The sequence below is a fragment of the Ursus americanus genome, chromosome 10 (genome assembly GCF_024610735.1).
Source record: "Ursus americanus isolate L20-20 chromosome 10, mUrsAme1.1.p, whole genome shotgun sequence".
NCBI classification, from domain to species: domain Eukaryota; kingdom Metazoa; phylum Chordata; class Mammalia; order Carnivora; family Ursidae; genus Ursus; species Ursus americanus.
In genome coordinates, this window is record NC_142136.1 from 58,414,097 (window position 1) to 58,518,048 (window position 103,952).

At 39.5% G+C, this 103,952-nt stretch overlaps 1 protein-coding gene across 3 annotated transcripts; it reads left to right on the forward strand.

Annotated features, from left to right (window-relative positions):
• The first annotated feature begins 34,016 nt into the window (after window positions 1-34,016).
• On the forward strand, window positions 34,017-103,213 carry RNASEH2B (ribonuclease H2 subunit B). Of its 3 annotated transcripts, none has more exons than XM_045796869.2 (11): window positions 34,017-34,392; window positions 58,521-58,592; window positions 60,401-60,508; window positions 63,242-63,318; window positions 67,417-67,531; window positions 77,106-77,170; window positions 78,794-78,899; window positions 81,707-81,788; window positions 83,411-83,453; window positions 87,548-87,628; window positions 99,043-103,212. In XM_045796869.2, the coding sequence occupies exons 1-11, from the start codon at window positions 34,341-34,343 to the stop codon at window positions 99,073-99,075; spliced, it is 834 nt and encodes a 277-aa protein (XP_045652825.1). In that variant the 5' UTR covers window positions 34,017-34,340; the 3' UTR covers window positions 99,076-103,212. The 3 variants fall into 3 exon arrangements, with proteins under 3 accessions (XP_045652825.1, XP_045652823.1, XP_045652827.1); XM_045796867.2 differs by lacking the exon at window positions 99,043-103,212 and adding an exon at window positions 90,270-90,697; XM_045796871.2 differs by lacking the exon at window positions 87,548-87,628 and having other exon boundaries at window positions 99,043-103,213.
• Window positions 103,214-103,952: the final 739 nt, after the last annotated feature.

A 103,952-nucleotide genomic window follows, 5' to 3' on the forward strand; every position in this document is an offset into this window, starting at 1 on the left:
ATGAATAACACCACCAGAATTATTAGACTGGGTACTTAAGTTCTGTGCATTATATTATATGACAATTGTATCTCATTAAAAATGAAAAAAAAAATCCTGAGGAAGCAGGGATAGTATTTATTTAGTCAGCAGTTACTCTCAATGTAGTTCATTGAATACCTACTATTTGTCCAGCCCTATGCTGAAGCTTCCAGCTTCACACTGGAAGACCATTTTGTTTTGACATTCTCTGTCCTGTTACCTGACAGACGTGCTTCAAACCAGACATATTCCCTTCCTTCATGACAAATTTTATGATCTCAAACAGGTCTTTATTACATCAATAGTGGGAAGTTACATGTTATTAATATACTATTAACCTGAAGCATTTGTATTTCCCAACAACTACATGCAGCTTATTTTCCTAGGAAATAGAAATTGTGTATCCGAGAAATGATTTGATTTAGAATTCTGAGTCCAACCAAACCTCATGGGTTTGAAAGCTTTGAGGTTAAAGTGAAGAAAGATAATGAGATTTCTGTTCCTTCTTTGCCTATTTTTACTCCAGCAAGTTGTCTGCCGTAGATTATTTACTTACGCCCACCCTTGCTGATACCATCCAAGAGGTTTTTAATATTATATTGCGGTGATTGTAAAGATTTGAAAATTTGATAGAGACTAGAGGGATTATTATAGAGATATAAAGTTTACTTAAAAATTCCATTTTGCCCTTGCAGAGCATTTTGCTTCAACATTTAAAGTAGTTCCCAAAAGAAGAAATACAAAGGACTAATAAACATACGATGGAAGTTAAAGTATTCTAATAATAAGAGAAAAATAAATTGTAAATTAGATACCGTGTCTTTGCCTCTCAAATTGTCACATTTTTAAAAGTGACATTATCCGGATTTGGCTGGGATGTACCGTAGGCTGCTGGTGGGAACATAAAGTGGTACCGTTTTTGAGGAGCAATGTGGCCTATGTATCTAGCCGTACAGATGCCGATGGCCTCTCTTTTTCATGTTGTCATGCTTAACTGAAACTCAGTCCTATGAGAACCATATAAAGAGTGTCTGTATTGCTTTAGATACAAAAATCCCAACTCCCAACAATCCATTTTGAGATACTAAATGGGGATGCATGGCAAGTTAATTATAAGTACATTTATTGAGGCATTATTTATAATAAAAAATTGGGAAATAATCCACAATAATCCAACAATAAGGAATTGGTTAGATAAATTATGCTGCTTCTATATAGTGGAATGCTACACTTCCATAAAAATCATGTTTTCAAACAACAGCTAAAGACATTTGGAAATACTTAGGATATAATATTCAATAAAAAAGCAGGATGCAAAAATCACATACAGAATGATCTCAATTTTATGTGCATCTGTGCAATCATGTTCCCAAGGAATACACACATGATACTATTTTAAATTGAACCAAAATGTTAAGAAGGCTTTTTCTGAGTGATGAGATTATGGGTAATCTGTAATTTTTCTTATAAGTTTCTATACTTCACCAATCTTTGTTATGAAGCTATACATTTTACAGTACATTTTAAAAACCCGGAACTATAAAGAGTAAAAAGTTAAAGTTTCCACCCTATGTACCCCTGCAGAGGTGACTATCCAAACCATTTTCTGTGTACTTGTACATGTTTACTGCAAATAAAGGTGTCTATCCATGTTTAAAAAATGACTTCGTTGAGGTGTAAGTTACATACAATAAACTGCATCTATTTGAATTGTATAGTTTAATGACTTTGACAGATGTGTATTCCTATTAAACTGGCACCGTCATCGAAACAAAAAACATTCCTATCACCCCCAAAGGTTTGTTCATGTCCCTTTGTGACCCAACAGTCCCTCCACTAATCATTTTTTTGTTACCATAGATTAATTTTCTTTTTCTAGAACTTTATATAAATGAAACTATACAGTATATAGTCCTTCGCATTTAGTTGATTTTATTCATCATTATGGTTTCGAGATTCATCTGGGTGGTTGTAAATATAAGCAGCGCTTTTTTATTGCTGAGTGGTATCTAATCATGCAGATACACTTCATTCTGTTTATATATATCACCTGCTGAATATTGGGGTTATTTCTAGGTTTTTACTCATATGAAAAGCTCTGCTATTATCATTTGTGTATATTTGTGTAGACCTATGTTTTTATTTCCCTTGGGTACACACCTAGGAGTATGTATTAGTCTGAGTTCTCCAGAGGAAAAGGAAACAATTCATTAGCTAGATACCTCAATAGATAGATACTTCTATAGATAAATTTATTTATCTCTATATCATATATACATATATGTATTACACATACATTATATATATACACATACATATAGGTATAATACATAATATGTATATATGTATAATACATATATACATAATTTGTGTACATATAATACGTAATAAAGTGATCTGTGTCATTATCTCTTTGTCTATCTTTATGCCAGAACTACTGTCTTGATTAATGCAGCTTCATACTCAGCTTTGAAATAAAGTACTGCTAATTCTCCAACTTTTTCTTCTTTTTCAACATTAATTTGGCTATTTTAGCCTTTTCGCATTCCTATATGCACTTTATTTTTCTTTTTCCTATACGCACTTTAGAATTAGCTTGTGATTTCCTACAAAAGAGCCTTTTGGGATTTCAACTGGAATTGTGATGAATCCATAGATTGGTTTGGAGACAATGGCATCTTAATATTAAATCTTTCATCTGTGAACATGGTCTCAGTATCTATCTATCTTAAACTTTGTTAAAACTATCAAATACATGATATATAATATATATCTACATAGAGAAATCTATAGAGATAAATTTTATATATGATTTATTGATAAACATAAATATATATGATATGATAAATATACAGATATCTAATATGTAAATAATGTATAAATTTATATGTGTATATCAGCAGTGGGTACACACACACATTGTTAAAACCACTAGACACTGCTGAGATATATAGCAAATTTTATGTTGATGTTTTTCTTTTCTTTCCACTTTTTAAAAATGTTATTCAATTGTTTTCTGTCCTCCATTTTTCTTTCTAAAGAAAAGCAGTCATTGGGGCGCCTGGGTGGCTCAGCCATTAAGCGTCTGCCTTCGGCTCGGCTCATGACTGGGATCGAGCCCCACATCAGGCTCCCTGCTCCGCGGGAAATCTGCTTCTCCCTCTCACACTCCCCTTCCTTGTGCTCCCTCTCTCTCTGTCTCTCTCTGTCAAATAAATAAATAAAATCTTTAAAAAAAGCAGTGATCATTCTTATTGATATTCTGAATGTAACATGTATTTTTTTCTTGGGATATTTTTAGGATTTCCTTTTTACTTTTGGTTTTCAACAGTTTGACTATGATATGCCTGGATGTGTCTTTTGTATTAATCCTGCTTGGTATGCACTGAATTTATTAAAAGCGTGGCTTGGTGGGTTTTTGGTTGTTTTTTTTTTTTAACAATTTTGATAATTCTTGACCATTTAAAAAAATTTTCTTCTGCTCCATTTCCTCTTACCTCTCTTTGGGACCACTGATTACATGTTTTTTTGTTTTTTTTGTTGTTTTTGTTTTTGTTTTTTTTTTTAGTTTCACGTTTTTATTTAAATTCCAGTTAGTTAACATACAGTGTGATATTAGTTTCAGGTGTAGAATTTAGTGATTCATCACATACATCACCCAGTGCTCCTCAAAAGTGCCCTCTTTAATTCCTATCACCTCTTTAACCCATTCCGCACCCACCTCCCCTCATCAAGCCTCTGTCTGTTCTCTGTAGTTAAGAGTCTTTTTCCTGGTTTGCCTGTCTTTTTTTTCCCCCATGTTTTTCTGTTTTGTTTTTTAAATTCCGTATACGAGGGAAATCATATGGTATTTGTCTTTCTCTGACCGACTTATTTCACTTAGCACTATACTCTCTAGCTCCATCCATGTTGTTGCAAATGGCAAGATTTCATTCTTCTTATGGCTGAATAATATTCCATTATATATTCCATTATATATACTTATACATACCACATCTTCTTTATCCATTCATCAGACAATGAACATTTGGGTTATTTCCATAATTTGTCTTTTATTGATAATGCTGTTATAAACATCAGGGTGCTTCAAATCAGTATTTTTGTACCCTTTGGGTAAATACCTAGTAGTGCAATTACTGGTTCATAGGGTAGTTCTCCTTTTAAATTTTTGAGGAACCTCCATACTATTTTCCACAGTGGCTATACCAGTTCGCATTCCCACCAACAGTGTAAGAGGGTTCCCCTTTCTCCACATCCTTGTCAATATCTGTTGTTTCCTGTGTTGCTGAGTTTAGCCATTGTGACAGGTATGAGGTGATACCTCATTGTGGTTTTGATTTGTATTTCCCTGATGATGAGTGATATTGAATGTCTTTTCATGTGTCTGTTAGCCCATCTGTATGTCTTCTTTGGAAAAATGTCTATACATGTCTTCTGCCCATTTCTTAACTGGATTGTCTTTTGGGTGTTGAGTTTGATAAGTTCTCTATATATTTTGTATACTAACCCTTTATCAGATATGTCATTTGCAAATATCTTCTCCCATTCAGTAGGTTGCCTTCTAGTTTTGTTGATTGTTTCCTTCTCTGTGCAGAAGCTTCTTATCTTGTTGAATTCCCAGTACTTCATTTTTTGCTTTTGTTTCCCTTGCCTCAGGAGACTTATCTAGTAAGATGTTGCTACAGTCGATGTCAACGAGCTTACTGCCTGTGTTCTCCTCTAGGATTTTAATGGTTTCCTGTCTCACATTTAGGTCTTTCATCCATTTTGAGTTTATTTTTGTGTATGGTGTAAGAAAATGGTCTAGTTTCATTTTTTGCATGTTGCTGTTCAGTTTTCCCAACACTGTTCAAGAGACTGTCTTTTTTCCATTGGGTATTCTTTCTTGCTTTGTTGAAGATTAGTTGATTCTGTAGTTGCAGGTCCATTTCTGGGTTTTCTATTCTGTTCCATTGAACTATGTGTCTGTTTTTATGCCAGTACCATACTGTCTTGATCACTGCAGCTTTGTAATATACCTTGAAGTCCAGAATTGTGATGCCTCTGGTTTTACTTTTCTTTTTCAAGATCGCTTTGGCTATTCGGGGCCTTTGTGGTCCCATACAAATTTTTGGATTGTTTGTTCTAGCTCTGTGAAAAACGCTGGTAGTATTTTGATAGGGATTGCATTAAATGATAGATTGTTTTGGGTAATATAGACAATTTAACAATATTTGTTCTTCCAATCCATGAGCATGGAATGTTTTTCCGTTTCTTTTTCTCATCTTCAATTTCTTTCCTAAAAATTTTATAGTTTTTGGAGTACAGATCTTTTACCTCCTTAGTTAGGTTTATTCCTAGGTATCTTAAGGTTTTTTGGTGCAATTGTAAATGGAATCGATTCCTTGATATCACTTTCTGCTATTTCATTATTGTTAATTACACGTGTCTTAGATGATTTGGGATTGTCCTGCAGGTGTTTTAAAACAAGCTTTCTTAAGAGAATAGTTTTAGATTACAAAAAAAAAAAAGGGGGGGGGGCAAAGATAACATAGTTCCCAGATACTCCATAGCCAGTTTCCTCTATTGTTAAAATCTGAGCCATCTGTGGATCTACTTCTAATAACATTATTTTTTCTTGACTACCAGTCACGTTGTCCTATTACTGTTAGTAGCTCATGCTTTTGTTGTTGTATACTGGTCAATAGGGATGGAAGTAAATAATATTTGCTCCTATCATACAGCATGGACCCTACTCTGTCAGTCCTCTGGTTGAGGGGCTGGTCAACCTGATCTGCAGTTGGGCAGGTTCCAAGCTTTGTTGCAAGTATTTAAATTCAGTTTATGACTGGTTTGGTGAGTTTTGAGAGTGGAATCAGGACTTTTCTTTCAGTGTGTCTTGCAATCCTAGAGCCTGCAAGACTCTAGAAATTTCTTCAAGCTTTACAGCCCAGCTCCCAGTTTTCCAAACTATGGGAAACCTGTCTATGTTACATAACCCAGCCACCAGCTTTTTTGGGTTGCTGTGGCGTCTTCTTTGCATTCCAACTCTGCCTCCCCATCATAGAAGTTTGGGATATCTCCTTTCACTCTGATGCCCTTCCCCCAGCTTTCAGGTCAGAGTTAGGATGTTCTCAGTAAAGGCCTGCTGTACGTCGGGAAGGGGGCATCCCTGTCAGTTCTGCTTTGCTGCAGTTCCTACAGGCTGCTACCTGGCACTGGGTGAAAGCCCTTGCTCTGAGGAGAGGATTCCTCTCCACTCTACTGCCTACATCCAACCTTTGCAAGCCAATGCCTTGCGATCAGTGAAATTCATGTACATGGGAGAATCTCTCTTCCCTCTCCTACTTGGCTTCTACCTTCAGCAGGCCACTTTCTTGCACTGGGGAAGACTTGATGTACCTCTGGGGGATATTTTTCAGCCCTTCTGCACTGGCACCAACTCTCAGTGTACTACTCCCATGTACTTGGCACAGGCTGAGTGGGTGCAGACTGTTCCTGGGCACCTCGTGTTTCTAATCCATTATGCCCTCCCACATATAATCTTTGAAGGTGTATCTAAAAATAGGCGTCTCTTCCTTCCTTTTCTATGATCTTTCCAAACTGTCCTGGAGATGAAAGCAGTTGTGGGACTCCTTTTCCAGAAAGTACTTAATTCTTTCTAAAATTTAGTTAATTTAGTTATTTTTGCCTCATGAATTTTCTGATGGATATAAAACAAGTAAACAAAAACAGCAGCAAATCCAGCTATGATTTTGTAGCATTCCTGGCTGTTCTCCTTTTCAGGATGAGAGTGACAGACTGGTAATTTTCTGTGTCTTATATGGAAATTAACTCTTATCCTCTGTCACAAGGTTACCTGAAACACACACACACACACACACACACACACACACACTCCTTTTAAATGTGACTAAACAGTGCTTTAAAACCTCAAAGTTCCACGTCCATACTAAATGAAGGAGCTTAAACTTTCTTTAGTCTTCAGAAATGCCCTCTAGAATCTCCCATATTGTAATAGACTTCATACACTATAAATGCTTGTTGTGTGCCTACTGTGTGCTGGGGACTGTCTCAGGGCCTGGAGGGACAGGATAAAAGTCCCATGGAGCTTATGTTATAGTGGACTTCTAGAAAAATAAAAGAATCATGATTTAGGTGGGAGGACTCCCACAACGTGCGAGTTCACCATGGTCTAACATTTGAAACAGCTATTTCAGGAGCCAAATTATTAAGGATAATTTATTCCAGATCTCTGCTGAAATAAACAATGCTTCTGAGTTCTGTACAGATGTGTAGCCAGCAGGGAGCCGCCTGACTCCATCAGATTCTAGACATCTTTCAGCAAAGTCAGAGCTCCACATGGAAAGCTGAGTATTCAGGGCCTCTGTGCATATTCAGGCATGCCCTGGGGTCGCAGGCTAATGAGGGGATTACACTCCTCTCTGTGTGTAATTTTTTCATTGGTGACAGATTTAATGTGGTTAATAATGCTCACTTAATAAGCAATCCAGTATAATTTAACAGAAGTTATGAATATAAGTTAAAATGAATCTTCATCTACAGTTTTAAGAGTATCATGTCTATGGCAGAGAATTACAGTGAGCAAAGAACTAACCTAGAAATAGTAACATCCTAAATTATGTTATTGCATTCATTTCTTTTACTTAAACTTCTGAGACTATGCAAAGCGGGAAAATGCATTTCATGATTTGGGTATGCTATTAATAGCTTAAGCCAAAAGATTGTACTACTCACCAAACATATCATAAGACATGAAATCCTGTTTACGCACAGAGTTTTAGTGTATCGACTCAAGCAGGTTCAACAAACTTTCTCTGAAGTTCCAGACTGTGAATAGTTTAGGCTTTCTACCCTGTACAGTCTCTGCCACAACTACTCAACTCTGCTGTTACAGCATCAAAGCAGCCACAGACAATAGGTAAATAAACCAGAATAGCTGTGTTCTAATAAAACTTTATTTACACAACTAGGCAGTGGGCCGGATTTGGCCTGTGTACCAACCCTTGAACAGAAGAGTTGACAGCACTGGAGTTGAAGTTAGATTCTTCTCTCCAGAAGAAATTACAGGTCATGCACAAAACGTGTTGATCCATGGCTGGTTATGGGCAGAAATCAGTGGTTGTTGGTATGTTATACATAAACTCTGACTCTATCATGCAGATATTTCCAGACCTATGTGATGGGATTTATGAGTGGTTATCATATCAGTACATAATGAGGCGGTGCCTGAGCGTAGTCGGGGAAATAGATTCTCAATAGATTCTGCTGTAGTAGCTTTCCTCTGGGTGGGGAATAATTAATTAGATTAAGATCGCTCCAAAGTTATTTAAAGTTATAGATGTTTTCAACACCATTCCTTCACTCAGCCGGCACTAATATTGTTCACATCATGCTGGGATCCGGGGATTCAAAGATAAACAGAAAATAATATCAGCTCCCTAGAGCACACAGTCCAGTGACAGAAAGTGATGAAAAACTTAATAATTAGAGAGATTTAACAAGTTCCAGAGTAAAAGAATGAATGAGGTACTCTGATATGGGGAAACGGAGGCTCTCAACTTTTCCTGAAAATATGAAGGAAGACTGTGAAAAAGATGTCATTTATCTGGTCTTTAAGGACTGAGTGTTTGCCAGACAGACAAATGGAATAGATAATTTTAGACAAACAAACAATTTCATTTCACTTTCTTCACTTTTTCTTAACTCCTTGTCATCTGGCTTCTGTCTCCACAACTTAAACTATTCTGTCCTGAAGGACAGCAATCCATTAACTATTTCTCAAGCTGCATTTTCTCCTTGACTGTTCTGCATCGTTTCACATTAGTAACCACTATCTCCACTACTCTTTTTTAAACAGATTCCTGCTTTTGGAAGACCACTTAGCTTGAAGTATGGAAAATACTTCAGGGAGTATTGTGTTGTGTTGTTCAAAGTAAGAAATGAGAGGGCCTGACCCAAGACTTGGAGTGCTAATAGGCAGAATTAGTTCTGGAGTATTAGGAAAACTGGCCCTAGGGAGTAAGGACTGCTGGGAAGTGACACTGTGGGAGGTGGATAGGATCTGGCCCCACCAAACTGTACTTGGTGTCTTAGAACCTTGATAGAGCAATGGACTTCTCTCTCAGATGTGTTTTCATCCCTGAGCACATTATAAAACAGATCCAAAAATAATTTTACTCCTTTCTTTCAATTATTTTAAAATTGTCTTAAGATACACCTAACATAAGATTTACCATCTTACCTATTTTTAAGCGTACAGTTCAGTGGCATTATCGTGCCACCATCATCACCATCCACTTCCAGAACTTCTCTCATCTTTTGCAAAACTGAAACTCTGTCTTCATCAAACAATAACTCCCCACTGTCTTCTCCCTGTATCCCTGACAACCACCACCTACATTCTACTGCCATGAATTTGATTACTGTCCGTCCCTCCTATAGATGGAGTCATACGGTATCTGGTTTTGGATGACTGACTTATTTCACACAGCATAGGAAGACCTCAAGGTTCATCCATGTTGCAGCATCTGTCAGAATTTCCTTTGAAAGCTGAATAATATTCCATTCTACCTAGATAGCGTATTTTATTTCCTGTTTATTCATTGGTGGGTACTTAAGTTGCTTCCACCTTTTGGCTATTTACTTACTTTTTAAAGCTTAAAATTCCATTTTAAAGATGCTTATACTATTCCAAATTTAAAATACTTGCAAATTGGGGCACCTGGGTGGCACAGCGGTTAAGCGTCTGCCTTCGGCTCAGGGCGTGATCCCGGCATTCTAGGATCAAGCCCCACATCAGGCTCCTCTGCTATGAGCCTGCTTCTTCCTCTCCCACTCCCCCTGCTTGTGTTCCCTCTCTTGCTGGCTGTCTCTATCTCTGTCAAATAAATAAATAAAATCTTTAAAAAAAAATAAAAAAATAAAATACTTGCAAATTTTCCACTTTTTAGGAAAACCATAGATTTGTCATTTTTTAACTAATTCACATAATGGAAAAAAGAGAAAATCACCAAATATGATCCCAACCAGATTTCTCAGTATCTTCCACCTTCTATTTAGTCTTTCTGTTATTTTCTCTACTTTTCCCTGACTTACCTTTTATGATATAGTTAAGAAGAGATTGGCTATTAAATAATGCTTAGAAGAACTAACATGCATTATGATTATTGGTTGATAGCCAGTATTTGTTTTGTTTCATTTTTAAAATTTTTTATTTAAATTCAATTAACATATAATGTATTATTGGTTTCAGAGGTACAGGCCTGTAATTCATCAGTCTTATATAACACCTAGTGCCCGTTACATCACGAGCCCTCCTTAATGCCCATCACCCAGTTACCCCATCCCCCACTCTCCTCCCCTCCAGCAACCCTCAGTTTGTTTCCTATGATTAAGAGTCTCTTATGGTTTGTCTTCCTCTCTGGTTTCATCTTGTTTTATTTCTGTCCTCTCTTCCCCTATGATTCTCTGTTTTGTTTCCTAAATTCCACATATCGGTGAGATCATTACGATAATTGTCTTTCTCTAAAAGATTTATTTCACTTAGCATAATACCTTCCAGTTCCATCCAGTCATTGCAAATGGCAAGATTTCATCTTTTTGATGGCTGAGTAGTATTCCATTATATATATATATATATATATATATATATATATATATATATATATATATATATATCTCACATCTTCTTTATCCACTCACCTGTCGATGGACATCTGGGCTCTTTCCATACTTTGGCTATTGTGGTCATTGCTGCTATAAACATTGGGGTGTAGGTGTCCCTTCAAATCACTACATTTGTATCTTTGGGATAAATACCCAGTAGTGCGATTACTGGGTCATAGGGTAGCTCTATTTTCAACTTCTTGTTTTATTTCAGTTGCATCTTTGCCAGATAAAGCAAAGATGTACTGCTTCTTGTATCCTAATTCTCTCATCTGGTTTTAATTTTCTTCTTCCTGAGGTATATCTTTCAGTGGTTCTTTTAGCAAGAATCTCGTAAATGTATCAGGCTTTGTTTCTGTGAAAGTCTGTTTTGCTCTCACTCTTGGATGAAAATAATAAGACCATAGCTAGATATAGCCCAGTGAAACTTCAGAACACCAAAGACAAAGAAGTCTAGAAACTTAAGAACTTACATATAGACATTTGAAACAACATTACAAGTTAGGAGTCTTGAGCAAATTGGCTATTCAGACAGATGAAAAAACCTGCATGTAAGAAAGCAATATTATAAAAGTTTGGCAGAAAATAGAAAATAATTTTTATGGCATTGGAATAGAGAAGTAATTACTATATAAAATTCAAGAATATAAACATAAAATATATAATACACTTGAATATCTTAAAAAAAATCCTCCGCATAATATCATATAAAAGTAAAAAAGCAAATAACAAAAACAAAAACAAGGTAAAAAAAAAAAAACCAAAACAAGCAAAAGTAAAAAAGCAAGACACACACTAGGATATTTGCATAGCACATAACAATTATTAGTATGTGAAGAATTCTGACAAATCAATAAGAAAAAGCGATAACCCAATAGAAAAAAAGGGCAGAGAATGTGAATAGGCAGTTTACAGAAGATGAAATGTGAATAACCAATAAACAGGTGAAAAGATGGTTAATCTCACCAGTACTCAGAGAAATTAAAACTAAAACAACATTGAAATGGTCCATGACACTCACGGGCTTTACAAAGAAAATATTTTAACCTGACAACACAGAATGTTGGTGGGGATGTGGGAGAAGAAAAACTCATAAAAATCTTTGGTTATAGAGTAAGTTGCTACAACCACTTTGGAAACAATTTAATACTACCACAGGAAGTTTACTGGGGGGTGCCCTCAGGAGCAACACCTGTAAGGGAATGAGGGGAGCTGAACTGGCAAAGGGACAAGTTCAACCACAAGTCAGCTGCAAAAGAGACTGTGTTAATTCCGTGGGAAGCTCTGGAGCTGGTTCCGCCCCTCAGAGTTGCCCCACACTGAGGCAAGAGGCCAGGTGTTTTGACTGGCTCTCCTTCCTCATCCAGATGCTCCCAGGTAGGGGGTGTGCCTTTGGGCAAGGTATTTCGCTTTGGCCAATGGAAATTGTCCAAGAGGCAATCAACCATGGCCAACACTCCCAAATGGGGGGAAAGCACCTTGTTCTGAAGGTCTGGGTGACCACGTCACAGTGTCCACTACAACGAATAAACTGAATATTTAAAATATTTACAATATTGATGTAGTTTATGAACACAAAAAAGAAATGTATGTTGTTTATGTTAAATACATGCTAAAATTACAAACGACCTTGTTCATCCTCCAGTTAGGTTAACTGAGTCAATCAGCAGGTGTTCCTCATAGCTTCCGCTAGTTTCTGATTGGATGTCTGTCACTTGCAACAGAAAGAACTCTGCCTCAAGTAGACACTTCATTGTGAGGCATTTCAAGCATTTTGTGGAATTAGAAGAGGAATAATAAATAAAGTAAAAGTATTTATTTAAAAATTTTTATTTTGGGATGCCTGGGTGGCTCAGTCATTATGCATCTCCCTTTGGCTCAGGTCATGATCCCAGGGTCCTGGGATGGAGCCCCGCATCTGGTTCCTTGCTCATCAGGGAGCCTGCTTCTCCCTCTCCCTCTGCCCCTGTTTGTGTTCCCTCTCTCGCTGTCTCTCTCTCTCTGTGTCAAATAGATAAATAAAATCTAAAAAAAAAAAACATAAAAATAAATTAAAATTATTTATTTGTTCTTTTATTTGTGTCGGATAACTGGTCTATTTACAAAGTAATTTCACAGTATCGTGAGTACTGTGTAAATGTGTAAATATTTACTTGTGAATTACTTGTAATACTTGTAATTAATTTGTGTAATTGTGTATTTACATTACTTGGAAATAATGACACTATTAGAAGATTTCGCTTTTCTTTATAAAGCCATGGAGGCAGTCCTGCCGTTTCTTTATAAAGAAAAACAGATCATGCTCATGCATGAGGGGCTCTGGAGTTTGAGGGGCTGCTGTAGGGATGTGCTTCTTAGCAGGCAACCTCAGAGCAGGACGCTCAAACTGGCAGACAGTGGGGTGTGGGATGACGCATTCTGGACCTGGACCTCTAGGAGCACAAGAAGGCTCTTAATTTCCCCTACTCTCTTTCCTTATTTATAAAATGAAGATAATAATAATAATAATAATAATAATAATAATAATAAAATAGTAATACCTCTTCTGTTCTACCTGTCTCCCAAGGTTTTAGTGAGGATCCATGGAAACGCTGTGTGTAAAAATGCTTGGTAAATGGGAAACAAATATTCTGTAATAGTACAAAAAGTTTCCATTTGTGGTCATTCGGGCAGTGTTGGTAACTTGAAATCTGTTTTATCTTTTCTAAGACTATACCATGACTATTTGAGCCTTCAAGCCTTCCCTTGCCTGGAATGGCTTCTCCTCTTTCCTCCATATAGTGAAATCCTCAGCATCTTTCAGGCACACTTTCCCCGCGAAGGGACTCTTCTTCTGAGCTTTTCTGAGTCCCTTCAGTGGAGTTCATGGATAACTACAGCATGCTGTCTTTCTCTGGCCATTGCTTTGGGTCTCCTTCTCCTTTGTCAGGGACATTATTTTATACACCCTCTCCTCCCACGGTACATAACAAAAGCCATGGACCTGCATTAGGTAAATGTTTGGTGAGTAGTGTTAAAAGATAAACTGAGGCATATTACAATTTTTAAGGGTTTGAGCAAAAAATTGATTCGAATCAGGTAGTATCCAATGTAGCAGATAGAAAAGAACTGAGGAACCAAACAAAATGAAAGACTTTTATAGCCAGAAGGGAGCAGGATAAAGGAAGTGATATGAGGCAAAAAGGATGTTGATTATTGCATTATTTTCCTTTAGGGGAGCACAGGGGTCTATCAGGCAGTCTACCTAACTAGTACTGATTAAGAGATTCCTAACTGACAGTTTCTGGGAAAGCCAGAACTGTAAGTAAATCTCAGTTTGGTGATGTGGGGCTTAGCATAAGGGACTCCATTTTGGATCTGTTGTCTTGTTTTTAACAGTAGTTTAATAATCTCTGAGGTGGCATGTACCTACTCCCAAGAGCCCATTATGCATATCACTTCCCAATTTTGGATTTAGTGATGCCAAGGTGATAGCTTGAAAGTAGCAGTGCTGGGAGTACTTATATCATAGGAACTGGCAAATGATACAAGCTGTACTGCATCCTCGCCCACAGCCAACTCTTAACCTTTACCAGCACACCATGCCCTGAGGCGGATATAAGGAAGGCCTGCAACAGGAAGACAACACCGCTCCTAAGATGGAGTCCCAGCTGGTAAAGCTCCATGCAGGAGGGTGGCCTGAGCCTTTAAAGAGTGTCCACATTCAAATTAGATCTCCATAGTCCAACCACACATGGAAAGGCTGCCAGATCTTTCTACTGTAATTCCAGCGATGCCCTGTTTTCATCCTGTTTCCCCTTTTCTCAAGAGTATTACAACTATGATAGACATGTAGGAATGGGGGTGGTAAGGTGTTTTTATCATTACTGTCAGAGGTGTAGAAAGAAAAGTTTAGGTTTTTAAAAAAAATTTTTTTAAAGTATATTTGAGGGCAAAATACAAAGTTTTGACCAAACTGTACAATTACCTAATCAGTTATGGGTGGAAATGTGATTGCTGGGCCTTTGTATTTGAGTCTTAACCGTTCATGACATTAAATATGTTAGTACAAAAGAGATTTTGTTTTGAATGAAAAGAAAGTGAGAGAGGATATAGTCTCCTGGATGGTGCAAATGACAGCCTAAGGAAGGAGAGCATGGTGAACAGCCTGGGCTGATCAGGAAGAGAGTAGGTTGGGACAGAATGATCCATAATCTTTTCTATTAGTGTTTCAAGTCCCTTTTCTTAATACCAATTACCCATTACATAAAGCAAGATAAAATTGAGATATTTTTTTCTCAAATTAAGGAATAGGGTTAATCTAAATCTTATGTTCCCCTTCTATGAATTAATTTTTTTTCAAAGATTTTATTGATTTATTTGAGAGAGAGAGCACACGAGTGCAGGGGAGGGACAGAAGGAGAGGGAGAATCAGACACCCCCCCACTCTCCCCCCCCCCCCCCCCCCCGCTGAGCAGAGAGCCTGACATGGCACTTGATCCTAAGACCCTGGGATCATGACCTGAGCTCGAGGCAGAAGGACCAACTGAGCCAACCAGGCACCCCAAATTGATACTTCTTAAAAGACATTTTAGGAAAAGAGTACTTTATGGCAAACCTTCAGCCAAATACCTATCAAAATAATACTTTCCACATAAGTTTAAGTCGTCAGTCACCTGATTGATAATAATATATAAATTATAGTATCGTAACCTATCACCATTAAGGGCAATTCAAGAATAAACAAAGGCCAGTATTTTGGTTCAATCACTTCCCACTCAAAGAGTGACATGATTATTTTCAAAATACTTCCTACAATCTCAGACATCCAGGCCGCCATGTATAGTCCCACCCTCACCACCACCCAGGAAGCAAGCGGTGTCCCTGGGCCGCGCAACATGGTGCAGGGGTGGTGTTCATTGTTTCCTTGCTCTTGCTCTGCTGTGTGGACATCGGCTGCAGCTCACAGGACACTCATTTTCTCTGGGAAATCTCCCCCTCTGTTAAAGAAATATGAGTCAAAGAGGGGAAAGGAAATCAAGGAGATGGAAGAGAAAAGCGAGAAGGGGAAGATAAACTAGAGGGTCTGTGGTTTTTGAAATGCAGAGCCTGGATAACAGAAAATTAAAACAGAATAAAGGAATAAAAAATCAAAAACTTTGGAACAAAGTAATGAGAGAAATAAGGTTTCAAATCTGAAAAAAACCCTGTCTGATTATAACAAATGACCGGAGACTGAATCTAGAGCTTCCTGCAGTCTCATCGATTACAGAGAAGGAAGAACTGGACCAAGGTGTTTCTCTGTCTAAGGAGGGTAACTGTGAAATTGCAAACGAGGAACGCAACCTTGTAGAAGGAATCAGAGAGCTCATTTGAGTTAATACGAAAGTTAAACACATTCACTTTCTCTGAGGGCTCTGCATTACTCAGTTTTCCGATTCTATGAGACCATTACAATTCCTGTTGTTCTTGGGATTCTTTCACTTTATAGTGTTGGTACCAAAACCTTACAAATGCCATTTGTGTAGAGAAAACAGCGGTGTTAAGAAAGCAATCATTCGTACAAAAAATTCCAAAGGGAGCAGTAACATAAAATGATGAAAATGCCAAAGATATGAAAAATAAAGACAATCGTTACAAGACGCAATAGCTCTGAATGTTTGCTTTTATGTGACAGATGTTTTTAACCAAAGCTCAATGTTGGCAGTTTGAGTACACTTATGATTTTAATTTGTGTTCTATTCCCTTTTCATATCGATGTCTACTTACAACATCTGTGAAGGCTCTGTAACCTGAATTTGACAGGGGAAAGTGAACAGACTGCTTTTGGAGTGTTTCCATTAAGTCCACATAACAGACTGTTAACAAAAATCTTAAATAGCTATTCTAATCATCAACAGCAATCTTATACAAATTAAATTAGACCCAAAGGGCCCGATTAACTTTAAAATGCCTTACAGGCATGTAACATAAATTTAACTTTTTTTTTCCTTTGGAGTAGAAGTAGGATTTTTCGGTGTGAGTCAGATACACAATTAAAAAAAAAAAAAGTTAGCATGCATGTTAGACTCATAATGACATGGAGACAGGATTTCATTTTCTTTATCAGGAAACCACACTTCTGTGCATAGAAATTCAGTTAGGCCACAACCAAACTCCCTGTTTATATGCAAAGTCGAGGCACTGAATGAGGTAGGAAACATGGCTTTTCTAATAAGCTCCGGAGGTTTTATTGCTACAGAAAAGAGGCATGTCTCAATTGGCATTAACGTTACAATGATGCCATGAGCCAAGGTAAAGCTCAACTTGAATTTCTGCAGTTCATCAACTCCACCTACCAAGAAATAGACTCAATTCATGATTTAAAGCATAATTATACCATTAATCAAAGAAAAACCATTAAAAAAAATATCTTCCCTTCTCTGCTTTAGCCAAATCCCCAGGGTCTGTCCAAATGCATTTCTTGAATTTTCATTTATCCCAAATCCCATCCAGCAGGTTCACCATCTTTACATGTAATAGTCTCCATTCCTCACACACCGTTGGCTAACTTCTCTTAGACAGCTTCCTTCCAGCTGCACCGAACATGTGACTTCTGCCCAAGTCAGTAGCAGTGAATGAGAAACTTCGTATTAAAGAACAGAAACCGTCAGAATTACCAAAGCTATGTTTTGGATGGCCTATTAGTTTGAGGAAACGGTGTCCTTTCAGCTCTTAGAAAACTATCACAGACACCGTCCCTGGCAATAACCCTGTGTTTTGGTATCCTCGAGGTTAGTGTTTGCAACCACTAGAAGATGCTCTCTTCCCCACCTCTCCAGACGCTACCCAGATGCTAGATAAGAGTCTTGAGGGATGTTCGTTGCTTGCAGAATTTTCATTAGTACCTTATAGAACGTAAGTGCTTTTCAGAAACCTACCCCTCTTCCACACATCTCAGGGGGCTTTGACCACCACCTGGATCACACAATAGAACCTGGCTAGTTCAAGTTCAAGTTCAAGTCAATGGTGGTCCCCCAGCCACTGTGATGAGGCCAGGCATGTCATCTGACATGATAAAGGCAACATAAAAAGGATTGGTATGTCATGCCTCAGCTAGACCAGGGAGCACGTAGCTCCCATTGTCAGTGGCAGCCAAATTGTGAGCACAAACAGAACCAGTTTTAGGAGGAAACTAATGCTTCTCTACCTTTGGAATCTAGTTATATAAATAAATATTCTTACTGTTTATGCCAGCTCGAATCAGAGATTTTGATTCCTTGCAGTTGAAAATACTTGACCGATTTAAGTGGTCTTCTGAGAATTTGTGCACCAATATCTCTGCAATTTTCCTAGAATTCCACCACCGGTCCACGAGGGCCGGGCCACAGAGTCTCTCAATAGTAGACAACGGCGTACTTATTGTCTTCATTCTCCAGTGCTGGAGAACTGTTTTTGAACCATGTGTATGCTTGACTCTCTAAGACTGAGTTATTTTCCCCCAGAGACTTCTTCCTCATGCAACTGGGACTAGACTTCTTTTACCCACCCGCCAAATATGCCCAGGGATGCCCTCAAGTATGCCTGGTTGGGCTCAATCAGGAACCCCAGATACATAAAGAAATGTATTTTTACATAACGTTTGAAAACGGTTGTTTTTTATTTTATTAAACTTAATTCCCCTCAGTTCTAGATAAAACCTAGACTGGGGACATAACTTGACCTGATTTGACCCGGGAGGCGCTGAGGAGACACAGAGACAGGACGGAGCCCACATTTCCTGCTCTGCACTCAGTCTCAGCCTGCCACTCTACAATACTGAGTCTTCAAGCGTAACCCTAATGCCCTTTCCCAGCAGCAGATGAGTGTTATGTCGGCATTACGTTGGGGATCTGACATCAAACTGTTGAGATTCTATATTTAGGAAGTCTGAATTTTTCATAGCTCTGCCATGTTAAAACCACTACTGTTATTTTCTGAGAAATCACGCTTAGATGCAATGAAAACCTAAAGAAAGTCTAACCGTCAGGAAAAGGTTGTAAGCTCCAGGTTAAAGTTCGACTCACATTGTCTGACTGATGAGAGGGCTATTTTCTTCAGTGTGCTCTAAAGCAATTAGGCGTAGTCATTTCACAACAACAAGAATCCTAAATTTTCATATAAAAAAGGAGAAAAACATGCAGACCTTTTATTTTATACCTAATCCACATGAAATATTTAATTGTGAAAATCGCTGCCAAATCAATCCTGGAACTGTGGTTCTCGGTACACCCCTACCCGACTCAAGAACACACGCTGGCTTCGTTCCCCCCTCCATCCTTAATTCTAGAACTCTCTGGCTGATTTCCAAAGCATTCTGTGACCACACAACACTAATCAACTATTTCACCTCATCACCTGTGTTCTCTGAAACATCGGCACTATAGCCACAATCCTCCACGAACAGCATTCTGTGATATTCACGAATATTCCTTCCTCAGGTCTCAGTCCACTTTTAGCTGACATCTGAAATGCCCTCAACTCTTCTGTGACTGTTCAAGCTCCATCCGTCCCACAGGGGCTCATCATAAATGCCTCCTCAACAACAGGGAGCCCAGCCCATAATCTTTCCTTTCCTTCAGTAGCGCTCCCTGTGGATTACCAACCATTGTGTTACGTTTTTCTAATTATTTCAAATGCGAGGTCTTTTCTAATTTGGTTGTGGACTTTTTAAGAATAAGCAGTGATGTTATTCTTTCCTATATTCATTCTGCGGAGTCCCTTGCTCAGTATGGATTTCGAAGGCTCCTGTACAAGTGCTTGTTGACGGGTGGACAGAAATAACCGGGCGGACACATGAAGCTGCACCTGACCCTGCATCACTCGTTCCCTAGAGCCCTGGTCACCACTGGTCCTTTGGGATATGACAGCTTCTGATTAGTATAGGTTCTTATGAAGACTGAGGACCAAGCTTTCTTATTCTCTTCCTCGGTGTCCTCCTGCCTTGCAGTAGATTCTGAGTTCTGTTAAGATCTTCTCATCTGTAGAATTCACAGATTGAATCTCAAATTTCAAAGGACATCTATGACATTGATCATCTTTTCTGGCTCCAAATAGGCAAGGATCTCAGCTGTTTCAGCAAAGCTCTTGTTCTCCGGATCCCCAGGCAGTCTTGAAAGTCTTGCAGAGATGCACAGTTATTTCTAATGTCCACTCTAAATCTCTTTGGCTACAACTCAAGTCCGTTCCCTTTATCACAACCCTAAGTGGAAACAGGGAGCAGGACTTTCTTTGCTGAAAACCATGTCTATGCCACATAACTGATTTTTTAAAATGTTATTTACCAGCCTGTCTTCTTTACAAATTAAAGGATGTGGTATTATGTTTTATATCTGGTCTCGGTTTTAAAGTAAATAGCTGTCTGTACTACTGACTATAATAAGGCAATTCCTTTAAATTTTAAAACATTCAGGAAGTACAGAGAAATTTTGTCACATTTGCTTTAAATATTTTATTTTAAAAATTAAGATATTATGGATATAATGGATGCCCCCTCTGTGCCTGTTCTCTTTCGCCAGAAGGGTAAGCACTATCCTGAAGCTAAGTGCATATTCTTCCTGTCCAGTTTTCAGGTCATACGTATATATGTATATGCTATACACATGTGTCATATGCACAAGTCATATACATATACATATTATGGGATGTAATAGGCACCATGTTTGAGTGTTCATATTCTTTACATCACAGTGTATGTATCACTCTGAAATTTACTTACATGTAAGAATATGTTTTTAAGATTTCCCCAAGTTGGCAATATGGTTTTCCCTTGTAGGACAGTGATATAATTTACTTACTCATTCTTCTACTGATGGACATTTAAAACGTGTCCAATTTTCCTCTATTACAAACTATATATTGAACCTACATGTACAGATCAGAATGTGCACATATTTCAGAGTTTCTCTAAGATACAATACGTATAAGTGGAAATGCTGTATTATAGGATATGTACATCTTGAATTTTACCAGATAGCAAAATTTGCTCTCCACATTGCCTATAGAAAGTCACACTTCCAGGGCACCTGGGTGGCTCAGTTCGTTGGGCGTCTGCCTTCAGCTCAGCTCATGATCCCAGAGTCCTGGTAATCGAGTTTCGCTTCAGGCTCCCTGCTCAGCAGGGGGATCTGCTTCTCTTTCTCCCTCTGCCTCCACCCCGCCGGTCATGCTTTGTCTCTCTTTCAAATAAATAAATAAATAAATAAATAAATAAATAAATAAATAAATAATATTTTTAAAAAAAGAAGAAGAAAGTCACATTTCCACTAGAAGCTTTTGAGTTTTTCACCACTTGATACTGTTAGGGTATAAACTTGGTGTCTTATTTGTCTTTTCTCTGATTGTTGATGAGGGTAAGTGTATTTTCTTGTCTGTTGATCATTTGGGTTCCCTCCTCTGTTACTTATTTGTTTATGGCATTTACCCGTCTGTCTGTTTTGTCATTCTTATTGATAGGCAGGCTTTAAAAATATATACATTCTGTTTTTCTAATCCTTTGTCAGTTACAGACATGACAAATATCTTTTCCCAGTCTGTGGATTGTCTTTTAACTTTAAGTGTCGTATTTTACAGGTTTTTAAAAACTGTTTAATGGAGTCAAATTCATCAATCTTTTTTTTTCAGTTTTTGATTTTTGCGTTTCATGTTATGTTCGTAAAAGTTTCTTCCTAGCAATGAGGAACAAGAATACTTATCCCACGTCAAAGTCAGGTGGTATGAGAGAGAAAACTCTGGAGGGCTTCTAGGAAAGCTTTTTTCTTGGGTGAACAAGTTTGCTTCAAGCAAGAAGCAGGGAATGTTCAGAGAAGAGATTGTGATATAAAGGACTCAGGGGATGACCACGGTGAGTTCAGGTTGTTGGGAAGGTTCACACTGGAAGGTTCAGGAGTTGGGGAGAGACAGGAGATGGAGACAAGCTCTGTGTGCACTTCCCTATCAGGACTCGTATACCTCAATGATTCTTGAACATTCTCAGCCATTATTTCTCCAAATCTTGCTTCTCTCCCATTCCCTGCCATCTTTTCCAGAACTCTTGCGGGAGCCTCTCAATGTAGCCACCGTGTTTACCAGCTGCCCTTTCCTATTTCCACCAACTTGTATGTGTGCTTTCTTGGTCATTTCCTCATTACCGCCTTCAAATCCACCACTTCTCTACTTGAGTGTGTCCAGCCTAGAATTTATTCTACTTCGTGAATTTATTTCAATGCCTATGTTTTTTATTTTGAGGGACCTAAATGGATTTTTTATATATATGTGTGTATATACATATGCATATACATATATATACATATATACACACACACATATATATGTATTTATATATATACACACTTGTTCTCAATTTCCGTCAGTTTTTATTTTATGATTTCTTGTCTTTTCTTATGAGGGTGTTCCTTTATCTCTTTGGGGCTCTGAAACATTTATTTCAGTATCAGTTTCAGATTGCTCTGTCATTTTCATATCATCTTGAGAGAATCCATGTTCCTCTTGTAGGTTCCATGTGCTGTGCTTTGTGCAATAACTGTCCACTTCCTCGTGTGCTTTGGGATTCTAGATTGCAGGCTCGTCTTGAAGGATTGGTTTTTTGTTTGTCCTGCTCATCCCTACCTCCAGCTCTACTTGTGCCCTCTTATCTAGCTATTTTGTGATTGCCTCCATCTAGCTCCCAACATAGAGCCAAGTCTAATATCTGTAGCTCGGGGCTCCCACCGTTGGTCATGGTGGAGAGCTCCCAGATCCAGTCACCTGGTCAGAGAGGGCCTTGCAAAGATCCTGGCTGCAGGCCTATGTCTGTGTCTTCCCTCATCCCATTATCCCTCTTTCCATCCCTACCTCACTTTCTGATTTGAAATAATGAGACCTCACTGACCCCGTCTCACACAGGACAGCTTTAATCCTAGTACCTAACACACTGGAACTCCCAGCTGCCTCCGCCTGCCTCTGGGCTTGGAACCCGCAGGCCTGCAAAGCTAGCCCCAACTTACTGTTCTGAGGTCCCTCTCTAAAGGTAGCTCATAGGGATGCCTATCTGGCTTTACAACATGAGCTATGCCTTTTCGATTTTTATGTCATACCTACAGTGTTATTTGTTTGGACTAGCATAGGTGGGGACTTGAAGTATGAACTAACTGTGCAGTCTTGAGCTGACATGTTTCTGATCTGAATAGCCAGGAGGGACTCTGAAGCAGAAGTGGAAAGAATGACCTCATTTAGGCTTAATGTAATAATTAATTTAATAACTAGTAAGAACTTGGGCATGAAAATGAGATGCAAGGAAAAGTGGCTTCATTAAGACATTCTGAGAATTTGTGGAATATCAACAAATTCTTGATTCCTGAGAAATTATTTTGTACTTTGTACTTTAAAGTTTCAAAATCTTTGGATACAGTTATCTTTATAAGCCAAAGTGAATCATAATTAATAATCATTAATGATTTTTCCTAAAGCAATTGTTCTGTGTTTTAGACTTCAAAAGACTTAACTTATTTATCTATTAACAAGCCCTCATGGAGCTTACAGACATTAATAAATATGTAATCACAGAGGGAAGCTTTAACTACCCCTGTGATAAGTGCTCTCCAGTGCCCTTCTTCCTATTCTCACATAATGTGGCTCCTTTCCCTTCAAGGCTTCATTGAAAATGTCATATCCATTGACAGTCCTCTCCCCACCGCCGTTATTCTCTAGTTTGGTTCAGAGCCCAGATTTAAGAAGCTTATCACAACTTACTATTATTTTGATTATTTATTTTAAAAAGTCTTCATCCTCACTGGACTATAAGCTCCATGGGGACAGAGGGCCCATTTTATTTTGTTCTATTGCCTTTACCCTCACTCACTAGCACAGTGCCTGTCTCATAGCTGGAATTCAACAAATACTTGCTGAATGAATGACTTAATAAGAGAAAAGAGACCTAAGAAATGAGTAGGCTTTGGCCAGAGAAATGGAGGAAGTGAGAGGAGTATTGGGTGGGGGTGGAGGGAACTTTCCTGGCAGAGAGAGCAACCTGTATCAGCTCCTTCAGGGTGGAAGGAGTGTGGAGTGTTGCAGGACCATAAAGAAGACCAAGGAGGCTGGGGTTACAGGGAGCAAGTAATGGGTAGGGGTCAGCTCATCTTGTCTTTAAATATCAAACTGAGGACTTTACATTTTATTGGAAAGATCACTGGAAACTTGGTGGGGACGTGATTTGCTCTGCTTTTCTTTGTAAAACTGTTCTATCCAATATGGCAGCCATTAGCCTCACATCGCTATTTAGATTTTCATCTTCTCAGTCATACAATCCACACTGCAAGTGCTTAAAAGTCACAGACAATTAGTGGCTGACTTAACAGAAAGCACAGGAAAGCACAGATATAGAACATTTCCATCATTGCAGAATGATTCATTGGATAACACGGGTGAAAAAATTGGACAGTGCTGTGTGGTAAGTGGTTCAGAAGGGGTGATTCCAGAGTTCTGTAAAACTTGAACCTAAACACCTAAATGTGAGATGTGAAACCCTAAAACTTCTAAAAGAAAACATAGGCAGTAATCTCTTGGACGTTGGCCTCAGCAACATGTTTATGTGTACGTCTCCTTGGGCAGGGGAAACAAAAGCAAAAATAAACTGGTGGGACTACACCAAAATAAAAGGCTTTTTCTTTGTATAGCAAAAGAAAGCAACAACAACAACAAAAAAGGCAACGTAGTGAATGAGAGAAGATATTTGCAAATGATATATCCAATAAGGGGCTAATATCCAAAATATATAAAGAAGCCATACAACTCAACACCCCCCCCCAAATAATAATCCAATTAAAACTGGGCAGAGAACCTGAATAGACATTTTTCCAAAGAAAACATACAGATGGCCACAGACCCATGAAAACATGCGCAACCTCACTCATCATCAGGAAAATACAAATCAAAACAATAAGGAGATAATACCTCACATCAGTCAGGATAGCTAGTATCAAAAACACAAGAAATAAGTGTTAGTGAGGATGTGGAGAAAAGGGAACCCTTGTGCATTGTCGGTGGGAATGTAAATTGGTGTAACTACTATGGAAAATAATATGGGTTCCTCAAAAAATTAAAAATGAAAATACCATATGATTCAGTAATTCCACTACTGGATATTTACCCAATGAAAACAGCAACACTAATTTGCAAGGATAGATGCAGCCCATGTTTATTGCAGCATTGTTTACAATAGCTAAGATATGGTAGCAACCCCAGTGTCCATTGATAGATGAATGGATAAAGAAAATGTGGTGTGTGTGTGCGTGTGTGTGTGTGTATACACACACGATGGAATATTACTCAGCCATAAAAAAGAAATCCTGCCATTTGTGACAAAATGAATGAACCTAGATGGCATTATGCTTAGTGAAATAAGTGAGAGAAAGACACATATCATATGATTTTACTTATATGTACAATCTGATAAAGAAAACAAATGAAAAGCAAACACAAAACAAACAGACTCTTAAATACACAGAAGAAATTGGTGGTTGCCAGAGAGGAAGTGGATGGGAGGATGGGTGAAAAAGGTGAAGGGGATTAAGAATTATAAACTTCCAGTTATAAAATAAAGAAGTCACAAAAAATTGACATGAACCTCTCCGATGGCAAACCTAAGAACTTCTTGCAGGGGAAAAAATATTAAAACTATAACCTCATTGAAAACAAATTTTGAGTTTTTAAAAGAGCATTTTAACAGGCCAGAAAAGTACCAGCGCTTATATGTTCATAAAAACAAGCCGCTCCCAAACATTTTGAGAAACTGTCAAAACATTTTGAGATACAGTTCTAAAATTTGTATTATCTACATATATATATATACATATATATACATAGAGAGAGAGAGAGAGAATGGTCTGGAGACAATGAACAAAAATCTATTAGCAAATTTACTTATTAGGGTTGCATCTATGCTTTTTTGGAAACATTGAACATTTGTTTATTTGAAGTAAAATCTCTTTAGCCAACTACCATAAATATTGGCTGCCTGTCAGAAATGATGTACCCAAATTCACATGTTTTACATTTCCTAATAGTGATCCAGCCCACACAGTATTTTTATGTAATGACAGCTGTCATGAAAGCAGAAAATCTTATAAATACATTGGATTTTGATTAATGAGCTAACGGTGGTTCCCTGTTTAAAGTCATTAGGCCCCATGTGGTGCTTAGCCAAAGCAGGCTCAGAGTCAGTGACGTTGATTACATCATCCATGTGTTAGGGTGGAGCAAAAATGATCCCATTACTGATAGCAATGCTCTTTCAACTGCAGATACATATTGCATGTAGGTCTCGGTTTGCGAAAACTTTCAGTTGTGTGTGTCTTTTGCATGAATGCTGGGTCATGCTGTAAAATGCATTTCTTACTGCGGATTACAGGGAAAATATTTTGAGCAACACTGGGCTTCTTTAGGATTTGTAGCTTCGGGGACTCTTAGTTGTTCTACCATTTTCCCTTGGCCACCTGTTGATCAAAGTCCTTTTCTGATGCATTTTTACACTCTCTTGGCACTCCTTGGTCAGCCCCGTGAGGGATCGCATTCCTCCCCCTTCAGTGGTGCAAGATCCTCACTTCTCTAACCTCACCTCTTTCTACCTCTCCCCCTGCTTACTCCACTTAAGGCACACAGGTCTCTTCTGCAGTCCTTGAATGTGCCATGAGAGTGCAGCGTGGGCCTTTCCGTGGGCTGTTCCCTGTGCCTGGAACACCCTTCCCTTGGATATGTACCCGCCTAATTCCCTTTCTTCCTTCAAGTCTTTGCTCAAATGTTACCTTCTTAATGATGCCCTCTCTGACTCCTTGATTTACAATTGCAACCTTCCTCCTACTCACAACCCCCCCTTTCCCTGCTGTATTTCTTTCTTCCATAGCACTAGCCTCCCTCAACCATACTGTAGAATTTATTTGTTATGGGTATTACTTGTCTGTCTCCCTCTACTCGATGTAAACTCCAGGAAGGCAGGTATTTTGTCTGTTTTGTTTACTGATACAACCCAAACAACCAGGACAGTGTCCTGCACAGAGGAGTGTCAATAAATACTGTAGAATTAATTCAGATTGGGCCCACATCGGGAGGGAGAGAGCCCAAGCATCAGATTTTAAATTACCAGAAGATTCTTATGACATTCATAGGTTATTTTCTGCCTTTTATCAGAAGCTTCTAACTCTTTGTAGAAAGCAGGCATTCTGACTTACATTTTCTCCTTTTAAGGCCAGTCCTCATCTGTCTCTACAAGCCATGAGACCAAGAGCCTCCAACTAACTTCTAGGAATCCATCCCAGAAGAGTGTAGCGCAAGTTAAGAAATGAGCCTCTGGTTACAATTTATAGATTTAATAGAGCTAATCTAGGTAAAATCATCAAACCTGTGCCTCTGCTGAGCTCACTTATTTATCCAACATGGAAAATAAAATGGTAAAAGAGGTCAGAAAATAAATTACAGGATCACTTGGTTTACCACATAAAACTTCTGGAGAAAAGTAACAAGATCAAGGTGATGGGCCCTGAAATTTTATTTCTGGAGCCACGGAGTTTAGGGAATAAAGGTCCCCGGTGGAGTTGGCTCTGCCAGCCAGGCAGGAGGGTTAAGTAGTTGGTACATTTCATTTATTTCTGACTCCAAACTTTCCAACGTAGAAGCAGGGACTACGACTCCTGGCACCTAAGGAAATCAACAATGACTTTCTGTGCTTATTCCAAAAACGGTACCTGGTCCAGTTTGTGTTATGAGGATCATATATGAAGTACATTACGTTTTTTAAAAGCTAGACGATTGTGAAATAAATAATTTGGGGAAGAAACCATAGAAATATCGCTTTTGGGTTTACGTGATTTCACGAGGGATGCATTTATAAGATGACTCACAGAAGATAGAGTTGATGTTCGAAATCACAAAAGGAAGGGACTGCAAATAGATTGACATCATGCAAACAGCACAAAACCCCAAAGCAAAATATAACAAAAGGGAGGACGAAAAATTTGGCCACTTCTTTTAATCATTATCTTAATCTGTGCTTCTTTATTTAGCATACTGTTACAATTATGTGAGAAGCTGAAAGCATTATCATTTTTTCTTTTGTCCCCAAAGTTACACCTCCTTCTTCCCAATCTGTACTGATATTTGTGCAATTTGAACATAATTACAGCTGTAAAGCTCTCTTCTGTCTCAGTGTTTATCTCTGAAGCCAGAAGCACTGCACCGTACCTTGTTCATACTTTTCTTTTTTTAAGATTTTATTTATTTATTTGAGAGAGAGAGAGAGAGAGTGCACATGAGCACGAGTGGGGCCAGAGGCAGAGGGAGAGGAAGAAATGCCGGCTCCGGCTTGATCCCAGGACCCTGAGCCGAAGGCAGACGCTTAACTGACTGAACCACCCAGGCGCCCCCTTATTCATACTTCTTAATTTTGTTTAATATTGTTTTTATTTTAAGCCAAAATTTAAAATAAATGGAAACATGTCTGGATGGCTCCCATCTACAAGAAAGATGACAGAATCGGTTTCATTATAGGCTCGTCACATTTTAGTTAATTTAGTCACAGTTTAGTCAATATTGCCAAAGCTGTGGCGTAAATACTACAGTCTTTAAGTTTAGGGCAGTTCTTTCACATTTTAAGTCAATGTTAATTTTTTTTTTTTTTAATCTCTTTGGTTTTTTTCCCTACTGCAGAAACAAGGGGTACTTATTTGGTTACACATGCTTTACCGTTGGCATGATCTTGATAAGAAATATATGGGATTCATTTGCTCTGTCTAGAGGTTTTGATAGGTTTTTTTTTTTAGTACATTTAATATTTATGCTAAAATTTTTTTAAAAAGTATAAGCACTTTTAAAAGACAATTGTGTTATTAATTTAATTAATAACATGATCTTGATAAGAAATATATGGGATTCATTTGTTCTGTCTAGAGGTTTTGATAGGTTTTTTTTTTTAGTACATTTAATATTTATGCTAAAATTTTTTTAAAAAGTATAAGCACTTTTAAAAGACAATTGTGTTATTAATTTAATTATGTTCTTAAAGAATTAGGGGTATTCATGAACTAACAACATTCATTTGTTCTGTCTAGAGATTTTGATGAATTTTTTTTAAAAGTGTGCTTCATGTTTATGCTTTTTTTAGAAATGATAAGCACTTTTATTTTTTTAAGATTTTATTTATTTATTTGACAAAGAGAGTGAGAGAGCACAAGCAGAGGGAGCAGTAGAAGGAGAGGGGGAAGCAGGCTCCCTGCATGGGGCTTGATCTCAGGACCCCAGGATCATGACCTGAGCTGAAGGCAGCTGCCCAACCATCTGAGCCACCCAGGCATCCCTGGTAAACACCTTTAAAGGACAGTCCTTTTATTAGGTTCTTAAGAAATTAAGGATATTTCATGGACTATGAAGAAGATTCTAAGGTCTCAGAAATGTTACATGATCAATGTAATTAGGACAGTTAATGTGAAATTAAATATTCTGTAAAAGATACAGAAGTTCCTCTTTAAATAATCAATATTACTAATTTTTGCTGTTGGGCAAAATGTTGGGTGGAAGTCACGTTGCCAGGAAAAATTGTTAATCTTTTGCAATGCAATAGCCATATTTAGCAGTTGCAGTTCCTACTTTCAGATGGTTTGACAGATGAGTTAATAAAATATCTCATTACAATTTGAAGAGGATTTCATTTGTAGGCAGAGAGCAGCAGAAATAGTCTGCTTTGATGTTATCAGTGAATGTGTATCGTAAAGCCTCTTAATTGTGAGACCATTGGTAAAAGGAAGCTGGACCAAAAGGAACCAGAATATTATTGTTTAAACAGATAGGAGGAAGCACAGAGTAAAATGAAACTGGAAATTAATAATATTTCTATTATTAAATTGAAATATTAACTGAAATAATTAAAGAACAACTATGGTTAGATTTTAGTCACCAGTCTTCTTTTCATTCTTCTTAGTCATGGTCATACTTTCTATACGCGTGTGTATCCTGCTTTTGAAAATAAATATTTGAATGAAAAGTAGCCAACATTTTAACATTTCTCAATTAATTGACTTGCTAGGTAATTCATAGCTTTAAAAACACATATTTCAAAAGCACTGCACTGTGGAAAATATTAGTAGCATATATAAAAGCAAATTAAGTGAATAACTAAGACATCAAGTTATTAAAATTTTCTGAAGTGCATGGTGATTGCTCAGGCTTTCATGCAGCAAAATATGTAATCATCTGATTATCTGACTCATTTGATGGTGGTACCTTATCTCTACAGATACTTCGGGCACAAAGGTATATTTTGGAGCTTGAGTTGCATGAATTTTCTTGCTACCTTGCTTTTATGTAAATATATGTAGTGTTTATAACTGTATACACACACACAGACTGAAACGTGTAAACATGGTGTCATTAGGCTTCGGCCAAAGAACTACCAGGAACACACTGGTAGTTGAATAAGTTTGGTGTGTTACTTGTTGCCAGGAGGGTGAATACACGACATGGAAAATCATGAGTCTTAGTAAAAGGGTGTTAGAAGAAAGATTTGAAGGGTTTGGGCTTTGGTTGGGTGACATGGGTGAGATTCTAAGGAAGCAGGAATTGTCTATAGACTGGGTGCTGTTGGAAAGGGGGCAATTCTATGACTGGGTATCTCAGTGAATCTTATGTACAGGAAGGGGAAGCTGGAATGAGGAGAAAGCCATACATAGTAAAGCAGCAGCAGTCACTCATTTTGGCTAAGAGGGGAGGCGTGTGGCATCTTGTGGATGCCACAGTGACTTGTTTTTGTCTGCCCTTTGCCAAAATCATGAAGGGGCCTGGCTTTGTCTCATTTTATTCTGGTCTCAGGACAGCCTTGTGTGAGGCTAATATTCTGGGAAATTGTTTCTGCCTCCTGGGAGAGTCACATGGTCTAGCTGTGAGCCCGAGGGCCAGCTTCTCCATGTCAGGGTTGGGGGTTGCTCTTCTTCCTTTCCTAATAGCTTCAGTCATTCTTATTCTAGAACTGGCAGATCTCACTAGTTTCTGTGTTCCCCCCTGCCCCTTTGTAACAAACACAATCCAATTTTAAGTTGGGTGTGTTAAGAGAGTGAACATAAAGGAAACATTCTCCCCAGAAAGGATGGTTCACTAGTACTCATTGGTCCTCTTTCTAAACAATTGGCTCTTTTGAGAGCTGATCCTTTTCCTCTCCCCAGCTTGTGCTTGATGCTGCCTTCTCTGGTGTCACTAGATGAACATTTGGCAACAAGACAAAAACAAGGCAACAATCTTTTCTTATGGTAAAAGTGATGATAAATGTGAATTTTCATTTGCATTTTGTTTTGAAAGAAGCATTCTCATAAGTTTTTAATAATCTCTGAGAGAGAGAAATCCTTTCTCTACTCCTAGTTCAAACTTTTTCTGCTATGGTCACTGGTCACCATTAAGCCTTGCTAAGGTCCTTTGACTCTGAACTTATTTTTTCCCCATGGTTCCTCTTTTTTTTTTTTTTTTTTTTTAACTAGAAAATGAACATCTCTTACTTCTGGCATTTAGAAGAGCTTCTGTGATTCTCTACTCAATTCTCTACTTGCTGTTTCTTTCTTATTCTTTGGAGAATGACCTGCTTGTCTCTTTGCATGTTAGTGTGACTAGTATAAAATTTAATTTATGGGATATTTTATGGTATACTGGGTGTAATCAATTTGTTCTTATTTATAAACTTAGGAATACCACAAGCCACACTGTTGCCATAACTGCCTATTTTTCCACATACATGTTTCTTCAAAAGATCCATGCTAAGCTCATGTTGTGCTGGTAAGATTTGCCCTGGGCTTGGACACCAGGAAAGGAGGGACAGAGGGTAAAGTGCTGTTTCTGGCTTGGTATTCCTGCTCTGCCACTTGCTGGTTGGGCATTTTGGGTGATTAATTATCTCTCTAAACTTTACAGTCTTCCTCTGTAAAATGTGGGGATCATACTAATACTTCCCCTTAAGGCTGTTGGAGGTTGGAAAGGGATCATCTGTGTTGAGTGTTTAGCACCGTGCTTTCACAGTTAGTACTGAGAGAAAGCCATTGTAATTTTTTGAGGATAAAATGGTGAATTACTAAATGCTGACCTTCCTCAAGGAAGTGACCGAGGTTTGGGCTTCACTACCTAGTGAAATAACTGGGAAGACTGGAGGCATCTCACTCATTCTTGGGGAAGTGTTGGAGGGCAGCAAGAGAAGTGCTGTAGAGAAGGAATTGTCTAAGACCTGATGAGTGAGTAAAAGTTGGCCAAGTGGTGGTGGAGGGTGAGAGAGAAGGTGAAGGAGTGAGACTAGAGGGGGGCAGGAGCGTCCCAGCATTGGGAACAGTGTCAAGTGCTAGATGTGACAAGGGGAGGTCCTCGTGGCCAGACTGTGGAGAGGGAGGGAGGCAGTGGGAAGTGTGGCTGGAGGGGCAAGTGAGGACTAGTTCTCAAGGTCCCTATGTTCAAAGTTTTATACCTTGGGCTTTATTTACCCTGAGGACAACAGGAATCCAGAGTCCGTTTCCTATATCACCACTGGTACACTGTCCAAGAAGGTACTTAAATAAAATTTTTAAGTGGATAAAGGAAATTTTTTAGAAATGTTTGTTGCAACACATTTTTTAAAAAAGTTTTTGTCCCTGGAGCTAAATGTCAGAAAATTAATTATACTCTCGTTCATAGTGACGTAGTGACAGTTGCCCATGTGCGCCCTGGTCCCTCTCTTATTTGATTTCTCTTGCCCCCCCTTCTTTGTCCCTTATCCCATTCCCCTCCATTTTGAAAAGAATTCCTTGTGTGTTTGATACATGTCTTAAAGGTGCATGCACCCTTATAAAAGATATAGTGCTGTTTTATGTGTGTTTTTTATTTATCTACTTGGTATTCTGCTATAAATCTAGTCCCGCATCTAACTTTTTTTTTCTCTTGATATGAAGCATCCACATTGCTATGTGTACATCTAATTCATTGCTTCGAACTTCTGCAAAGTCCACGGACAGTATGCATTGTAGCCTTATTTACAAAAACAGTTTGAAAGAACCTAAATATGAATGGTTAAGTAACCTTGGTACATTAGCAGTGTGAAATAATATCGCCATTAACAGTATTCTAGATGCCATGGAAAACATGTTTATACAATGTTAAGGGAGAAAAGCAGACACAATTGTCTTCACTCTGTGAAAACAACCACATAACAAATACATATTCATACAGCCCACGGCTGGAAAGGATCAGAGAAGAATGAAAACAACTCTGTTTGTGAGAGCGAGGGAGCTGTGGGTAACGTTTCTCTTGTAGCTGTTAGTAACGACTCTGGCGTGCCTAGGGATTTAGCTTACACACCATAACTTTTCCCTTGGTATAATCTTAGGGGAGGGGAGAGCTCAGAGACGTACTAATCGGCTGCCTGTTCCAGCGTTCGCGTCTGGAGGTCCCTCCTCAGCCAGAGAGGTGTTCGGCAGTCCACTTCAACTGCATTTGCCACCCGCCATGGGAAATGGACTTGAAAGTAAAACCCTTTTCAGAAGGCTGAGATCTAGTACTGCCAGATTTGACTGTCTTCAAGAAGAGCGCAGGGCATTAAAAGTTATGTAATACTATTCTTCCACTTGTGCAAAAAGACAGACATGGATTTGTATGTGCGTGGAAAAATTTTGGGAGAGCAGACAAGAAACTGTTAACAGTAATTGCCCCTGGGGATGGGGATTGGGGGGAGGAGGGAGACCTATTCTTTAAAGTATGAGAGAAGTATTTATTATCTTCTTAAAAAACCACGTACCAGGCCCCACTTTTTCAAATAAAATTTTATTTTTCAAAGTTTAAATCCCCAAATTTCATGACTCTCTTTAAACATCGCTTTTCAAATGTATTTTTTAACTCATTACAAAGAGTCTTCCAAAATAACAAATTCGTATTTTGAGCCTCAAATTGTTCACCTCTTTTTAGTGGTGAGGGCTAAACCCAATTTGAGGACTGCTTACAATGCGTTATGAATCACAAAACAAAATATTCTGACATGAATTCCAAAGCAGAACGCAACTGATAAAACAAGATACACTGACAAGTCAGAGTGACTCGGGGTGGGGATCGGATCGCTGTTGCCCGTAACCTGGACCTGCCGCAGGCTCTTCCTCCCTGCTGCGTGTGTGCGAATCCTCCAGCCCTCCGGAGCTGGCGGTGCCCCCGTCCCGGCGCCCCGCTCCCCGGGGACCCGGCCTCCCCCGCTCTGGCACCTGGAATCTCCCGGCCGGCCGCGCCACCACTTCGCGGGCCTAGGCGACCCCTCCCGCCGCCGCGTCCCCGGGCGGCCGCCCCGCGCGCCGCGTCACTCGGCGCCCTCGGTGAGCACCTACCACTGGCCGTGCCGCAGAGGGGAGAGGCCGCGACCCGTCCCCAGCCGGCGGGCGACGCGCCACCACTCGGGTCGCCTCGGCCTGGCGCTAAATTTAAAAACTTAACAGGCGCAGCTGGCCGGCTCCGGAAACGAAAGTAAATTCGTCCCGCGGGCCGCCTCCCGGGCTCTGCCGGCGCCTCGGCGCGCCGCGCTACCCGGAATAGACCCTTCTCCCGCCATTTTCCCCTGGCTCCTGCCAGGCCCCGCGCCCCGCCGGTGAGGCCTGCGGCCGCCCGGCCTGCAGGCGTCGGGCTCGCGCCCCGCGGAGAAGGCGGGCGGCATGGACTGCGGGGACCGGGCTCGCGCCCGGCAACACGTGTTCCTGCTTCCAGGTAAACACGCCCGCCCCGGGCGGCGGCACGCCTAGCCCGGCCTCCTGCCCGCCCGGCCCGGCCCGAGAGCGCGCGGAGCGGCCGACGGGGACGGCGCGCCGCAGGACTTGCACCTGGAGCGGCGGGGCGCGACCCCCGTCGGCCCTCGGTGCCCGTGGCCCGACGCGCGCACCCCAGCGGGTCGCGCTGCACGCGCGGAACCCCGGAGCCGCGGGCAATGGCGCTGTGCGCCCCTCGGACCTGGGTACGGGACGGGATTGTCTTCCCAAAGCGTTGCTCCTAGTCTTCGTGGCTCCTTACAGCTAGCTGCCGTTTTCACAACCCAAATCCGAAAGCGCAGAAACGGACGGAGCGTATTGCCTCTGCTGGGGTGGGCCGCAGGCCTCCGGGGAACGACATGGGCTCAGGGTCTCGCAGCACCCTGTGAGGCCCGGGAGTGTCTGCTTTGGGGTGCAATTTGCTGTCCGCTACTCTCCGCACTCGGCAGCTGGCCCAGGCTCTGGGTTCCCACTGGATCGAATCCAGTGGACCCGGAAGGGCCTCGGACACTGTGCGCTTTTTGGGCGAGGTCTTGGATGGCTAGGCAGCAGGGAAGCCAGATGCTGCTAGGGGTTAGGACAAAGGTGGTTCAAAGAAATTCACGTGGGTAGATCATGACAGGAATGCTGGAGCCAGGCATTTCATCCTCCCATCCAGGGTCTGCAGGGGCTTGGAATAATGGATAGTCAGTTTCCACAGATGATGGGCTCTCGTAAGTGTCAGCATAAAAGGAGTTTGGGACTAAGGAGTGCAAGTCAGAAAAGTTTGGCCCTCTTATAGGATGCTACGTTGATATGTTGGCATAACATTTGAAATAAGGAAAATCCTTTGTTCATTATATTTTTTAGATTTAGCGTAGCAAATGCATTATTTTTACAGCAAATAATACTCTGATGACGCTATAGTTACCCCGCAACCTAGACGTTTATGATGAATATTGCAAATTATTGTGTGACAGTCTGTCAAGGGTAATTTTTGTGTGTATGTTTAACGTTTTCTCCCTTTATAAAGAGGTATAACATACAGTATACAAATTTAAGTGTGCAATTCAATGAATATGCCCCTGTATTTTCATTGTATATACATACGTGTACCCCCCTGTAACGATCCTCCAAGTCAAGATGTAGAACTTTATCAGCAAGCTCATGCCTGTTGCTAGATAGCCTTAGTAATCTTTACGCTGACGTCTGTCACTAGAGATTGTTTTGCCTGTTTGGGTTAAGTGTGTACTCCTTCGTTCTGGCTTCTTTCACTAAGCATCATATCTGTGAAATTCATCCATATTGTGTGTAGCAGTGGTTTGGTTAATTGGTTGGTTTGTGTTTTCACTGCTGGGTATATTTTATTGGATAAATATCCATGTGTATTTCCTCTCCTGTGGGTGGGCATTTGGATTCTTTCCAGTTTGTAACTATTGTGAGCTACACTTCTAAGAACATTCTTTGATGAGGCTTTTGGTAGAAGGAGGCACTCATTTCCCTGGGGTGTATACCCAGACATGGAATTGCTGGTTCTAGGTACCTGTAAGTTCAGCTTTAGGAGATGCTGCTAAACGGTTTTCCGAAGTGGTTGTACTGATTACACTCCCACTGGCAATGTGTGAGAGTTCCCATTGGTCCACATCCTCACTACAGATGTTTGTATACTAAAACCATTAAAGCAAAATTCAGGATTTTGACAGAATCTAGCAAAGGCCGACCTGTATACATGCTTTACGTTAGAAAAATCCTCTTCTTGCTTTTGTCACATGAATTTGATGAGATTTTAAGCGTAGGAACTCTAATCATTCTTTCAGAATGAAGGGTGTTATTATGATTCAGATACACACAATGGCTGATAATAATTTGAGTTTCTTATTTTGTTCTGTTTAATCAGTATTGACATTTTCACTCGTGAAGTGTGTTTGTGTCCTCACCGTGTTAAACAAAAAAACCTTCAAAATAATTAAATATCGATTGCATCCCTGAAAATTGTAGGTTTAATGTGTTTACTGCTGGGCTGTGAGAATTTCAGTCTGCTTCCTCTTTGAAGCTGCGATGTCCTGTGACCTTTGAACTTACTGGAGGAGGCTGAGCGGGCTGTTCAGGACCCGTGTTGCCAGGCAGGCTGGTTCTGTGACACAACTTGAGCTTCCTGCTCCTGTCCTTCTAGCCGGCCTTTACTGCCACCTTCAGGCTCTGATTGTACAAACATTGGTGGCTTGATAGTTCCTGCTGTGCAACAATGCTTCTCAGGCTTGAGGGTATTGGTCACCTGGGCAACGGGGCCCCACCCCCAGAGTTTTTCATTCCCTGGCTCTGGGATGGGGCCCAAGAATGTGCATTTCCAACAAGTTCCCAGGTGATGCTGGTGCTACGGGTCTGTGGACTCCAGTAGGAACCACTGCACCGAGACAGCCCTTGGGAGTGGGCTGGGAGGCAGGCATGGCCAGCCTCAGGTTTAGTTCTCTTTGTGGGGGCCAGAATTAATATCTTCAGGGGTGCACACGGAAGCACAGGCAATGAGGCCTGTCTTCACAGATAGATATTTGTTGTTCTTTTTCCTAGCAGATGAGAAATCAGCCCCAGTAAGTTGTACGTTGAGAGAAGGAGACTATATCCTGGTTGGAGTGAGCACCAGAGCTACAGTGAAGTTGGGCCCTTAATAAAGAAAACAAAAATTACATAAGAATTTTTCAAAAGCATTTGGTGGAAGCAGTTTGAACTCAGTTTTAGAAAATTTCTGGGATCCGAAAAGCTTACTCGTATTATGTTGGAACATGAGCACATTAACCAAGAGTCAAATAGAACTTTAGAGAATTATCCATGAGACGAACGCAAAGCCACTGGTCCTGGGAATGATAACTTTTTTCCTGCCATTTAATTCATGTTGTTTCTCAGGTTGCCTACAATAGCATTGTGTTATATGTTGAAGGGTATGTTAAAAAGTACTATTTAGGCCTCTCGTTTTCAGTTTCTTTGGAGAAGTCAAATGTCCCAGAAAAACAAAAGCTGGAACTTGGAAGGGATACTTGTGAAGTAGTCTTAGGACCTTGATTTTCATAGGCCAGTGGGGACAGACTGCCGCCCATTTAAGCAAGGTAAGCATTTCTTGTAGTTTGGAATGGTCTAAAATGTTTCTCCAAATGGCCTGCGGGTACTAGCCTATTTGCAGTTTTAGTTACTGTAAGAGACCATTAACATCTCTATTTTTTAGAATTTGGTATAAGTTTCTATCCCTCTTTGCTGTCCCAAAAGTAAATATTTAAGTCATATTTTTAATATTTTTCTCTAGTCCCAGTTTTGTACACTGGTCAATTCTGCTAAGTTGGAATGGGCCCTAACGTGAAAGGTGGGCTGGGAACAGGTTCACTGAGTGTAGGATACGAGATTGTGTGGATTGCAGGCGTGGCTGAACCCTGTCACTGCACCACGGCCAAGGAGATGTCAAAACACTGGGAAGCCCTAATGTTGTGTGAGGGATAAAAGGCAGGACAGCAATGATCTCAGGACCACTAAATTCATTTGGGTTATAGCTTAGTCGGAAAGCATCTCCCATTCGGCCCCCTGATTAAACCGCTCCCAGATCAAAGTAGACCACATCACATCTTCAGCTGTAGACAAGTTTTGCAGTGAAGTTATTCCCCTTTATCTCAAGAAAATAGATGTTAAAGAGTACTTTAGGAAGAGTCGTATTTGTTATTTATTTCCCCACAGCATGAATAATGCCAGCTTTTGCTGGGTTAGAGGATGGGTTGCTTTTTGGGAAATCAGAATCACAGGTGGTCTGCCTGCCTTAGTCATTCCAAATATATTAATGAGCCTTTTATGAGTCAGCATGATAATCACAAATAATAACATCAGATCTGTCTCTCCACATAGAAGACAAAAATAGCTTTGAAAGCATTATATGAATATAGACTTTAGAACTATGTTTTAATTAAATGATTAAAAAAGAAATCAAATTTAAAAGGCAAAGGTGATTTTCCTATTTAATGGTAGAGACAATTTATATTAATGTTACTTCTGATTTGAGTCCTATACCTTTTTAGTAAGCCCACAAGAAACACCTCTTATTTGGGGGGAAAAAAAGTAATAGTTTAAAGTGTGTGGTAAAGAGAATTGCTACAGACCTTAATGACTTTCCGGTGACCCTGAAAAGAACACATAAAACTTTTTTCCTCCTTTACTTAAGTAAGGGCACATGGTTAATCTCGGAAGAAAAATATAAGCGGGGTTTTTGTTCTTTGGCAACACTGTTTGCATGCGGCGTGTTTGTGTTTGGAAATGTAGCTGGTGAGCTGAAAGCTTCACTTATTCACGGGGGAGGAATCTGTACTTAGCTTGGTGAGGGATGGGGAACAATTCAAGTGCTGATTTCAGACAACCTCTGAATTATTAAGCCCAGCTTCTTGGAAGATTTGTCTTTTACTGACTGGTCTTCTGCAGGCCTTCAGCCGTGTGGGAGTCTCTGAATTCTCCAGCGTGGAGCATGTTTAAGATTTCCCACACAAATCCTGAGGCTGGTTTTGTCTTTACAAAGTTGTCTTTGGTGGGAACCCCCCTGACCTTTCTCAGACGGCCATTACATCTGCTCCCTTGGCCAGCAGAGCACGTTCTGAAGCGGATGGACGCCATCAGTTGTCAGTTGGTGTAATCAGGCTGAGCCTGATGTCGTCCTGCTAGGAATTGTTCTGGAAGACTGAGGACATTTATAAGAACTTAGCACTCTCACATATTTACCCTCCAGGGCAGAAAAAAATTTTCATAAAAGGAAAGTAAGAAATGTTTATAATTTTTTTCACTTACGTATATTTGATACACGATGTTACATTAGTTTCAGGCACACCACATAATAATTCAACAGCTCAGTACCTTATGCTGTGCTCACCACAGTGTAGCTACCATCTGTCCCCATGCAATGCTGTTATACCACTGTTGTTGACTCTACTTCTACGCTGTACCTTTTATCCCCATGACTTAGTCATTCTGTAACTGCAAGCCTGTGTCTCCCAGCCCCTTCACCCATTTTGCCCATCCCCCCACCTCCTCCCCTGTGGCAACCATCAGTTTGTTCTCTGTATTTGTAGGTCTGTTTCTGCTTTTTGTTTGTTTTGTTTTTATATTCCACATGTAAGTGAAATCATGATATTTTTCTCTGGCTGACTTATTTCACTTAGTATAAAACACTCTAGGTCCATCCATTTGTTGCAGATAGCAAGATCTTATCCTTTTTATGGCTGAGTAATATTCTGGTGTGTGTGTGTGTGTGTGTGTGTGTGTGTGTGTGTGTATCACATCTCCTTTATCCATTGATGGACACTTGCATTTCATATCTTGGCTCTTGTAAATAATGCTGCAATAAACATAGGGATGGCCATAACAACATTTTTCTAGATATGTCTTTTAAGACAAGGGAAGCAAAAGCACATCAAAATAAAAAGCTTTTTTAAAAAAATTGTGACTGCATCAATATAAATTTCTGCACAGTGAAGGAAACCATCAAACAAAAAGGCAACCTACTGAATAGGAGAATATATTTGCAAATAATATATCTGATAAGGGGTTAATTTCCAAAGTATATAAAGAATTTATATAACTCAACATCAGAAAAAAATCCAAATAATTTGGTTAAAAAATGGGCAGAAGACCTGAATAGATATTTTTCCAGAGAAGACATACAGATGGCCAACAGACACATGGAAAGATCCTCAACATCACTCATCAGGAAAATGCAAATCAAAACCACCATGAGATATCACCTTACACCTGTCAGAATGGCTAGAATCAAAAAGAAGAAATAAAAAGTGTGGTGAGAATGTGGAGAAAAAGGAACCCTCATGCACTGTTGGTGGGAGTGCAAACTGGTGCAGCCACTGTGGAAAACAGTATGGAGGTTCCTCAAAAAATTAAAAGTAGAACTACCATATGATCTAGTAATTCCACTACTGGGTATTTACCTAAAGAAAACATAATTTTTAATTTAAATAGCAGAAAACGGGCTGCATGGATTTTCCCCATATCCTCTAAGCTTTTCCCATGATGTTAAGAAACAAACAAGTCATCAATATTTTCTAAAGTGTTAGAATAAAACACACCTAAAACTAGGCTTATGCTATTTATTGTCACTATGCCCTTGGACAAATTTCATCCTCTTGGTAAAGTCTCAATTTCCTCATCTTTATAGGGGACTGAACAGTCCCAGTCTCCTAAGCTCTTCCTTGCACCCGAAGCTCTTAGCCCCAGACTTGGGACAGCTCTTAGCCCCAGTAAACATTCACTGAAAGGATAAATGTCTCACATTCCATTTTCTCCTGCAGTCTTTGTTACACTGCCCTTTGTCCTCCTTTTCCACTTCTATCCAAATTCTATCCTTTCTTCAAGGCTCAGTTTAACTTTAGTTTCCACAAAGCTGAGCCATTGTATGGATCACAAAATGAATTTTAGTATTCCTAAATTTTTCTCATTTTTCTGTTTCTGCCTTTATTTCATTATGTACTCATACTACTTATTCACTGTAACACTCACTAAAATACTGAGGGCTATTAGGGTTATACAATGTCTTTCTTTGAATGCCCATGACTTTGGGTCTGCCTGTACCTCTGCCTGTATTTCTCCACACTCTCTGCCTGGCAAAGTAGGCATTCTCTGCCTACTTATCCTTTAAACTCAGCCCATGGCTCCTCCAAGACATCTTCCCTCTGAGCCTCTCTGCTGTTAGTGAGCAAGGTAGTGGTACCTCTTGAACCTACTTACACATTTCGTCATGATTATTCAGGTCACTATTTTTTTTTTTTTTTTTTGAGTAGGCTCTGCACCCAGTGCAGAGCCCAACACAGGGCTCGAACTCATGATCCTGAGATCATGACCTGAGCTGAAATCAAGAGTCGGACACTTAACTGACTGAGGCACCCAGGCGTCCCAGTTCACTACATTTTTATCTAAAGATGTTTTGAAGCACCAGTACATGCCAGCGGCTGGAGAGAATACAGGTGTGTACTTCCTGTGTCACCACCATCAGCTTCTCAATGCTGGACACCTTGGCCTTAAGCTTCAGAGCCCACCCTTGCCCAGTGTCTCTGAAAGCAGAGCATGTCACTTAGGACTTCCAGCCTTTTTGTTTAGAAGTCCTTTGTATGTGCTTTTCAAATATCTCTAGGTGGTGACTTTCTCTGCAGGTATGACTGTTGCTAAAGTGAAATGGGCTGCGAGCTGTGTGTTCTCATGCCTGTTTTATTATCTGCCGCTGAAACAGCTAGGATCCAAGTGGGCCACGGTATCTAGCCAGAGCTGATTTTCTGCAGGAGCCTAAGACATTTGGGGAGGCTCTGCTGTAGCAGTTGCTCAATTTTGACCACTTAAATCTTCATTTAGACATTTTTCTCCTAGTATTTTTTTAGCAACTTTTTTTTTAGTAGAATAGTAATACATACCCTTTTAGTAAGACAGAATAAGATAAAGAAGAAAATAATTTATCTATCATCTTGCCACTGAGAAATAACGGTTTCAGAAATAGTTCTTTCCAGTCTTTTTATATTGTGTGTATCCCAGTATGAAGTCAGTGTTCTTATTTTTTTCTTGTTTTTCTGTTTTTACCTATATTTCACAATGTATTCTTTCTACTTGTGACTTTACTTCTGCTGTAACAAACATGCTGGATACGTACTGCTTCACAGTGCGCATGTGCTGGATGGATTATATTTAAGGATAGGTAAAGACTGAAAATACAAATGGATGCCAGAGAGGTGAGCAGAAATTCGCAGAACTGTAGTGGACACAATGGCAAGCTGGGATTCTTCGAAAGCCATTCGAGGTTGAGTTTTTCAGGACAACCATGGCGTCCTGCAAACATCCCTTGGTGTGCTTGCCATAAATAGGATGACAGTGTGAATGGACCATGAGTCAGTCTGCCTTAGTATGGAAATTGCTGTTTGTTTAATGTAGAGTCAGTCCATCCTAATTGTGTTACAAAACCTGGCCCACATTTCTTGAGGAGTTTCCTAGCTGGGTCATCTATTCCTAGGAAGAGCCAGCTGGGTGTCGGGAGCTGCCCTTTTTCTCTTATTTCTTGTTTCAAGACAGCCTTCTGACTGGCCCTACTGCGGTCACATGAAACCCCAGCCTTACCCCCTATATAAGCTGTAGCCATGAGGGGCAAGCCCCACCGGAGCACCAGTTGGGAGACGGGGAGGCCGGAGGGGTACTTGAGGGTAAGGAGCACTTTTCCAGAAGAAGAAAAGGTGAGGCTAGGCAGCACAAGAGCTAGTCACTGCCCTCACTCACTGGTGTGCCTGAGCCGCAGGGGACCGGGCTTGTCTCAGCAGAGCACACTCAGTTTCTCAGTTATCAGTGTTCTCTTTGGCTGGATGGCATATAGGTGGGGCAGACGTTTACTGTATGAAGTAACTTATCCTCCTTCATTTAGCCAGGGTTCATATAATTTTTAGGAAGCCTGTCTTCTAGGGCCTGTATCTTCTGGCTCCTATACCTTTGCAGTACACTTTGATGTATGTTATTGTAGTTGACCCTCTCCATGCCCTTGGAAAGTAGTCAAGGCAAGCTTTATTGTCACCATTTTACAAGACTCCAAGAAGTCAGATTATCTGTCCAACGCTCAACAGGAATTAAATGGCAGAGACTCCAGGCTCTCCCCAGTCCTCTAGGACCCCTGCTATGTGCCGGAGGCCACTCTGCTGACTGACTGGTGGTACCTCACCAGAATGGGAGAGCTGGGAGGATCAGAAAGGGCTGGGGTTGCCTCTGTTGTCAATTTGATGACCAGGGACCAGGCATACCTCCTATGCTGGTCATTATTGGACATCCCAGTCAGATCTGTCCTTTCAACCTCTCCAGAATTTTCCTGCTTCCCAGATATTTCAAGAGCTGAGCTCCATCTCAATATATTGTCGGTCTTTGTGGCTCTGAATTCGCTGCACACCTGAAGTTTTTCATCAGTTTCTTCTTCTGCACAGAGGCCAATCCTAGAAACATGTCTATTGATAGGGACAGCCCTGAGAAAATGGAGATTTCTCTTCTATGGTCTTGGTGAAGGCCAGTTTTTATTTTTATTTTTTCTTCTTTCTTCAAAGTTTAAAAATTAAAAAGATATCCTTGGAGGAACCCATAACTTGAAAAGCATTTCTCTGGTGCATGCCTCTCTCTAGCTTTCTTGGTTTGCCTCCTGTAGTGTTTAAGGAAGCTGAGAGCTTCAAAGCCAGGAACATGACCCAGATCTTTTTGATGGTAGTGGTAACATCTTGGGAAGGGAAGATATATAGTTATTGCTGAAATTAGCATTCCTGGAAGTGGCAAGTAACTTGAAAATTACGCGGATTTGTCTTGCATGCATTGTATTTGTGTCCTAACCAAGTGTTTCCAAGGAGCTATCCCTGGCGATCAAACAGACGGGAACTAAGGGGGTTGAATATGTTCTGATGACTGATGACTACAGAAAATGAACTGGATCCTATTTAGGTCACTGTGTTGCATGAGAGTGATGCTCTCGTCTTTTTTTTTTTTTTTTTTTTTCCTATTAGATCTTAAGAAAACTGAATAGCCTTGATATGGTATCTAAAAATAAAGTAAGTGGTGCTTTGATGTCTGTTCTTTCTTTTCCCTGTAACAGTGGGTGTGTGTTTCTCAGAGCGTTATCTGTTGTGTGCCAAAAATCAGACAGGGCCATGAACAAATGTCCATTGCTTCCAAGTCATAAGAACACTTGGCAAAAAGGGGGCTCTCTCTCCTGTCTCATGTCTTTGAACTTTAAACGATATGAAACTTGTCTCAACCAAGAGAAGGATAAGAAAGAGCTGCCAAGTTTAAAAACTGGTTGATAAATAACTTCATATCAACTGTACGACCCATACCATATAGTCTGAAGATGAAAAATAATGTTCCATTTTGGCTTCTACAATACTTCTGACTAACTTTTCAATGTTACAGAATGGTTAAGTCCATGCATTGATCCATGCTGTGTACTCAGTTATCACAGAAAACTTGGGGGTGTACGTGGCTGTGTGTAGGATATTGCATTCGCTAATAGGAAGATCAGTTTCCTTTTCTCACATCTGGTCAGGCTTGACTTTATCTGTTTATCACTTGATGTTTCTTGTATCCCACAACAGATTTCTCTCATGCTTTATTTATATCTTTTTTGATCCAACCCTTTTCTCTTTCTCATTTTCCCCAGCCAACCCCCCGCCCCCTTTTCCTTCTGCCACACGCAGCCCCGGCGGAGTGGGATACTGGTTGCACTGGAGTGGAGAAAGCTGATTAGATGAGTCTCTGGTCCTCAAGGTTGGGCCGGACACAACAAGAGGAGACAGACGAGTTTGAGACATCCGTGTCACAAGAGAACAGTTGTACAAGATAGTTATTGTACTTCAGAGCTGCAGCTTGGGTTTTTTGAGTTAAGACGGGTGAGGTTGGAGATTAAAAATTTCTCTAAAGTGTCATAGTTTCAACTGTTGGTTGCCTGAGTTTATTCTTGGCTCTGTGTATAGTAAAATAGCTCTGTGACCTTGAGCAGGTTTCTTAACTTTGGGCAAGTCTCTCACACAAAAACGTGGGAATCAAAATAGTACCTACTTCATAGAGATGTTATAAGGATAACATTATGTAATTTATATCAGGGACATTGCCTGGTGTGTAGTAAACGTCCAATACATATTAGCTACGATTCGTTATTTTACATTCATTGGGTACAGTTGTCTCTTTATCACTGGTATGTTTTCTTTAAAGTTCAAATATCAGGAAAGAAGCAATCAGACTTTCCTTTCTGTTGAGGTGTTTAGATCACGATGGTAAACAGATGGAAGACTTGCTGCTAGAGTTAATGGTGACCAATGAGACATAAAATTGGGTCTTTATAGAAGACACAAAGACCGTGAAAAACTGCTATGGAATTGCTTAGACATAAGAAGCTAGAGTGGCAGGGCTGGAGACAATGGGGAAGTTTAAGATATTTCTAAGTCCAAAATGACCAAAAAGATGGAGTACCGACTTCTGATTTGTTTGAATTTTTTTATTTTTGTGAAAACACTCTTTTGGCCAGCATGGCTTATGTCATCTCTTATGTAAGAGAAAACAGTCGAAAGAAAGAAAGAAAGAAAGAGAGAGAGAGAGAGAGAGAGAGAGAGAGAGAGAGAAAGAAAGAAAGAAAGAAAGAAAGAAAGAAAGAAAGAAAGAGAAAGAAAGAAAAAAAGAAAGAAAGGAGGAAAGAAAGGAAGAAAGGAAGAAAGAAAAAGAAAGGGAAAGAAAGAAAGAGAAAGAAAGGAGGAAAGGAGGAAGGGAGGAAGGGAGGAAAGGAAGGAAGGAAGGAAGGAAGGAAGGAAGGAAGGAAGGAAGGAAGGAAGGATAGAAAAGAAAAAGAAAATGTAAAGCCTACTCTTAAAAAAATATAAGTTGAAGTTTTAGAAGTTATAGTTTTAGAAGAAGGTGTTTCATATGCATCAATTTTCTGGATAAATGAAGTTCAGCTTGTTAAGTATCAAAACTTGTTTTACCATTTCTTACTGAGCTTTTTCTAAAATTAAACAACACAGTCATGTAACATTTATTGAGCATATCACATATGCCAAAAACTGGGTACCTTACTATACATGATCTTAATTTTTGCACATAAAATGCATTATATTTTGACTTTTTAAAAAGGACATCCTGGTCCTAATTTAATCTCTTCTTGGAAAGCTAACTGTTAGGCCCTTAGGTAATTCTGTGCTTAAAATTTTTGACTTTTATATTTTGATCTTATTATTCCCTACATATTCTTAATGTTTCCATATCATCCAGAGAAAGGAAACTGGTTTTTAATTGAGTGCCTATTACATGTTCTAGGCACTTTCACATATATTTAAGCTTAAGAAAACCTTTAAAATAATAATAATTATTATGCCCATTTTATAAATGAAACAACTGAGGCAACAGAGTCTGAGTATTGTGCCCTAGTTCATACTGCTGAACAAGAAGAGGAGCTGCGAGTGGATTATGGACCTCTCTGTCTCCAGATCTTGTGCTTTTTTTATGCTGACATTATCAAAGAGATAGGCCTCAACTAAAAATAGATTAATAGAGGAAAAGCCTTCACCACACTCCCACTCTCTTACTTTTCTGATTCTTTCCCATTATTCTAAAAGCAGATTTTTTTCTTCCTTAATTAATTTAGCTATGCTAGATGCAGGTAAAAGTTAGAAAAAAGATGGAGCTTCTAAACTTGTGGGTGAGGAACTGGTCCATGGGATGACCCAGGATTTTCCCAGATTTAAATGAAAATTTTAAAAAATTCCTTAACTTTCATGGAGCCTTTAATTTATGGTCACAAGTAATTTTGTGTGCCTAAGGCCAGGTATAGACTAAAGAATTTATCTGAAGTCTTATAGCAATATGAGTTCTTTACTTATGCTAAGCCTTCAAAATCTAGTGGGGGTAAATCCACCCCTCCATAAAAGCAATGAAAACATTGGCAAAGATGACCAAAATCAACTTTTTCAAAACTCTTGAAATTAACCAAAGTCTTCCAACAATCTGAGAAGTGTTTATTCAAGAAAAACTGCTGAATCTCATTAAGCAGGGTTTGTGGCATTGTAACTTGAACTGCTCACATATCCCTCTCCTCAGGTCTACAGTAACCTTGAAAACCAGCAGTCTTGCAAACATGGTACTTGTAAAAACCAGCAGCATTGCAACCACTGGACTGGACAGGCCTCGTTTGGAGCTTCTTAAACAGTCCCATTCCCAGATCATTGTCCCTATTTGACCTGTCTTGTAGTTCCCTGGAAAAGCTGGTTGGAGTTTAGAACTTGCTCTGCAGGAAATATCCTGTCCCCAGGGCTTTTGTCAAAAATAATCAGTGGCAATTGTTTAACATAGCAGCTGCTAAAGGGGCAATAGCAATTGGGCAAATAAGGACCTGGCCAGTAGGTTAAAAGAGAGATATGGGGATAAGATACCCCCGTAAGGGACTTTGAAAAGCGCTGACTTAGTCCTAGGAAATTAAAAGGCTGAGCACATATTCAGGACTGTGTGCATGACCAGGAAAGACCTGACAAGGCCCTAATCTCTCACCTCTGATTTTGAGGTCCTAGGCAAGCAGTTAATAAAAGCTAAAGCAGAAGTTTAAAGTACTCGAGTGTTGCAGGCATATCCCAAAACACATGCAGAACTCTTCAGCAAATGTTGGGGGGCTTATTTGTTCAAAACATTTAAGGAAATCTCAGACTAATCATTAGCTATCCAGTAAACTAGTTTACTAACTGAGGTTACAGGGAATACAGACTTTATAGGATTAGTCCAGGAAGGTCACGAGATGAACAGCAACAACTGCAATGATAACAAAAAGCAGCAACAATAAATCTTGGGGGGTTGGGGCCGGGGAGTCTGGTTTCCAGAATTGTCACAGTAATTATTATATTATCTAAAATGTCTAGTTTTAAAAAAAATTGTGTGGGACACTGGAAGAAAAAGGAGGGTAGGTTTATACACAGGAGAAAAAAAGTAGTAAATAAAAACTGTCCCTGAGGGGGCCCAGTTGTTGGACTTATTCTGCAAAGATTTTAATCAGCTATTATAAATATATTAAAAAAAAACTAAAGCAAAATATGTCTAAAAACTTAAAGGACAGTCTGACAATGAAATCTCACAAATAGATTGTATCAATAAAGAGAAATAGGAATTATAAAAGAACATATAAATTCTGGAGTTGAAAAGTACAACTGAAATGAAAAATTCATTAACAGGCTCAATAGCATATTTGAACTGGCAGAGAAAAGAAACAGCACACTTGAAGATAGGTCAATTAAGATTAGCTGAGCTGAGGAACAGAAAGAAAAAGCATTAAGAAAATTGAACATAATCTCATAGACCTTGGTGTACCACTGAGCATACCAACGTATGTATAGTGGGAGGCGCAGAAGGAGAAGAGAAAAAGAAGGAGGCAAAAAGAATATTTGAAGAATGGACAAACACCTCCCAAATTTGATGAGAAACATTACATATTCAAGAACCTCAATAAACTCCAAGTAGGATAAACTGAAAGAGAGCCACACCTATGCACATCATAGTCAAATTGTCAAATGACAAAGACAAAGAGAGAATCTTGAAAGCAGCAAGAGAATATGACTTATGAAGTATGGAGATCCTCAATAAAATAAATTGCTGACTTCTCATTAGAAATCATAGAGGCCAGAAGTTAGTTGGATGACATATTCTAGATACTGAAAGAAACAGATACTGAACCAAGAATTCTGTATCTGGCAAAACTATCTTTCAAAACTGACGGAGAGGTGTACCTGAGTGGCTCAGTCAGTTAAGCGTCAGCCTTTGGTTCAGGTCATGATCCTGGAGTCCCAGGATTGAGCCCTGCATTGGGCTCCCTGCTCAGGGGAGTCTGACTCTACCTCTCCCCCTGCCCCTCCCCCAGTTCATGCTTGCTCTTCTCTCTCTTTCTCTTTCCCACTCTCTCTCAAATAAATAAATAAAATCTTTAAAAGGTACCAAATTTATAGTTCATATATATATATAGTTAATTTATATATTGAGGGAGAAACTAAGGCATTCTCAGATATAGAAGAACTGAGGGAATTCATCACTATCAGACTTGACCCTCAAAAATCATGAAGGGAGTCCTTCGGATTGAAAGGAAAAGAGACTAGATGGTGACTTGAATCCACACAAAAAATACAGAGAACTGGTAAAGATAAATACATAGCAAACTATAAAAGACAGTACAAATGTATTTTTGTTTGTAACTCTTTTCTGTCTGATTTAAAGTACAACTTCAGGGGCACCTGGGTGGCACAGTCAGTTGAGCGTCTGACTCTTGGTTTCAGCTCAGGTCATGATCCCATTGTCGTGAGATTGAGCCCTGTGTCGGGCTCTGGGCTCAGCATGGAGTCTGCTTAAGATTCTCTCCCCATCCCTCTACCCCTCCCACTCATGCTCTCTCGCTCTCTAAAATAAATAAGTCTTTAAAAAAATTTTTTTAAATACAACTTCATAAGGCAAAAAATATAAAATGGTTGATGGGCTTATATAGAGGTATAATTTGTGTGTGTGTATATATGTCTGTGTGTATATGGATATGTGTGCATGTATATATATATATATATATATACACATATATATACATGTATATGGCATATAATAATAGTGCAAAGGAGGGGGGAGGAAAAGGAATATATTGCAGGAAAGTTTCTCATTACTATTGAAATTTTCAAGTTAATATTAATCTGAACTACATTGTTGTAAGTTAAGTTGCCAATTGTAACTCTCAAGACAATGACTGAGAAAATAACTCCTCCCAAAATAGAGTAAAAGAAACAACAAGAGAATTAAAACAATGCACTAGAAAATATCTATTAAACATAAAAGAAGGCAGTAATAGAGGAATAGAGGAACAAAACCATATGGCATATAGCAAATAAAGGTAAGTGGCAGATGTAAATCCTACCTTCTCTATAATTAAATTAAAAGTAAATGCATTAAAGTTTCCTATTAAAAGGCAGAGATTGGCACAATGGGTGTGGGGGGGTATGACCCAACTATATATTATCTAATGATGCACACTTTAAATTAAAAGACACAAATGGGTTGAAAATAAACAGATGGAAAAAAGATGTATCATGCAAACAGTAACCAAAGAAGAGTTAGAGTGGCTATACTAATATCATATAAAATAGACTTTAAGACAAAAATTGTTGCTGGATGCAAAAAGGGATATTTTATAATGATAACAATGTTAGTCTATTAGGAAGATATAAGAATTATAACATATATACACCTAATGACAGAGCCCCAAAATACATGAACCAAAACCTGATAGAATTGAAGGTAGATATACACAGTGGAATAATAGTAGTAGGAGATTTAAATAACCCATTTCCAATATGGCTAAAACAACTAAGAAGACTTGACCAACACTATAAAATGACTAGACTTAAGAGACATCTGTAGAACACTCCACTGAACAATGGAATACACATTCTCCTTAAGTGAACATGAAACATTCTCCAGGAGAGACTGTATCACAGGCCATAAAACAAACCTCATTACATTTAAAAGCATTGGAATTATACAATATATGCTCTTCAAAAACACTGAAATTAAGATAGAAAGCAATAGCAGAAGGAAATTTGGGGAATTCACAAATATGTGGAAATTAAATGACACACTCTTAAAATAACCAATGGATCAAATGAATGCAATGCACGAAAATGATACAAACTACATAAAAAACATAAGGGATGCAGGTAAATCAGTGTTCAGAGCAAAATATGTAATTGTATATGCCTAAAAAGGAGAAAGGTCTCAAATAGCCTAAACTTCAGTTTAAGAAACTAGAAAAAGGAGAACAAACCAAACCCAAAGCAAATAGAAGGGAAGGGAATGAAGATTAGAGCAGAAATAAACAAAGTAAAGAATAGAAAAATAACAGAGAGAAAAATCAATGAAACCAAAGTTGGTCCTTTCGAAAAGATCAACAAAATTACTGAATCTTTAGTTAAAATGGCCAAGAAAGAGAGAAGATTCAAATTACTAAAATCAAGAACGAAAGAGGGGACATCACTACTGATCTTACAGAAATTAAAAAGGATCATGGGGGACACTACGAACAACTGTATGCCAAGGAAATAGGTAACTTAGATGAAATGGACAAAGCCCTAGAATGGCATAAATTACCAAAACCAACTCAGGAAGAAATACACAATCTGAATGGACCTATAGCAAGTAAAGAAATCAGGTTAGTAAATTAAAAGCTTCCTATGGGAAAAAAAAAAACACAATCCTGCGTAGCTTCATGGTAAATTCCACTAAACCTTGAACATGTTAATATGAATCCTTTATAAACTTTTCCCCAAAAAAGGAAAAAGAGAGAACATTTCCCAGTTCATTCTGTGAGGCCAGTATTACTTTCATACCAACACCAGACAAAGGCATAGGAAAAGTACAGATCAATATCCCTTATGAACATAGATGCAAAAGTTCTCAGCAACTAGCAAACCAAATCCAGAATTATGTAAAGAGCATTATACACCATGACCAAGTGGGATTTATCCTAGGAATGCAATATTGGTTCAACATACCAAAATCAATCAATATGATATACCATTTTAATAAAATAAGAGCCCCAAACTACATAACTGTCTTAACAGCCACAGAAACAGTGTTTGAGAAAATATGGCACTATTTCATCTTAAAAAACAGTCCAAAAATTAGGAATAGGGAACTTTCTCAGTCTGATAGAGGGCATCTATGAAAAATCCGCAGGTAATATCATACTAACACATTTTATATGAAATTTTCTTTACATGTAGAAACAAAAATAGATATATTGGGTTAAGTAAAATATATTATCAACACGAATTTTACCTATTTTTAATGTGGCTCCTAGCAAATTTTAAATTTTGTAAGTGGCTCACCTTTTTGGAATGCATTTTCTGTTCTGGACCCAGGGCCTCCAGGGTCTGGTAGGTCTGGGCCCTATTCCCTGTCCTGTAAGACTGGTTGATTGAGAGGGGAGGGTGGAGCATGGGGCTTGATGAAGTGGGCTGGGGAAGTAGGTGGGGTGGGGGTGGGGAAGATAAAGGAAGTAATGCATGCAGTCTTGCTCTGAGGGCAGGGGGCTGTTGTTTTATTCACAGCTGTATCCTTAGTGCCTAGGATAGTATCTGAGCTGGGAACAGAAAATTGGTAATAAAATAAAATAAAGATTGGTAATTTAAAAAAAGATTCAGTAAGAGGGTGGTGTTTGTTACTAAATGGTTATTTATTCAGCATCTGATACTTGGTGCTGTGGGTACATAGATTCTAGCAGACAAGAACGCAGTTTAGTGAGGACATACATGGCATCCGGTAATCGTCCGACCACAAAGTGTATATGAGATGGTACAGAGGACTAAGGGAAACTAGAAAGTGGCAGCTGGAGTTTGACAAAATTAGTTTGTTGTTGCCAGGTTTGACTGTGCAAGGCAGAATCTTTGCCTCGTAATTTTTTTTTTCATATCTAGGGAAAATATATTTGAAGTCTGCACTTTAGAATCACCCGATTTCCAAATATGGGTGCCTAAATTCAAATTTTTTCAACTGTGCACATCAAACAAAGCCCTTCTGTGGCTTGAGTTTGGCCCAGGAGTCTACCGAAGATTTCACTGGTGAAGTGAATGCATAATTCCTTTGACTTCTTAGCCATCAAAGCAAAGAACTTAATGTGAGGCGCAGGAAGCCTTCTCAGACCTGCTCCTCTCTGTTGTATCCTCTATCTTAAGGTTTCAAATTCCATGTATTTCTTCTTAGCAGCTGTTACATTTGGAGTCTACATTTGTATGATCGTTTGACTCAATGTCTGTCTCTTCCAGGGAACAGCGCAAAGCTCCTCACGGGAGCAGGCTGCATGTGCTTGCTAATCAGTAGTTAATACGTGCACGAGTGAAGCAGGCAGGAGAGATTAATTTTAAAATCCTTTCTGTCGTTGAAGAGGTAAAACAACCTGATGATAGCGTCTCACTTGGAATTCTGTGTTGAAAGATTCAGTCCAACAGCAGGTTATTTTATTGGCACAAGTGAGAAAAGATGACTGTTTTCCCTACATAGACATTTCAGCATTATCTACACTAATACATCTCAAAGTATATTTCAGAGAAGCCTGGCATTTGCAGCAGAACACATTAATGTCAGTATTTATTTGTACTTAGTAATTCCAAAGTTCTTACAGTTTGACATTATAGGCTATAGCTAATCCTCTGGATTTAGTGCTCTTCCTGGGAAAAATGGAAACACTGCTTGCCTTGTATAGTTGTTAAAAATATATATTTTAGACTTTTGGTGTTTATAAATTTTAATTATTTTAAGTGCTGGAAGAATGGGAAGGCTGAAGGAGACCTGGCAAAAATCACTAGAACCAGAAATTTCTACTGAAAAAAAGGAAACAAAAAAATCAATAATGATTCACCAAGTTAAAGCTGAAAGTTTTTCTGTAGTACTGAAGTAAAATGGTGTATTGCTGAAAGAGAGAGAGGTCACCTTTTCTGTGCCTTGAAACATAATGGAGACAGCGATGCTGGAATAGTGAACGGCAGGGTGAGGGAGCGAAAACCACAACCTGTCTTAGTTTTGTGGAAAAGTTTTTAACAGTGCTAAACTTTATCCTTCACATTTTTATAAGTTGCAGAAAGGAAAGTCTTAAAAGATTCTTAAAATTAAATCTGTATGGTTCCGTTTATATAACATTCTCAAGATCACAAAACTAGAGAGACGGAGAACAGATTAGCAGTGGCCAGGGGTTGGAGACGAGGCAGAGGGCTCTATGAGCTTTTACCCAGTGCATCCTGAAGCTCTGTATTTGTGAGCGTAGACATTTAGGATTATTTCCTCTTGAGCCCTTTATCATTATGAAATCACATGACCTTTTTAAAAAAAAATTTACTTTTTTTTTTAATTCCGGTATAATTAACATACATATGTTAGTTTCAGGTGTACAATACAGTGATCCCACAATCCCACGCATTCCTCAGTACTCATCACGATGAGTGTCCTCTTAATCCTCTTCACCTGTTTCACCCATCCCCCCCTACCACCCCGCTGGCAACCCCCAGTTCTCTGTAGTTAAGAATCTGTTTTATTGTTTGTTTCTTTTCTTTCTTTATTCATTTGTCTTGTTTATTAAATTCCAAATATGAGTGAAATCATATGGAAAACAGTATGGAAGCTCCCCCCAAAAATTAAAGCTAGAATTACCATATGATCCAGTAATTTGACTACTGGGTATTTACTCAAAGAAATGAAAACACTAATTTGAAAAGATATATGCACTCCTGTGTTTGTTGCAGCATCATTTACAATAGCCAAGATATGGAAGCAATCCAAGTGTCCATCAAAGATGAGTGGATACAGAAGAGGTGGTATATGAATATACAATGGAATATTACTCAGTCATAGAAAAGAACGAAATCGCCGTTTGCAGCAACGTGGACAGAGCTAGATGTTGTAGTGCTAAGTGCAATAAGTCAGTCAGTGAGATGACCTTCTTTATTGCTGGTAATGTTCAATGTCTGTTATTAACAGAGCCATTGCATCTTTCTTTTAGTGTTAGCGTGAAAAGGGTGATGTATCTTCTTCCTTCTTTTTTTTTTTAATATTTTATTTATTTATGTGACAGAGAGACAGCCAGCGAGAGAGGGAACACAAGCAGGGGGAGTGGGAGAGGAAGAAGCAGGCTCCCAGTGGAGGAGCCCGATGTGGGACTCGATCCCGGAATGCTAGGATCACGCCCTGAGCCGAAGGCAGACGCTTTAACGACTGCGCTACCCAGGCGCCCCCTTCTTCCTTCCTTTTAATCTACTTGCATCTTTCAAGTGTGTTTCTATAGGCAGCATATAGTATTACCTACTTTTTTTAAATAATTTTTTATTATATTATGTTAGTCGCCATACAGTACATCCCTAGTTTTTGATGTAAAGTTCCATGATTCATTACTTGCGTATAACACCCAGTGCACCATGCAATACGTGCCCTCCTTAATACCCATCACCAGCCTGTCCCATTCCCCCACCCCCCTCCCCTCTGAAGCCCTCAGTTTGTTTCCCAGAGTCCATAGTCTCTCGTGGTTCATTCCCCCTTCTGTTTACCCCCCCTTCATTCTTCCCTTCCTTCTCCTACTGATCTGCCTGCTATTTCTTATGTTCCATAAATGAGTAAAACCATATACTTGTCTTTCTCTGCTTGACTTATTTCGCTTAGCATTATCTCCTCCAGTCCCGTCCATGTTGCAGCAAATGTTGAGAAATCGTTCTTTTTGATAGCTGAGTAATATTCCATTGTATATATGGACCACATCTTCTCAATCCAGTCATCTGTTGAAGGGCATCTTGGCTCCTTCCACGATTTAGCTAATGTGGACAATTACCTACTTTTTTAACCAGTCTGAAAATTTCTGCCTTTGAATTAGAGTGTACAGACATTTACATTGGGTGTGATTATTGATAGGGTTAGGTTTGAGTCTGTCATCTTGCTGTTTGTTTTCTATTTGTCTCATCTGTCCTTTGTAACTTCTTTTATTCCCCTTCTGCCTTTTTTTTGGATTGAGTATTTTTTTATGATTCTATTTCATCTCCTATGTTGTCTTATTAGTGACGGCATTTTTTGTTAATTTTAGTGGCCACTTTGGGGTTGATTGCACAGGTACATTGATCCTACCTACCTTCAGATGATGTCACGCCCCTCCACATATGGCAGAAGAAAATCACAATATTATGAAACATATAGTAGTATGCTTTCCTTTCCCCCGTCCTGGCCTTCATGCTGTTGTTGTCATGTATTTTACTTATATGTATGTTGTAAACCCCACACTAACTTGTTATTTTTGTTTAGTCAGTGATCTTTAAAGAGACTTAAGCAATAGAAAAAAACTTCTTATTGATTTACGCCTGCAGTCGCCACTCTCAGTGCTCCTCGTGTCTTTGTTTAGGTTCGTATTTTCATCTGGTATCCTAGCCCTTCTGCCGGGACTTCCTTTAGCACTCCTTGTAGTGTGGGTCTGCTGGTGGTTATCGCTCTGAGCTCTTGCATGTCTGAAAAAGACTATTTGTCACCTTTATTTTTTCAAGGGTAATTTCTCTGGGATCGTCATGTTGTCTGTCAGTACTTGAAAGAGGTCTTCTGGCTTGATTCCAATGAAGAAATTTGCTGTCATTTTTAGTTTTGTTCCTCTGTACATAATGTGTCTTCTTTAACTGTCTGCTTTTAAGATCTGTCTTTATTACTGGTTTTGAACTATTGATTATGATGTATAGTTTATTCCTATTTCCTGTGTTTTGGCTTTATGAACTTCTTGGATGTGTAGGTTTATTGTTTTCATCAGATTTGAAAATATTTAGCCATAATTTCTTCAAATATTTTTTCCATTCCCACATCCTCTCTTTCAGAACTCCAGTGACACATGTATTATTAGGATGTTTGAAGTTGTCCCACAGTTCACTGATGTCTATTTTTCATTCTTTTTTCTCTGTGTTTTCATTTCCCATAGTTTCTATTGCTATGTCTTCAGTTCATCAATCTTTTCTTCAGCCATTAATCCCATCTAGTGTATTTTTCATTTCAATTTGGGTCTTTTAAGAAAACTTCTGTGTCTCTACTTAATTTTTTGTGCGTGAGAAATACACAAATGCTCCTGCTTTTTCAGTCTAACATCTGTGTCTAATACCAGGACCCCTCTCTCAATAATTGGTTTCTTCATTTTTCTCATTATGGAGCATATTTTTCTGCTTCTTTGAATGCCCAGTAATGTTCTATTAGATGCCAGACATTGTGAATGTTACCTTTTTGACCGATTAGTAGTTTTGTATTCCTATAAATAATCTTGAGCTTCATCCTGGGGCACAGTGAAGGTGCTCAGAAACAGTTGGATCCTTTTAGGTCTTGCTTTTTAAAATTAGTCTGTTGGTACCACTGCAACATTCAGGCTAGGGCTATTTGTGGCCTGCTGAGGCAAGACCCTGTTGAGTCCTCTGCATCGGGAGGCTTTCCTGTCTGTCTGGAGTTCCCAGCCCTGCATGAACGTGAGGTGCTCTCCCCTCTAATCTCCTGGCCCTCAGGTAGTTTCATCGTCTGCATGCATTGATCCGTCCTCGGTTGGATACTCAAGCAGTACCCTTTGCACATCTCTGGGGTTTTCTTTCTTTGTAGCTCTCTCCTTTCCTGTACGCCGCCCAGTGAACTGTAGCCATGGTGCCTCTAGAACGCTCAGCTGCATCTCTTCAGTGCAGGGAGTCTGCCAGGCTTCACCTGGGGCCATCTGTCCTGCGCTGCGGATGAAAACTCTCTCACGGCAGTAAGCGGAGTCATTCGTAGAGTTCACCTCAATTGTTGCCCATCTCTCAGGGATCACTGTCCTGCATGGCTCAATGCCCAGTGTCTTGAACACGGTTGTTTCATATGTTTTGTTGTTGTTGTTGGTGGTGGTGGTGGTTTTAAGTGGGAGGATAAATAAAATTCCTGTTACTCCATTTAGTTGCAAGTGGAAATCTCAAAATTAGGGCTTATTTTTAATTTTATATATTTAATGTTCCTCTTATTTTAAGAAGAAAGTTGTATTATCCATTTATGAGTAAGCCTATTTCTAATCATGCTTGCTGTATTTAAGCTTATGAAAATCTGAAGTGGGGTAAAGGGAGTGGGGGCCCCAAAAAATAGAAACAATAAAGTGCCACTCCTTACCCCAAAGCTCTCTGATTTGCTCTTTGGTAGGTTGTTGCTAAGCTAGATTATTAGAGCCCCTTTGTTCCTTTTGGAGCGTCTCTAAATTAGTTCTATGAATGTGCGTTCAGAATGTATGGAAGATGTTATGGAGTGGTCGTCGTCTTTGCGTTTTGATCTACAGCATTAAAACTTGGACAATAAAATATTGTAGAGGAAATATAGTGAGAGAACTTACTTCAATAGATATTAAAATGTATTTTAAAGCTATAATAATCAAAATATTGAAAGTAGTAATGCTAATATAGACACAGATTACTAGACCAAAATAGAATTTCCATAGGCAGACTTATAAATGTAGTTTAGACATTTAGCATAAAGGAATTATTTCAATCATGGGTCATTCAGAAGATAGCATTGGTACAACTGGACAGTTCATTGAAAAACAAATAAAAGTTGAATCTCCTCTCCATATCTCATACCCAAATATATTTCAGATAGATTAAAGATACAACATTATTTGGAGAAAATATAGGTGATTCATAGGCTTGAGGAAGAGAAGGCCTTTCTAAGTATGACACAGAGGGTACAACCATATTGGAGTTAGAGAGTTTACCAAGAAAAATCATATAAACAGGGGCGCCTGGGTGGCGCAGTTGTTAAACGTCTGCCTTCGGCTCAGGGCGTGATCCCGGTGCTCTGGGATCGAGCCCCACATCAGGCTCCTCCGCTAGGAGCCTGCTTCTTCCTCTCCCACTCCCCCTGCTTGTGTTCCCTCTCTCGCTGGCTGTCTCTCTGTGTCAAATAAATAAATAAAATCTTTAAAAAAAATCATATAAACAGAAGGGGAAAAAACAGATTAAAGTAAATAAGGTGAGCAACAAAGTAAATGTCTTTTAATTTTATAAACTCATTGTTTCTTTTCAGAATATTTAAAAGATGCTTCAAAGAAGATGAAAAGTGGGCTTATGTTTGTAAAATTGGTTAACCCATGTTCAGGTAAGCTTTCACCCCCTTCTCCTCCAATAACAGTACCTTTAATGTTTTTAAACATCGCTGCCGAAAAGCGTATGTGCGTACTTTTGTCCTTTTGTGCTTCCTTAATAGCTTTTAAAGGTCAAATGGCATTACTGGGTGACAAAAGCAAGCTTGACCTGAACATTTTTTATTTCTTCTTCTAATTTAAATCCATAGAACTGTTCACTCAGAAATGTATGCAAGACAGAAAGTGGTGTGTTTGGTTTCCCTCTGAAAGCAGACTAATTTACTTTAAGCCAACTCTTCTTAGAGTAGTTATCCAACATTAGTGTCCACTTATATTCATTTTATGTTGTAAAGTAAAATAAACAGCCGGAGTAAAAAAGAAAAAACAAGATTTTTACTTGACATGCCAAGATTTTGAGTGTTTTCATTTTTAGCGGTACTTCCCTTATTTCGTTCTGACCAAAAGGCAGTATATTTATTCCCAGTCAAGAGGTGATTTTTTTATATTAAAAGCATTGTATACAGAGATATGTATTTTATTGCAACTAATTTCATTTTAACTTTATATTCAGTGCATTTTGTTTTCTAATTTTTAGGTAAAAATACTAAAATATACCATAAATACATAGTAATATTGATATTCATCTCTATATGGGATTACTTTTTCGTTAATTTATTTCACAAGATTTATGTTATAAGGTTGTTATTAATTTTACAAGATTTTGAGTAGGCATCTGATAGTAGCAAATTAGAGCATTGTGTTGTTGGGTACCATATTGAATGGTAAAAGCAAGGGAAAGCCAATGGATTGTGCCTTGTTATTGTTGTTGGTGGAAAGACATAAATAGAAGCCACAAGAAAGGCAAAAATTCCTGGCTTCTTCCAGTTTCCTTTTCCTCAAAATGGAATTGAATTTGAATTGAAAATTCATATTATCTGGAACTTCTAATTATACATAAGACTAAGTTGAGGCAAACAGATATTTTCAGGAGAAGTCTTAGGTAGCAGTAAAGATTGTAAAGCATTTAATGAAAGTAAAAGTACACAAAAAACTCAGGCTTCTTGTAAAATTTCTGTTTTATCTAAATGTCTGTAAACCACAGAGGAACAAACGTTTGCATTTACTACTTTGTGGAAAAATAAAGGCTAACATTTGCTGAGCATTTACTATGAGCCGAGTACTGTTTTAGGAACTTTACATGTGTTCAGCCTTTCTAATCCTTACAAAAACCCGTGAGGTAGGTTCACTATTGCTCCCATTTTACAGATATGGAAACAGAGGCACAGAAAGGTTTAAATAACTTCCCCAAGGGCACACTCCCAACTTGTGGTACACATAGATTCAAACTCAGGGCCCTTGATAGTGCTGTGGTTAGAAAAACATTTCATGCATTGAAGGGCCCTTGCCTTTCTCACTTAGAGCTGGCCCTTGGGGTCCGTAGGCCCCGTCCCTATCTTGGGCCGTCTGTGTGGGGAGCCACAGACCAGCTCAGTTCGTCTAGCTGAAGCGTTAGGTTTAGGTAGTTTAAAAATGGTTTTCCCCTTGAGAACTATTGGAGGATTCAGTGAGAGGTTTTGTAGCAGTTAAGATGAATGATTTGTGCTTTTTTATTTATGGGTTTAAGTTCAGTGAGGATTATAGAGCTGGAAAACAAGCGTCTGTATATAATAGCTATAAACTTGCCTTGGAGTCAGTCTGTATAGAATTTATCTATGTATGTTTATGTCCGTATTAGGAACATTCCTCAGAACTATTGGACAGTCTTTTGATTTTGTGTGTGTGTGTGAAAACTTACAAATAAAAAACAGATTTGTCTTCACAGGGGAAGGAACCATTTACTTGTTCAATATGTGTCTACAGCAGCTGTTTGAAATAAAAGTTTTCAAGGAAAAACACCATTCTTGGTTTATAAATCAATCAGTCCAATCAGGTAAGTGACTAGTGTATATATTTCCATTAACTAAACACATACTCTGGCTTTTCCATCCTTCATGCATGGGGCTACAGGCCTGTCTGCCCAGTTTGGATTCTGGTCCATGCCTTAGCCTTCCTTGGTATCAGAACAGGGTTTAATCAAGTGGAAAGGAAAGATAATTTGAGTAAGTTTAAATCAATATCTACGTATCTTAGATAGTAGGAAAATTTAAACTAATAACTCTGCTTTGTCTCCTAAAACACAGATGCACCCTTAGTCAGAAATTAGGTGATCTTTCTAACACAGGAGCGTACATTGTGTGAACTGGGAATTCTTTGTTCTTCTCTTAGACACTTTTGAAGATCTTCAAGTTTTGACAACTTCTTTCTTTGCAAATGGATACTGATGTTGCTTCTAAAATAAAATAGAATAGAACAAAGATTTTTTAATGCTTTGTCATATAAATTACTACTGCCCCCACCCCTGCACACCCCCAACACACACACCCAACATCAAAGTTCTGATTCGTTTAATGTTCCTCTAATTTGGCGGCTGTGTTGACTTAGAAGGAAAAAGGAGACCACATATTCTGATGGTTCAAGGAGTCGGGAAGGTGAGGGGGAGTCAGGGATAGGTGAGGCATTATATATTCCTGTTTTCTTTCTACCTGTTTTCTCATTGTTTTCAGAGTATTTTCTATTTCTTTATAAGCCCTCTGCTTTCTGTTGACTGTGTATGTCTCCACTTAGTGCCAGTGTAGAAAGGCCACTTTGTTTTTCTTCTAAGACGTTCCAGAACAAGAGTTTATTGCTGGTGATAAATTTCATGTACCTATGTGCATGAGAATATTTGAAATGGCTTTCAGTTGCCAAAATGCAATGGCAGACTGTGTATATAGTCTGGCAGGTGGAAAGTATATATTCCCTTTTATTGTCGTTGCTATGCTTATTCGTTTGGCAATATATGAGAGTTCTAACTTCTAACGTAATACACTTGCAATTGGGTTTAGCTAGAGAGACACAGTAATATCCAGATGCAACTGGGAAATATTGGGAGGCAGTGATTGATCACCTCTCCTAAGGACTGTCTGAGCTGGTACTTGCTTTTTTTTTTTTTTTTTCTTTTTAATAGACCTTATTTATTCGAGTAGCTTTAGGTTCATAGCAAAAGTGTCTGCTTTTTTCATCATTGTCTTCTTTTTAAACTTAGCCTTGAAGAAAGAGCTGCTGTTAAGAATAGCCACCAGGATATTGTTTTCAGACCTAGAAACCTGTTTCTAATTTCTGACTATCATGGATGCCTCATATAAAATGAGCTTAGAGCTTCTGATAGGTTGTTTTCATAAAAGCTTCTCTTCTACTTTAAAAAAAATAATCAGCTAATGTCATAATGTGAAATTACTTTCTCAAATTTTTTTATTGACTATGACAATGAATCATATATATAATTTAGGGTTGGAATTTCTTGCTGATTACATAGGTTGCTCCGTTAAGGAATAAAAGTAAGTACATATGTTTCCCGAAACCAAAATAAGTATAAAGATAAAGCAATTGTTTATTGTTCCATTTGATGAGATACCTCTTCTGCTTCACTTCCATGGAGGAAGGAGTCTGGGATGCTTGGAGGGGCTGTGATAGAGGAAAGAAGAGTTGCGAATAGGTACGCTAGTTTGTCTGATTTGCCTTTTTTTCCTTTAGCCTGGATAGTACCATTAATCTTACTTCAGAGTTTCCTATTTCTTATGCTCAGTCTTATTAGACTCCTTTCGTCTTGCCTTTTCCTTAGGGAGTAGGAAGATAGGATAAGGTCTGGAGAGGGTAGGGTCTCAGGTGGGGAACCACCTTCTGAGCTTGGATCACCGGCAGTTCCATAGAAGGAGCTATGTATGGAGAGAATAATATTGCTTGCCCATGGCTTCATCTTCAAAGGCATAAGAAATTACATTTACTCCAGCTTTGCAGATAAATATATACATACAGGTCTCCTAATGTTTGCCTGGTTCACATTCTCTCAGTATTTCCCCCAAGTCTTGCCCTTTTTGGGGGTGGTGGGAGGACCTCTGTTAAAAATTATTTCTAAATATTCCATATTTTATTTATTCATTCATCCTTCAGTGGACACTTAGATTGTTTCCATCCCTTGGGTATTGGAAATAGTGCTGCAATAAACATCAAGGGTGCATAGATCTTTTTGAATTTTAAAGATCTTCTTTATTTATTTGAGAGAGAGCACAAGTTGCGTATAGGGAAAAGCAGACTCCCCGCTGAGCAGGGAGCCCGATGTGGGACTCGATCCCAGGGCCCTGGGATCGTGACCTGAGCCAAAGACACACACTTAACTGACTGAGCCACCCAGGTGCCCCCCAAAAACAGACTCTTAAATACAGAGAGCAAACTGGTGGTTGCCAGAGGGAAGGTGGGGGTGGCCGAAGTAGATAAAGGAGATTAAAAGGTCCAGACTTACAGCTGTAAAATAAATAAGTCACAGAAATGAAAAGTACAGCTTAGAGAATATAGTCACTAAGATCGTAATAACATTGTTCGGTGACGGGTGGTGACTACACTTACTGTAGCACATGCTGCCGTTGGAAAGAGTTGTGTAGCATCTTGTTTCTGTGTAAGAAGTGCTTCTGAATTTGGAATTTAACGTATATTTTTCAAGGAATGGTTTCCACACTGGGATTAAGATGACATAACTAAGTTGTCTTTCCAAGACGTTTAATTCCTTTTGTTCTCTTTTAATCTGCAGGAGGACTTCTCCACTTTGCCACACCCATGGACCCTCTATTTCTGCTTCTCCACTACCTCAGAAAGGCTGATAAAGAGGTGAGCTGCCCTATTTGGGACTTTAACAGCGAAGGAACAGAGTAGATGGCTTTTTGTTTGGTCTTCTCTCTCTCCTTTTAATGACCCAAATGTAGTTTCCCCGCTATGCAGATGTAACTTAATTTGATTCAGATCGGTAGAGTTGGTCTAGAACACCTGTATCACGTGTGCTGGGATGGATTAGACCACCGACAGGCCTGAGAACCAGCACTAATCTCTGACTAGTTTACCTGTGCCTTCTGAGAATGGCCTAGCCCTCTATGCCGCATGCCTTACTTGTTTGACAAAAAGCCTAATGATGAAAATTTTATCATTAAGTACTCATTTGTTTTGAAATACAGTACAAATGTTAAGAAACTGACCTTGGGCCTTAAGAGAGGAAAGAAGACTTATTTTCTTTCATTTTCTTCTTTCTGAGAGACTGTTAAATAGGTAAACCGAGATGTGCCTAGTAAAAGCTCATTAAGGGGGAAACTGTACCTAAGACTTAAGGAATCCCAGTTAGATGAAATTTACCCTGCCAATACAAAGACAGAGTTCATTAACGGTAATAGTTTCAGCCAGAGATTCTAAAACATTTTGGTTTCAGGATACCTTTACACTCCTGAAAATGTTTAAGGATCCCCAAAAGCTTTTTGTTCCTGTGGGTTTTAGCTATCAATATTTACTACATTAGAAACTAAAACTGAGAAAATTAAAAATAGTTTTATTTTTATTTATTTTGAAATAAAAATAATGAACCCATTACATGTTAACATAAATAACATGTTTTTAATGAAACAACAAAATTCAGTGAAGAGTGTGGCGCTGTTTTTCATTTTTGCAAATCTTGTGGATGTCTGGCTGAGTAGAAGACATCTAGATTCTCGTATCTGTTTCTGCATTCCGTCTATTTCCATGTATTATTGCTGCGGAAGTATATGAGGAATATGCAGCCTCACCCACATATGTAGTCATCGAAGGGAGGAACAGTAGAATGGCTCTTTCGGACAATTGCGGGTATTCTCCTTTGATACTACTCTAAAAATCAACAAGGGGTAGTGGGTTCTTAAAAATTAGTTACAGTGTGGAATCTGAAACCCTGTTGATGAATTTCCCATGTTTTCTTTACATGAAAATCCACTGGGCTGTTTTGCACGGAAAATGGATTTTTCACCCATGTATGACTTTGTAATACTATGCATTGGTCATTTGGAAAATATCGTTTCACTGATTTCTGCAGATATTCCAAATGTTGACACATCTCATTTCTGTCTTCCTCTCTCTCTGTCCTTTGTTAATATCACCACTGATCTCATCAGAAAACTATATGTTGGGAAGCTGTCCTAGCAGCAGATACAACTTTTCTACAATTCTAATTTTTGCTTGGAAGTTAAAATTATATCATTGGCCACAAGTACTGTCAGTCTTTTCCTTGAAGTGACACGTTCACTTCTTTTATGTTCTGCCAAATACCCAAGTCTGAACAGCCCTAGTCTGTAACGGTTTTTTCGGTTAACAGTGGTATCCCACAAAAAGTGATTATTTCTGCTCTGGACTCAGTGACACAGGCGCTTTTCCTTGAGGTGATTACCTCACCTGGGTAGCGGCAGAAGGGGCTTCAGCATCACGTTTAATGCACAGAATAGTTAAAAGATTTGCACTCAGGGTCAAGGTTTAACTAAATTGAATTGCTTTTTACTCCTCGATCAAGGATATCCTTAAGTGACACTGGCTTCTTTTTTTAACTGTCCTGCGTGGCAGTGAGGAGCACAGCAGTAGGACAGGTTGGTGGCATGGCCATGACGGGCGCTAAGGAGCCTGCCCGCCTTGGCCGGGCAACTGTCGACACAGTGAAAATGCAGGTAGCATCTTAGCATTATTGTGAAACTAGTTTTGAGCTTCTGGACCCCCTGAAAGGGTGTTAGAGACTCCCAGGGATCTACCAACCACAGTTTGAAAATCTGCGAATTAACAATTTTAAGGAATAAGTGTTATTTAAACTGCTGAGAAGAATCTGGGTTTTCATACTCTTATGTTGGCTTATAGTTTAAATGTTTATGAGCTCATCTTATTCAGCCCTTAGGCCAAATTTCCAAAACTTCCATATGGTAGGTGTATCAGTTTAATTTGCTATAAAAACTGAAAGCAATAAAACGGACTTCAAACTGTAAGTCATGCTTTTTCCGGATGCAGCTTAGCTTCTTTTAGTCCCCTCCTTTCCTACATCCTCTGTCCGTTAGTGTGGATTGGGAAGTTTTATTCCTTACTTCATTCCTGGTGCTCATTATCTGGAAGCTACCATGGAGCCAGCGTATTTAAGGTGTATGAGCGGCAGGGCTAGTAAGTCCTCGTCTCTAATGGATGGGAACGGTCTGGTCACCACCAGAAGCAAGGATCTGGTAGTCTTCCCTTGAATACTTCAGTCGGCTCCCATTTGTTTTCTGGGATACATTAACAGAGAGAAAGTCACCCACCAGCTTTAGCGCCTGTAAGGATGCGCATTGAAAGCCCCTCCCCCATGTTGTGGGGCTGTCCCGCTGTGCCCCACTGAGACCGTGACCGTGACCGCTGTGAATTAACCCTCTTCCTGGCCCTCCGGGAGTCCTGAGGGCGCTGTGGCTGGTTCTGTCGACAGACACAGAATGAAGCAGAAATCCTGCTCAAAGTGGTCGTTGGCTTTCACTGTAAACCGTCTTACTTTTTCTTCTCAAATACTTGAAATGCCCTATAAAATAACTCATGAGACATTTAGGTATTTCCTTCCCTGCATTTTAGACATGATCTTTTCCTTTTGAGTTAAAGAATATTGGCATGTACTTTTGAAATGTTGACCTAGTCTTTTTTAATCATAAGATTTAACATCAGAAAAATTCTTCTTTCTGGCTATCCCAACTGTTACTAACTTTATATTCAAAGCAAGTCGCTTATTGCATTTCCTTTTTGAGTATATATGATAAAGAAAGTGAGAATGAAACATTAATTATGAAATTATTATATCATAACTGTGTGGCAGCCCATATTATATATCTAGAGTATTGTTTTAAATTGCTAAATATTTAAAATATTTGTGGACCGTGGAAGAATATAGATTAAGGTAGATATCTAAAGACAATAAGACTTAGAATTATTCTTACTATCTGAAAGAAAAAGACAGCATTGAAATTGAGGTATTAACAGAAAGTATGACGAGCTTTCACAAACGCTACTGAATGAATGAGATTTCACCCTTCAAACCAAAGAAAGCTGCATAGAAAGAAAACTGATTGGACGGTTTGTCTTCAAATGGAGTTGTCGCTAAAACAGAAAAGCAGAGTGAGCTAGAAGTGGGACATGGGCAGAACCATACATTTTTTATAAAGTCCGGTATCTCCAAGTCAGGGGACTAATCATTTAGACAGACTTCGCCCCTCCACGCTCTTGCACAGTTAAGTAAAAATAACCTGATGCAGAAGAAGAATGTTCGGAATCCCGGCCCGTTGGCCACCAGCCTCATACGCTCTGTGGATGAGCCTAATCTACGTGTGCAGCTCCCGGTACGTACCGCTCGGCTGTCTTTCCTTTTATCGCGGGCTGCATTGGGAAGCTCTGTCAGACAGCCCCGGCAGGAGCAGGTTCATCTCGGTGATTTTCTCCTTGCTGTAGTTTTCTTTCTTCAGCCCCGGGGTAAGCATAGGGAGGGAGCCGTTTGCTCTGCCTGTGGTCTGAGCTTATTCCTACATGATGGTCAGGACTCCTGCCCTGTGACCTCAGCTGGTTCTTGTTCACACTGAATGGGTTGGACCAGCCCAGTGCAATCTCTACCCTCTCCACAGGCTTCCATGGCTTCCTTCTAGTGCTCTTCCAGAACTTTTCCCCCCTGTTTCATCCAGGGACTGTACTTTTGATATGGGTGGTGTATGCTGGTTGGAACCCCAGTTCTTTCCAGAGCTTCCTAGAGGGAGCTGAGAGTCAGTTCTGGAGCCTATCCTAGTTTAGGGGTTCCTTAGGTGAAACAAGCGACTTTGAACTTAGTTTAAAGCTCCAGCTATGAGATGGTGTATCTTTTTCTCTTTTCTATAATGTGTGAGTTTGCTGACTGGAGTGCTTGCATTCTGACTGAATGAAGTCTTTTTTCAGGGAAAGTTCCAGCCCCTTGATCAAGTTGTGGTGGATGACATGTTTCCAAATTGCATCTTGTTGCTGAAACTTCCTGATCTTGAGAAGTTACTTCGACATGTGACAGAGGAGAAAGGTAGAGTATGTGGCCTTTGAAATCAGGCTTATGGCTGTTGGAAAGGTTGGGCACCTGCCCCACCGAATGAATGTAAGGCTTGTTCTATGTCAGTCAGAGGGGAAGCTGTCGTTCAGACCTCCTCCATTGCATTGGATTGTTCAGTCTTGGAAATTCTAACCGTGGAGTACAGTGGCCTGTCTCCCACAGGGCCAGGAATCACGAGACTTGGGCTTTGGTCTTGGTTCTTCTCTGAACTAGTCCGTGACTTCAGTTAAGTTCCTTGACTGGTTTCTGCCTCAGATTTCTCATTGTAAAATTACATAAAGCCTATACCTTCATTGAATCAAGAAGTGTTTATTGAGTGCCTACTAAGAAGCATATGTTGAGCACTAGAGTTAAACTAGTTATAAATAAGACATTATCCTTTCCCTCATTAAGCTTTGAGTCTACTGGGGACAAATGCAAATAGGGCAATGACAGCAGAAAGTAATAGAAGTGAACTCCTGGTTTTCTGGGGATGCACAGGACCAGGTTTATAACCTGGCGGGTGGGGAGTGCGGGTAGTTGGCTATGGTGTTGCTCTCCTGGGGGAAATGACCTCTAAGTGGAGCCCTGAAGGATAAGTCTGAGTAGCAGCATAACGGAGGCATGGGTATATGGGAAAGTTGGTCATGTGTAGGAAGCTCTAAGGAGTTCAGGTTAGCCAGATTATAGGATGCCAGGGATGCCTTTAGGTTGGTAAGGAAGGAAAGGGGTGGGAATGCAGGGCAAGGGGTTCAGATGATGAAGGGCCTTGTGAGCGTCTGAATTTGTCCAATGGTAGTGGACTGTCAGCAGCGTCTGAGCAGGACAGAGCAATAATGTGAAAAACCTATTGGAGAATTTAAGGCTGGGTTGACCAAGGCTGCTGCAGTGGTCTAGGCAGGAACGATGGTAGCTTGAGCTTAGCACCTGGAACTAGCAGAAAGCAGACCCGAGAGGTAGAAGCAGCCTCATTTGGTGTTGGGTGGTGTCAAGAAGAAGGAGGTGTCAAGGATGACTGTTGGGTTGTGCCTTGACCTGCAGTGAGCGTGGCCTCCTGGAGACACGGGTGGGAGGAGCAGGCTGGGGGTACTGAAGAGAGGATTCATTTGAATTCGGAGAGAAGGAAGTGAGGCGGTGTATGAGAGTATGTCTTGTTAAGTTAGAAACACTATATAAATTTAGCATCTGTGTATCCAAAAGGTCATCCAAATAGTTTCAAGGTTACTATGGACATAGAGTGTGGGAACCAAAACAACAGGCTGATGAGCTGTGGTTGTTCTTGGTCGGTTTGGCAGTTGTGACAGCTCTGAGCCCGAGAAACTAGTGGCTCCAAGAAGTGTAAGCTTACAGTGGGAAAGGGGAGAGCCTCACTGATTGCATTTTACATTTCACACCCTTGGCAGGCTTAGAGCTCCATTTTGGATGTGGTATGTGGCACCAAGGTTTTATCGAAACAGTCCCATTGAGACATCCCCTGATGCTGAGCTTGGAGGAGATAACAATCTTTTTGTGGGTGAACAAATGAATTAGCTCATAGCCATTTCTGAAAGCTTAAATAATGAAGAATAAGCACAAGTCATTTTAATTGTACCAAGCTAATGTAAATTGAAAATGCAATTAATTCATTATCCCAAATGCTTACATGAGCTGTATAAAGAACAGTTGTCTTAAACCGAAACCCAGAAACCCAGATTCAAAACAGTGATAATGCACTGGCATTTGTTAGCTTACAGCCTGCGTTTCAGAGCAAGAGCTTCCCTCTCTCTCATTCCCTCCTTCTTTCACACGGAACCCCTGACCATTGATTAAATCATTATCTGAACTACCCTCCTAATCTCTTTCACTCCTCAACATCGCCTAACTGTTGGAAGTTCTGCTGTAATAGAAAGTGCATGCCCTACACTTAACTTGTTTGACCAGCTCTAAATAAGCCTCAATACTGTGAATTTCTCTTTGGATCTTCATGGGAAAAGATGTCTATCTCAGTATGCTGTCTTTGTATACAGAACTGACAAAAAGAAAATATTTCACATATTTGTATTCTGGGTTAAGGGGTAAAGGAAGTAATGTGAGATTGTTTATCTGTATTTTGATGAAGAGGCCTTTTTGAGGATGAAGCATATTTAAGAGATATAAGAGATCCTACAATTTCTTTTTTTTCTTGTTTTTAAAATTTTTGGTTTTGTTTTTAAACCTTCCATTATTTTAAGATTTATAGAATGTCATTTATTAGGGGAAGAATTTGATTATGAAGAAACTGTCAAGACTTTTAGAGAGAATTGCATACATCTTTTACTGTATGAAATTTAATCTGAATTATCACTTTATGTTTTGCCTTACTATCATTAAAAAAAGAAAGAAAGAAAAATTTGGGGCAGCCTAGAGTGTTTAGAAACCTGGACTACATGTAGGCTGATAATATATCTGCTTTGAAAATGAAAGTATGTGGGCCAGTAAAACAATTTTTTTAATTTAAGAAAATTAAAGATACAAAAAATTCAGATAAAAAAACTGCAAATATTATTTGTACTCAACCCAATAATCAACAAATGTTAATATTTTATTATATTTGCTTCATCTCTTTTTGGGGAAAGAATTTCTTTAAGAACAGTCTGGTAATCTGATCTCAGGATCTGATGGCTTGCAAGGAAAATTAAAAGTATATTTGCTATATAGTTTTGAAGAAATCATTTAAACTTTTCAGCATCCTCAGTCTGTAAGATGAAGAGTTTGAAGGGTTGACGAAAATATCTACCATCTAATGAGAAATTATTATGTATCACCTGTATTTTACATACGTTATTGTATCCTTACAGTAATTCCTTTTCGTTATTGTTACAACCTTCATTTTTACAAATGAGGAGACCGAGGCTCAAAGAGATGAAGTTACTGGACTAGCGTCACAGAAGTAGAAGTGGGGGAACCAGAGCTGGAACCCGTGACTAACAGCCAGGCTTTCCCTTCCTTCTTGCAACTGTGTAACACTTCCAGAACACTCGGTTAGAATTGTTAGGTGATATCTCACGTAGAGATAGAAACTTATTAAAAAAACAATCCTTGTATAACCCGTCTTCATAATTTCCCTTTGGGAGGCAGAAAGACAGAGACAGAAAAGAAGACAGAGAACTAGGATAACGTCAGGAGAAGACGAGTTTCTCATCCTGGCAGTGAGCTTTCTGTTCTCAGGCACCCATTCCCCTCTTTCAGCGATTGCCTTGGGTCCCAGCTGCTTATTCAAATTTAGCTTACTGTCCATATATAAGTTAGTGTTTGGTTCTGCTCCGTATTTTATTGCTAGGATTTTCCAAATAAGAAACAAAGCGGCAGCCTAAGGAGTGGTCAGGTGGTATCCATGAGAGGGAGCAAAGATAAAGAAGAGAGCTGATTGTCTTTAATGTCCATTCTCTCCATAGGCACTCTGCAGGTAGAGCAAAACCTGAAACACTCAGATTCTCCAGCCAGCTGTTTTGATATTAGACTCCAGATGCTGTCTCAAAAGTCTGTGACATGAAAGATCTGGTTAAGCCTGCTAGGTTTATGAGAACCTCCCCCTACCCACCTCGTCCCTGCGAGTAAACCCAGCCATGGTTGTTTATATCCCCAGCGATGATGGCGGTGACCTTAGTTAGCACTGCCTGCTTTATTAGTGAAGGAAATGATGTGTCTCTGTTTGCTAGCTCTGGGGCTCAGTACGTTTCCTGCCAAAGAAGCTCACATTCAGTGGACGGATGACAGGGGAAAGGCCTAATAAACGGTTATGAACTTCATCTTGAGTGTAGCACTGTTTCGTATTGCAAGCCAAAGCTGCACTAGGCTGTCCGATGTGATTAACAGGAAGAGCCAGGAGAACTTACCTGATTAAAATACCCCAAGTGCAGTTGCCAAGTTTCTATCCCCAGGAGGCAGGAAAAAAAAGAGACCATATGAGTTTCTGTTATGGAAAACATTGAGAAAGTAGATGTGAAAATGTGCTCTAGGCAGTTTGCTCAATAATACATCAGGGAAATTTAGGATTGTGAGCCGATTACCCAATTGCTGAACATGTTATTTAATTGTGGACTCACTTTTATTCCATCTTTATTTTGTAAACCCAGTCTTTCCAGATGTTTGAGACCAGTTTTATAGGCACCAGACACATTACAGAAAGAAACCTTTCCAGCATATGTACATATTGTCTAACTCACCAACTCTTGCAAATATTAAATTTAAGACACGAACAAATATGTTATGGTATTTTTCATAATTTTGGGTAATCTGTGGCCTTCATGAATATTTTGAACCCCCTATGAAAATTTGTAAATTTCAAATTTAAACAGTAGATTATGCACTTGTTCCTTTTGTAGCATTCTGGGATATCCGAGTTGGATATTTCTTATTGATCATCTTGTCCAGGGAGTGTTCAATCTGAAATAAATCGATAATTAAAAACTTCCTAGAAAAAAATCTCTAGGCCCAATTAGCATCACTGGTGAATTCTGCCATACTTTAAGAAGAAATAATACTCAAATAATGATATACTTACTCAAACACTTTCAGAAATTAGATAAGGAAGGAATATTTCCCAACTAATTTTAAGAAACCAGAATTATTCCATTACCAAAGTCAAAATTTTATTTATTTTAAAAAGAAAATCAGGCCAATATCCCTTATGATCATAGACTGAAAAATTCCTAATAAAATATTAGCAAATCAAATATATAAAAAGGGTAACATTTTAACCAAGTGGGATTTATCTCAGGAATGCAAAGTTGGTTGAACATTAGAAAATCAATCTGCATAATTCACTATATTTACACATGACAAAAGAAAAACCGTGTGACCATCTCAATAGATGCAGAAAAAAATCATTTGACAAAATTCAGTCATAATATAAATTCTCAACAAATTAGAATAGAAGGGAGCTTCCTCAGTCTGGTAAAGGGTGTCTGTGACAAACCTCAGCTAACATTATACTTCACTGTAAAACACTGAACACAATTTTCCCCTATGATTGGGTACCTGTCTGCTTTGACCGCTTCTATTCACCATTGTAGTGGGAGTCCTAACAGTTTCAGTAAAACAAGAAAAAGATAAATGGTATACAGATTGGAAATAAATAGTGAACCCATCTTTATTCATAAACAATATGGACATGTATGTAGAAAGTCCAAATGAATCTATAAAAAAATAATTGCTGTAACTAGTAAATAGGATACAAAGTCAATTTACAAAAAATGAATTGTATTTCTGTATACTAGCAGTGAACAATTGGACAATGGAATAAAAACATATTCAGAATATCATCAAAGATCATGAAGTTCTAGAAATAAATATAACACAGTGTGTGCAAGACCAGTACACTGGATTTTACAAAACATTGCTGAGAAATTAAAGAATTAAATAAATAGAGAGATATACCATATTCATGAATTTGAAGATTCAATATTATTAAGATGTCCATTCTCTCCAAATTGATCGTGGATTTAATGTAATGTCTATCAGCCTTTTCTGGGGGGGGGGTTGGGAGGGAAGAAAATAAGCTGATTCTAGAATTAATATGAATTTGCAGAAGACCTGCAATAACGAGAACAATTTTGAAAAAGAACAAAGTTGGAGAACTTACACAATCTGATTTCAAGACTTACTCTAGAGCTGTAATAATCAAGAAAGTGTGGCATTGGTATAAGGATAAATATATAGATAATGGAACAGAATAGAGAGTTTAGAAGTGGACCCACACTTATATAGTCAATTGAATTTTTTTCAACGGTGTCAAGATAATTCAGTGGGGGAAAAGATAGTCTTTTCAACAAATGATCTGGAAAAATTGGATATTCATATGAAAAACAATGTTAACCCTCACTTCACAGTCATACGGAAGAATTACTCAAAATGGATCACTAATTTACATGCAGAAGTGGAAACGACTGAACTTCTAAAACAAAAGATAAAACATAAGAAAACTTTTGGGACCGTGGGGATAGGCAAGGATTTCTTAGGACACAAAACCCACTATCCATAAAAAAAATTATAAATGTAACCATAAATTACATTTCATCAAAATTAATATCTTCTGTTTTTTCAAAGACACTATTAAGCCACAGTTTGAAGAAAATGTTTACATGGTGTATCTGATAAAAGATATGTATCTCGCATATATAAAGAGTTCTCTTAACACGGTAATAAGATGATATACATACAGCTCAGTAAGCAAATCAGCACAAAGTTTGAGCAGACACTTAGCAAGAGAAGATTTATAAACAGCCCATAGGCACATGAAAACAGGTTCAATATCATTAGTCACCAGGGAAATGTAAATTAAAACCACAAGGAAATATCATTAGTATTCACTAGAGTGGCTTGAAATAAAAAAGAAAAACAATAAGTTGAGGAACTACTGGAACTCACCTACCTGGCTGGTGGAAGCAGAGAATAGTATAACCACTTGACAATTCCTTATGACTCAGTAATTCTACTCCTAAGGATTTACCCAAGACTTAGGAAAACACATCTCCATGCAAAGACTTGTACGATAATATTCAGAGCAGCCTTTTGTTTAGGGTGACAGTTATGACCGTATGTATACATTTGTTTGAACTCCTCAAATTGTACACTTAAAATGGGTATATTAACCATATGAACATTATTCGTAAATAAAGTAAAGGTGATTTTTAAAAAAAAAAACGGAAGTAGTTACTGATCCATGAGAAGCTAAGCCTCCTCATTTCTGACATGGTATGTTTTGTTTGTTTGATGGTTTTATTTTGTTTTTTCATCTTCTACGGCCCCCACAAGGGGATGCTGGAATCCAGTGACAGAATGTGGAAAGCAAGGCAGGAGTAAGCGATGGCTTTGAAATCCGAGCCTGGTTGACCAGGAGGATGGTTTGGGAGGAAGATGAACAGTCTGTCTTTAGGCACAGAGCCTCAGCTCAGGGCTTTGGGCTTCCTGGTTGGGGTTGTTTGGTCTTCTTGAAACAAAATGAACTCACCCCCAGAGAAAGGTACAGCTGGCCTTGGAGCAGGAGGAATCAAAGCCAAAAAAAAAAAAAAAATCAGAGGAAAAGTCATCAGAGACATAGAAGAACCAAGAGGAAAAGTTTTTGTAGAATCGTGAAGAAGTTTTTCCCACAAAGAACAGGGTTAAAAGTACTGAGAAGGGTGAAGACCTAACTGATCTCGATAAAATGAAACCAGCCCCACAGCTCTGAAGTCAGCTAGAGTAGGAATCTGGTACCCTGCTTACTGGCCCGGTGACTTTGGATGATGTAGTTCCCTTCACTTGAACCCAGTCGTTTAAGGAGGGGACAGACCGTGGTTTCCACCTGAGATTCATTCGAACATCTGTGAGACATGTATATAAAGAACTTACACAGGCTTGAAGATACATCAGTTTCTGATGCTATTATCATTAGCAAGTTGTCATTTAATCTTTTTTTAAAGTAATATTAAGTATTTGTTATGTGTCAGGGGCTGTGCTTTCGGCTTTGTGTGGATCACCTCATTTAACCGGTGACACCGTGCCCTGGGTGCATCGGAGCCCAGGCAGTATGGCTCAGAGCCTGTGGTCTCCCCTTCTGGTGACAGAGCATCTTCAAGAGGATTAAGGAAGGGCCTGCAAGGGGCTCAGGGAGTGTGAGAGAGGAAGGAAACTGTGGCACATTGTAGAATGTTCTTTCAAGAAATGTGGATCTTAGAGGAAAGAGAGGAGTGAGTAGCAGAGTCTAGGCAGGAATTCTTAGGAGAGACCTCTACACTGACCTTCTTCGGAGATTTCTCTCCGGCAATGAGCGCGGCTTCTGTACAAGTCTCAGCCCACGCAGCAGTGGACATTTATTGACTGACTGCTGTAATGCTCTTAGAATTCCCCTGATTTTTGTACATCGGTGGGATGCTGTCTCCAGGGAAGCTGAGTCCAGTCTCCCCTGCCTTGGTTCCACAGCAGGCTGTTTGCCCAGGTTTGCCCCCAGCTCCCGCATAGCGGACGTTGCCCCTTGGAGTTCTCAAACTCTGACAACACCATAGCCAACAGTCTCTCCTTCGTTATTCCAGGGACACATCCTGAGGAGATGGGTGCAAAGGCCCAGCCCGCACTCCATCATGCCTCCTGTCACCTACAGTGTTGACAACCACAGGCTGGAATGGGGAGGACACGTACAGGAGCTAAGGCCAGCCCCTCTCCCATATAGAAACCATTTCATGGAATGCAAGCAATTTAATAGACTGCAGAAAACAATCCCTGAATAAGCATTTCCATTTCCCACAACGATTATGGAAGAAAGAGAAAATGTCATTCTACATGGCTAGTGAGATCACACGGGAGGAGTGTGCATCTGGTCCTAGGATTTCCAGTGGCCCCGAAGAGCACTCTGCGTGAAGCAGGAGGCTGGGAGCGCAAGCGCTGCCTCTACGATTGCACAGAAAGCAGGAAACTCCATGAATGAAGTGTTACCGAGGAAGTAAGGGCTCATGTCACAGTATGTAAAGCTAGGTGGATTGGGAGGGGAGGAAGAGGAACTTAAAGAGGTGAAACTTGTATCTCCGTTAAGGGCCAAGTCAAGCCTATCATAAATCTAAATTCCCCTGAAATATAGTTATGGTTATACTGGTAATGCACTCAAAGATAGGCATATCTTTTCTTCTTTCTCGCTAGTCCCACCAGGACAGTACCAAGTAGTTAACAAGCCTTGTTTCCTAAACATTTGCAGTGCACTTCACGTGCATCTGCATTTAGTCTCAGTCTCCTTTCTTGGGATTTCCATTCTTACTTTAGAAAAGAAGTCTCTCGGGGCGCCTGGGGGGCTCAGTTGGTTAAGTGTCTGCCTTTGGCTCAGGTCGTGGTTCTGGAGTCTTGGGATCGAGCCCCACATCGGGCTCCCTGCTCATCGGGGAGCCTGCTTCTCCCTCTGCCCCTCCCCCTCCTTGTGCGTGCTCTCTTTCTCTCTCTCTCTCTCAAGCTTGCTCTCTCTTAAATAAATGAATAAAATCTTAAAAAAAAAAAAGGAAAGAAGTCTCTCATTGAAAACACTGAACTAAACCTCTAGTTATTTCAAAAACTGAAGGTTGCTTGGCATGTTAATTAGCTGAGTTTTAAAAATTACAGATTTTCTACAGATTCGTTTGTATACTTTTTTCCAGTTTTATTACGAAGTAATTGATACACATCATTGTATAAGTTTAAAGTGTAAGGCATGATGGTTTGACTCACAGGTATTATGAAATGATCACCACAATAAGTTTAGTTAACATCTGTCATCTCATACAGATGTAACAAAAAGAAAAGAAAAATATTTCTCCTTGGAATGAAAACTGTTAGTATAATTTAATGATTTGCTTAAATTCCCATTCATTTAATGGTTGAATGAAACCTGAGGCACCCAAGTTCTGTTTTGGAACTTTTTTTAACCTCTCAAGTATGTTCTCAGGCTTATAAATTGAGTTTTTCAAGACTATAAACTGTTATGAAACATTTTTAAATTGTTGATATTTTATTTATATATATATATATATATATATCTTGTATATGATATAACTTTATGAATTTATTTTTTGTTTAATACACTCTTCTGTTTTTTTTTTCTTTAATCCAGAAATAGACAAAAAGAAATATTACAAGTACAGCAAGGAGAAGACAATAAAGTGGCTGGAGAAAAAGGTATAGTACATCTCCAATACCCTATGGCACAAAAACTTTTTAAAAAACTGTTTAGAGAAGGTGCTAAGTCTGAATCCAAAGGCCATTTTATATATCCCGCTAAAGGAGAAAAACTGTATAAAGATATCCAAATATGAAAAGAAATCTTTTACTTTTCATCCTCCCTAACTCATGTATCTCTGGAGTTAGCTTGATGTTTTCCTTTGACCTGCATCCCCATTGCCCATGACCCTCACACTTGACAAAGAAGTTCTCACTACTTGGTGATGTAGATTTGTGTCCTCCACGCCAGGTAGTATCAGGCGGGAGGCACATTTGCTGCTGTCAGTCCTGCTGTTGTCTCAGAGGGTGACGTTGCTCACACAGCAGGGCAGGGAGCTGAGGCAGACAGGATTCAGGCTTCGAGGAAGTATGTCTCACTCTCAGCGTCCGGTTGCTCGAGGGATCTTCGTGATCCTGAAATCCTAGAACTAATATAAAGTCTAGGGCTGTATTTTTCATACTGATTTAGTGGGTCACAACCAGTATTTCTCATGGAATGGAATGGAATGGAATGGAATGGAATGGAATGGAATGGAATGGAATGGAATTGGATGGGATTGGGATGGGATGGGATTGGGATGGGATAAGATGTATTAAAGCATAGCACAGAGTAAGGACAAGTATTAAGTATGGTTCTTTGAAACATTTATTTATATATGTGTCTAAGTATTGGGTTGCTGTGTTTCTTACTGTGGGTATAGTAGAAACAAACAAAAAAACCACTTTGAAAGCCACTGGTCTAAGAAAATTGTGTACTTTCACACTGATTAAGAATCTCACCAGACCAGGTTTATTGATACCAAAGTTTTTCAAGTTCAGTGGTTACCAGTATAGTACTGATTCCTAAGATTCTCTTCTATCTTGTGTGTAAAAACATGCTTGTCATATCATGTTACAGGCCACACGGGGAACCTGGAAACATGGAAATGAACCTTGCAGAGTCAGGCCCCTAATATACAAAGTAGTGGAAGGATTTTAAAAGTGCCCCCGTGGTTCACCCTTCATTTGCATTAGTAGTAGTTGAAGAATCAGGGTAAGTGCTGAGAAGGATCTTGGCGTTTAGTTTTTGTCCTTAGCAAATGATAACGACACAAATAACAGAGTGATGTTTATATTTATTAATTGTGTCTCTTTTCTTAAATTCCTAGAAAGTGGGAAATTTATGATTTATTCTGTTTAGAAAAATGATTGCGTATTAACTTTGTGCCAGGTTTTGTTCTGAGGGCTTTACATGAACTCATTTAATCCTCACAACTGTACTATGCATTAGGTACTACTCACGTCCCTGTTAGATAGAGGCACAGAGAGGTTAAGTAAGTAGTCCATGGTCACAGAGCATACCCAAACAGCCCAACTCCAGAGCCAGTGCTCCCATATTTTGTAAGCCTTAAGAAGTCCATGTCATGACATCATCCCAAAATGCTGTGGCCATCACTCATCGTCTGATTCCTGGTGAAGTCTTTTCTAGATCCTCAGATACTTCTTCCTGCATCTGAAATGGATTGAGAACCATCTGGAAGGTGGTGGATTTCTAACATTAGTTAGAAATACCCTGATGTTCCCTTTCTGGTGACTTCACAGGTTCATCAGACTGTATCAGCCTTAAAAACCAATAACATAAATGTCAGCGCCCGGGTACAGGCAGCTACATTTTTCTTTGGTGACCCGGTTTCCAGTGACAAGGAAGGTAAGTAAATCCTTTTGTCAGAAATCATTTGTGCCTGGAGGAAGTTGCTGATGTATAAATGGCTGTCTTATGATTTTAAAATCTTTTTTTTAAAGATTTTATCTATTTGAGAGAGAGGAGAGAGAGAGAGAGGGAGAGAGCACATGAGTATGGGGTCAGAGAGAGAGAGGGACAAGCAGACTCCCTGCTGAGTGGGGAGCCCTCATGGGGCTTGATCCCAGGACTCCGAGGTCATGACCTGAGCTGCAGGCAGACGCTTAACCGACTGAGCCACCCAGGCGCCCCCAATTTTATAATCTTAGTGTCTCAGAAGCTTCTCATTCTTGGCCATGTGTTCTCTTAGATCTTGTGGCATGTGTGCATTTTAATTCAGAACCCAGTAATATTTCTACCATAGATCATTTCTGTCGCTAATGGATACTTAAATCGTGCCTTTGGCAAATATTTATTTTGCGCTAATAGTAATAACCAACCTAACAGCTCTGGCTATCGTTTACTGAGGGTGTGTTGTGTGCCAAGCCCTTTGCTTGAGTTGCCTGTGAACACACAGTATCTCAGCTGACCCTCCCTACAAGTCTTATTTGACAGTGAGAGTCTGGAGGCTGCGCCCGAAGTCCCGCAGCTAGTGAAAGGTGGAGCTGAGCTGCTGATGGAGCTTGCCTGACTCGGAAGCCAACACTCTTACCTTTTTTGTCCTTCTGTTTGTGTGGCCCAGGGTTTCCAATGGGCCGCAGTTCCCTGCATCTTACTCTCAAGAAGTGTATGTCCTACTCTTGGTCTTAATATTTTGATTTTAGATGAAAATTGATTCCCTTGGCAATTTTTTTGTTTTAGTTTATTAAGGTAGATTCTTTTGCTTTTTCCGGTATAGTGTCCTCTTATTTTTGTATGTATAGTTGAATAAGAACAGCTATCTAATGCAATTAACATTCTCAAATTGTAGGACAGACACTTTTTTGACTTTAAGCTCCAATTCAGTGTTCCCCTGTTGTGGGCATACAACTCCAGAGCATCTGAGTTTCGTCATTAAAACAAATAAGACTAGGACCAGGGGCCTGTTTGTGATTGCAGGTAATTCAGGCAGTCTTTGGTTTGCAGAAATCTACCTTAAAACACCTTGCACGTATAGATGGTAGAAGACTCCTGCCATTCTGGAAATGGTGGACACCTTTGGCCATACTGAGTGTACCAATTATCACAGTTTTTGATTGGCTTTAACAAAAGAAAAGGAGTTGAGTCAAATGGATGGATGGATCATATATATATATATTTTAAGAAGGTGAAGGGATGTTAGAGATTATTTAGACAGATCTCATTTTAAAAGGAAGAACTGTCAGGGCACCTGGATGGCTCAGTCGTTAAGTGTCTGCCTTCGGCTCAGGTCGTGATCCCAGTGTTCTGGGATCGAGCCCCACATCGGGCTCCCTGCTCAGCGGGAAGCCTGCTTCTCCCTCTCCCACTCCCCCTGCTGGTGTTCCCTCTCTCACTGCCTCTCTCTCTGTCAAATAAATAAATAAAATCTTTAAAAAATATAAAAAATTAAAAATTTAAAAAAATTTAAAAATAAAAGTGAAGAACTGTGGTCTCAGAGAGTAGATGACTTATTCAAGGTCACCCCTCCTAGCTAGGAGGCCATGTCTTCTGCTCTGAATCCAGTGTTTGTACCAATCTCTAAATATAAGGGTCTGGGCATGGCTATATTGCCATTTAGGGCCTAGCCATAAAGTAAGCTTTCCTTTTTTTTTTAGATCTTTGGTTCAGTAAGCTACCGGAAGAGGCAAACAAATAATGTGTCGGCTTTCTTAGCTCCTTTTGTCTTCTCATGACTTATTGGATAATTACTAACCTAGAACCAAGAGCACATTTTAAGAAGGGTCCGGTGGTAACTTTCAGTTCTATGTTGGTAGTGAAAGTCTGTCACTGAAGACTTTGAGATGATGTGCTCTGGGCAGCAGTCACTTTAATGCTTGGCCAATTATTATCTTAGTTTGAAGGCAGAAGAGAAAGAAAAGAAGAAGCAAATGAATATCCCAGCAACAAACCTGGGATAGTGCTTTTAGTGGTTTATATCCCCATATGATTATCCCATATATTAAGTTAGATTATTCTCTAGTATTCTACATAAAATACTGAATTAAAAAACAGGGCTTTACAACAGGTTTTGACTTCTATAACTGCATCTCCTTGATACCACCGCTTCACCTTAGCACTGAGTGTCCAGGTGCTTTAGAATTAATGATTATACATTCTACCGAGCTTGGTTTTTTACGTTTTTTAAGGCATATTTATTAGTTTGAGAGTATATATAATGTTCAGGACTCTTATACAGCAAGTACTTGACAGAGACATCACACATATTACATCTCTTAAATGAACATATTCATTACTATTTGTTAATTAGATTTATTCTATATTGAAACAGACCTAGAAAAGATTAGTCTTTAAAAGGCATGAATATGTCATATTGTTATAGCTGATCGTGAGCTTTATTTGTATTCAAAGGCCTCAACTAAGAAAAAGACCCTGAATTTTTGGTTTAACTATCGTTTGATGCACATCTGCTGTATTCTGTCACCTCCTATCTTTGATATCATCCTCTATCATATCTCATCCATGAAACCGCTCACTGCTCTAACACATGGATATTAGCATTCACATTTTACAAATGAGGAAACGGAGGCTAAGAGCTTCAGAGAGTCTCTAAGGCCAGACAGAGCCAGAATTTTAACTCTGGTTAATTTGACTATGAAACTACCATAACTGTTACTAATTTTTTTTTCTTGCACTCTCCATTCTATTTCCTTCAGAGGATTATATTCGTTATGCCCATGGTCTGATATCTGATTACATCCCTAAAGAATTAAGTGATGACTTATCAAAATATTTAAAGTAAGTATCATTCATCTTTCGTCATAATTAGGAAGTACCTTGGTGCTTCTTGGTTTCCCAGCAATAGGTTCCTGAATGGCTTTATCACATCACTGTTTCGGATAAATTATTCTTGAGTTACCTCCTAGACTCTGTGGTTTGAAGGTGACTTTTAATAGACACTGATTTATTGGAACAAATTGATTTGGTGGATACTGATTGCAGAAACTGGTATTAGGACTGGAATTATGGGTTGGTATGATTTTAGAGGGTAAAGGGTATACAATTTTATCACCAGTTAGACTTCACTAATGTGGTTTTCTGTGATCATTTTAAGAGAAATAAAGATTAGAAGAAAACAAGAGATGGCATGTAGAATATTTTTTTAAGGATTTTTTTTTTTTTTTTAATTTGAGAGAGAGAGAGAGCAAGAGCGAGGGTGGGGTTAGGAGAGGGACAGAAGGAGAGGGAGAAGCAGACTCCCTGCTGATCAAGGAGCCCGACACAGGACTCAATCCCGGGACCCTGGGATCATGACCTGAGCCGAAGGCAGACGCTTAACTGACTGAGCCACCCAGACCCCCTAGAATATTTTTGAAAGTTACATTTAAAGGTTTTGTAGCATTTTCACTGTCATTAGATGTTTGCCAAGTACCTTTATTATGCCCAGCCTTGGAACTCAAAGGATGAAACACAGTCTGTGTCTGAGGGCAGAAAATGGGTTTAAGAATGATTTGATTTGTGTTATGTCCTTCATAAAGATATTTAATATAATATAAAGACTTCACTTTGGGCTGAAAAGAATGTCTTTCCTTTCTAGATTTTAGCAACTATTGTTAAGATTTTATGGGTTTGATAATAGCTTTTCCTGATTCTTATAATAGCTTTCTCCTCCGATACATGAAGATAAAGGGACTTCTTAATAGATATATATTTGCTGTTTTTAGCAAATTGCATAGGTTCTACTTTTAAAAACAATTAGTGGAAACTGGTTTCTATAGTAGTTAAAGTGTTTTGAAAGCCTGCTTTAAATTGATAACACTGTCTTTCTGTTTAATATTTCCCTGAGTTTCTCAGTGACTGTTTGTCTCATTCGAGACCTATGTCTTTGTACTCCCATTATTTTTTTATATTCTTTTCTTTCCTCTGAAGTGATTAGCTTTTGGTTAAAGATTTGGGGAGAAAGATATGTCAATTAAACTTCTCTTTAATTGAAGAAAAGTCAAGTTTGTCTTTTTGTCAACAGTTAAAATAATTTTCATTTTTAAATATATGCTTAATTCCACTCTATGTTAACTAAATTGTATTTAAATAAAAAAATATATGCTGGATTCGTCATTTATGAAGGAAAAAATACTACAATGCCAAAATGTAAATTTATAGAGGCTAAAGAAAAGCAGTTCCATCGTAATAAATGAGTGCTAATTTTATTTTTTAGTTCAGACAATTCCAATGCGAGGAAAATGGAGATTTCTTCATTTAGAGAAATGTCATTCTTTGCACTGAGGTGATTGTCCAGAGGACACATGGAGGTGAAGCTAGTCCATGAAAGTAGCACTTGCTCAGTCCTCAGTTGGTCCCCGTCTCTCTGTTTGCTTGTCTATGAGAAACCATGACTATGATTCTTATTTTTTACTCCATAGGCTTCCAGAACCTTCAGCGTCATTGCCAAACCCTCCATCAAAGGTAAGGAGCTGTGACTAAGATATCTTTGAGGGACTTGGAAAAATAGTACATTTTTACCAATAGGTTTAGTGTGCTGTAGTCCATTTTAAAGCATACTAAATCCGCTTGGGTGGAGTGATGTCGTGTGGGTTAAAGATTGTAATGAGCTCTCCATTGATTTTTTTTATTTTTGTAGATTTTACCTAAATGATAAAAACAGTGCTGCGAAAACCAGATAAGAGTTGGTTGTAGCCAGAGACCTACCTAAAAGGCTCATAGATACATAATTAAAATTCAGCCTTCTTGAGTTAGCCAGGTCCTGCAATTAACTTTATTAATCATCAGGAATACTCGACGTATAACTGAAACTCATTTTGCCAGATCTCATTGTTACTGGCGCGGAGGTGAACAGAGCGTGACTTTTGCAACACAAAGAATCCTTTGAGCAAGGAGAGCCAAACTTTTTTTTCCCTGTGCTTGGAATGATCAGCGCAACTTGTGTATTGCACAAAACCCTTCCTCTTCCAGATGTTCTCACACTGCCACCCACAGCTCCTCTGCTCCGTAGGCTGCAGCTTGTTTTTGTCTCCCAGATACGGAGAGTAGAGAAGCCAGCCCTAAACCACACCTGATGGCAAACCGCGGCGTCCCTCAGTCCAGGCCTGATCTCAGACAAGCGAGCGCTGCTCAGAGACAGGGAAATAAACACATGCACCAGCTCGTCAGTGAGGTCCTTCTCCTGCCAACAGAATAATGGATGCCTTGAGAATGGAAAGTGGATGTTAAAGAACTTTCCTCTTTCCCTGCCTTCAAGGTGGCCAATGTGCTCGGGATTTTTTTTTCGTATCATGTCCAGTTCGGAGGTGGCGGTGGCTCCGAAAGCACCCGTTACTTTGACTTACACAAGGGACAGAAAATTCCAAGTGCATCCACGTTAGCTGCGGGCCATTTTCAGCAGGCTGTCAAAGAAGGGCCGTGCTTTTCCCTCGGGAGGAATCATGCTGGGCAGAGGTCAGTTGCTGTAAGACGTCAGGTCATTCTAGGTCAGACCCACACTTATTCCAACCTAGTAGTTCAGCTCTGACAGTAGCTCTAGGGGCAGAGGCACGAGTGCCTGCTGGAACTAAGAAGAGGGGCATATTTGTTTCTCTCTTACTTCTCTCCTTTCAAAAATGAAGCATCTTTCTTTCTCCCAAATATCTGTCTTCCTTAGTAACTTAGAGATCATTCGTGAATGGATCGAAGCTTGTTCTCGAAGGTTTGGGCCTTTGATACCATCCAGGGTAATACATTTCCTGTGTATACTTTTAACCCAGTTTTCTGTTTGCCTGTTTTAATTTCCAAACTTTAAATCATTTGCAATGTCATCGTGTATGATTTAGATCAGGGGTCAGCAGGCTTATCCTCTAAAGGCCAGATAGTGCCTGAGGCCTCACAAGGCAGATGGTCTCTGTCACAGCTCCTCAGCTCTGCCGTGGTAGCGCAGAGACCGCCACAGACGATTCATAAACGGATGCGGGCGGCTGTGTTCCAGCAAAACTCATTTATAAAAACAGGCGGCCGGCGGGGCTGGGCCCGCGGGCGGTTTGCCAAGCCCTGATTTAGATCTCACAATCCTGTTTCTCCTAAATCTCAGCCTCATCTCCTGGACTGTTTAGTTGCTGCTCTAGGTCTCCCGGTCTATTATGTCTTCCTGGGGCTCTAGTGTATGGGGTGCAAACTGCACGGGATGATGTGCCGCGCTTTAAACAAGCTTAGGATAACATCTTCTGCTAGCCTCCTTGTCTGTGTCCACGATTTGATTGATTTTTACAGTAATACGGTTGATGGTTTTCAGGAAATACGTTCCAGTGGCTGTTAGGTATCTTCGTATCTGTTTGTAATGATAGCGTAAAGCCTGTCATCCTTAATATGTTTTGCATTATTTTCTGACTATCACGTGTTTGCTGTGTGGAAGCTTGGCTTCCAACCCTCGCCCCCTTCCGTCGTTTCAATGTCCCGCTGTGAGCTGGCAGAGCGGAATGCAGTCAGTGGATTGGAGATACTCTTGAGTTCTTCCTTGCAGATCATCTGTAAGAATAAGACCCGTCCTGGCATTAATTCCCGTGGTACTCTGCTGTTTTCTCTTCTCTTTCCAGAACTGTACCCGTCCAGTCACAGCCTTGTTACTGTCTTTCTGAACCCTTTTTCTGTTTCTTCCGAAACATTCCTCCAAATCTAGAGTGGTCTTTTTTTTTTTTTTTTTTTTTTTTTGAGCCCAACACAGAGCCCTATGCGGGCCTTGAACATACAACTCTGAGATAAGAGACCTGAGCTGAAATCAAGAGTCGAACACTTAACCAACTGAGCCACCCAGGCACCCCTGTTTGGTCTTTTAAATAACAACAGTTCAAATAAGTGTAACTTTCGTGGTTCTTTCAAACATACTCAGCATGTGCTGTGAATAACATTAGGAAAAGTTCAGTGCAGAGGCCCACAACAGTCATTTTCTTTTTTATGAGCTCTGGTAACTGGTGTCTTGTTTGATAGGAGCCGTTAAAACACCTGAGCAAGTCCATCAACTTATTAAACACTGTATATTTGTAAAGAAGCACTTTCCATCTTAAGCTCTCTTCTTGAATATTTTTCATTTGACTTACCAGCAAAAAGTAAATATGCCCAAGTGTTTGTAATGGCATCAGTAGAACATTTTGCCACAGAGGAGAGCACACCACCGTACAACCTTAAGCTTTTTGCAATTTGAGACAATTATAGCCTTCATCGTTACTACCTGTGAGTTCCACTCTCCTGGCTGAAGATACTTTTCTAGTAAAAATATGCGTCACCTAAACACCCTTTACTGATCTTAATTTTTAAGTAGAAACATATTCTTAAGAAAGTTGCTTATATACACACTTTGCTGGTAGTTCATTTGTGATAAGCTAGTCGTCTTCTTCTGAAGATTCATTTGCTAGAGATTGCTGTGTAACCAAGAGAAGGGGTTGCCGCCCGACGTTAGGTATTTCCAGGGTGCCTCCCTGTCTTTTTACAGTGAAGAATTTCAGGACATGTCGTTTTATCCCCTTGGGTTTTATACATGCGCCGTGGCATCTTTTAACACTAACTCTACAGCTGTTTGTTTAGCAAACACTGGGGCGTGGAGAGGGAAGCCGGGACAAATCTGCATTTCCTAGGGAAGATCCACGTTGGGTCTTTCAACCCTGGTGTCTCCACAAAGAGCTTGAAGATCTGCAAAAATCCAAGTTGTGGTCACGTGCAGTCAATTCTGTATGTTAAACATCAAGACTTACCTGCCCTGTTATGTGCCTTTTACACAGGAAATGTGTCACAGTTTCTTCCATAATGTGAACATTAAGGCCACAGTCTAGCTCTTGACAAGGTTCTTACGTTCATTGGTGCAGAATGCTCATGTGAAAAGTGAAAACATGAAGTAAAGGTGGACTGGGTGTACTGGGCCTCATGGAAAGACCACTTGTACAGAAATGGAGATCTCACGCCTTGTCCTCTGCTAAGAGGGCTTAAGTCATTTGTTTAATCTCCCTGTGCTTCCTTCTCTTGCTCGCTGCTTGTCTTGCAAGGCTGTCCTTGTGTAGACAAAATGAGATAGTTGAATAGAAGGAGGTAAGAACATGAAGCTATACAAAAATGGTAATAACAGAATAATGTCATGCCGTATTCCTAAGTGGACATTACACCAGCCCAGAAGATGAATGAAGTGGGGGTTCTGGCTGGACACCTGGCCCACGTAAAGGAAATTCTTGACTTTGACTTCTGTGTCTGCCTTCACCCCCCTAGACTGTCCTGCAAGTCAGCAGTCGCCTAGATGTCTCCTAGTCCTGGCACATACAAAATATGTGATCAGTACTGCTACACTGCCCAACAGGCTGGGTCATGGACTCACCCTCTCATATCCCCCCGTCACCGAAGCTGCTTCTCAGAGGGGATATGTGGCTTCATTCCCCCAGATAACTGGCAAAATGCAAAATAAGCCCTTTGCAGGGTGTGCTGCTCCATTTGGCCTTGATGCGGGTCCAAATTGACCCCATTGTTTTTTAAAAACTGGATTGATGTGTTGAGGTGACATTTGACATCTCTTCACTGCTCTAACATTGCAGAAAGTAAAGTTATCTGATGAGCCTGTAGAAGCAAAAGAAGATTACACTAAATTTAACAGGAAAGATTTGAAGACTGAAAAGGTATGTGTGTGCAGCCGCAGTGACATATTCCTGGGTTCAGTAGGTGATCCTGCATGAGGACAACCAACCGGGAACGATTTCATGCTTGATTGTGATTTTACAATTTTAACCGTGAAGGATTATTAACTTGCATTTCTGTGACTCGGTAATCAATTCAAAATTGTGAATGACAATGAATATGCCAAGCCAGGAAGACTTTTTATGAATCAAGGCAAGGCAATGTACTTAGCGAGAGCGTGCCAACACTTTGCTGTGTGTCCAGAGTAGGAGGATACAGAGGGAGGGAGCCTCCACAGGTCATTTTTTGTCAACTCTACTGCGTGGAAGCTTCCCAGAACTTACGATGATGACAATAATTATTAATAACCCTACCATTCAGCAATCACCCTGGCAAATATTTTCATAACCTTTCTTACAAAGTTTTATCTAATACATACATTATAAATACATACATAGCTTTTAAAATTGGCATTTTAATGGAGTTATAGTTTTGGGTTCTATCCTCTTCATTCAGCACTATATTATGAAAATGGTCTCATGTCATTAGGCATTCTTTAACAAATTATTAATGGTTTCATGATATTCAATCATTTGTGTTATTTTATTTCACCATATGGAATATAATCTACCTAGTCACTCCCCTATTTTTGGGCACATAGGTTACTTCTGCTTTTTTCATTCTTTGTTTTAGTGAAGTGATAAACATTCTTATTTATAGTCAGTATCTTTGATTATTTCATTAGACACAATTTAGAACTAAGAGTAAGGGCTTAGGAAACATGAGCTCTTTCCATGATTATTCATAGAATATATATGTGTGTGTGTGAGATTGTGATTTTATCATATATATTTTATCATATATAATCTCATATATGGCAATAAATCATATATATATCATATATATGATTGATTATATGTGTATGTGTATATACATATATATGTGTATATGTGCATATATATAAAATGCTTTCCAAAAATGTAGAAATTTTATTCCCAACCATTATAGCTGCAAGATTGCTCATCTTGCTTTCTTGACAACTTTGAATGTTATTTTTATTCTTGAAAATTTTTGACTGTCTAATTAGGGTACATTTCTTTGATGAGAAAGGTTAGTTGTTTTTCCAAATGCTTATTACCCATTTGCATTTTTGGAAATTACCAGTTCGTGTCCCTTGCCTGTTTTTTGTATTGGGATAGTAGTGTTTTTCTTGTTGATTTTTAAGAGCTTATTCTAGATTAGGAATTATTAACACTTCACAACACATAGGGTACAAATAATTTTCTAATTTGTGTTTAGCCTTTTCATTCGATTTTTTAAACAGTTTTAAGTGTTTCTGGGGATTAAATGTAGAAATTGGTTTTCCTTGTGATTTTCTCATTATTTTTATGTTTAGAAAGACCTCGCCCATCCCATGATAGATTAACTTCCTCTTAGATTTTAAAACATTTATCCCACACACACACTTAGTGTTTAATGTTTTTTATAAATTTTATTCTTTGATCTATATGTAATTTATCTGGGCATGTGATATCAGGGGATAATCCAAGTTGATAGCTAGTTAGATAGCTAGTTATCTGAATGGCTTCCGTAAGCAGGAACTTTTTTGATTTTCTCTGAGAGAACGAATTCCGCCCCACCCTTGCAACTGCTGCTTTTGTTGTATCTACTTGGGCACAGCCCCAGGGAAATGAGGGATTAGAGCGGGCTGTCAGTTAACTACAGAGGATAACTTGTCTCAAGAGACTGTCTATTTCACCATCCAGTCAAAAAATAAGCCTTCTAAAATGTAAGTGACAGAATGGGAAAAGCAAGATTTCAGGGATCATATACTGTGCCCTTAAGAGGTTCTTTGGCAGTGACTTTGTCCCACAGTTCTCAGGGAGACAGATGGTTTCGTGCCTTTGCCTTTGCTGAGTCCCATCATGTGTGCTTGTGCTGGAGAAGCTGAGACGCACCCAAGCAGGATCAGCCACCGTTTACCTTCTGGTAGTGCTAGTTCCAGGACACGGCGCAAAACCACGCCAAAGCAAAACAAAACAAAACAAAACAAAAAAAGTGACCAGCAAGAGAGAGGAATTTCAAAGGCAGAGTTACTTGAAATCAGCTTTTTGAAAAGTATTTCTTTGTTGGAGGAAAACTAAGGCAGTTATCCTGCTGGTCCGGGATGCTCTACAGTACAGGTTATTTTTGAATATAATAGTGTTGTCCTTGGTTTCCCATAGAGCCTATGAATAAAATGCAACAGTCCATTGTGGTGAATTATTCATCATGCAGTAATACCGGGCTGGAATTCTTCCTCTGACAATCACTGCCTCTGTCAGTTCCTTTGTTGGTGTTATTGTGCTTAATACACCCTCCAGAATTATTCCCCTAAAATAAACCACTGGTTGTAACATTCCACTCCTTAGAAGGCGGCACTTTTGTCTCCTGCCTCTTCTACCAGATTTTGTGTCTTAGGTCTGAATTCTGAATGGAAATCAGAACTTCTAAAAAAAAATAATCACTCCCTTAGGAAGCATGTTAGCCGCAAATACTTACTTCTCTTCATGAACCTTGAGACATGCATGGCCTTGTTTGATTTGCATGTACGATTTATAAAGGTTTCATTTGTAACAATTTTTCTCTTATTTTCCTTAACAGAAAAATAGCAAAATGACTGCCGCTCAGAAGGCTTTGGCTAAAGTTGACAAGAGTGGAATGAAAAGTATTGATTCCTTTTTTGGTACAAAAAACAAAAAAGTTGGAAAGATCTGAAACTTTGAAAATGAAATCTAGCAAAAATATTTGCCTGTTACATGTTCCATTTTTGTCCTTCCCTCACACCACTGTGCCTTCTGACCCTTAATTACCACCTTTTGAAAAAAAAAACAATTAGGGCAATTTTCAGAGTCGAACATTTCTTGGTATTTGATTTTTGTGTTTCTGAACAAAATATGGGAAAGTCATTGTGTGACTCCATGGCCCGTGGCCTTCAGACTCTTGTTTGACGTCATGAAAAGTAATCAGGTGAATAGAATTAACCTCTAGCTAGCATCGCAGTTTCCTCAATAAACTGACATGTGACAATATTTCAGCGTATGCCTGTTCTTTTATGCCACTTTGCCACCTGGTAGCGACAGCAATATGGTTTTCAGTGGGCTGACAGAAATCCGATAACAGCCATCAGAGAAACCACTACTTTTTAAAAGCTTCGAGTTTTTGTTAAATCTTGTGTTGAATATTTTCTGTTTTATGAATATGTGTTCGTTGTAGAAAAGAGAGAAAGGTATAAAATTAAAATCATAATCTCCCAGCTTGACATTACCCAGAGATCATATGGCATGGGTTCTTATAATAATAATTTTTTAAGGAATTCTAATAGTAATTTTATCATCTTCTTTCTTGGCAACATCGTTTTGTGAGCATTTTTCCAGGCTACTCAGGTATTCTTCATAAATATGCTTTTTTTATGGTGGTCATTTTTAATTATTTGACTGTGTGATTATTTAATGACCGTGACCCTATTTTGGACATTTAGATTACTTACAAATGTTCACTGTTTGAAGAATCAGATTACAAGTGAATGTTTGTTCACATCTTTTATTGCTCCCTTAGAACGGATTTTAGATGTGGGCTTCCCAGTTTATAACTGAATTTTCCAAATCCATATTTGTGGGAAGATCTTTCACAGAAAATGTTCAGGAGCTTGCCCTGTGACACACGGTGGTTTCAGTTCTGTTCTTATTCACGGCCGCCGTGTTAACTTTGGATGTTAGCTTTGCAAATAAGTGGGGGAAAGGGCATTTTATTGTGGTTTTAATTCACATTTCCCTGATTAGGAATAATACTGAACATTTTTTCACATTTGCTTAACCATTCATCATCTTATAGATAATTATCTGTGTATGTCCTCTGTTAAATTGTGCAAGTGTCAGTATTTTTCTTATGGACTCTAAATATTCTATAACTTAAAGACATTAATTTTTGTCTGCTGTGCTCATTGTAAATTTTTCTTGGTCTGTAAATTGCCTTTAATTTTGTGTATAATTTTTTGTCATGCAGATGTTTATGGTTTTTATGTAGACATATATATATAGAGAGAGAGATATGTAAATGGTAACATACCACTCTCTATATAGAGACATATATATATATAAACTTTTCTATATATATTTATATATAAACTTTTCCTTTACATTGATGTTATTGTACTTAGAAAAATGCTTCCCTTTGCATGAAAGTTAACCAGTCACTTCTTTTCTTCTAATTTTTTAATAATTAATTTTTTATATTTGATTAGTTAAATCATCTGCAGAATTTGTATTTAAGTCTGCTGTGAGATAAAGCTCTAATTTGATTGTTTTCTCACCTGTTGATTTTTCCATTAGATCCGTACAATTATTTTGTCAGTCCTAAGAGTAAGTTCCAATGGGATTTTTTATTGAGATTTTGTTAGACACATAAATTATTTGGGGGAAAAACAGACATGTTTGTAAAATTCCTTTTTGTTATTCAGGAATATAGTATTTCTCTATATTTGCTAAAATCCTAACCATCCCTTTCACTGACATTTGGTTCTTCATCTTCATATAGGTTCTAAATACTTCTTTTTAGGCACATCTCTAGGTATTTTTGTTGCTATTAATGAAATCTGTTTTTTAGTTCGATCTTCTAACTGGCTATTTTGTGGTAAAATTTTACATTTTTACGTATTTATCTTTTAAATAACCAATTTACTAAACTATTACTTTTTTTATATTCATATTGGTATTTTGATGCATAAAGTATGTAATCTTCAAAAAAAATGTGTTCAATTCTAATAGTTATACCTCTTTTATATCTTTTATATCCTTTTACATGGGTGACAATACCTGGAACAGTGTTGAAGAGTATTAATAGTAGTCAATCGGTCTGATCTGTGATTTGATTAATGTACGTTACCATTAGTTCTGACACTAGCTGTTATTAATATGATAAAAAATATCTATTTTTGAAATTTCCTTTCATACTTAGTTTCCTTAAAGTTTTAATTAGTAATTGGTGTTGGTTGTTATCAAATATGTTTCTGGCACTTTTGAGATGACGAGGGAGTTTTTATCACTGTTGAACTGTACTTGGGTTCCTGTGGTAAACCCTACCTGACATTAGATAAAGAATACCACAGTATACGCTTCTCTGTAAGCCATGTCAAATTTAGTTGTTAGTTAGTTTTTCTGGGCTTTTACTTAGAATTTTTGCATCTGTATTCAAAAGCAATATTGCTATTAGGTTTTAGTGTTAGAATTATGCTACCTTTCCATCTTGACCAATGTTCTGGAAGAAATAATTTTGCTTAGGAATATGAATATTGTATTATTGGGCCATATTAAAGAAAAGAGTAAAACTGTCTAGTACTGAGACTTCTTTTTCGTTATTGTTATAGTCTTTTATCTGGAAGAATTTCTCCCCTGGTCTTTGTCTTACTTGACCTTAACATTACTGAAGAGTACAGGCCAATTACTTGGTAGAATGTTCTGCACTTTGAGTTTGCCTAATGTTTCCTCTTGATTAGATTCAAGCAATACCTTATGGGCATCCACAGAGGTAACGATGTATCTTTCTCACTCAGCGCACCATCTCAGGAGTCACAGGTGACCCACTACCAGTTATGTTCACTTTGATTAAGGTGGTGGTAAGCTTTGATGCAGGTGTAGCCGCTGTAGAGTTACTACGTTTTTCTTTGTAATTAATAGGCAATTTGTGGGAAATACTCAAACATTCACCCACAAGGTTTAGCATCAACTGGTGATTTTTCTAACTCCTTCATTTCTTCTATATTTATTTCTTTTATATTTAGCTGGCTTTTTTTTTTTTTTAGGAGGAATAGCTTTCCTTTCTCTATTTATTTATTCATTTATGAACTTTTATCAGTATAGACTTGTAGATTTTGTATTTTGCATTTTGTCCAGTGGGTTTCTTCTATGACAGGGTATCCCAGGCTCTTGTACTTTTTCTGTCCAAGCTGTGAATCAACCTTTCTCCTGAAAAGCCAGGGTTCCTTTTCATGGAGAATGATATTTAGAAACCAAAATCTAGGCACAAGATGTGCTCCTTGCTTCTATCGAACAATGTGTGCGGTTTTTGTAGATTTCTCTCCTATTCCCTGTTCACTGAGAGTTTTGATCGGAATGGATATGAATTTTGTCACCTATTTCTTCCTCATTTATTGAGATGATCGTGTAGTTTTCCTTTAATAACAGATTTTCTTTTAATATGTGAGTACAATGACTGATTTTTGTAAGTTAAAATAACATTATATTCCTGGGATAAACCCTACTTGGTTTATAGTGTATTATTCTTTTCATATACAGTATTGTGTTTTACTTCCTAATATTTTGTTAAGGATTTTTGTATCTCTTTATGAAGGATGTTGGTCTGTGGTTTTCCTTACTTGTAATAATTCTGTCTGGTTTTGGTATCAGAGCAAAACTGACCTCAGAAAATGAATTGAGAAATCTCCTCTCATCACCTATTTTCTGAAAGAGTTTATATGAGATTAGTAATTGTTCCTTCCTTTTATATTGGACATAATTCAACAAATGAAGCCACTTAGGCCTAGAATTTTCTTTCTAGGAAAGTTTTTAATTACTAATTCAATTTCTACAATAGGTACAGAACTATTCTTATTTTCTTTTGCATGTATGTGTGCCAGTTTTAGTAATTTATGTCTTTTAAGAAAAGTGTTTGTTTCATCTGTGTTGTCAAATTTATTGGCATAACTTGTTTCTCATATTTTATCTTTTTTATATCTCTGGATCTGTAGTGATTTTCTTTTTTCATACCTGATTAGTCCTGTGCATCTTTTTTGTTTTCTTGGTTAATCCTGCTAAAAATTTTTTAGCTTCTTTGATCCTGTCAGAGAATCATTGTCTTGTGGCTCGTGTTATTTCTGATGAGACATCTGTGATAATTTTTGTATTTCTTTTACTTTATATTAAAGGGTGTCCCCTTTCCTCCCTGGCTTCTTTTAAGATTTTTTTCTTTATTATTAGTTTTCAGCAAGTTGATTATGATGTGTCGATGTGGTTTTCTTTGTGTTAACTTGTTTGTGGGTCTATTGAGCTTCTAGAATCTTTTGAGTTTGTAATTTTCATCAAATTTGGAAAATTTCTGGCCAGTGTTTCTTTAAATATTTTTCTGCTTTTTTCTCCGCACCCCCTCAGCTGGTAGGACTTCATTTACATGTCTGTTAGACCACTTGATAAGAGCCCACCCATCTTTTCACAGAGTTTCTGGGTTTTGTTTTGTTTTATGTTCTATGTTAGACACTTTTCTTATTATATTTTCAAGTTTACTTTGTCTTGTAGTGTTTCATCTTCCATTAAACTCAGCTAGTGAATTTTTATTTCAAAGATAGCAGTTTTCAGTTCTAGATGCTCTATTCGGTTCTTTTTTATGTCTTTTCATTTCTCTCATTGTGTTTTCTTTAAATACTTCATTATAGTTATAATAGCTCCTTAGATGTCCTTGTCTACTGGTTGTATCATCTCTGTCACTTCTGGGTCTCTTTCTCTTTTTTTTTCTTTATTTTTTATTATGAAATAATTCTAGACATACAGAAAATTTGCAAAAACAGTAGAGTTTACGTATACTTTTCACCCAGCTTCCTCTAACATTAACACCTGACATAACCACAATACAATTATCAAGCCCAGGAAATCTACAATAATGCAATACTATTCACCGATCTACCACCCTATTTGAGTTTCACCTGTTTTTACGTTAATGTTGTTTTTCTATTCCAGAATCCAGGCCATCATCATACATTGCATTTAGTTGTCATATCTCCTCTGTTTTTTCTAATGTGTGAGCCTCTCAGTCTTCCTTTGTCTTGTGACCTTGACGCTTTTGAGAATACTGGACAGTTATTTTGTAAAAATGACCCTCAGTTTTTGTAACTATGCTAATACCCCGTTTCTCATGTGATCATTTCAAAATACTAGTAACTAATGACTCTAGTAACGGCACACACTGTGTAGCATTTATGGAGCAGTACTGTTCGGAGCACTTTGATCTACGCATCAGTACTTTAGTCCCCACAACAGCTAGAGTCATAGGGCTGGGTGCCGTAGGAGCCAGGATAGCCATAGCCAACCCAGAGGGCTCGCTTCAATCCCTTGACCCTTTGCTTTTCTTACTTACATTATTTATCTTTTCGATTAATGTCCTGATTTGCGGTAAGCTTCCCAAAAAATCTGCAAACTATAAAACCACTTATGTACACCCACAAGAGCTTCCATCGTTTTCGTCAAACCATACATATTTCTGAAACGGATCTCCGATTACCAGCATTCTTTTCTTTTTTACGTCTGGTTTATCTTCCGTTTACATTTTCCCTAGCTCTCAGGCTCTCTCGTCTTTCAGGGTCCGTACTTCTCTGGTTCTGCACTCCCAAGGAGATTGTCCTCCATCGGGTTTAATGTGGATGTCAAATGGAATTGTGCTTTGTTAGTTTGGGTGTGTTTCCAGTGTGTTCCAGCCCATTCCCAGGACCTGTTTCTCTTACTAGGAGACATAGCCAGACACAAAGGCCATTGGGAAGTGAGAATCTAAAATGTATCCATTTACTTAGCCAAACGTACAGTGTTGCTTTTGTTACATGCAAACTTACGACAATAACAGTAAACAGGTATCTTAATCTTTAAAAATGTAATGGAATGAAAAATGACCAACCATGTTTCAAACCACACTAAGAAGCTTACTTTTAAAAAGTAAAATTGGCCTAAAAAGACCAATTCATTTAAACTAGCTGGATTATTACTGTCCCTGGTTGTAGTCCCGGTCCTGCTTTAACCCTGTGAGCCCAGGAACAAATCACTAGCTTTTCTGGCCCACAGTGCCGTCTTCCCTGTGAAGTGAAACTGGCTCATTGAGTCCTTTTATTTCCTTCCCTGCGTTTGCTGCTGCATGGGGAGCCTTTTCTCCTTTATACCCAGGAGGAAGTGCTGGAGAGTTAGTATCCATCCGGTGCTCACCATGCATCAGGCACTTCTCTGAATTCTTTAGATGGCTTATCTCATCTGTTTCCCTGAAGAAAGCCTGGAAGGAAATCCACCAACATGCTCATTCTGGCTCTTGTGGTGTTCCTGGCATATATATTTTTTTTCTTCGTTTTTCATAGATTCCATTACTTTGCAGTGAAATGTGAAGAGCACAATGATTGGGAAGTAATAACAAAGGCTAACAAGTGCTTTGCAGGTTTTAAGCACTTTTCATATGAATTTAGGTGATTAATCCTTCCAGAAACATACAGCACCATTGGTATTATTTCCCTGTTTTACAGGTTAAAAAGCCCAAGGTCACACAGCTAATAAAGAGCTGAGCCAGAAAGTCAGCTCAGGACCTCTGACTCCCAGACTGTCCACACCAAACTCCCTCTCCCCAGAGGGAATGACTTCCGTTACACCCTGGGAACTCATGCCGTCACTAGATTAGAAGGACCGTCTCCTCACACGGTGAGGACTGACTTCCTGTGCTATTAAAGGTGACGTAACTTGACTCGACACCTTGTATCACACCGTCCTCCCAAACAGCCCTCCCTGCAGGGCTAATCCAAGCTTTGGAGAGCTCGGAGTTAGCTGCACTGAACAGTCAGACCTCTTCGTGGAAGAAGGACAGCTCCCAGTTCAGGATGGGTAGGGCACTGGTATTAGTGTCCTCGGAAGATGTCCACAGGCTTTGACTCGTCTGAGTAACGGGAAGAAATGATCATATGCTGGGATTTATACACTCCTCAAGGTCATTAGACTGACAAAGAGGTTTCCTAACTTATGTTTAATTGTCCTTTACGGTTTCCACAGCAACCACTAATCAGTAGCTACACTGACCTTCACAACAACCCCCTGACGTAGACCGGAAAGGGGGTGTGCCCTGTTCCACATTGGTCAAAGTAGGTGGCACAGACGGAAAGTGGCGGAGTCCACCGCTGCCCTTTGACCCTCAAGCCCAGGCCTCTCTCCTTCCTGCTGACTGACCTAAGCTGCTTATTCATACCATTGTGTGTGTGTGGTTTATGGCCGTTTTTCTCTCACAAGTCTGTTTTAATTGTGAATTTTATTTTCAGGAAGGAAACATCAGATTTACTGTGCTTCATCGTCTTGCTCTATTCAAAATGACTTCTGCTGGTCTGTTTCTCCTGGGCAGTGGTGGGCCAGAATTCAAGTGAAGCTTCTAGTCAGCTAGTGCATTTGCATGTCAGATCTTTAATTCAGCTGCCAGCTTTTTAGCATTTACTGTACTTTTGTTCATAAATGTTATTGTGATGGTCTCACATTAATCAAGCCTATTTGAGAGGGAGGAATCACCAAATATGATTGATAGAGGAATTAACTTCATAGATGTTCAAAGAATTGTTACCTTACACATGTGTTTTAATCAGAATATATATAAAATTACAGTTAGTCATGTCATTCATTCTTTCGAAAGATAAAAAGCCAAGAGACAAGCTCCGATTCATGTATTCCTTTAAGAACTTACACTGAGCACCTGCTACATGCCAAATGTTCTAGGCACTAGAAATGCAGCTGTCACTGTGGCCCATAAAACACCCGCCTTCCAGAAGTTTCTGCTTTAGAAGCAGACGGTGGGGGGGGGGGCGGGCAGGGGGGGCCTGTCACACATGGTGCTGGGGCTGTGGAAGGAGCTGAGCAGAGGGTAACAGAGGCCTGCGGAGGCAGGTGGCTAGGGAAGGTCTAACCTCAACTTATCCACATTGTAACATAGAAATCTGATTTCCATCAACTTCAAAAAAATTTTTTTGAGAACATACTAGCTGCAGAATAAATTATGTTTGACCTTGTACACAGTCAGAAACCAGCATGTCGTCATTAAACGTGTTTGGAGGCATTCTTCAGAGGGATATCAGGGGCCACTACTGCCACCAGCAAGTCTACATTTATCTATTTTTTATACGTTGGCCTCCTGCTTTTGGGGGGAAAAACAAGGACCTGCCTTTTAAAAGAAAAGAAAGAAAAAGGAAACAAGTAGAAAGAGGGTTTAAGAATTATGTCTTAAGAACCCTGTTTTCATGTGTTTCTTATATTTTTGGTTTTCTTCTAAAATGATGGTGTTCATTCCATAAATTTGGGTGATGTTGAGGTTTTGTATTTCACTCGCTTTGAACAGTGGAAAGAAAATATGCTTCCTACCCACCCACCTGCCTCCAGGAGACTAATATTAGCCCCACAGTGAGCTCAGGGAAGGAGGCAGGCCACGACAGGAACCCGGCCCCTTACCTGAGATCTTCCCTTAGAAGCAAAAGTGTAAAGGCTGCCGTTTCTCAGAACTGAAAGAGCCCAGCTTGTTGTTTTGCTCTAGAAGGTGCAAATGGTGCTTGGGGTTTGAGAGGCTGCTCCCGCTCACCAGAATACAGCCCATGTCTTCCTTTTCTCTCTAGGTGGCGGCACAAAGACGGAAAAGGGCCAAGTGACAGCAGGTCCAGTGCGAAGCTTGGCTGCATCTTCTCTAACTTAAGACACTCACAAGGGGCTAAGACTTTCTCTTCTGCACCTTCTAGAAATTCTGCAAATGCCGAAAGTGTACTTTAAAGAACTAATCACTAACGATCCATTTCTTTTATTAACACCACTAGTGCATTTAGGTAATAGCCTTTTGCCCTGGAGGCGATTCTGTCGTGGAACTTGAATGTACCCCAGAGTGCCCACAGCCTGAGAACTCAAGCCACATCATCCCTCTGCCCCCGGCCTGTCTCCCATTGTACTATATAGTGCTTCTGATTTCAACAGTGGGAGGAAAAGGCGCATGGTGAAATTGGGGTCCTTTCTAAAACCTGACCACGTTGGCCTGTGTCCTCTCCTGGGGCTAGCTGAGCGTGGTGTAAGTATGTGTGTGCTGACTGTCCGTACTTGATTCCACACTAAAAGATTTGACGAACCAAGTTCCTACCCTGACTTCAAAGAAAAAAGAAAAAGCCTGACTTTTCTTTACTCCTTATCAGTTTGGCAGCTACTAATTCAAAATGACACCTGAACATGGGCATTTTACAATCTGCTGGACTTATAAACATTGATTCATTTTTAAAAGAAGTCTAGTATGTGTATAATTATTATTTTTTTAAGTGAGGACATAAGACATGGGGGAAAGTTGAAAGTAGAGGCCGAAAAATAATTTAGTGGGGAATTCTGATGCACAGTGAATACGTTTTAGGGGCAGTGGAGGGATTTGTGCAAAAATGCCCAGGGATTTGAGCTGGCTCGTCCACATGACACACAAGAGGAATAGGGTAGAATCCACCCGGTGATCTTCCTGCATTCACACAGGACCCCAAACCTCTTCTTCAAGAAGCAACTTTGTCTCTGATTCTCTAATTCCAGCAGGTAAGTGGAACCTGGTTCTGGAAAGTGCTCTGTAATTTTTTACACATCTCCTCTCACATATAGAAATTTGCATTAACCTTGAAGGACTTTTAATATCCCCACGCTCTATAGTTGATACGTGAACCCTCCTCTTCAGAAACCCAACTCTAGAAAGTCCACTGTGGAATTCGGGTGTATGACAGGCTTCCAAGAGGGAGCGCTTGGCAGAAATCACTGTTTAGAATCCAGGCCGTTTGGGTAAGAACCAAGAGCCTGACACCCGGGCCAACATACAGTTGTGGAGTTAAAATCTGGCCCTTTCTGTCCTCTCCTTGCATCATCCCAAGCGCTGTCATTGGAAGCCAGTGTATATTTTGGCCAAAGCAACTGCCAGCACTGGAGTCTTACTGCAAAGCGGGTTGTGCCTCCTTGAGCAAATCAGTTTGCCTCTCAGGACCTCGTTTCAAGGCGGGAGAACCAGCTAGTGTGATGGCTGTCCCTTATCTCTTTCTCCTCCAGAAAGACACTTCTGGGAAACCTCTGTGTGGACACCATGCTCCCACATGTATAAGGCTGCCCCAACTTCAGAAAAGCCTGTTGGAACAGTTCTGGGTCTTCCACAGGGTCCACTTATCAATTGTGTCCTTGACCCTTTGTTTCTTTCTCTTCTCCTCTTCCTCTTTCCCTCTCCCTACCCACACCTCTATACACACTCACTTACTGCCTTAAATATAGTCCGCTCCTTGGGGACCAAAGTCGCTGAATACTGGTGATACCTAAGTTGTCACTGGAAGCCCCACTTTCTTACCTGTGCCCCAACCTCATATTCCATTGGCCTCTGAACTTTGAAGAACTATTAACACTTTAAATTCAACACACCTAAAATTATAAAAATTCATTACTTTTTAAATCTTTACACAGTAATTCATGATATAGTCCCCAAAAAGTTAAAAAGGCAAGCATAGGCAAAAATGATCCCTACCCCCACCTTTGCCCGGGTTCCTCTGGGTAACTGTTTCCTTGGCCCTGAATCTGCTTCTTTTCTTAGTCATCCAGTTTTTAATATCCAGTTTCTATCCTTTTTCTAGCTGGCAGCCCCACACTTTCCATTCAATCTACTTCATTGTTTTACCTGTATTGTTTTATTAAATTGGTATATATTTATATATGTTATATATATTATATTATATTATTATATTATATATTATATGATATTATATTATCCTATTGATTCCTCCTGCAGAAATACTTCACAGGAAAACTAAGAGTAGACCAATAGAATAAAACCCCAGTACTCTGAAAAAAGCCCATTCCTCTGCCCGCCTGTTGCCACCAAGCGTAAGGCTGTTTCCCACCTGGAGCGGCAGCAGTCTTGAGGGCAGAGACCATATGCCCCGTGTCTCTAGTTCCCACAGAGCTGAGCAGGTCTCACGTGTTCCACACTCAGCACGTGGGTCACGGATGCACATATAAAATGAGATACTCCTTCCTCGCCAGACTGTCAAGGACTTTAAGAAAACAGCCCTGCTTAGAGCCAGAGAGGATGTGGGAAATGCGCACTGCTAGGAAGAATATTAAAAAAGGACAACTCCTGGAGGCCAAGTTGGAAAGAAGTATCAAAAGCCTTAAAATGTTGTATTCCCGTTGCTTCAGCTATACCGACTGTTAGAAATATAGAAATAGTCCTGAATGCAGGCAAAGGTTTAGCTGCACTCTGACGGCTCACGGGAAGGGAGGCAGAGAAAGCTTAAGGAAGACTGCACGTGATTTCTCCCGACTCCGCCTGTGTCTCTGTCCCTTAGGACACCACCGTAATAAATCTTAGCTGTGACTACAACTATTTGACAACTCCTGTAAGTCCGTACAGCAGATACTCAAACAGGGAAATGGTCTTGAGGACCCCCTCCACACACCATTGTGTCCCCAGAAACTCACACGGTACTTGACATGTATGAAGTGGTTTATCACCTATTTTTTAAGTGAAAGAGAAAACAACTTCAGAGGGCCGGAGTTAAATCTATCCTGTGAAAATTCTCAAAAGAACTAAGAAATATTAAATTTATTAACTACATCCTCTTGACCCAAATAAAGAATGTACATTCTTCCCTAAAAAGCAGAATAAAAAATGATTCAGGAAATTTAATACAGTCAAAGCCAGTCAAAATTTTTTTCTCAAGAAGATGAATTTTCTGTATCTGAAGTGAGGGGAGACGCCGGGAGCAATGGGCTAAGACCTTCACTCCGCGGGATGCAAGTTCCCTGGCTTTCCCGCCCCCCCGCCCCCACCTCACGTCGGCCAGTCCATCACATCCCGTAACACACGCTGTGGGCAGCAGGGAGTGCTTCTCAACGTTGGCTACACGTTGGGAGTCATCTGGAAGATTTAAAAAACGCTGACGCTGGGGCCAAATTCTGACAGAACTGGTCTGCGGTGTGGTCTGGGCACTGGGATTTCAAGGCACAGGCCCTCCTGACACCCCCACTGCCCTGCCCTTCCTCCCCTACCCCCCAGGCCCTGCCTTTGATAATCACATATCACAAGGTCCAGGCTTCCACTCAAGGCCCATGTATTTTATTTTTCAAAGTCTTCTTAAAACTTGTTTTCTGGTTTCCTAACAGCCAATGGGCAGGCACACTGCTAAGAAAAAACATCACCTTCTTTTCTCAACAGCATGAGACAAGGGGAGCAGTTAGGACAAGTGGAAGAACTCAAAACCAGAAAAATCAGGGTGATTTCAGAGTGGGTCGCTCCTAAGAATCTCACGGCAGTGCCGAACAACAGCATTCGTGAGACCGAGGTGTTCCACCCTGACCGCGGTCTACACCGCAGCTCGGCAGCACGCCCTGTCACGCACCCCTCGCCTGACGCATAAGCTGACGCCAATTAATTTTACTGTTGCTTTGGAATATTTGGCAAGAGCTCATTCCCAGTAATGAGCATGCATATGGCACCTACTGTCTCGGGGAAGCTCTCTGTCCTTTAAATGTAAATCCATCCTTTCGCCATCTTTAAACTTTTCTCCCGGGAAGACCGCGGACTCCGAGGCGCATCAGCTGTGCATTGGCAGAGCCGTGCGCGCCCTGAACGCTGCAGCACGCGGCGTGGCTGCTCAGGGAATCCGGGAGCAGCGCGAGGTCAGCTGCGTGACGGAAGCGTGTCCAGGTCTTGAAAGGCAGGCAGAGGCGTCCATCTTGGAAGTGGATGGAGATGTAGCTTCCCCAGCAGAAAAGAGGAGCCACGGAAAGGGAGAGATGGGGCTTGCGGGGGGAGGGGGGAGTAGACGGGCAGGTGCTTGTGAACTGGAGTGATGGGGATCGAGGCAGGCGTGGCCCGAGGCCAGGCGCCTACTGTGCGCTCCGACCCTTGCTCGGAACTAGAGGCAGACAGAAAGCGCGAGGACGCAGCCTCCGCCCCTCAGCGGTTTGGAGAATCCCTCGGGGATATCAGTTGGCTTCTCTGGGCCTGTGGCCTGTGCCGGAAAGATGGCAGTGGCTGGGTTTCAAGCTAAGTCGCGGTTAGAACGTGCGCTCCAAGGAGACCTCGCAAAGGCTGGCTAACAGGCCTGTGTGGAGCAGCTGTGCAGGGGCCCTGGGGTCGGTAGGCCCAGGCAGGGCCCCAGGAGACCCCATCTACCCAGGTGCGGGGAAGGAGTCAGCTTGCAAAGCCCCTCAAGCCAGTTCTCCGTCGCCAACCAGCCCAGAGGTAAGTAATCATTAAATGGGCACTAATCATTTTACTACTCATTTATCTTCCCAGTGAATGCTTTTCAACACAAGTGTTTACATTTCCAAAGAATAAAGACTTGTAAAAAGGGTGGTGGGGTTTATGGCTGCAGGAAACTGGCTCCCAGTTTGCTCTGCTGACAGGTTTATAAGGCCAAGGAAGTTCATAAGGTAAAAAGAATTTCTAAGCAAATATATTTTTAGGAAATGAATTTTTCGCCTTTTTTTTTCTTTTAACAAACGTAAAGGTTATTTGCATTGATTCCAT

Bases quoted from the DNA above. Each gene is read 5' to 3' on its own strand.
- RNASEH2B (XM_045796867.2), top strand. From the start codon at position 34,341: ATGGACTGCGGGGACCGGGCTCGCGCCCGGCAACACGTGTTCCTGCTT. The intron at 63,319-67,416 runs GTGAGCTGCCCT...GTCTTTTTTCAG, and splicing joins TCAGAAAGGCTGATAAAGAG to GGAAAGTTCCAGCCCCTTGA. The intron at 81,789-83,410 runs GTAAGTATCATT...TTTACTCCATAG, and splicing joins GACTTATCAAAATATTTAAA to GCTTCCAGAACCTTCAGCGT.